The 144179-nt window shown below is 36.1% G+C and overlaps 4 protein-coding genes across 9 annotated transcripts; 3 read left to right on the top strand and 1 right to left on the bottom strand.

Annotated features, from left to right (window-relative positions):
* Positions 1-6823: 6823 nt before the first annotated feature.
* On the top strand, positions 6824-17702 carry CCNG1 (cyclin G1). 2 transcript variants are annotated; one of them, XM_077137585.1, is made up of 7 exons: positions 6824-7099; positions 8243-8506; positions 9836-10089; positions 10674-10752; positions 10833-10931; positions 11166-11360; positions 12167-17702. In XM_077137585.1, exons 2-6 carry the CDS (start codon positions 8243-8245, stop codon positions 11355-11357), a joined length of 888 nt encoding a protein of 295 aa, XP_076993700.1. In that variant the 5' UTR covers positions 6824-7099; the 3' UTR covers positions 11358-11360; positions 12167-17702. The 2 variants fall into 2 exon arrangements, with proteins under 2 accessions (XP_076993700.1, XP_076993701.1); XM_077137586.1 differs by lacking the exon at positions 8243-8506 and having other exon boundaries at positions 6827-7099.
* A 4531-nt stretch (positions 17703-22233) lies between these two features.
* On the bottom strand, positions 22234-26688 carry NUDCD2 (NudC domain containing 2). The gene is made up of 4 exons (XM_077137587.1): positions 26167-26688; positions 25218-25266; positions 24820-24971; positions 22234-22428 (listed from the first exon to the last, which is right to left on the bottom strand). Exons 1-4 carry the CDS (start codon positions 26353-26355, stop codon positions 22345-22347), a joined length of 474 nt encoding a protein of 157 aa, XP_076993702.1. The 5' UTR covers positions 26356-26688; the 3' UTR covers positions 22234-22344.
* Positions 26689-26750: 62 nt separating this feature from the next.
* Positions 26751-69617, top strand: HMMR (hyaluronan mediated motility receptor). 3 transcript variants are annotated; one of them, XR_013166303.1, is made up of 21 exons: positions 26751-27030; positions 28898-28996; positions 29479-29558; positions 31543-31590; positions 34543-34731; positions 37308-37394; positions 37484-37584; positions 40836-40910; positions 41043-41221; positions 42038-42186; positions 43497-43711; positions 46336-46452; positions 49678-49824; positions 50230-50382; positions 50479-50578; positions 51383-51559; positions 52130-52292; positions 52860-52904; positions 54038-54282; positions 68908-69144; positions 69269-69617. XR_013166303.1 is itself a non-coding variant. In XM_077137584.1 (19 exons), exons 1-18 carry the CDS (start codon positions 26985-26987, stop codon positions 52877-52879), a joined length of 2145 nt encoding a protein of 714 aa, XP_076993699.1. In that variant the 5' UTR covers positions 26751-26984; the 3' UTR covers positions 52880-52904; positions 68908-69617. The 3 variants fall into 3 exon arrangements, 1 of the variants encoding a protein (XP_076993699.1); XR_013166302.1 differs by having other exon boundaries at positions 68908-69617; XM_077137584.1 differs by lacking the exon at positions 54038-54282 and having other exon boundaries at positions 68908-69617.
* Positions 69618-83156: 13539 nt separating this feature from the next.
* Positions 83157-97272, top strand: MAT2B (methionine adenosyltransferase 2 non-catalytic beta subunit). 3 transcript variants are annotated; one of them, XM_077137590.1, is made up of 7 exons: positions 83157-83331; positions 90307-90501; positions 92357-92471; positions 92652-92804; positions 94293-94486; positions 95574-95687; positions 96069-97272. In XM_077137590.1, the coding sequence occupies exons 1-7, from the start codon at positions 83302-83304 to the stop codon at positions 96237-96239; spliced, it is 972 nt and encodes a 323-aa protein (XP_076993705.1). In that variant the 5' UTR covers positions 83157-83301; the 3' UTR covers positions 96240-97272. The 3 variants fall into 3 exon arrangements, with proteins under 3 accessions (XP_076993705.1, XP_076993706.1, XP_076993704.1); XM_077137589.1 differs by lacking the exon at positions 83157-83331 and adding an exon at positions 85441-85591; XM_077137591.1 differs by lacking the exons at positions 83157-83331; positions 92652-92804 and adding an exon at positions 85439-85591.
* Positions 97273-144179: the final 46907 nt, after the last annotated feature.

Below are 144179 nucleotides of genomic sequence, written 5' to 3' on the forward strand. Positions count from 1 at the left end.
GTTTTAAGGAAAACTATAAACTGGAGTAGGTTAGCCTCACCTCAGAATTTTCCTGCCACCCTGAGAATGCCAATCCTACCACTGCCCCCTATCCACAGCAGAAGCTGGCAGCTGGGGAGAAGATTTGACTGATTAATAGAGGCAGAAGAAAAGAACAGCCTTGGGACTTGCTGATTATTAAGACATTGTGGTTGGAGTAGAGAAAAGGGGCAAAGGGCTGTCAAAACCAGATAAGGAAAAAAAGAATTAAAAGGCTAAAGGGATGAAGAAAGTAGTGACCTGAGGAAAAGACTTCATCTGTTCACAGCCAACCTAGAGAACAAAAGTTCTGAACTGTGAGGTCTCTCATTTAAGACAAGGCAAAGGGACAAGAACACTAGATTAGAAAGCATAATACCTCATTTTCTAAATCTCAACTCTGTCAAAAGCTTTTATATAAGTGGTGTGTGTGTGTATGTGTCCACTTCTGGGGGAGGTAGGTTAGTAGCTTAGGCAGAAACCCGAAAAAGTAAGGGAATTGTGCCCTTCTTCTCCTACTAAACCAGATAACAGAAACACTTAAAGTGTGAGCTTTGAACTAGAGAAGATGTGTACCTGGAGAACAATAACCTGGATGATTCTTCTGACTCCTTACCTTTTGGGGAGAGTGGGGGTGGGGGAGGCAGTGCATGGGCTGGGAACACCTTACCTTTTCTTCTAGTTTGCTAGCTGCCAGAATGCAATATACCAAAAGCAGAATAGCTTTTAAAAGAGGGAATTTATTAACTTGTAAGTTTACAGTTCTAAGATTGTGAAAATGTCCCAATTAAAGCAAGCCTATAAAAATGTCCAAATTAAGGCACCAACAAGAGGTTACCTTCACTCAAGAAAGACTGATAAAGCTCAGAGTTTCTCTCTCAGCTGGAAAGACACAGGGTGAACGTGGTGACATCTGCTAGCTTTCTCTCCAGGCTTCTTGTTTCATGAACAAGACGTTTTCCTTCCTCATCTTCAAAGGTCTCTGGCTGCGTGGGCACTCATGGTTCTCCTGACTCTGTAGCTCTCTCCAAAATGTTCCTTATTTAAAGGATTCCAGTAAACTAATCAAGACCCACCTAGAATGGGTGGAGTCACAACTCCCTCTAATCAAAGGTTAATACCCACAATTGGGTGTGTCACATTTCCGTGGAGATAATCTAATCAAGTTCCAATCTAGTTTCCGATCTAGCTATTTCCAAAGAAACAGCTGACTCCATAAGGTGGATCAGGATTAAAACATGGCTTTTCTAGGGCACATAATCCTTTCAAACTAGTACGCCATTACAGAGAATAATTAACAACTTCCCTTGTACCAAAAGCTATGACAGTTCTAATCTGAGACCATAAAACATAATGATTTGGTACCTAGAAAATTCTCAATAAATATTTGCTGAATGGATGGACAAACAAAAATTAAATAGACAATATAAGCAAAGTGTTGATGACTTTTAAAACTAGATTATGACTTTGAAATATTACAAAACAAAATTTTTTTTAAATGCAGTAAAATCCTAATTTAAATTATGTGTGAAGTATATTCAGTAAATAGTTACTATACGGGATGTATGCAAGGTATCCCTCATTTCTGAAGATGATGACAATAATAATAATATCAGAGTTGTTAGAAGACTAAATGAAATCATGTGTACTTTGGGTCAGCACAATGGCCTGGCATGGGAACCACATAACCAACACAAACAACTGTTTTTATATTGGCTGAAATTGGCTCTGACCCTGCACACAATAGAGCCTATAGCCAATAACAGAAACTCTCCTCCTAATGTCTCCCCATGTCCTTATACAGCAGTGGTTACTAGACAAGTCAAAAGTTCAGTTTTACATCAGATGCTGTAAAACCTCAATTAATTGGAAGGGGTTATCTTGGAAACAAAGGGATAGCTAGGATCTGTTAGTGTTAGATGTATACCTCAAATTTTTAATCTGTTTTCTATGTATCCTTCATCCCCCTACTTTCCCTTGGCCATGCACAAATTCACTGGTACCCCTAACAAATTGACTAACAAATACTCAAGAAGCCACTCCCAGCAAGTTTTCATCAAATGAATAAAACAGAGCAGGTGCAATAGAGAAAAGCTAAGGTGATCAAGAAATAGAGAGGAAGGACCTCAGCTGAGCTCTTGTTAAACTTCACTTCCTGTTCCTCATCATGGGTGGAGAAGGCATTACATCCACACTTCTCAAATGACCCAGAATAGAGAGTGAGATGCTTGGACACTTTGTGTAGGTGTGGGAAGGCAAAGCCTTGCCCTCCCTCCAAGGTGGAAAAGAACAGGACCAATTTGGATTTCCCTATGGGTCAGGGCAGCAGTGGACACACAACCATACTGTTACAACTGCTTGTCATAATCTTTGTTGCTCAAAGGCACTTCTATCATCTATAGGGTAGGGAAATGGATTAAATCTTCCTGTTACTTCCTGTGATTCTTGCCAAGCCTCAGGGTCATAATTCTGAGCATCAGTTCTTTTAGCACTTAACTTATGATGGGGAAGAAAGCATAAAGTGGGAGTTGAATATATCACTGACCCTAGAAAATATCCTATTAAGTATTCTATTAAGAAAAAAGACTCCATTACTTACCTTCATAAAAATAGGAAATGAACCCTTCATTAACTATTATTTAATTTTAAAGAAGTTTAAATTTAGAAATAGTTCCTATAAAGAATTTTTCAAATGGCTGAATTAGACTTGGCAGCCTTGTCAAATATCAATTGGTCATAGATGTGAGGGTCCATTTCTGAACTCTAAATTCAATTTCATTGGTCAATATATCTATCTTTATGTCAATACCATGCTGTTTTTGTAATATCCTTTAAAGTCAGGCAGTGTGAATCCTCCAACTTTCTTCTTTTTCAAGATGTTTTTGGCTATTTGAGGCTCTGTTCTAGTTTGCTAGCTGCCTGGATGCAATATACTAGAAATGGAATGACTTTCAAGAAGGGGAATTTCAAAGGTTGCTAGTTTACAGTTCTAAGGCTGAGAAAATGTCCCAATTAAAACACGTCTATAGAAATGTCCAATTTAAGGCATCCAGGGAAAGAAACCTTGGTTCAAGAAGGCCGATGATGTTCAATGTTTCTCCCTCAGCTGGAAAGGCACGTGAAGAAAATGGCAGCATCTGCTGGCTTTCTTGTGGCTCTACAAAATGGACTCTCTCCAAAATGTTTCCTCTTTTAAAGGATTCCAGTAAGCAACTCCACCTTCAATGGGTGGAGACACACCTCCGTGGAAATCATCTAATCAAAACTTACCACCCACATTTGGTGGGGCACACCTTCATGGGAATAATCAAAATGCTCCCATCTAGCAATATTGAATGAGGATTAAAGGACATGGCTTTTCTAGGGTCCACCATAGATTAAAACCAGCATAAGCCCCTTACCCTGTCAAACAAATTTGATGATTAGATTTTCCACTTCTGCAAAGTAGGCTGTTGGAATTCTGATTGGAATTGCATTCAATATGTAAATCAACATAGGTAGAATTGACATCTTAATGATATTTAGTCTTCCAAATCATGAACATGGATTTTTAGATCTTCCTTGATTTCTTTTAGCAACGCTTTGCAGTTTTCTGTGTACAAGTCTTTACATCTTGGTTAAATTTATTCCTAGATATTTGAATCTTTTATTTGTTAATTGTAAATGGATTTTTTTCTTGATTTTTCTCCTCAGATTGCTCACTGCTAATGTATAATGGCACTATTGATTTTTGCCTGTTAATCTTGTATCCCACCACTTTGTTGAACTTGATTATTAGCTCTATTAGCTTTGTTGTAGATTTTTCACTAATTTCTATATATAGGATCATGTCATCTGCAAATAGTAAAAGTTTTAATTCTTCCTGTCCAATTTTGATGCATTTTAATTTTATTTTATTATTATTATTATTACAATTTGCTTAACTGCTCTAGCTAGAACTTCTAGCACAATAATGAGTAACAGTGGGTCTCCTTGTCTTATTCCAGATCTTAGAGTAAAAGCTTTCAGTTTTTCACCATTGATTATGATGCTATCTGTGTATTTTTCATATATGCCCTTTATCATGTTGAGGAAGTTTCCATCTATTTCTATCTTTTGAAGTGATTTTAATCAAGAAATGATGCTGGATTTTGTCAAATGCCTTTTCTTCATCAATTGAGATGATCATGTGGTTTTTCCCTTTCAATTTGTTAATGTGGTAAACTACATTAATTGATTTTCTTGTGTTGAACCACCCACATATACCTGGGATATTAATTTTACTAATCATGGTGTAGAATTCTTTTAAAGTGCTGTTGGATTAGATTTACAAGCATTTTGTTGAGGATTTCTGCATCTATATGTGTTGGAGAAATTCGTCTGTCATTTTATTTTCTTGTATTTTCACATTATCCGGCTATGGTATTAGGGTGATGTGGTGATGTTGACTTCACTGAATGAGTTTGGTCGTGTTTCCTCCTCTTTAATTTTTGGAAAGAGTCTGAGCAGGATTGCTATTAATTCTTCTGGGAATGACTGGTATATTTCACTGTGAAATCAACAATTCCTAAGCTTTTCTTGTTGTGAGATTTTGGTGACTGATTCAATCTCCTATAATTCATCTTTTGAGGTCTTCTATTTCTTCTATTGTCAATGTAGGTTGTGTGTTTCTAGAATTTGTCTACTTCATATAAATTGCCTAATTTGTTGGCATACCGTTGTTCATAGCATCCTCTTATGATCCTTTTTTCTATTTTTGTGGAGTCAGTAATTTTTTAAATGATGATTTATATTCTTATTTTATGGAATAAAAATGGCAACAAGGGATGAGAGGAAGGAGAAAAGAAGGAATATCCATTTGACTTTATTTCTACTAATGTTTCTTCATTGTTAGCAAAATAAGTTTTTCATGTAGGGCTATTTATATTTTAATAAAATTTTTAAAGTTAAAAACATGATCCTAATCTGGAGAGAAAAATTTTTATTTCTATATATTAGAGAAGTTGTGGGTTTACAGAGCGATCATGCAAAAAATACAGGAATCAGAGAAAATATTTTAATTATATAAACAGTGGTAAATCATAAATAAGGTGTACAATGTAATATATCCACTTCAGATACTTCCATTATATTTCATAAACAAGTTGAATATTCTGATTCTCCTTGTAAACTCTTAATAGAATAAGTCTGACAACAAAGAAAATACAATCAAATGAATATTTAAGATAGACATTTTGAAAGAAATGTTAGTAACTTAATAATTAGCATTTATCAAATATTTGCTGGGTTCTAGGAACTGGGCCTAGCTTTTTATGTACTTTATATTTATATCTTTATCTCAATAACCCTATGAATTAGGTACTATTACTGCCTCTTTTTGAGAAAAGAGAACTTGCTAAATTTCACATAGCTAGTCAGTAGCCATCCTAGATATGAAAATAAGTTATATTCCAGTCTATACTTTATGTAAAACATGTTCCATGATTTCAGGGATCAATATATTTTATTCTTCCCTGGAACGTATTAAGTGTTTAATACGTATTAGTAAACTAATAAATGTGTTTGTAATTGAAATAAAGCTTTAAAGATTTTAATGATTCCTAAGGCTTAAAAAAAAGTGTGTGTGCGGATTTGTACACCAAGACCCCTCCCCATTTGCTCTCCAGGCTCTCACAATGACTGGGTTATGGCTGGGATATTATTTTGAAGTATTGACTTTTTCTTCCTGATTTTCTTTTCTTTCCCTCACTTTCTTCCCCATCCTGCTCCCCCACCCCCTTTTCCAGGCTTGGTTGCTATCTGTGGCATTCTCCCAAGGGAAGTACATGGCAGGGCAAACAGCAGACATGTCTGCAGATCTTTCAGATTTTCACTCTTTTGCAGCCTAGTATTCACTAAATGGTGAAAAGCCATGTGAACAGAGACTTTCAACTACAATCTGTGAAAGTTGCTAATTGACTCCTTGCCTGTCCTTTCTCAGGCCCTTTCACTTGTAGAGCCTCTGATCTATTAAAATTAGGGAGAGAGGGAGAGAGTACAGGAAAGATTCAGGCTCATTATTTTTCCACTAACCTGGCATAAGAGAGGCTCACGTTCAGAGATTAAATTTATTTGAGTTAAATAAAAGTCATGTTTCACACATGGATCTGTAGTATGAGATTCGTACTACAATTATCTTGCCCATATATTTCTTGTAGACACAATCTTATACACATCTCTCATTTTAGATCATTGCGGGAAAAACAGCACATCGTCTATTTAAATTTGCTTAATAATCAAATTCAGAAAATTGGAAAAGAACCAAGAAATTGCATATGATAAATCAAATGAAAAGCAAAATTAAGGTAAAGGGTAAATTTATTTCCAAACTTCACAGAGAAACCTCTAGAATTTAATAAAATACAACTTGGAGAATCTTCCACCTCTCCATCTGTAATTTAAAAATCAAAGCTTGAACTTTTTTTTCCTCCCTCTTAGTCACTGCAGTTTTACAAGGTGGGGGAGAGAACCACTGTACACCTACTTAACCACACGGAACAAAAAACTAGTACATTCTGGAATGATAGCAGCTTGAGGAAGAGAATTAACTAGGGCCTGGGCTGGTGCTTAACAGTATTTAGCTCAGCCTCTTCTTGAATGAAGACGCGTTAGGAAGTTGTCCAATGAGAGAAGCTGAGTGAGAGAGCATAGTCTTAAAGGGGCGGAGAATTTAACGCCGGAAAAATGAAAAATGCTTGCTGATTGGTCAGACTGCTGATTGGTCGCACCGCGCGCCCATCCATCAAAAGAACTAAACCAATCAGTGGTGAAAATAGGACCTACCGCACCTCCCCTCCCCTGAGGGAACGCCCCACGCTTCAGTATATTACTCAGGAGGTCTAAAGCGACCCCTTCTTCTCCGAGCCGACCCAGGCGGCGGGTGGTTTCGTCTCGGCGGCGCTGCAGGGACCTCCGCTGAGGACGGCTCCCCCTCCCCGGGCCTCTCCCCTCGTGCCCTCGAGTCCCCACGGCTCGTAGGCCTCTCGCATCTAATATTGGGCGGTGAGGTGCGAGCAGGCCCGGGGAGGGTGGTTACCGCTGAGGAGCCGCTATTACGATCGAGGTGAGCTGGGAGTGTGGGGTCCATGCCGGGGTGCGAGAAGGAAACAGGGTTGAGGCTGCGGGGTGAAGGAGAAGTTCTGGCCCCGCGTCCTGGTTCACGATAAACCCTCCCGCTGGTGTGAGCGCAAGCCCAGGCTAGTCCGAGCCCGGAGGGGCGGGGCCGGATCCGTCCTCGCTGAGGTGTCTAGTGTCGTGCCCGCCGGGTCCCTGGGACCAGCCCGAGGGCAGAAGAGTTGGACTCACTTAGTGGTTCCTCATTTGTTGCCCCCCTTCCATCGCCCACCCCTAAAATCTCCTGTCTCCTTTCATTTGGTGAGGGAAGGGACCATCCGTGTAAACAGCGTTTAGCAAGTGCCCAGGACTTAACTAGGCATGTAATATACAGTCTTAAATGAATGAGACGCCTACGTTCATCTTGCTGACTAGGTTAGACCTCCTACTACGTGCTTCCATGGCATCTTTTAACTTTCCTTTACTAACACCAATAAGAAGTTAATTATTTAATGAATCAAAAAGAAAACACACACACACACAATTGTTGAGCACTCAGTATGTACCATGCACTATGCTAACTCTACGTGAATCTTCGTGCTTAATCTAAACAGCCAAAGAGGTAGTTTACCCTCATTTCATGGAAGTATAAATACGCTTTTTTTTTTCCCCATCCAGTTTCTATTAAGCACCTACTATATTTTCTCAACTCTACCTACATAGTCTGGTTTCATGCACACAAGTCTATGAGGTAGACTTATTCCCACTTTACCAATGGGGAACTAAGGTTCAGAAGATTTAAATAACCTGAACTGTTCACATGGCTTAAATATATCAGAATGCATGCTACCATCTGATTTCACAGTGTTTGGTATTCTGTCTTGCAGCAGTCTATTACTGTTATCTACTGATAGTGAAGGACTTGAAGTATTTCTTGAAAACTTGCTTTTTTTTTTTTTTTTTTTTAAAAAGGCATGGTTCAGGAACTCACAGTTTAGGATGAATGACAAAGGGGAAAATAGTAACAGATAGCACTCTGCAGTGAGTAGATTCATAAGGGCAGAGCTGTATTATTAAATACTTGGCACAATTCAAAGCTGGCCAGAGAAAGCAGGGCTCTTACACTTCTTTCTGGGTTTTGTTCTATATATAGATGATAGAGGTCCTGACAACAACTGACGCTCAGAAACTGCTACACCAGCTGAATGCCCTTTTGGAACAGGAGTCTAGATGTCAGCCAAAGGTCTGTGGCTTGAGACTAATTGAGTCTGCACATGATAATGGCCTCAGAATGACTGCAAGGCTAAGGGACTTTGAAGTAAAAGATCTTCTAAGTTTAACTCAGTTCTTTGGCTTTGATACAGAGACATTTTCTCTAGCAGTGAATCTACTGGACAGATTCCTGTCCAAAATGAAGGTATGTTTACAACTACATTACCCTGAGTATTAATTTTTCTCAATGTGTTTTGGAGATAGACTTGTTTACCTTGTTCCAGCTTTTGGCTGGAATTATAAACTTGACCTGTTTTCTTTTAGCAAGTAGCTGGAACACTATGGTAATTCTGCGTATTACAGCATTCGGTAACTACTACCCGAAAATAAAATTCTAAGTATTTTAGCATTTGGCCTAGTCAAGTCTTGCTAATTAATGGCATTTCCAGCATCAGTTTGCATGCAATAAAGAGAGTATCTTATGAAGAATGTATTTTTAATCATTTCCATATACTGGATAAGCAAAGCAAGACATCTGAGTAACTTTCAAAGCTTAACTGTTAAATTATCTGCATCTCTGTGTCCATGGTCATTAGTGGATAATGAGACAGTGTGACAATTAGAATAAAACTCTTGTAGCCTTCAGTACCTAACAATGCATCATATATAAAGGAACTCAATATTGAACTGAATGGTTCAAGAAACTTGTTTTAGCAGTTTGTTCAACGGACTGATTAAACACTTTAGACACCAGGTGTAGGCACTGCCCTTGGATCTGTAAATGTTGCACAGATGAACTATCTATACCTCAAGTATATTTCAGTCCTATGTGGGAATAAAGTGGTTACACCAATAACTATTGTACAAGGCATAAAAAGAAAAATAGTTACATTATAGTTTTAAAGAGATATTGCTGAAGGGCTTCCAAGAACAGCACAGATATTGGTAAAGGCTTTTCAAAGTTCTGAACTGAAAAAGACTGGATAGGATTTTGACAATGTCTCACATGTTGTAGACATTCAGAAAATGAGGAATAAATGAAAAAAAAGAATGATTAGTAATGGATAGAGCTTTACAGGCAGAGTAAATAGCGTGAACTTTAAAAGTGTTTTACATGTGTTACACAAAGAAAATAACCTGGAAAAGGCATGGCATCCTGGAAAGAAATTTTGTGAATAAGTAATCTGTCTAAGGTGTTTCAGTTCCTCACATCAGTCTTTGACCAGTTAAGTTACTTGGTCAAACTCGAGAATGCTGCTTATAGTTGTACAGTGGTAAGAAACACTAGGACTTTTCTGTGCTGAAGCCAAACTTCATAGTGAAACAGTCCAATTATTCAAATACTGGTTCCGAGTGGGGTGTGTAACATTTGCAGATGGCGGTTGAGGTATGAGTCCTCTTGCTAAGTCCATCACAGTCGAGAAGTATACCTCAAAGGTACATTTTCCTAATGATAGGTCTGAGTTCTAAATTGTTCCTTGTGCTTTATTAATTGAAATAAGGTAGAGATGTGGGTTTATTATTTCTTTTTTAGGTTCAGCCCAAGCACCTTGGATGTGTTGGACTGAGCTGCTTTTATTTGGCCGTAAAATCAATTGAAGAGGAAAGAAATGTCCCACTGGCAACTGACTTGATCCGGATAAGCCAGTATAGGTTCACAGTTTCAGACTTGATGAGAATGGAAAAGATTGTATTGGAAAAGGTGTGTTGGAAAGTCAAAGCTACTACTGCCTTTCAATTTCTGCAGCTCTATTATTCACTCGTTCAAGAGGACATGCCATGTGGAAGGTATGTGATCTTTGTTTTCAACAAAGGGTATTTGGAGATCAGAATGGTATTTGAACATTGTATAAAATCAATATCCTCATAGAATTTCAATTAAAAAAAGTAAAATGACAGCTGTGGTTCCTTAAGTTTTGCTATCCAGCAATAGTGAGATGACTTTTAGTTGGCAATAGCTCCTTGAAGTCTATGAAGGTTCATGCTTAGGATTATATAATTAAAGGATATTTTAACTTGAAATTATCCATTGCTAGACTAGTTAACTTATGGAACCTAGAAGATTAGCATCTAACACAAATTTATGGACACAGGAAATCTATGAAATGCAGTAATACATTTACTAAAAGGTAAAGAAAATAAACACTTATTTTGTGGCCTGATGCTTTTCATTTTTTTTGGAACTCATGTATGATTTCCTTAAAAAATTCATGTCTCCAAAGAAAGTGGAATTCCTTCACTTGAAATATTTTTTTCTAAAAATGTACATAGACTTCAATTAAAAAAAATGACTTAAGTGTTTTTCTAAACATTTGTCTTCTGACTAGATGTAAAATCATCTACATAAAATTAATCTCATCTTATTTTTAAAGGAGAAATAATCTTAATTTTGAAAGACTAGAAGCTCAACTTAAGGCATGCCACTGCAGAATCATATTTTCTAAAGCAAAGGTAAATATTTTATAAAGATTACAACTATTTATACAGTTTCTTTAACTTGACATTTACTTTAAATTTCTCTTTTCTTTTAGCCTTCTGTGTTAGCATTGTCTATCATTGCATTGGAGATCCAAGCACAGAAGTGTATAGAATTAACAGAAGGAGTAGAATGTCTTCAGAAACATTCCAAGGTAAGTCAAGGTCATAGCCTAAGTCCTATTAACAGCTGAAAAAGAAACTAAACCACTTGACCTATCTCCTGAAGTAAAATGAGATGTCATGTGTTTATTTGAAAGCTAAGCAGATTATCCTCAATCTCTTGTGACAAGGAAAGACACATGCTAATAATAGCATTGCATTTATCACTATAATTTAATAGTGTGGGATTTATTTTGATTGAGTAATTTTTAAAAATTCATATGCAGATAAATGGCAGAGATTTGATCTTCTGGCAAGAGCTTGTATCCAAGTGTTTAGCTGAATATTCATCAAACAAGTGTTCTAAACCAAATGTTCAGAAGTTGAAATGGATTGTTTCTGGACGTACTGCACGGCAACTGAAGCATAGTTACTACAGAATCACCCACCTTCCAACAATTCCTGAAACGGTTCCTTAATTGGTAAATTCGGGTCATAGTTATTCTACATATAGAGAAACTTTTATTAAGAAAGTTTTATAATTTTCTTCTACAAAGAACAAAATCTAAATTATTGTTTAAAAATATTTAAAAATGGAGTTGAAGTAGCAAAGGGAAAATCTACTAACTAATATTTTATGGCATTTACTACATTCAAGGTACACAACCCTACGAGTAACAAATTATCCATCCTCTGATACATACATTAACTATTTTATTAAATTATCATCTTAGGAAACAGTATTCTTAATAATCTAAATGTTAAAAGTAGCATTAGATAGAACAGTATTTTTAAATTGCACAATAGTTTGCTGTATGTAGACCCAGGCTCTGGTTTATAGTATACATCATTTAATGTTACACAAGCCTGAGCTGGGCAATAGGACCAAAAGTATGAAACACAGATGAACTAAGTGAAACTGTTAGCTTATTAGCAAAATCAACATGAACCTGAATATGGCAGATGATCTCCATATTTAATATTTGGAAACTGCCAGTATGTTTCAACACTAAGGTTATATACCACTGCTATAGCAGTTGGACTAACTGTAATTATATTCATAAAGAATGTAAACTGGACTCTGCATATGTGATATACATCCTTGCCATCCAAATTACTTAACTCATAGTGGTGATATATCTTTTACTACTCAGAACAAAGTGTAACTTTTTTTAACATATCTACATGTGACACAGTTATGAAACTGAAATATTGAAGTTCATTTTAATACCAGTAATATTTATATTTGGCAGATTTTTGGTAACTTGGTTTTTGTTTGTTTATATAGGATTATTACAGCAACAATATCTCTTCTCTGAAGCCTTTTTCCACAACCCTGAGCTATGGATTCATTAGTGCTATAAGGGATTTAAGCTGTGAAGTCTCAAAACATCACAACTAGATTAACATTGATGTTCTCAGATGTGGGAAAACTGCCTGCTTAATATTATGCTATAGTAGAATTATGATTAGATTTGAATTCATCTGTGAAGCTTACAAATCAGCTAACAGCAAATATAAGAAACTAATGACAAGCCTGGGAAGATAAACTGTGAATCCTCATTTCTAACATTGATCCAGATTTCTATATTGGATCAATTTAGGAGGTTGAAAGTGGTAACCTACTTATAAGTTGTCTTAAGTGTGCTTTTTAAATTGTGAGGTGTACATCAAAACCAACTTCCACGTGCACTTATCAGGCATAACATTATTTGAGGGAGTATTAGGTTTCTTGGTACTCATAATGCCAAGTGATGGAAATTCCAGAGATGTGGATTTACTACTACGTGGCAATTACATTTAAATTTGAGGGCATTTTATATAAAGCAAAAATACAGACCTGGTAAACCTGGCATATTCATTGAATTATTGTTAATATTTTTTCTAGAACACAGGTGATGTTTATATCCATGATATACATTTTTATATAAAATCTGCCTCAGTCTAGTCCCATCAACAAACTTAGTCTCTCTTGGAACAAAAGAATCACTCCAAAAACTTGCTTTACCCCACCAAATCAAGTTCAGGCTTAAATTAACACTCCATAAGTTTTTACTAAGGACTGTTTTCATAAAATCGTCATTTTCTAATTTAGTTTAAAGGGAAGCGTGTACTTTCAGTAATGCCCATACTATGCCAAAACAAAGAAGTGAATAGGCATGCTTAAAATAGTTAATATTCAGGATTTTCCATGTGAATGTAAGGTGTATAATATTAAGATCAGTTGTTAAACAGTCACTCAGTGCACATGTATAGTCTGAGTCCATCCAGAATAGCTTTAACCAATTCATATTTACATTTGACATCATGTTGTAAATAAATAAATATACACTGAACAATAAACCAAAGAACTACAGTAATATTTAAAAAGTCATACCTAACTTTTGTAAACTATGTTGGTGGATAACTTCTCAGTTTTCCCAAAGGGCTGACACATTTCAATATTTTGAATACATCAGTGTTAATTTTGAGTTGGCAGAAGTAACCTAACAAACTATTACTATGTTTGGTACTAAAGGATATACCTTTCAATAAAATTACTGAAATGCAGTCCTTTGCAAGTGCATTTTTTCCCTTCTAATTTAAATGAATATTCTCTTGATTAATTAACTATTTTAGCAAAGTCGTGACAGAACCATAATAAAAAGCTATCACTACTCAATATAAAAGTAGCACTAAAGTAAGATGTATGGTAGCAGAAACAAATCTTTTTAATAGTATGGCCATTACCTATTTGGCAGTTTACTTTCTAATGGTTATTTTAAAAAGACAAGATGTCAGATATGCTTAATATGCATTAAAAGCTGGTGTTAGTGTACTATTAGTCACCTTTGCCACTTAGATTCAGCGCTGCTATATGTACTATCCTTACACAATTTTATGCTTAGATTCAACCCATCTGAAATTTAGTGCAAACCCTGTTGCCTAATTAAACAGCATTCCAGACAAGTGGTTGCTAATGACGTAACTAATGCCAAATGTTATGTCAGCCCCTGTAGATCAATCGGTAAATTACTATGGGAACTGAAGCAATTAATACATGATTTTTGAACTGTTCATTTTAATTAAACTAAAAAGCCATTTTAACACGGACATTCCAAGGAATTACTGATTTAAAAAATGGTTTTAAAAGAAAGCTCCTTGTGCCTTTGATTCAGACTAGACATGCTAAATAACCCTTTTTACACAAATGTTATTTTAAAAAAAAAAGCACCAGAACTTTAAATGTATTTCCAATTATGTAACATAATTTAAAAACAATAGACATTTCTGATCGAATGTTTGTGATTAGCAATGACAGTTTTTACTGTCAGGTACTACTGCTAAGTGTTGAATATCATCTCATTTAATCTAAACTAAATGAAGAAGTTCCAATTTACAAATGAACCAAAGACGCAAGTTAAATGACTCCTGGTTCTTGGAGATGCAATTCAAAATCTGGGCAGTTCTGACTCCAGGGGCTGTGCTCTTCACTAACCACACATTACCCCCCATAAGAGATTTACTACACTCATGTAAATTTATTTGTGTAATTTCCCATCAAAACTATCTTCTGGCTACATTAACTTCAGTGCTCTCATCATGATCCTAGAAGATTAATAATCAGGGAATTTATTTTCTCTAATTTATACTAATACTAGCTTTTGTCAAATTTATTACTTCATAAATGTAAAATCTAATTGTTCATAAACCTAAAAAAAAAGTAAACATGAATCAAATAAAAGACAAGCCAATTTTTATATTAACTCAGACAAGGTAGACTAGGAAGCAATCAAAATTACCAGATAAAGGACATAACATACATGATAAAACAATCCATTCACGAGGAAGACATGACAGTCCTAAATACCCATGAGCCTAACTTCAAAGCCTAAACATACATGAAGCAAAACTGGCAGCGTTAAAAGGAGAAATTGCCAAGTCTCAATTTAGCTGGAAATGTAAACATTATTCTCTCTTATCTATAGAATACCTAGAAAATCAGCCAGAATGTAGAACTGAACAATACCAAAACCCAGCTGGATCTAACACTGCATCTGAAAACAGCAAAAAAAGCATTCTTTTCAAGTGTACATAGAACATTCACCCAGACAGACCATAACTAGGGTCGTAAAAAAATTAACAAGTTTAAAAGAACTGAAATCATAAAATATTGTCTTTGACCATAGTAGAATTAAACTAGGTATCAATGAAAGATAATGGGAAAATTTCCAAACCCTCAAATTAAACTACGAACTTCAAAATAATTCATGCATCTAAGGGAAAATCTCAAAGAAAATTAGAAAACATTTTGACCTGAAGGTGGAAGTAACAAAACGTATGGGATGCCACTAAAACAAGTGCTTTCATTAAGAAAAATGGTCTCAAATCCCTAACCTTATATTCTACTTTAAGAGATTAAAAAAGAACAAAATAAACCAAAACAAACAATGAAGGAAATATTTTTTAAAAGGGAACAAGGCAATAAAATTGAAAACAAAGAAACAATAGAGAAAAGTCAATGAAACCAAAAACTGGTTCTTTTGAAAAGATCAATAAAATAAACCCAGATGACATGATAATATTTAAAAAGTCCTAGAAAATCTATGACAAAGCTACTAGAGCTAACAAATGAGTTCAGGACAGTAGACTAGATCAACAGGCAAAAATTAGTATTTCTGTATACTAGTAATGAGCCATCTGAGGAGGAAATAAAAAAAAAATTCCACTTACAATAGCAACTAAAAGAATCAACTATCTAGAAATAAATTTAACCAAGGATGTAAAGGGCCTATTTTCAGAAAACAATAAAACATTGCTCAAAGAAAACCTAAATAAATGGAAAGGCATTCCATGTTCATGGATTGGAAGAATTAATATCGTCAGGATGTCAATTCTACCCAAATTCACTTACAGATTCAACGCAATCCCAATCAAAATTCCAATTATCTACCTTGAAGAACTGCAAAAGACAACTACTAAATTTATTTGGAAGGCTAAAAACCCTGAATAGTCAAAAACATTGAAAAAGAAGAACAAAGTTATTTTATTACAAAGCTACATAGTCAAAGCAGCATGGTATTGACATAAATACCATTATGTTTATTGAAATAAAGATAGACATTGATCAATAGAACTGAATTGCAAGTTTAGACATAGACTTACACATTTATGGTCCATTAATTTTTGATGCGGCTGCTGAGTCTACTCAACTGGAAAAGAACAATCTCTTCAACAAATGGTGCCAGGAAAACCGGATATCCATATGCAAAAGAATTATTTATTTAGATCTATGTCACAACTTATATGAAAATTAACTCAAAATGGATTAAAGACCTAAATATAAGAGACAGGACCATAAAGCTCCTAGAAGAAAATGTAGGGAAGCATCTTCAAGATCTTGTGGTAAGCAGTAGTTTCTTAGATTTGACACTCAAAGCACAAGCAATGAAAGAAAAATAAACAGATGGAACATCCTCAAACCTAAATACTTTTGCGCATCAAAGGACTTTGTCAAAAAGGTGAAAGGTTACTCAATGGGAGAGAATATTTGGAAACCACATTAGCTGATAAGGGCTTAATATCTAGAATTTATTTAAAAAGTATCCTACAACTCAGCAATAGAAAAATAGCCCAATTTTAAAATGAGCAAAAGACTTGAATAGATTTTTCTCCAAAGAGGAAATACAAATAGATAAAAAGCACATGAAAAGATGGTCAACATCACTAGCTACTAGAGAAATACAAATCAAAACCACAATGAGATTCGATTTCACACCTACTAGAAAGGCTACTATCAAAAAACTACAAGTACTGGAGAGGATGTGGAAAAATAGGAACATTTATTTACTGCTAGCAAAAATCTAAAATGGTACAGCTGTCATGGAAGACAGTTTGGCGGCTCCTTTGGAAGCTAGGTATAGAAATACCATAGTATCTGGGAATCCCACTACTAGATACACATTACCAATTAAAAGCAGGGACACAGACATTTGTACACTGATGTTCATAGCAGCATTATTCTCAATTGCCCAAAAATGGACACATCAACCAATGAATGGATAAACAAAATGTGGTATATACATATGATGGAATATTATTTAGCAGCAAGAAGGAATGAAGTCATGAGGCACGCAACAACATGGATAAACCTTGAGGCTATTATGTTGGGTGAAATAAGTCAGACACAGAAGGACAGTGTTTCATCTCATGTGAACTCGAACTACAATAAGTAAACCTACATTTACCAAGAACTAGGATGAGTGAAGATAATGGGGAGCAGATATTTAATTCGTACAGAATTTTTAAGTTGAATGTAAATGCTTGGAAATGAATAGAGGTGATGGTAGCATATTATGATGAATATAATTAATAGCATTGAATTATGGTGGAATTGTGGTTGAAAGGGGAAGTTTAGGGTCATTTATGTCACTAGAAGGAAAGCTAGAGGATAAAACATGGAACTGTATGACAGTGTCCCCTGTTATGGACAATGACTGTGATTAATAGTATAATTAAAAGTTCTTTCATGAACTAGAATAAATGTACATCACTATTACAAGGTGTTAATTATCATATATGGGAAAAATGCAAACTGTGGACTATAATTAACTAATATTTTAGCATTTTTTCATCAACTGTAATAAATGTACCACACCAATGCAAAGGGCCACTGGTAAAGAGTATGGGGTTTTTCTTTTTGGAGTAATGAAAATGTTTTAAAACTAGTTATGGTGATAATGTACAACTCTGTGACTATATTGTGAGCCAATGATTGTATACTTTGGATTGTACAGTGTGTGATTAAATCTAAAATAAAATTGCTTTAAAAGTCTCATAAAATATTTATAAACCTCTCTCAAAACTGATAAAAAAAAAAAGAAGATAGAAATTAGCACTATTAGGAATAAAAGAGGAGATTACTACTACAGGCCCTGAAGACATTAAAGACATTAAAAAGACAGTAAGAAAATAAATCAACTCTTAGCACACAAGTTCAAAAACTTATACAAAATGAGCCAATTCCTTGAAAGATGAAAATGAAGTGGGTAATCTGAATAAGTTCTATAATTATTTTTTTTAAATGAATTCATTGTTTAAAACCTTATAGACAAGTTCAATAAAACGCTTAAAGAGGAATTAACACAAATGCTACACAATCTCTTCCAGAAAACAGAAACTCTTTATAAGGTCAGCATTACCCTAATACCAATAAAAGACAATAAAAGAAAAATAATTAAAACTGTTCACCAGTATCCCACATTAACATAGACACAAAAGTTCTCAACAAGTTAATCCAGAAATATTAAATGGAATAATACACCATGTCCAAGTTTTTTTTTTTTTTACATGGGCAAGCACCGGGAATCGAACCCGGGTCCTCAGGCTCGGCAGGCAAGCATTACCTGCTGAGCCACCGTGGCCCACCCACCATGTCCAAGTTTGAAGGGGTGGGAGGGTGAGAGATGATATGAAACTTATTTGACATTGTAAAATCAATCAATGCAATCCACCAGTATAAGGAGAAAAAAAAAATTTATTATCCACTCAAAATTAAAACTCAACAAAGTTGGATTAGAGGGGTCTAGCCAGTAAGACAAGAAAAAGATCTGTAGATCATAAAGAACAAAATAAAACTACTCTCATTTGTGGTTTATATAGAAAATTCCAAATAATCAACAGCAATAAAAACTTCTCAAACTAGGGTGGTGCAACAGTGGGTCAATGGCAGAATTCTCACCTGCCATGCTGGAGACATGGGTTCAATTCCTGGAGTTTGCCCATGCGATAAACAAACAAACAAAAACATACTTTAAAAACTTCTAGAACTAATAAGTGAATTTAGCAAATCACAGGATATAAGGTCAACAAATAAAACTCATACTATACAAAAGCAACATCATAACTGAAAAGTGAAATTTAAAAAACAAAAATTGAGGGGTGCAAGGATAGTTCAGTGGTACAATTCTCCCTTGCCTTGCGGGAGACCCATGTACTTCCCCCAGAAAAAGAGAACAAACAAAAAAGAAACAAAAATTCCACAAATGGTCCTGCAATACTGGGATACTCACATGGAAAAAGAATGAAATGTGACCCCTACCACACAACATACAAAAAAAAAAAAAAGACACTCAGGAATAAGCTAACAAAAAGCTGTACAGGTTCCTACAAAATGCTGAAAAACAAATCAAAAAAAAAAAGAGGTCTTAAATGGAGAGACACTCCATGTTTGTGAATTGGAAGACTCATGTTATTTCAATCAAAACCCCAGAAGGGGAGGGATAGAAATATCATGCATAGACCAGTCCAAAATAGACCCAAATAAAGAGCAACTGATTTTTTGTCAAAGGTGCAAAAACAATTTAATGGAAAAAGGATAGTCTTCTCAACAAATGATTTTGAAACAATGATATCCATAAGCAAAAAAACTCGACCTAAACGTCACATCTTCTACAAAATAACTTAAAATGGATCATAGATCTAAATGTAAAACAGAAAACTATAAAACTTTCAGAATAAAACATGGAGAAAATCTTCATGACTTAGGATTAGGCAAAGATATGGTAACAAAAAGCATGATTCACTAATAATCCATGATAAATAAATCAGACTTCATCAAAATTTAAAACTTTTGCTTTGCAAAGGACAGGCTAGACTGGAAAAAAAATATATCAATCACATAGCCAAGAACTCTCAGAACTCAACAGTAAGAAAACAAATTACCTGATTTTAAAAGTGGGAAAAAAACTTAAACACTTCACCAAGGAAGACATGTGGATGGAAAACAAGCACATGAAAAGATGTTCAACATTATTAGCCATCAGGGAAAAGCAAATTAAAGACTTAATGAACTATCCTCCAAACATTACTAGAATGTCTAACATTTTAAAATTCTGACAATATCAATTGCTGACAAGAATGTGGAACAACTAGAACACTCATACTTTGCTGGTGGGAATACAAAATGATATGTAGTCACTCTGGAAAGCAGATTGGCAGTTTCTTATCAAGCTACCCATACACTTACCATATGACCCAGCAATCCCTGCCTATATTATTTACCCCAGAGAAATGAAAACTTGTGTTACCACAAAAACTCCTATGCAAATGTTTATAACGTTTCTATTAACAATTGTGGAAACTACAAACACACCAAATGTTCAGCAGACAAATGGATAAACAAAACTGAAACATCCAAACAATGGAATACTACTCAGCAATAGTGCATTTATTTTTCATGCAACAAGTTGGGTGAATCTCAAAGGCATTAGGCTGATGAGACCAATCTCAAAAGATTACATATGATTCCACTTATATGATATTCCTGAAGAGACAAAACTATAAAGGCAAAGAATAGATCAGTAGTTTTCAGGGTTACAAGTGAGAGTAGTGAGACTATAAAGAGACAATATGAGTAATTTTTTTGTGGTGATGGAATTGTCCAATATCCTGATTTTGGTGATGGGTACACAAATACATACATGTGTTAAGATTCATACAACTATATCACAAAAACAGTTAATTTTATTATGTTTATTTAGAAAATAAAAATTTAAAAATGTCAAAAAGAGAAACCATTTTTTTTAAAAAAAGAAAAAAGCTTCTTCCTCAACAATTCAATCCTAAAGCTATGGGGTAAAGTTGACCAAGATAGGCATCTTGCTAGAGGATGTGCATGAGCTGGAGTGGCCCAAAGTGGTGTCAAGATCCAAGCAATCATGAGAGTATCCCTGCTCACCAGGGTGTTGGAGCCTGAGTAGGGTGACACAGGTATTCACATGGAGATGGTTTAGATTAGAGAATCAAATATATTAAGGATAAACGGAACCAGTTTTCTCACGGTTGTTGAAGGGAAGTAAATACGGAAAAGGAGACAGCTAAAATGAGCCCCATGGGATTAGAATTTAAAATACAAGGGTGAATTTATGGTTTTCAATATACATAGACCTGGAGATAAATATAGATGTAAAAATGCACATCATACACACAGATCAACAGTAATGAGCACATCTAACATGCAGATCTTAGCTTCTAGATATCATTTTCCACAAAAAGAACCAAAGCTCTTTGGAAAAAAACTACCGATTTGGGGGCAAGGGCAGGGAAAGCCTAATGAGGGTGTTATGTCTTGTGCCAGAAAGTAAAAAATTGCTTGAAGGATTATGGGAATGCATTGAGAGGACACAGAAGCAACCCAGGATGGACTTCTACTGACCAAATATGGTACAATTTTGAGCATTAAATACATTTTTCATTACTTTATTTTTTAATAAAAAAAGTTCAATAAATTTTTTAGTTAAAAAATTTTTTAATAAACATTTTAACCACTGACTAGAATAGGAATTTATGAGCTACAATGATATAAACTGAAATTTTAATGAGAAACATTAAAATTGAAACTACCTTCCCAAAAAATACAAGCAGAAGGACTAACTTTACAGGATAGAAGAAACCTGGTAGACACCACCTCGTAATCAAGTAATTTAAGTACAGCCCTTCAGAAATTGGACAAATAAGGGATGTTCTATAAAACCTGCTTATAATTTTCAAAAGTACTAAGGTCATGCAAGTCAAGGGAAAAATGATGTTCAAAATTTGAAGCAGACTAAAGACACATGACATTGAAAAGCAAGGCATGATTCTAATTTGGTTAACTCTCAATGGGGTAAAAATCAATGTTTAGGCAGTAGTAATGTATCAATATTAATTTCCTGATTTTAATGGTTACATTGTAGCTATGTAAGAGAATGTCCTCCTTTACAGAAAATGTATATTAAAGTCTTTGGAGGTGATGAGGCATGATGTGGTCAACTTATTCACAAGTGGCTCAAGAAGAAAAAGTTCTGGGTTCTTAGTAACTTTCTGTAAGTTTGAAAGTTTAAATTTAAAGGCTTTAAACTATTTTTAAATTTCCTGATATAAAGTGATCTCTCAAAGAATAATATTAGGAAATTTCCTTTATCTTTGAAAAGTAACTTATTCAAAATACACTTGTGGACTGTTTCTTTCTTTTCCTGCCATTTTTTTTTTCAGTAAAATATTTTCCTTGGGTCAACTTAGTCAAAGGGGTACACAATTCCTATTTAGAAAAGTTTATTCAACATTATTCCTGCATCACACTTTAGAAAAAAAAACTTAATTTTCCCTGAAGGCACCCTGGCATCTCACATGATCTATATTCTAATGGTTTTTATATTAAAAATACAGATTAAATATGAAATTAGTAAAACGTAATATATAAAACCTCATGCTGAGCAAAAATTAATTCAAAAAAGATTACCATAGAATACTTGCCACAGTATTTACAATGTTTCCTATGTAAATCACATTTGAATGCAATTTTTATAACCATATTTAACTATATTTTGCAATTGATTAATTGTAGGCATCCACATTTTGCTTCCACCACATAATCTATTCCTTTGATTTGGGTTGACAATATCTTCCGGGTCCATGGAATAAAGAAAAAAGGAAAAAAACAAACAGTCATTTCTCAAGATTTGAGAAATCTGGTCCACCTTTAGTGTAGTTTCCTGAGATTTCTGCTCCACTGAAGTCAAAACCAGGATTCTAAAAGATATGAAAAAATTACAATAAAATAAGGAAAAATACCAATAATCTAAAAGAAAAATGGAAAAAAGATATGAATTGGAAATCAACAAAGAGAAAACCTAAGTGGCCAATAAAACGTGAAAAGATTCTAAACGTCACTGTAATATCTGAAACAATTTAACATAATGAGATTTTTTTTAAGTTTAAAATTTACAAATATATAAAAGCGTGATATATGTATTACCATGCTGGGCAAATATGTGGGGAAACATATATATCAGTATGTAAATAGGTTTTAATTCCTATCATTTTTCGTGAGGTCTCAAAAAGCCAGGTTATGTTCTAAAAGTTATGCATATGGTAATGTATATGATCCTCACAACAATCCTATGAAGTAAATACTATCATTATACAGAAATCCAGGAATTTGTCTTAGGTCACAAATTTACTGTGGATTTAGGATTCATGCAACACAGTTCCAAAACTCTGAGATCATAACCATTACAGCATACTAACTCAGAAGTCAAACTTTTGAGACAGTTTCACTTTTTTTTTGAGGCAATAAATTCAACAAACACGTATTGAATTCCTACTGTTTGCAAGACACCATTAGAATTTAAGAGTAAACAAAACAAGGATCTCTGCTATGGTGAAGTTTACATTCTAGCAGGAGGAGCCAAATAATAAGCCATAAATTATTTATACAGAAGCCAGCAAGTTTTTCTGCAAAGAGCCAGGTAGTAAATATTTAAGGCTCTGTGACAGCTTCTGTTACAACTACTCAATTTTGCCAATGTATGTAAGCAGTCATAACCAATACACAAACAAAAGAGTATAGTTCTGTTTCAGTAAAGCTTTGTTTACAAAAGCAGGTGGTAGGTCATATTTGAACCATGGGCCAAAGTTTGCCAAATCCTGTGTGTTAAAAGTTGATAAGAGCTATAGAAGGAAAAAAAAAATAGAGCAGTATAAGGGAAATGAGAAAATTATAGTATTAGGATGATCAAGGTATGCTTCTTTGAACATGTGAAGTTAGTGTTGCAGATCCTTGGGAGAAGAGCATTCCAGAATGGACAGTAAAGCAATGTCTGAGGAAAAGCAAACAGGGCAGTATGGCTTGAGTAGAATCACTGAGTGGCTACATAGTAGGAGCAGAAATCAGGGAGGTAATGGAGAGCTAGATCATACACGGCCTTGTAAAAGAGTTCATCTTACACGGGAATGAAAGGGGAATAATTTGCAGAGTTCTAAAAACAGAAATAACATGGTATATTTTACATTTTAAAAGAATTCCTCTACTTGCTATATTTAGAGAGACTGCAACTAGGCTAGGGCAAACTGTTGGAGACTGGTCCTAGGTTAGTAATCCAGGCAAGAAATTAGAAGTAGTCCAGATCAGACTAGCAATAGTGTTGGTGGTGAGAAGTGGTCAAATTCTGAATATATTTGGGAGATACCACCAGTAAGATTTCCTGACAGATTGGACAGGGTGTGAAAGAGAGAAAGGAATCATGGTCAATTCACAAGTTCTCTATGGCCTGAGCTACTAGAGTTTCCATGAACTGTCACTGAAGGTTACAAGTAGGAGAAATTTGGGAAGGAAGTCAGGGAGTTCATTTGGAACATGTTGAGTTTGAGTTGTCTATTAGAAAGCCAAGTGAAGATAATGAAGAAGCTTTTGGATATGCAGGTCCAATGTTCAGGAGAGAAGTCTAAGCCAGAGATTGGGGGATTATCAGCATAAACATGAATATTATCCATCAAAACTATAAAAGTGCTTCAGTCCAGTAACTATCCTCTTGGATATCTATCTTAAAGGAGTATTTGAAAGCACAAAAGCTTTGTGTGAAACAGAAAAAAACAGGGAAATCTAAAAGGGAATAATTAACTAATTATGGTCCATCCAAACTAGGAAATACTCTAAAGTGGTTTAAAAGAATATAGTTTTATCTATATGTGCTAATGTGGAAAGAGACCCAAGCTATACCATTATATGAAAATGAAAAATGACAAATAATACAGTATGATCTCCATTTATATAAAATAACATACAACAAAACAATATATGAGACAGCAATGAGATGGAGGGATGGAATGTGGGGAGGCTGGTCAAGGGGCCTTTCAATTTTTACACTATCTAAATCTATATTGACTGATTTTTTATAAGAGTCTATTTAAGCATTGTTTCTGATAACATGGCAGTATAAATTAAGAAAAATTCCTTTGAAGAAAAAAAAAATCAAAACCATACATAGAAAGGTCATTTTTCTAACAATCAAACTTAAAAAAGATCCCTCTAGCAAATTTTTGTAACTTTTTATAACATTTGAATTTTAATTTCAAATAATAAGGACTATTCTATGATTTTTACATATTAACTAAACATACTCATACAGTCATCTGACTTACTTCTTTCTGGAATCTCTCCAACGTAAGCTTTCTCTGCATTTGGTCTTGCACCCAAGGATCAGCTGCATATTCAGATTCTAGAAGAGAAGTCCAACAGTTTGCTGCATCTCTCTTTGTCTTTGTAAGAACAATACGGACCATTTTTCTGTCCTCTAAACAAAACAAATCACAAAGAAATCGGAGTTCATCATTAGACTTTATATTTTTAAAAAACCATTAAGGATTTAAAAAAAAAACTATTAGGTAATCCTGACATACAATTGTGTTCAATACATTTCCATTACTATCTCTCTCAAAGCTGCAAAGACAAAATGATCTAATACAAAAGGGAAAAAGATACTAAGTTTTCAAGACAAAATTAACTTAAGATTCTATGAAATATAATAGAGTTCCCTTACCCAAAGTCCATGTTCCCTCATCAGCTATTGTAGAATCAAAGAGTTTACCCTGAAAAATAAATTTACAAGGTACTAAAAATAAAGCATTTCATTAATTTTTATAAGTCTTGCATGACCAAAGACTTACCTATTCCACATATAAGTGTTTAATTTGGTTCGAGTAGAGAGACCAAATTTTATACTTTTTTTAGGTGCCCTAAATTTCTTTCTAGAAAGTAAAATGAAGCCTATTATGCCAAAGAACATTGGCAATATTCATTATGCTAAAGAACATAAGGCCCTATAAAGAAAGATTAGGATTCTTTACTTTTTAAAAGACGTAGGAACACTACTTACTGATCACTGAGTAGTCAAATGTGAAATATCTGAAATGCTGTAATTTTTCTGATTAAAATGAACTACATTAAAAGGTTTCCTGCTTAAACTAAGAAATGCTGCCTTTTAATAGAACCTTTTAAAAATTGAGATTTTTCTAATCTTAGATAAGAGAATAAATCAGCTAATGTCTTTTCTGAGAGCAAACCTCAACATACCATCCCTTATTTTCTTTGTTGTACTTGCAATATCAGCCCTAAATAATAGTTGTTTTATTACGCCTCCCTACAAGAACTTCTCTGAGTGCAGAAACTTTGTCTCATATCATCTAGATCAGTGCCCAGTAGAAGCCATAGGTATGACAAATATTTGTTGCTTTACCGCCCAATTTAATCCGTTCTCAGCGGGAACAGAACCAAAGGGGCAGCCGTATGTGACTAAAACAGAAAAATGGGCTCTAGCTTCTAGGAAGGGGCTCCCAAGAGATCAAAACCAGTCCAACTTTATCACTTTCTGCCAGCTAGAAGAGTGGTATAACCTTCCAACAGTTTTCCCGAGAAAACAATTAACCTCAGAACTCAGAAATTCTCTGAGGACTGGATGAAGAACTGACACAAGCCGCGACATTCGCTACCTTGAGGATCTCGCGGCCACCCACGGCCAGCGCCACATGACGGCTTTGCAGGCCGCACTGGATGTCCTGGGCGCGTGTGCCTGGAGGAACCTGAACTTCAATGAACACCTCCTCCAAGGTCTGATACCACTGGCCCCACGGCGTCCCACACGGAACCACCCCACTGCGCTCCTCAAACGAGGCCGACATCCTCCTCTCGCCTCCGAACCGCCACCACCCCCCAAGCGAGCCGAGCGCACGCGCGGAATCCCCACGCTCAGGTTACTTCCTGGGCTCGCCGCTCGGGTCACCGCACATGCGCAGACACCAACGTTGAGGTCTCCGGGAGAGTTTCTTTTTCCTTTCAATTGCCATTTTGAAGTCTGGCAGAGCCCAGTTTGAAAGAACTGAGACCCAGACTTTACTTCCAGGACAGGTGGAAGGGTTGAAACCAGTGAATCAGGAACACCCTAAACGCTCATGTGATGACAAACTGCAGAGTTGCCAACGCCCACAGGAAGTACGCTTGCGCCAATGCTGCTAGTGCATAGGTACAATGGAGTAACGTCAGAAATTGGGGAGGGGGGACGGGCGACAGGACAGTACTAGTCTTCTATTGGCTGATAACCTAAATTCTCAGGCCATTTAATTGGGCGCGGTGAGAGTGTGCGCATGCTTCATTGACTTTCCCTCACGGGATTGGTGTACCCCAGAATTTTGTTTTTCAATTGGCTGACGTCGGGAAGGGCGGGGAATGTGAGTTTTTGAATTTGAAGTGGAAAGGCAGGCAGTTTACGGAGGATTGCCGTGAGCTTCGGCTTCTGGAGCTGGTTTTCAGTATGTCTTTTCCCAAGGCGCCCCTGAAACGATTCAATGATCCTTCTGGTGCGTACGGGGAGTGGAATTGAGGGACGGGAGACCACCTACATCCCTTTCCTCTCTAGGTCCCCTCCATCGGAGGCGAAAAGACTATTGTACGGTTGGAATGGGGACCACGCAATTGACTAACTTTCTTAAGTATATATTAAATATTTACTACAGCCAAGCGGTGTTCAAGATGCTAAATGAATAAGAGCAATTGCTGTAGGAAGATATGTCTATACTTAGTCTAATCTTCGGGAAGTCCCTGGCACCTTCTTACTCCACCGTGTAAATAGTTTGTGAGGTTTGGGAAATCTGAACTAACCAAGATTACTACTTTTACTAAGTCTGCTTTTACCTTAGATACCCCAGTGAATTCTGCCTTTTCTTTTTAGAGTCTTTCTCCTTGTTGGAAATCTGCTCTACCCTTTACTGATCACATTTAGATCTGGGAGCACCCAGTATTGGAGTCTTTGAGTCAGTGCATGCAGTCATGGTTCCAGATAGAGGGATGGAAACTTGATTCTATCCTTTATGTTTTTATAGTCTACCTAGATTGGTGAGAGCAATGACCATCAAACTTTTGACTCTGTCCCAGGATTAGAAATAAATTTCTTTTATTTTTATTTCTATTATTTAAATAAGAAATCCTCTACCCAGGATCTATTTTATATTTTTACATGCATGTACATCTATCACTGAAGCAAAAGTTTCAGAAAATAGTGCTTAACCTTGCTACACGTGATTCACACGTTTTCTATTGTGTCTCATCGTTTTAAAATGCTGGTCAAGGCCTAACAAGTCTCTGCCACCTGAAAAACACTTAAGGAATAGTAATAGTTATCTTGGGAACATCAAGGCTCCTTGCTGCTCCTATTTATTTGCATGAGACTATGTAATAAGTGGATAGAACTTCAGAGAATAGTATAAATCTACGGTTCCCCATCAACTAAAGCTTTATGATAAGAATATTATTGTTTTAAGTCCTGAGGGTCTGATTGCAACTGCACAGAGCATAGGCACTCTGAAATGCCTTCACTTCAGGCCTCCTTTTAAGTGAGGTTACACAATAAAAATTTCTGGCACATAGAAAGATAGCCTAGTTCGGTTGATATTTTGCATAACATAGCTTTTAATAAATTCCGTGAGCCTCAACATCCTTATCTGCAAATTAGAGTATTAATAATTATCATGTAGGGTTGTTTGGGGATTAAATGAAATGATATCCACAAAATGCTTGGCATAAAAATTTCTAGTTGCTCTTAGTGTCGTTGCTTTTTTTCTGTGTATTCAAATTGCAGGTGGCATCACCAGTGAGTCAGATCTATTAACCCAAAAAGGATTATTACTATATTTTATTTAGTACTAAATAAGTTTTGGCAGTAATATAATAAATAATACTATATTGTTTATTTTTATTCCAAGCTAAATCTCAAGGGCTCGACATTTTAATTGCTTCATTTTTAGAAAATTGATGATAGTTACCTAGGTGACTTTCTTTGGTTAGAGATGGTATCTAATATTTTATTGTTTCTCATTTTCAGTCCTTCATGTCAAAGCCGTGTTGCTTGTTGTTACTTGATATTCATCCTCAGACTGTCTTTACTGTTTCACTTTGTTACTTTCCCTGTGTTTTTTTCTTTGACTCAATTGGAATAAAGGACATTTCGGAAGGTAATTTTAGCAATCTTCATAGAGAGGCCCTATGGAGAGAACTCAGGGAGTCCTCTGCAATAGGAAACAGATACAGTTTTTACATTAAATAAAAGAGAGTTAGTTCGGTTTATTAATAGCATGTTCCCATGTATAATATTCACTTTATTGTGACTTTTTTTTCAACTTAAGATCATAAATAACGCTAGTTTATCCATTAATGTTTTGTTTCCTCTAGGCTGTGCACCATCTCCAGGCGCTTATGATGTTAAAACTTCAGAAGCATTAAAAGGTCCTGTATCTTTTCAGAAATCTCAAAGATTTCAAAAACAAAAAGGTAACGGATCCCAATATAATAAAAATATGTATGTATTTATATTATATTTATACATCAAATAAAATAATGGTTGTATGATCTTATGAGTTTCAAAGTTATAAAAAACAGTATTTAAGATTAAAGATGCTTCAGTGTTTCTAAAAATAAGTAGCTAGAACTGTATTTAAATGATTTTCTTATTTGGTGGATTTATAAAAGGGTCAGGTAACGAATAACACTTTCAGACATACACATATTTAGTTTTTCCTTTTGGTAATTATGTTAACTCGTTTGTCAAGGAATATTTGAAAAATCAAAGATGCATTAGATGTGTTAAAAATATTGTGCAACTAACTTGGAAATAGATATTTAAGAAAAGAATGCCTTTATGTTGCCACACTAATTAATTGCAATAGATATTTGGAAATTATGTTTTGCCTCTATTAAAAACATCAGAGCACTGACCATAAGCTCTACAATTCATTTTAGTATTGCTTTTACAGAATCTCAACAAAACTTTAATGTTGATAAAGATACTACCTTGCCTACTTCAGCAAGAAAAGTTAAGACTTTGGGATTAAAGGTGAGGAACTTTTATTTGCCAGCTGGTATCACTGTCAACGTTTCTAAAAGGTGTAATATTTAACTAGAATGAAGTAATTGAATAAATCAAAGTTATAGGTAAATAGTGAAGTATAAAACATACTATCCTTAGAACTCTAGCAAGTTTTACATTTCTGGCTTGATCGTTACTAAAGATATTATGTTTAAATATGTCCTTCATTTCAGAATTACAAAATGCTTTCCACTTCTTAATCATTTCTATATCTAGATAAATTTCACAATCTCTAGTTAGCCTTTAAAAATTATGTGATGCTTTGATTTGTTAGTTACCAGCATTAGAGTTGTTTTTGATTGTTTCTGTTTGTTGGAAGGATAAGTATTGGTGAAAAAAAGGCAAAAGTAATCATAATACCTAAATAGCTTTGCTACAGAAACTACTAAGGAGTGGTGGGAAATTAAATTCTTACTGCCATTATGTTGTCACTTAAAGGAGAATCTACAATTACTGTTTCTGTTATTCCTACTATTAGTTCATAAACAATCAAGTTATGCTCAAGGAGTTTTTCAAATTGATAGTATGAAAAAAATTTAGAGTTGAGAAACCAGAGCTCTAGTTAAATATTAGATGTGTTCATTTGTTAGGCAGTTACCCAAATCTGTGGCCTATAATATAGTGCTGCAGTATCCAATACAGAAGCCATTATTAGACACATATGGCTATTGAGCATTTAAAATGTGGCTAGTGCTACTGAAGAACTAAATTTTTATTTTAATTAATTTTGTTTAGAAATGATACATAGATTCATTTATTGAAAAATTCTTAAATCTTTATGGAACAAATTTAAGTATATAAATCTACTTTTTCATCTGTAGGTTTTAGGAAATCTAAATAAAGGTAAATATTTCTGGTGAAAGTTTAGTATCTTAGTAGAAATGTAGTGTAAGTGTAACATGCACCCAAAATTTTGAAAACAGTACAAAAATTATAAACTTTATCTCAATCCTTTTTTTTTATTAATGGCATGACAAAATAATATTTTTATATGCTGGATTAAATAAAATATATTATTAAAATTAAATTTTTACTTTTTAAATATGGCTTCTAGAAAACTTAAAGATACATATGTGCTTGTGCTTTATTTCTTTAGGACAGTGCTGATGTAGACAATCTATTCTTGGAAGTTGATGTAAATGGCTTGGCTCAAATTTTTTTGGAAAAACAATTCCCAAACTTTGAATTAATTATAGAATTTGCAAGCCCTCCTAGCAAACTAAATTGCATAGTTTATGTAGAATGCCAAATAATAGACATTCCTTGATAGAAAATATCATGGGTGTGAAATTAATAAGCAAGGGACTGGTATGGTCCTCCCCCAATTCAGAACCATGAAATAGATTTCATTCAAGATGTTTATGCATCTTCTTTAGTTTTTAGATGGAGAAGTTGATATTTTGTTTTTGATGGTTGTGTCAGAAAGGCTGTTGAGGAAAAAAAAATGTAATATGAAAATTATATGTCTTATTTAGACTAAAAACAATACATAAATTTCAATCAGAATTTGTACTATTTCAGTTTTTATTTCTTTGTGTCTATAATTTTTTTTCTCTTTGGGTTTTAAAGTTGAAGTTGATTGCTCTTTGTAAGATACTTACCTTTCTGAGGTAACATAATTATTCAAAATGTATTGCTCTTTAACGTTGGAAGGGAGGGAGACAGTTTGTATTTATTAAAACTCCACCTATTCCTTCCACTGGAATTTTTAGAAAAATCCTGATCTAGCAGGTTGAAAACTTTTTATTCTGAAATATTTTGAGATTAAAATAACCCTTTTTTTCATATACCAGATAAATTAGCAACAGAATGTTTGCTAGACTAAGTGAAGTGTTTAAAATAGAAATTGATTCTTTTGAAATTTTACCTTTTTATGAAAACTAAGAATCATATTTGGTTCTGATATTTGTGGCACTTAATTTAAATGTATTTTTCATTGATTTTTAAATAGAAGGAAACTCTAAAGAATGATAAAGATTTGAAGATACTGGAAAAAGAGGTAAGAAGTGCTTTCAGCTTACTGAAAAATAAATGTGCTGCTTGATGAAAAGAGAATTATGTAGAATTAACAGACAGGGATTCCGTTGCACTCGGAAGACATGTACGGTGAAGCAAATGTACCATCCAGATCAGTCAGTGCCTAAAGGATAAAAGTTCTTTGGCATGAGTGCCACATTTCAGAACAGCGGTTGGCAGTATGGTACACTGGCAAAGACAAGAATGTTACTTACTGTGGGACAGATTGAAGATAACCCAATCCGTGAGAAACTGAGATCAAATCCAAGGTGTAAGTTTATGACAATTAGTTATGTGAATCAACTATTTATGATTACTTGTAGCTCACACTAATGTATAGCTCACAGTCTATACATTAACACCATGACAAGCTAGAGAATTGGCTTGGTTACCATGAAATTCTAGTAAGTTAGTTGAAATATGATCAAGTTATATGAACCTGATACATTCCTCTGCACCCCCGATAATATACCTTCCTCAAAGATGGATTAACTTACAGCTGTGCTGTCTAATATGGTAGCCACTAGGCACATGTAGCTTTAATTAATTAAAATTAAATGGAATTAAGAACTCTGTTCCTGCACTGCACTAATCACAAATTTCAACTGCTTAAAACCGTGTACAGCAAGTTACTACCACTACTTACTGGGTAGTGCATTTCTACAGTGCCAGAAAGTTCTACTGAATAATGCTGAACTAGAGAGCGCCCATTTACCTAAGCAACCCTGAGCAGGCCACTGCCAGCTTTGCTTCTTGGCAGTCTTTTTTTCAATGTTTTCAGTGCTGACCACCTCTCCTGACAGGTGTATTATTTTGATATATAAAAACTGTCAACTGATGAAGCAAATGTTGGTTTAGGACCAAGACTGTTTCAAGGCGACTCTGCAGCGCTCTGCCCTGATGCATTTATTCTAATAATACTGGCTTTCATTTTATTGAGGGCACATGCCAGTGATGTCGGAGTCAATGTTTTACAAATGTCATAACTGAGCCTCAGTTATACAGTTGTTAAGTAAGTGGCGAAACCAGGTAGAACTGATCATTTGGATTAATCGTATAGAGTAAAATTTTTTGGAAATGCACAAAGCTGTATTTTATTTAAGTCCCACTGTATTTGTTTGTTCATTTTGAATTATTGTCAATATTATAAAATAAAATTTCATGCTAAAAATATCAGATTTCTGATTCTGTTGTAAAATCAGAATATCTGACAACACTATTTCCACATTCACCTCCAGGGCAACAATCTTCAGGGGCAATTATGTGACATTTACCCTTCAGCCTTCATATATATTATTACTATTCATATTATCTGCTTGACCCTGGTGCCTTTCCCAAAACATCTTTTTGGAGCTTAAGCTTCTTCAAGTGCAAAATAAAAAGTGTGATCATGCATATAATCTCAATGTTCTTCTACTTTAAAGTACTGTGTTATAAGCATTGGTTTATAAACTAATAGTACAAGCATAGGAAATCATATGGTAGTGAATCTTAACATTTTTTCTGTCCTTAGCATTTAGTTCACAATCTTATATATAAATTGTGTTTGATAGTTTTCCAAGTAAGCACTATTGGCTTAAAATACTGAGATTGATATGAATACAAAAATCAAGAGTAGAAAATACTTTTTCATTTGACTTAATCAAATATCTGTACTGATACTTCTGTTTGCTTATTCTATTAAACTTTTGTTTCTATCTTTCGTTTGCTATTCTATATAAACATGCAGAAGGAAGTATGTTTAAATGTCCAGCTTAGATTGTAGGTGAATTCATTTCTCCATTTAGTTCTCTCAATTTTTGCTTTGTGTATTTTGATGTTACGGTGCTAGATGCACAACAAATTTAAGATTGTGTCTTCCTCTTAAATTTTTTCTCATTATAAAATTCCCTCTTTATCACAAGTAATACATTTTGCCTTAAAATCTATTTTGTATCAAACTAATATTATCATAACAGCTCTCTTTTGTTTGCATAGTAAATCTTTTTTCAATCCTTTAGTTGTCAGCCTATCTGTCTTAATTTTGTAAAGGTCTGGGATCATATTCCTTCAGCCTGAAGAACTTCCTTTAACATTTCTTGTATCTACTTAATGGTGACAAATTCTTTCAGCTTTTTTTTCTCTGAAAGCATCTGTATTTTGCCATCATATATAAAACTTGTTTTCATTGAATATAGAATTTTATGTTGGACCCACCACCACTACTCCAAGTATTTTAAAGATGTCATTCGATTGTTTTCTAGCGTCTACATTTTCTGTTGACAACTCAGGCATCTTTCTTGGTATTGCTCCTTTGGAGATAATGTATCTTCTTTCTCTGGCTGCTTTCATTTTCTTTTATTATTTTCCCAAGTTTTATGAGTACCTAGAAGTTTTCCTGTATTTTATGCTGCTTGGGATTCACTGACCTCACTCAACTCACTTAGGGAGAAGTCTTTTTCTCACCAGGGTTTTAGTTCAAGTCCTTTTTCACAAATATTTGATGTCATTCAGAAAAAAATTTATATGAATATATATATTTTTAATCTAGTAGTAGCAGTGGGCATGATAGCTTGTTGATGTCTATAGTATCCTACCCAGAAATCAACCTTCTTGAAATAAAGATGTTTAGTATTTCAAGCTGTAATTTGAATTTATGTGTTTAGAACTATAGACTAGAAGTCTTATAAGTCAAAATATCTTAAAAGTGAATAAACAGCTTAGTTACACCTGAGTTTATGACAGTTAAATTCCTTCTGCTCTTAAATGCATACAGATTTTAAAATGTATCAAAAGGTAATTATAATTGTTTAAACAGCTAGTAAAATTAGAGTATGTAAGGGTATAATATCAAAATCAGAGATTTTTCCAGAAACTTGAATGCTTTAATTATCACTAGCATGAATTTTCATTGGCATTGTATCAGTGAATCATTTATCATTTTGTTTTCATCCAGATTCGTGTCCTTATGCAGGAACGTGGTGCCCAGGACAAGCGGATCCAGTATCTGGAAGCTGAATTTGAGAAAGTAGAAGCAAAGCTAAATGCTGCACTCAGGGAAAAAACATCTCTCTCTGCAAATAATGCTTCACTGGAAAAGCAACTTATTGAATTAACCAGGACTACTGAACTACTAAAATCTAAGGTATTGAACCTCATGATAACATTTATAATTGAATAACTAATAAATGTGTTTTTTCTCTTTACACTTGTTTGGAAACCTTAGGCTCTATTTTATCCCTATTCCTTCTCTAAATATACCTTAAATAGTAAGGTGCTTCAAACTGGAAGTATTATTTTATCTTTTTTATTATGGTGCCTGGCACATAAGTGACTATTTGCTTTTACACCTGACATTACCTTAACCCTTCCTCAAAGTCACCCCTAATAAATAAGACCATTAATAAAAATGACAGAGTGTACATCTAGAAGTCACATTAAAAATCTTCCTGTGAAATAAATAGTAGCATAACAGCAGCTTTCCATCTCAAATCCTTTTGGGAATGAAGTGTTTAAATAAATTGATGGACTAAAATATATTTGGTAGATCAGTTATATTTATCAATATTAGAATCTTAAGGGCTTAGCATAGTCATCTTGCTCTTTACAGAAGTAGAGAGAGCATATAAATCACTATTCAGTATAGTGAGTCATTTTTTCAGGGTCTATAATGTGCTGGGTGCTCTTTGCTTACAAAGGGAGTAAAACGGTAGTCAAGGAATGCTTCGGAGCAGATGATAACTTGAATGGACTTCCATGAAAGAGTGTGATTTAGGGATGAGTTTTCAGAGGAGGGATACTATACAAATGCATGAAGTATTGAAATATTTAATATGTCTGGGGATCTGCTGTTGGTGCTGACATTGCAGAACTAGATAGCAGACACAGAACTGACAAGATAAAGCAATATAGATAGCCTTGGCATTCTAATGAGGGAGAATGGATTTGAGAGAGTTGGAATTAGAGAGACATCAATCTATTGCAATACTCAGGTGAGAGATGAAGGTTGAACCAACGTAGTAGAGATGGAGAAGAAGAAACAGACCAGAGAGGTATTGAAGAAGTAAAATAGATAAGGCTTTGCTGATTGGTTGAATGTAAGGCTAGAAAGGAGTCTATTATTCATTCTACAGCACTGCTGACTCAAGATATAGAAAATATAAAAGCTGGGCATCTTATTTAGGAGGAACAAGAGAGGTTAGAGAACTTCAGGCAGGCTCGCTGCTAATAAGTAAGTAAGCCAACTCTCTCTGACTCCAAAGGTTCCTTAACCACTTCGTTAGACTTCTTCCCAATGACTTAAACTTTGGGGGATCATTAACCCTTAAAGAAGCCCTTCCCCAGAAATATCCGTATTTGTAAAACATGAAAATTCGTGATTTTAAGAAGTTGAGAAGCCTATTGCATGCCATCTCCATAGCCTTTTATTAGCCATAGACCCAAAGAAAGCACCACTGGTTTAGCCTGTAAAGAATATGACTGCCTGCCCCTTGGTCATAGAGCCATAGGTGTCAAAAACAGGAGGGATTTCTGATGCCACCTTGCAAGATGTTTACTAGTGAAAGCCAATTCAGGTAGTCATTAGCTTGTTGCGTCTGGCAGAAGAAATCCGTCTTTGACCCCTAAACATAAATTATATGTTTACCAAGACTTGTTCGGGTTCTATATGTTTTAAAGTATTGCCATAGTAATCATCTCTTTTGCTATGAGACCATTTCTAGAGAGAGGGGAAGAAATGGTACAATTTGAGTAGGATTTTTAATCTCCTGCTAAGGAAAGAATTGGTTTCTACTACCTGCTAGATGAACAGGGATTAACCAAAATTAAATATAAGAAAATCAAAAGTCTATCTTAGGACACTTTTTTCTTCTGGGTATTGTAGGTTGGAGGAATAATTTACCTGAAGTGAGTATCATACATATCTAAGAGGACTGAAGGCTTTCCACACTCACTTTAGCTCTTTTGCCTATGACTGGGGTGTGGGCTCCTGCCTCTCTGTCCCTTAATAGGTGAGTGTCCACAGGCAAGTTATTTATACTCAGTTTAATTTCCTCGCCTGTAAATGTTGACAATTGAACCTGCCTCAGAGGGCTATTACCAAATCCTCAATACAGGTCTCAATGAATATTCACAATTATTAATCACTTTTTGGAATAAGCAGGATCACAGTCCTTGGCTTTATAAATCTTGGTCCCACTTCCCTGTTTCCACCTAAAAAGTTATGGTTTGGGCATAAAGGTACAGTGCGCTTCAGTTCTTAAAAGTTGGGGTGCCTAAGAATCAAGCCTGGAGAAAGGGACAGATTTCTGTGCCCTACCCAGGGAGATTCTGATTTAGTAGATCTGGGAATGGGCCCTATAATCTGTATATTTCCAAGATTCACCAGATGCATATTGTTAAGCAAGCACTGTATAAGAAGTCCATAAAAACCATAAAAAAAGGTTTGTCTCCAAGTCCTGTATGAACTTTCCAATATATAGAAGTACTGACCATATAGGCTACTTTAAAAAAAATAAACAAAGTCACAATGAGGAAAAGAAGGGACAGAAATTGTAGCATGAAATCATTTAATTGTGGTTTTGGTCAAAAACTGTTTTCTTCTACTGAGGAATATTGCAGGCAAATAATAGCCACAATAAGAGGTAGACTAATCAATATTTTACTGATTTTATATGTGACAGCAGAAAATATTTCTGATTTATTTTTATGTTTGTCACCTAGTTTTCTGAAGATGGTAGCCAAAAGAATCTGAAAGTTCTAAGTCTTGAGTTGATGAAACTTAGAAACAAAAGAGAAACAAAGATGAGGGTGAGTGATACCTTTGCTAGATTTGCTGTGTCCTTCTAGAGATTTGAATAATTTCTCATTTCCTAAAGCAGTTGTCTCTTACTGTATAGAGTATGATGGCTAAACAAGAAGGCATGGAGATGAAGCTGCAGGTCACCCAGAAGAATCTTCAGGAGTCTCAGGGGAAAATAGCACAACTTGAGGGGAAACTGTAAGTGAGAAAGAGGAAAGATGAAGTATTCCAGTAACTAACTCTTTGATTTGCTACTCTCATTGAATTATTGTTTGCTGAGACATTTACCTTCACTCTCAACTTATCTCCTCACCTCCCTATAATTGCCCTGTTTCTCTTCCTAAGTGATAGTCAAGCCCTAATCATGTCCTAACATTTTATGCTAGAAAGTTGTATAAATGTGTTACTTTTTGCATGAATGAGGAGAGGGCTTGTTCTAGTTTGCTAGCTGCTGGAATGCAATATACCAGAAACAGAATGGCTTTTAAAAAGAGGAATTTAATGAGTTGCTAATTTACAGTTCTAAGGCCGAGAAAATGTCCCAATGAAAACAAGTCTATAGAAATGACCAATCAAAGGCATCCAGGGAAATATACCTTGGTTCAAGAAGGCCAGTGAAATTCAGGGTTTCTCTCTCAAGTGAGAAGGGCACATGGAGAACACGGTGTCATCTGCTAGCTTTCTCTCCTGGCTTCTGGTTTCATGAAGCTCCCTGGGAGGCATTTTCCTTCTTCATCTCCAAAGGTCAATGGCTCGTGGACTCTCGGCTTTGTGATGCTGCTCTCTCTGAATCTCTCATTCTCCAAAACGTTTTCTCTTTTATAGAACTCCAGTAAACCAATCAAGACCACCCAAATGGGTGGAGACATGTCGTCACCTAATCCAGTTTAACAACCACTCTTGACTAAATCACATCATCCAGGGAGACGATCCAATCACAGTTTCAAAAGTACAGTTTTGAACAGGGATTATTCTACTTTTATGAAATGGGATTTTGATTAAAACATGGCTTTTCTAGGGGGCATACATCTTTTCAAACCAGCACAGGGCTCATGATCTTTTTAAATATCGTAATCTTATAGAGATGGTACGCAGACCAAAATTAAACATACTGGTATAGGAAGCTTTGATTAATGCATTTTCCTAGCCTTTCTTTTATTACTGAGCTATAATTTACATTCAAAAAAATAAACAGCTCTTAAAGGTTCAGTATGATGAGTTTTGACAAGTGTTCATACCTGTGTAGACTCCAACCAAACCAGACAGAACATTTCCATCCCTCTGAAAGTTCCCTCATTCCTACTTTTCCTCTACTTCTTATATACTCTGTCCTCACCCCCACAACCACTTTCTGACTTCTATCACTATTCATTATTTTTGTTGTTTCTTGGAAGTTTACCACATGAATTTGTGTGTTTGTGGCTTCTTTTGCTTAACATAAGTTTTTGAGATTCTTGTTTACTGTCATGTGTATTATAATTTGCTCCTGTTTATTTCTTAGTATTCCATCATATGCATATATCTAATTTTGTTTACAATTTTCCTGTTGATGACATTTGGGCTGTTTCCAATTTCTGGCTACTATGAACATGTTGAATGTCTGCGTGTGGAAATGTTTGCTTCTATTTTGTGTAACTATCTAGGAGTAGAATTGCTAGATGCTAGCATATATGTATGTTTAACTTTTTAAGAAACTGCCAAGTAGTCCTTCAAAGTGGTTGTACCATTTTATATTCCTACTAGCAATGAATAATGAAATTTTTCCACATTATCACTAACATTTGATATTTAACATTTTCTTACTCTGTTTGATTTTAGCCTTTCTAATGAATGTGAAATGGTAACTCATTTGTGATTTTAATTTAGTATTAATCATGGCAACCTTTTCATGTGCTTGTTGATCATTCATTAATCTCATTTTATAAATGTCTATTTAAATCTCTTGCCCATTTTTTAAATTGGGTTGTTTTTCTTTTATTGCTGATTTTAAGAGTTCTTTATACAGGTATCTGGATACAATTCTTTATCAGATATGTAGCTTAATAATTTTTCCCAATATTTTCCAAAATATCCCTATATTTATTCCAGGCTTACATTTTTTTTTTCTAATGGGGTCTTTTGATGTGCAGAAATTTTAATAAATATTTAGTTTGGGGAAGTCTAATTTATTAATTTTTAAATTTTATATAGTTAAGGACTTTATGTTTTTTCCCCAGAAATCTTTATATACCCCAAGGTAATGAAGATATTTTCCTATGTTGGTGTATAGCCACTTTATGATTCTACATTTTACATTTAGTTGTATGATCTATTTGGAATCATTTTTAGGTTTTAGAGTGATATAGGGGTCAGGGTTTATTTTTATCCATAAGTATATGTAACTATCTTAGCACCACTTATTAATAAGACAGTTTTGTTTTTGTCACTTTCATAATTTTTTTCTTTACGTACACAATCATGTTGTCTGTATTTAATAACCCTTTAGTCTTTCTTTCCATTTTTATACTTTTTGTTTTCTCCTTTTGTCTGTTGTACAGGTTAAGTTCATAACCTTTGCTTATCTTCATTTGGAAGGCTTAGAACTTTGACTGGAGCTTTATTCTAAAGTAGAAATACATGCAATACCTCATAGGCCTAATTCTGACAGATATCAAGAATGAGCCCCTTTCTGCTCAGTATTTCTCAAAACCCTTATCTTATATTGCTAAACTTAGTTAAATGTTCAACTCTTGATTTTTTCTTCTGTTTGCTTCACATTGTAATAGGTGTGATAGGTACAAAGGTGAAGCAGGATAAAGTGGTCTTTGTCTTCTAGGAGGTCATTACCTAAGCGAGGAGGTCAACACAAATAAATTAAAGCAAGGCAGCCTGCAACAAAGGTTTAATGGTGCACAAAATGTTATATTGTGTGTCTGATGAATGGGGAAAACAGGAAAGCTACAAAAAAAGGATTATTTTTAACACTTATTATTTGAGGGTTGTAGATGATGACTCTTGTCATCATAGCCCTTTTTTTTTTTTTTTTTTTTTTAGGGAGGAAGGGAAGGAAAGACAGAGAGAAGGAAGGAAGGATGGAAGAAAGGGAAACATCTTTAAACATTTTCTTGTTTTATTGTATTTTGTTTGTTTGTTTGTTTGTTTTTACATGGGCTGGGGCCGGGAATCGAACCGAGGTCCTCCGGCATGGCAGGCAAGCACTTTGCCCGCTGAGCCACCGCGGCCCGCCTATCATAGCCCTTTTATTAGAATATGTTTGGAAAGCTTTCTTACTTGAAAATTTTGTCTTGTATTTGTATGAAAAGCATCAACTTGAAAATTCACATAAAATAATGGTTAAGAGTTGGATTCTGGAGTCAGCCTATCTTATAAAACAGTATCTGTTGTACAGTAATCATGTGTGATTGATAAATAAATGATCTAGTATGTATTAATATATGCAAAATTTTCAGTGTTTCTATAGAGAAAGAAAAGATTGATGAAAAATTTGAGACAGAAAAACTCCTAGAATACATCGAAGAAATTAGGTAATATAAATAATATTAAATTAGACCTATTTTGTTGAATAGTGATGAATACATCATTTTCCTCATGTTTTTATTTTAATTTTCCCTGTGCCTAAATTGATGTACTATTCAGAATAATTTGTTTTAATATAGTTGTGCATCAGATCAAGTGGAAAAATACAAGCTAGATATTGCCCAGTTAGAAGAAAATTTGAAAGAGAAGAATAATGAAATTTTAAGCCTCAAGCAGTCCCTTGAGGAGAATATTGTTACGTTGTCTAAACAAGTAGAAGACCTGAATGCTAGATGTCAGCTGCTTGAAAAAGAAAAAGGTATTAGAGTCTTTATAGTATTGCTTTCTTTAGATAAGTACCATAAACAACTTTTAACAAAAAAATTAAGTATTGCTATTGTAAAAACACTTTTTTGTTGTAATTATCTGAACAAAAAAAGTTCTATATTTGAGAAGTTTTAACTAATAGGTTTATGTTGATAGATTGTTTGTCTTGATTGAAGTATATGCAATTGTTCAGTTCTTGACTTCTCCATTGAGTGGCCATTTAAAATTGTTAGATATATAGAACTAGACTTGGGTTTTTTTTTAGATCCTAGAACCTAAATTCTAAATTCCCAGTCTACAACTTCAGTTCAGTAAAGCTAATTATGATTCTGGATTAGGTCACCTTTATTTTGTTCATGAGGATAAAAAAGAACCCCTTATCTAAATAAGAGTAATAATATTGAAGAAGTCTCCTGAATACATTTAAGATTTTAAGTCTACACTTAGCATAAGATTTCTATACTTGCTTTACTAAATAATTTTTTATCTCTTGCTTATTTCTTTGTTTATATATTAAATGGTATTTTCAAAATTTCTATAATTCTAACTTACAAATCAGGCTAAATTGGTAACTGTTAACTTAGTAGGTTTGGTTTATTTAGTAAATTCATACAAAATGATTGTTTAATATTCATTTAAATGTGCAGACTTAAAAGTTAGGCTTTGTTTTGTTTTGTTTTGTTTTCTTTGGGAACATTTGATCTGTATAACATTCTAAAAACAATAAAATAGAATATTATGGGTCTGAGTTTCTCAAAGGTTATGTTAGTGTCTAGTTATAGTACTTTTAATGTTTTCCCTTTTATAGAAGACCTTGTCATCAGAGACAGCGAATGTGTTAAAAATCTAAATGCTGAGATTCAAAACTTAGAAGAGAAATTTATTCTTGAAAAACAGGAACATGATAAGTTGCAACAAAAACATTTGGAAATTGATTCACTTTTGCAAGAAGAAAAGGTAGTATACTACAATTAAAGAAAAAAAGCAAGTGCTTATTTTAAGTTATAAATTTCCACCTGTCAGAAAAACCTTTAAATTGTGTTTATCCTCCTATGTGGAAGAAAATATTCATGGATATGATGAAGATGTAGTTATAAAATGTTCACCGCAGGGTTATCGAGAATGTGGAAAAAAAATGATAAGCAAGAGCTGTCCCAAAAGAGGCAAATTGTTCATAAAATTTCCAGGGCCATCCTTGGGTTAGATTACTGTGTAGAATTAACAATGAAAAGAGTGTTTAATGACACAAGGAACAAAATAGACATATTTTTACAATTGATATTATGTAAAGAATGTTTTACATATCACTGAGAAAAAAGACTATCCACTTTTTTTCAAAAAAGGTCATAGGATGTAAATAAGCAATTCTCAGAATTAGAAATTCACGTAACCTATAAACATAAAAAGATGCTCAACTTAATTAGTAAGCAAGGAAATAAAAATACCTTTTTTTTTGCACTTAAAAAATTGACACAAATTAAAGCATTTAATAATATGGAATGTTAGTGAGTGTTGGCCAGTCACGTGCACTGATGTGAAATACGGTTGGGAACACTGCAACAATTAAAAAGAATGAAGTAAATCTATAAATACTGACCAGGATAGAGCTCAGCACCTATTTATATAATTTTTTAATAGTGACCTTTACATGTAAAGAATAATTATCATTTATATCCAAAAAATGTACAATATGTATATAAAAAGACTAGAGAGAGTATATTCCAAATTAGTGGTTGTCTCTGGAAAGGGAGAATGGGGAGTGCAGTGGGGAGTAGTTATAGGCAATTGTCACTTCATCTGTAATGTTAGAATTTTTTAAGAGCAGTAATGTATTTATGTATTTACAGCAATAATGTATTTATGTATTGCATAATTTTTAAATATTTTTATATGGTATTGCAAAACAGTACATTTTTATATTTTAGAAAAGCCCTATTTTACAGATATAACATATGCTCTCTTTTTTTTTTTACATGGGCAGGCACCAGGAATCGAACCCGGGTTCTCTGGCATGGCAGGCGAGCATTCTTGCCTGCTGAGCCACCATGGCCCGCCCATGATTTTAACTTTATAAAAAGTGTGTGCATTGCATGGGAAAAAAAGGCAGGAATGATATTTTCCACAATGTCAACAGTGTTGATATAATCTATGAAGATGTTAAACTCTTAAATTTAGTTTTTATGCCTCCTTATCTGTTCATTTTGTCTTTTAGTAAAACTTCAAAGTGCTGTTTCATATTATTTTTGTGGTTTTCTATTTGGATATAGGAATTAACTTCTAATCTTCAGCAGAAACTAAATTCTTTTCAAGAAGAAATGATTAAAGAGAGGAATGTCTTTGAGGAAGAATTAAAGCAAGCACTGGATGAAGTAGATAAATTACAGCAAAAGGAGGAACAGTCTGAAAGTCTGGTCAAGCTGTTGGAAGAAGAAACAAAGTCTCGAGTTGAAGAACTAAAACTCCTAGAAGAAAAGCTAAAAGGGTTTGTCTTAATAGAAGCTAGTGTTGATATATAACTTCTAATGTTACAGAGTAATTTCAAGCACATTCTTTCATGATCACATAAATCGTGGGAGTTGGTAAGGCTGGAATTGTTTTATAAGTAAGGGTGGATACAGAAAGGAGAAGTACATGCCCAAGATGTAGAACAAAGAAGTCTGAGAGCCAAAGTTGGAAGCCATTCCTTTTCTTTTTTTAAGTCCAGTGGTTTCATTAAAGAGAACTTTTGTAAGATAGTGACCAGTGCTTTAAGTATTTTTTACTACTCACTTTTATTTTCTAAAAATTGGACATCAGTATTAAAACAGTAATGGATTAGGGAAAAAAATTCACAAAAAGAATACCATCTTTCAATAAATGACTATTTCCATTTTTGGGTGCCTTTAAGTACGTTAGTTTACATAGTGAAAATTATACCTTTGGTTATCTTTCTTTTGAAGGCGCACAGGCACTTTAGAAGTAGCAACCAGAAAGTAAAATGGAAAGAACAGCAACCAGAACTTGGACAGCAAGCAAACAAACAAGTGACAAATAACTCTAAAGTTTTTAAATGAAAATCTCACAAAGGTTTAGGAGAAAATAAGCTTTATAAATTACAGTCTCATCCTCTCAGAAAGCATAAACTGCAAAAATAAGGAAGTTATCCTTCAAAGTAGAAAGACAGAGTCTCATTCTGTTTTTTATTCTGGTTTCATGTTATTTCCTTCATCCTATACTTCCTTCTTTTCCACATTTATTTAAATCCAAATATCCAGTTTGATTCTTGAGTTCAAAAGTACAAATAAAGCAGTTTGTTTGCTAAAAACCTTGAAATCTAATCACTAAAAGTTTTATAGCAAGGAGCCCTGAACTAGGCATGAGCCTACATGATTTTAACAAATATCATATCTCTATAGCTCTCCCTTGGATACTATTGTACTAATCCCTTTTAGGTTTTCTTGTAGTGATTAGTGATGAAAACTGACACTAAGGTTGCGTATATGCCTGCTTTTTTGAAGGCAGTACAAAAGTTAAATTAAGTGGATTGTTGTAATTCTGCAGCTAGTCTTCTTAGGAAATAGTAGATGATGACTCTTTCAAAGCAGAAAGTAAGTTTGTTCAAAGAATTCTTGTCCAGAGGTCAGAAGATAGTTTTATGCTACATATGTCAGCTGACCATATGACCCTGAGTAAGGCAATCTTAAGTTCTTTAATTTTCTATTTTATTAGATTTTCAAAAAGGATGTTAGATGATCTCTAAGGTCCCTTTCAGCCTGGAAATTTCAGGCTTAAGGGAAAAAACTAAAAGAACTGAAAGTGATTTCTCTGGGGCAGGAAAGGGAATATTTTTGTTATAAGTCCTTTAGTACTATTTGATTGTGTTTTTATAACTGTGGTGTATATATTAAAAAATCCCATACTCATTACAGAATGAATTTTAATCAGCTCAAGTTTATATTGTCTCAGTGTCCAACCAAGTCTATAAGTGAACAATGGTTCTTATTTATCTTTTTTTAACTTTGTTCTTTAAAAGATCTCTCATAAGCTCATGCCTGTTTAAAAGTGTATCACAATTTTGGTGATATATTGATATCTGAAAAATATTTGCTATTTCTAATAATTATTTATAAAGATGACTTAAAAGCTATTCTGTCTATGCAAAATGGCAATCCATTAAATAAGTTGTTCAATCCTTGAATAATAATAAGCAACTGTACATTATGTAGCTTCATAATGTTTTTCTGTAACATTGAAATCACAGTACATATTTTATATAATATCTTTTGGGAAAAGTATATTGCATGATAAAACCAGTTTGAAAGCTGATATAAAATATGATTTTAATTTTATAAAAGTGGATTATGAATATAATCAAAATAAACCTACAAGTCCTGTAACTTTTTACAAAAGAACTTTTCAAATGAAGTGTTGTTACCATTCTTAGTACTTAAATGTCTACATGCAGAGAATCAAACTTTACTCAATCCAAGTGCTTTTTTTTAATCCTTTGTACTCTTTAGTTTTGCTTGCTGCTATGATTCTTTTTCTGAGTGTGTTTACTCTACCTTCTTCCAAAATTTTTTTTGACTATCTACATAAATACATATGATATCAAAAGATTGTATTTAGGGCGGGCCGCGGTGGCTCAGCGGGCAAGAGTGCTTGCCTGCCATGCCGGAGGACCCCGGTTCGATTCCCGGCCCCAGCCCATGTAAAAAACAAACAAACAAACAAAATATAATAAAACAAGAAAATGTTTAAAGATGTTTCCCTTTCTTCCATCCTTCCTTCCTTCTCTCTGTCTTTCCTTCCCTTCCTCCCTCTCTCTTAAAAAAAAAAAAAAAAAAAAAAAAAGATTGTATTTAAAAACGAGCAAATCAGGACAAAAACAAAAATATAATATGAACACAAAACATAAGATGAAGCCAGTAGAAAAGTTAGACCATTTAAAAAACATGCTGTTAGAGGTAGGTCATAAATTTGAATCTAAGCTTTCCAGCAGCTGACACCAAGATGAATATGAGTTGTTATAGTGTCAAAGGTAAATATTAATCTCTTTTCTTAGGGTAACGGCTTGCAGTTAGCATTTTATCTCATAATTTATCTTTTAATTGTTCATTTTCTTAGGAAAGAAGTTGAACTGGAGAAAAGAAATGCTGCTCACACTCAGGCCACCCTGCTTTTGCAGGAAAGTTATGATAGCACAGTGCAAAACCTTGGTGATGTTACTGCTCAATTTGAAAGGTATTTGGAGGGGAGGCTACACTCTCAGCTATGTCAGTGGGGAGGGAAGGTATCTAGGGAAATCTGAGAACACAGCAAACACAAGAACAGAAAGGTTGGTGTTACTTTAAGTTCATAATGTCCATCCATAAATGGCCATTACGGTTACCTGGCAATCTTACTGTGTTAATATAGAAATGTCCCTTTCCCATTGTCCAGTTCAAATTTTATGCGTTCTCAAACTTTGGATACTTCTACCTATATTCTCCTGATGTCTTCATTTTCCTCACAGAGAATTCAGATGCTTTCACCTCCCCATCATTAACCCTATAAATATACCTGCATTTAGACTCATCCTACCTTCCCACCTGTTATAGATGAATTGTCAAAGCCTTTTAACCTTCAATGACCTCATTCCATCATTTATCCTCTGTTGCTAATTTTCAGCCTTCCTACTGAAGTTTTTTTCAGTCAACATTAAAACTCATTCTTAGTGTGGCTTCATCTTTAAAAATGTAAATTTTAAAAATGCCTTTGACCCCCACTTCCTTCTGCAGCTATCCAACACACCTCTCATTCCCCAAACCCTTTTTACCCCCAAATTCTTCAACTCTGCATAGCCAATCTTCTTGATAGAAGATTGTATACTGTATCCGCTTACTTCTCATCTAATGTAATAAGCTTTATTTGAAAGGGGAAAGAACACAAAGGATAATTAACAAATACCTATACACCTGACACCCAGAATATATTAATGCTAACAATTTTATGTATCATATTATTTCATGTCTTTCCTCGGGGTGGTCTCTTTTTTCTTTTATCAATTTTAATGTAATACTTTCATAAATATAAGAGAATTTATATAAATTATAAGGTATAAAAATAAAATTGACACTTATGAGCCCATGAAAGAAAACCAGTGCACCAAATGATATTCAGAACTTAGTATCTATAGGGCAGTGGGAAAAACTTAGTATCCATATAAACTTGTATATTCGGACGAATAATAACATTAATTTTTCTTGCTCTTGAATTTCATCATCATAGAGTATTCCATTTCCTGGAACTTGCTATTTACGTGTCTAGGATTGGATCATAATGTTGCCAGAGGATATAGTTTGTTCACATTCACAGCTATAAATATACCACAGGGTAAACCACAATTATTTTTCCATCTCCCTTTTGACTTTTGGGTTGTTTCCCATTCCTTTTATTATAATATTACTCATGAATATTTTTGTAGCTTCTAGTAGTACTGTGTGCTTCTCAAAGGCTGTAAGTATGTAAATGATCAACTTAAAAAATTAATGCCAAATTTCTTTACAAAGTGGGTTTAAGATTTTATACTCTCACTAATGATGTATGAGTGTCCATTGATCAGTTTCATCTTCAAAGCTTGTTAGATGTCTTAAATTTTGCAAATGTAGTAAATGGAAAATGGCTGCTTCTTACGGTTTTAATATACATTTTTATTGTTAATAAGGCTAAGCATCTTTTATTTCATTTATAGGCTATTCATCTTTCTGTTTCTGTGAAATGCTTATTTAGAACTTTTGTTCATTTCTCTGTAGGGCTATTGTCTTTTTCTCATTCATTTATAGAGTTCTTTATCAGCTATATGGCTTGTAAATATCTTCTCCTAGCATGTGACTTTTCATTTTCTTTCTGGTTTCTTTTTATGAAAGGATTTACTTGATTTTAATGTCATTAACTTTATAATCTTTATGTAAACACTTTTGCATCTTATTTAAGTTTCCAGTGATATAGATATATTCACCTATATTTTCTTCTGAAAGTTTCAAAGTTTGACTTCTCATACTTTCATCTGGAATGTATCTCTGCACATGTAGAGATCAAATTTATTATTGTTTTCCAATATGGATAACCAATTGTCTAGCTTCTATTTATTGAATAATAGCTTATTTCCCCAGTGATCACTTTCATGTGATACATTCTGATTTGTATGTGTGTATTTAGTGCTGTTTTCAACTCTCCAAAGTGATTTCTGTTCTCACTTAATGGATCATGACTTATAGTTTGAAAAATAGTGCATTAGGAGATTTTTATCTAAGAAATCATTCATCATCAATAAGCCAATATCATTCTAGTTTATTTCTTCAATCCAGACCTCCTTTTTGAGCTCCACTCAAGCTGTCTAGTTGACATATTCAAGATATTAACCTGTCCAAAACGATTCTTAATCTTCTTTCCACCTCTCTATGTCTTGTCTCTCATTCTTTTTCCTCAGTCAACTATATATCCCTGTCTTCCCAGTTGCTCATTCTGTAAATCTTGGAGTCACCCTTCATGATTTTCTCTTCCAACTCCCCACATCCAGTCTTCTATTTTGAATTCTTCAGTTCTGTCTTAAAAAGAGATCTTTCATCTGTTTATTTGTCTGGCTCCGTTTCTGCTTCCTTAGTCTAAGCCTCCTCTATCACTCACCTGAACCGATGTATATTGTCCTCTAATTAGTATTCCAGTTTTCTGCATTTGTATAAATCTCCAGAGTGATTCACATACTTAGAGTCTGTTTAATGGCTCACCTTTGTGCCTCAGATAAACCCATTGTGTCTAGTGATGGAGAACGAATACCATGTCTCTAGTCTCAACTTCTGTCTCTCCTAATCACTAGACTCCAGCCTCACCCCTTAACAGACTGTCTTCTTGAGCACTTATATATTTTTTTCCCTTTGAAATGCATTCCCCTTAATGGCCTAGCTAACCCCACCTTCTCTTTCAGGCCTCAGCTTAAAGTTCCTCAGAACTTACATTTCTGTATCACCAGCCAAAGCATAGGTTCCCCTGCTCTATCAGCTTAAAGTCCTCTGTCTTTCCTTCAAAGCAATTACATATATGATTCTTTTTACACAAGGAGTGGGAGAGGCATGTCCCTGACTTCCCCACAAGACCATGAACTCTGTGGCATTAGGTACAGTGATTGTGTCTTTTTTTGTTTTCGAGTAATTCTCATATTTGGATATTTGTTTCAACCTTCTCTGCATACTTCTTGCACATAATAGTCACTTGATTTTGTTTTCTTTGAACAAACAGTGAAGACATGATATATAAGCTCATTAGTACTGACCTAAGAACACTGAATTCTTATTTGCATACATGCATGAATATATTATTACTTTTTGTATGTTTTACTTAAAAGTTTTAAAGATAAACTGATCAGTGTGTGTCATTTTATGCAGAGGTTAGAAATCTGCTTAGATCTTTTTTTTCTTTCTTTTTAATAAGGTATAAAGCATTAACAATTAGCGAGATAGAAGATCTTAAGTTGGAGAACTCATCACTACAGGAAAAATTGGCCAAGGCTGAAAAAAGCTCAGAGGATGCTCAACATCAGATATTAGCAACTGAGAGTGCAAACCAAGAATATGCAAAGTATGTAGGAGAAATAAAGCCTTCTCACACTTGTAGCCTTAAGACCATTAATGCAATTTATTGTTGTGCAAGCCAGCTGGTAAGGATTACAGGAAATTATAGTGCTGTGATTTGCCTTTATTAATCTTAAATTGTAATTTAAGGATTTACTCAGTTAAAAACTGCAGTTCTTGAAAAGATTCTTTAGTTAAAAAGAAGAAAAATAGTTAAGTGGCTGTAAAATATCTAGTGAACTGGGTACACAGGTGGTTCAGTGGTAGAATGCTCATCTTCCATGCAAGATACCTGGGTTTGTGTCCCGGACCATGCACCCCCCCACCCAAAAAAAAGATATGTGTATATAATATATATATATAATATATATATATATATTTAGTGAGCTCTTTTTTTTTTTTTAAATCCAAGGATGCTTCTAGATTTGCAGACCAAATCGGCACTTAAAGAAGCAGAAATGAAAGAAATCACAGTTTCTTCTTTTAAAAAAATAACTGATTTGCAGAACCAACTCATGCAACAAAGTAAAGATTTTACTAAACAACTGGAAGAGGAAAAAGCAAGGTAATGTAGGTTTAGAACCTGAATGCCATATAACTCTATTTTTTTCTAATAAACTATATTTCTTAAAACTTCATTTTAATTTATTTTCCCTTACAGAAAAGCTGGAAATAAAAATACAATGGCAGGAATGACTGAGGAAATTAATAAGTGGCGTCTCCTTTATGAGGAACTATATAATAAAACAAAACCTTTTCAGGTTTGTCAAGTTGAACTAAACTTGTCCTTTTAGGAATTTATCTTGTTCTTTGTTACAGTCATGATAGTGACTTGGTTTTTCTGAAAAATCATTTTGCAGTGCATTTACAGTACCTTTTTAACTTCCTGTTAAGAAAGTTATATACTTTATTAAATTATGCATAAACCTTTTAATGTAATCTTTAAAGATTAAAAGATTCCTTTTAGGGTGCACAGATGGTTCAGTGGTAGAATGCTCACCTTCCGTGTGGGAGACCTGTGTTCAATTCTTGGACCATGCACCCACCCAAAAAAAAAGATACCCTTTAATAAGAGTTAAAGTGAATAGCTTAGACAGCTCTTCTGATATGAATTGTTTATAATTAATCTATGTAAATTCATGATATTCATTTTGCTATGCTCTGTTTCATTGGTTTCCAAATTAATATGCTGATCTTTTTAAAGGAAAGATGAGTAAAGCTAATTGTGGCGTTAAAGTAGAGTGGAAGATGGGCAGTGCAGCAGTGGCTCAGTGGCAGAATTTTTGCCTGCCATGCCAGAGACCTGGGTTTGATTCCTGGAGCCTGCCCATGCAGAAAAAAAAAATAGAGTGGAAGGGTGTTGTTTAGTCGTAGTGAGGTTATCTAGTTGATACAGATTAGGTTTGCAGACTTTTTTCCCTTCTGTTTTAATGCTCCTTGAAATGAAAACATTGTTTAAAAAATTCTCATAGAGAATCCATAGTTGCTTGTTTATTTTCTTTAGTTTTCTTTATGATTTTATATGAGAGAAGAAAAACTTAAGATTGTGAAAATATCTCTTTCAGCTACAACTGGATGCATTTGAAGTGGAGAAACAGGCTCTGTTGAATGAACATGGTGCAGCTCAGGAACAGCTGAATAAACTGAGTGATTCATATGCTAAATTATTGGGTCATCAGAACCTGAAGCAAAAAATCAAGCATGTTGTGAAACTGAAAGATGAAAATAGCCAACTCAAATCGGTTTGTAAAATGAAGTTTAGCTTTGTTGAAGATTTATTATCGCATTTATAATATTTAAGTAAAATGAGGGATTTGATATTAAAAAACATAATTTATGGAGGGAAATCCATCTCAGGTTTGTGGATTTATTTTAGAGTGTTAAGCAGATATGTATTTAATGTTCTCAGGTTTCCAGCTGCCCCATTAGTATAGTGAAAATTATTAGTGTGATTGGAAGAGTTCATAAAGCTTTACAGATCCATTTCTGTTTGCTAAATAGTAAATTCCTTGATATAAGTACCAAAAACATACTCAGTGCTTATGGTTAGATGTTTAATTTTGAATCATTTTATCAGAAATACAGTTTCGTACCTATAGTGAGGCAGGAAGATTTAAATGATTTTTTATCTACTTTATCACGGGCTGGGCAAAGTTAATTTTCAGTTCATACTCTTAAAGAGCCTGTACATGGTAGCAGTTTTGCCACTGAACTTGATATAAAAGCAACTTTGCAATTTCTTAGTAATATTGGTAATATATCACCAACATGATATTTAATAATTGTTTACTGTTTACATTTTTCTTATATAGGAGGTTTCAAAACTCCGCTCTCAGCTTGCTAAAAAAAAACAAAATGAGAAAAAACTTCAGGAGGAACTAAATAAAGTTCTGGGTATCAAGCACTTCGATCCTTCAAAGGCTTTTCAACATGAAAGTAAAGAAAATTTTGCCCTCAAAACCCCATTAAAAGAAGGTAAGAAATGAATCAGTGTATAAAAGTTTCATTTCCTTTGGGTTTGCTTTCACAGCATTTAGCAAGTTATCTTTTTTTTATCAGCTGTGAAGGTCTGTTAATTTCTTCTAATACAAAAGAAACCCTCAGTTAGATTTTTGTATACAAGCCTATTTCTTTCCTTCTTCCATACTTTCTTTCTCTACCTCTACTTTAAGCATGTTCAAAGTACATCTTGAAACCTAGTTTGACTTTTTTTCCCTCCTAACATCAAACCCCCACCCAGAATTACTCCCTCTGTAATATCCTTAACATTTTTATCTAAATGTTTTTTGGGTACTTTATCATTTCCTAATTTGCAATTTTGGGGAAGCAGATTTTCTCTCTTTTTCAACTGTGAATTTTTGTATCTGTTATAGTAAATCAAAATTAATAAAATAGTGAATGAAGACACAAATGAAATTATACTACAAAACACAAAAGCTTTAACTGCCCTAGAAAAAATAGGAGGCCTGATTTTAGGTTATAAAGATTGATTAATTAGTTGCAACCTAAAATACTAATTCCTCCTTTTAATAATCTTTCCAGGCAATACAAACTGCTACTGAGATCCAGTGGAGTTTTAAGAATCATGTAAGTAAACATCTGTAAGCCTGAAGATTATTTTAATGTTAATATTATTATCAATATTACCATTAATGTTTGTAATAATTGTGTTTTCTTTTAATCATGTTGTATCTAATTTTAACTATCTATCCTTAGATATGTGAAAGGAGGTTCAATATTTTTGTCCAGTATTTCTCTGTCATTTGTATTTTCGATTACATATACCTCCTCGATGCTCACCTTTATCACTTCATTCTAAACCTCCTTGGTTTCCAGCTTATAACTTTTTCCATCTGTTTTGGTTTGCTAAAGCTTCTGGAATGCAATACACCAGAAATGGCACAGCTTTTAAACAGGGAATTTATTGAGTTGCCAGTTTACAGTTCTAAGGCACCAACAAGGTTATTTTTACTCAAGAAAGGCTGATGCCATCCAGAATACCTCTGTCAGCTGTGAAGGCATGTGGCTGGTGTCTTCTGGAGTCTTTGGCTTTTGGACACCTCTCTCAGCTGGGAAGGCACATGGCAATGTCTGCTAGCTTTCTCTCCCAGCTTCTCCTTTCATAAGGCTTCCCCAGGGGTGTTTTCCTTCTGCATCTCCAAAGGTTTCTCACTGTGCGGACTCGGACACTTTTCCAAAGATGGTTCCCTCTTAAAGTGTTCCAGGAAGCAATCCCACCTTGTATGGATGGAGACACATCTCCATGGAAACCACCTAATGAAAAGGTACCCCCGCAATTGGATGGGTCACATTTCCATGGAAACAACTTAATCAAATAACCCACCCAGCAGTACTGAATCAGTGTTAAGGAACGTGGTTTTTCTTGGGGGTACACATCAGTTTTAAACCAACACACTATCATGTCAATATTCTTTTTAAAATCACTGAAAAAAAAGAAGATTATCATATCATTATTCCCCTATTCTGAACTCTTAGTTGATTCTAAGATTCTAATCCTAAAGTTTTTTATCTTGATAATGGAAGCCTTTTCTAATCTGAACCCACTTTTTTAGCTAAGCTAATAACCTCAGCCTGTTCTTGTCTCCACTTTAATTCTCCTAATAATGTTTGTTCTGTCTTACACATCATGTACTTGTACAGTTCAAATAAGAAATAAGGACAAGATTAAATTCCACAGTAATCTCTTTATCTCTTTCCAGATCCATTGGGGTTGTTCAACAATTTACAGATTCCTAGGTCCCATCCCAGACCTACTTAATTAAAATCTAAGATTTGGCCTATACATCTGCATTTTCAACAAACTTTGAAGTTAATTCTTAGATACACTTGAATCTGAGAAATTCTGCTTATAATCTCTTAAGAGAATTTGCTTTATACTACTTGTCATCTGTGTCTCTACTGGATGTTTGATTAATATTTGCATAATGGGAAATAAAGTCATACAGTAAGTTATTTACTAATTTACTATCCTTGCATTTCATGAAGCTACATTAATGCTTCTATTTAAGATATATTTATTATCTCTGCCCTCCCCACCCCAATTTGTCGCCAGAATCACAAATGGTAGTATACTATCTTGAAAGTGGTACTTCTCCATCTAAGATGTCTGATTTACATAGTTAGTAGGATATTATAAGCCATCTTCTTTGTAATATTTCCCCACTGATAGCCCAAGAAAGCTGACCACAGTCAGAAAAGCTTTTCAGAACACATTATTAGATTTTAATGTGATTGAATTTTAGAGTGTGGTTATTTAAATTAAATTCATGGTGGTGCAACAGTGGTGCAGTGGCAGAATTCTTGTCTGTCATGCTGGAGACATGGGTTTAATTCCTATAGCCTGCCCATGCCAAAAAAAAACAGCCAAATTAAATTCAGAGGAAATGCACAAATTGGAAAAATTAATAGAATCAAATAATTCAAGATTTCTGCTTTTAGCTAAAATAGAGTAACGAGGCCCAAATTTTTTTGCCCCGCCCCTTCCCTCCATACATATACCTACAACAAACAAAAACAAAGTAAAATACATAAAACAATTTTCAAGACACTGGCAATTAGCGTTAGTATTACAAAAGACAATTATCCCTGAGAGATGAGAAATAATCAACATAAGCCCTACAGTTGCCCCCATGTATTTATTGCCTTGAGAAGAATTCCAGACTGTGATGTAGAGAAAGGGAACCTTATTAGAACCCACCAAACTATCAGAGTTGAAACGACCAAACTGAGATTTAGGAAGATTAGGGTGGCTAGAATCTGTAGGACTAAGTACCTGAAAGGAGGCAACTACACAGAGAACTCCGGGAATCTGCAGAGGGTACCTCTCAAATATCACCTGAATACTGACCAACACATGCATATGAGGAAGCTCCCTAAGGTCTGAGGGAGAAATACCCAAAAAGTAACAGTGCCCAAGCTCACACAATGTCAGAAATACTGCCTGGCATTAATTCCCACCAGACAGACTGGAAAACCCCATGATTTATAGGTTTTTGTACATAAAAGGGTCTTGCCTTGGTAATGGGTAATAATTAGTCCTAAACTGAGCAGGTAACTGGTCCCACCTAACAGAACTTAAAAGAAAGACCTGAAAAGATCAAACTATTTCTGAGAAACTTAACTACATCCCAACTCAAAGCTCAAGAATAGTTATAGATATATAAAAAATATCCAGAAATTCACAATTTCTAGCATCTAATCAGAGATTAACAAGCAAGCAAAGAGTCAAACATCCATCCATACTGAGACTAGTCAATCAATACAGAACTGATACAGAAGTTAGAATAAGAAAAGGGCATTAAACAGTTATTAAAACTATTCCATATGTACAAAAATTTAAACAGTGACATGGAAGATATGAAAAAACCCAAATCAAACTTGTCAAGAGGAAAACTACAATATATGAAATGAAAAATACCCTGGATGTGATTAATGGCAGATTAGATGTTACAGAAGAAAAGTTTAGTGAATTTGAAAACTTTGCAGTTGAAACTATCCAAATTGAAACCCAGAAATGATAAAAGAATGAACAGAATATCAAGTGTTCTGAGATAATGTAAAGTAGTCTCATGTATATGTAAATGGAGTCTGAGAGGAGACAGTTGCGGGCAGAAAAAAATATTTGAAGAAACAATGGCTGAAAATTTCCAAATTTGATAACTTCTAGCCTCCATTTATCCAAAGAGCTCAATGGACAGAAAGCACAAGAAACATGAAATATCACGAACTGTTCAAAAGCAGAGATGAAGAGAAAAATCTCAAGAAATCAGAGAAAAAAACGCACTATATACAGAGGAACAATTATAAAAATGATTCTCAGTGGAAGTAATGCAAGTGAGAAGATTGGCGCTATCTGTAAATTACTGAAAGAAAGGGAAAAAAACTGAACCTAGAATTTCCTACTCAACAGTGCCCCAAAACAAAGATAATGACTTTCAAACATAAAAGAGCTAAAAGAATTCATCACCAATAGACCCACTTATACAAGAAGTATTGTAGGAAGTCCTACAGGCAGAAGGAAGATGATGCCAGATAGAAATAGGGATCTACCCAAAAGAATGAAGAGCCCTGGAATGGTCACTACATAAGTAAATATAAGACTTCTTCTAATTTTTAAAATATTTCTAGAATATAGATAATTGCTGAAACAAAAATAAATAACAGTAGCAGCCAGTTCCCCCGTCTCACTGCTGTAGGAAGGAGGCCAGCCCACCACTGTGCACACCGTCTTCCAGCTGGAAGGCCTGAGGGGAGTAGGTGCCTCAGGAACACCCCCTGATGGTGAGAAGCAGTAAGTACAGGCAGGCGCACACCCTATCTGCTTAGGTTTTTATTTCTTTTTTCCCTTCTTTTTAAATATATTTTTCCATATAGTTTTTTTTAGTAGTAGTATTGTTAGTTTTTATTTTTAATTTTATATATATTTATATATTTATTTTTATTGGCTTTTTATTTTTTATTCTATTTTCAATATTATATATTTATTATAACTTTTTTATTTTCTCCTTCAGGCACCAGTCTGAGTTCATGCTCAATATATCTTTGAGGGTCTCCTTCTGACACTAGGGCCAACTACTGTTGAGGTGTAGTTTTGTTGTTGCATATTTTTATTATTTTAGTATTTTTGGGGGGGGTGCATTGTTGGGAAATCAAGCCCAGGTGTCACGAGTGGCAGGTGGGTGTTCTGCCCCTGAAGTACCCCTGCACCCTGGCCTAGCTTTTAACAGACCCTCAAGCAGAATTATACCCTCTACATGAGATCTAGGCCTTGGTTTGGCAGGGAATTACTGACAAACTAAGTGGAAAAGAAAACCCTCAATGCAAAACCAAGTAAGTACAAACTTTAGATGAGTGAAGGAAACCAACTTGCAAAATAACCTTATTAAGATAATCAAATGCCCCAAACAGAAAATCACAAAGCATGTGAAGATTCAGCCACAAATGGTCCAGCCAAATGACCAAATCAAAACTCTGGAGGGGACAAAGAATCTTAAACAACTACTCAAGGATATTTATAAAGAAATAAAGTCTATCAGAAACACACTAGAAGAGCATAAAGAATTTGATAAATAGAGAAATGGCAGATTCACAGAGGTGAAAGATACAGTAGACCAAATTAGAAATATACTGGAGACAACTGATAGCAGATTTAAAGAAGCAGAAGGAAGAAAATTGAACTAGAGAGCACAAAGGAACAAATGGCAAGAAAGGTGGGAAAAATAGAACTGGATCTTAGGGAAATGATGGACAATAAGAGACACACAAATATAAAGAATCATTGATGTCCCAGAAGGAGAAGAGAAACATAAAGGGCTGGGAATGTTAGTTGAAGATATAATCAGGGAGAACTTCCCAAACCTTCTAAGAGATAAATATGCAAATAATAGAGGCCCAATGAACTCCAAATGGAAGAAATCCAAATAGGCCTATTCCAAGACACATACTAATCAAACTGTCAAATATTGAAGAGAAACAAAAAAATCCTGAAAGCAGCACAAGAAAAGTGATCTACTATGTAAAAAGGAAAAACACAGGGTGGGCCACAGTGGCTCAGCAGGTAAGAATGCTTGCCTGCCAAGCCTGAGGACCCGGGTTCGATTCCCGGTGCCTGCCCATGTAAAAAAAAGGAAAAACACGTAAGACTAAGTTCAGACAACTCAACAGGCACTATAGAAGCAAGTAGGCAATGGTATGGTGAACAAGAAAGGCTTCCAGCCAAGAGTTCTTTATCCAGCCAAGTTGTTCTTCAAAATTGAGGCAAAGAGTAAAGTCTTCAAAGACAAACAAAGACTGATAGAACTAGTTGACAAGAGACCTACCCTATAAGAGATACTGAAGGGAGTGCTGTCAGTTGAAATAAAAATACAGGAGAGGTCTGAAGGGAGGCACAATTAAAGAATACAAGCAACAGTCATTTAAAGGATAAAAAGAGGGGGAAAATATATAGAACTGACCAATAAAAGCTAAAGGATACAGTGGTAGATTCAAGAACCGAATATACTGTAATAACTTTGAATGTTAAAAGATTAAACTCACTAATTTGAAGATACAGATTGGCAGGATGAATTTAAAAATATAGTCCATTTATATGCTGTTTACAGGAGAAGCATCTTAGACCCAAGGACACAATTTGGTGGAAAGTCAACGGATGAAAAAGCTCTTCTATGCAAGCTGTAATCAAACAAAGCACAAATAGCTATACTAATATTGGATAAAATAAACCTTGAATGTAAAGACTTTATTAGAGACAGAGAAGGACACTACATATTAATAAAAGGGACAATTCATCAAGAGGAAATAGCAATCATAAATGTTCATTCTCCCAAGCAAGGAGCTCCAAAGTACATGAGGCAAACATTGCCAAAACTGAAGGGAGCATTGGACGTTTCAACAATAATAGTAAGAGACTTCAATACAACACCCAGATAGAAGATCAATAAGGAACTGGAGAACTTAAACAATTTGATAAATGAATTAGATCTAACAGGCATATATAGATCTCCACACCCCAAAACACCAGGATATACATTCTTCTCCACTACAAATGGAATGTTCTCCAGGATAGATTATATATTGGAACACAAACTGAACCTTTCTAAATGTAATAAGATGGAAATTATCCAAAGCACTTCTGACCACAACAAAATGAAGCTGGAAATTAACAATCACCAAAGAACCAGAGTTTTCCCAAATACATGAACATTAAACAACACACTTAAATAATCAGTGGGTCAAAGAAGAAATTGCTAGAAAAATTGGTAGCAAAAAACAAAACAAAACAAACAAACTGGAGATAAATGATAATAAGAATACAAATATCAGAACTTATGGAATGTGGAAGAGGCAGTGCTGAGAGGGAAATGTATTGCCCTAAATGCCTGTATTGAAAAAGAAGAAAGAGCGAAAATCAAGGACTTAACTGCTCAGCTGGAGCAAATTAACCCCAAAGAAAGAAAAGCAACAACAAACTAAACCCAAAGCAAATAAAAGAAGAGAAATAAAAAGATTGAAGCACAAATAAACAAACTGGAGACAATAAAACAACAGAATCAAAAAACCAAAAGTTGGTTCTTTGAGAAAATTAATAAAACAGATGGACCCTCTTTTAGTTTGCTAAAGCTGTCAGAATGCAATATACCATAAAAGGAATGACTTTTATAAAGGGAATTTATTGTTGCAAGTTTACAGTTCTAAGGCCACAGACATGTCCAAACTAAGGAGTCCAAAGAAAGATACATTGACTCAAGAAAGGTTGATTGTTCTAGAACACCTCTGTCAACTGGGAAGGCATGTGGCTGGCTTCTGCTGGTCTTTTGGTTTCTCATTTCAAACACTTTCCCCAGAGGTATTTACTTTCTGCAGCTCCAAACATCTAGGTCTTGTGTTGACTCTGCCAGCTCTGAAGCTTTTTCCAAAATGGTTCCCTCTTAAAGGACTCCAGTAAATGACCCACCTTGAATGTATGGAGACACATCTCCATGAAAAACACCAAATCAAAGCTTCCACCCAAAATTGGGTGGGTCACACCTCCATGGAAACAACTCAATGAAAGAGATCCCATCATAAACAGTATTGAATCAGAATTAAAGAACATGGCTTTTCTGGGATACACAACAGTTTCAAACTGCACAGACCCTTGGCTAGATTAGCAAAGGAAAAAGAGAGGACACAAATATATAAAATCAGAATTGAGAGGGGTTATTACCATGGATCCTGAAGAAATTTTTAAAATCATAGGAGAATACTATGAACAACTCTATGCTAACAAATTAGGCAACTTAGATGAAATGGACAAATTCCTAGAAATACATGAACTACCTGTACTGACTCAAGAAGAAATAGAAGATTGCAACAAACCAACTGTAAGTAAAGAAATTCAATCATCCATCAAAAATCTTCTCACAAAGAAAAGCCCAGGGCCAGATGCATTCACAGGGGAATTTTATCAAACATTCTAAGAAGAACTAACACCATCCTGCTCAGATTCTTCCAGAAAGTTGAGGAGAAAGGAATGCTACCTAACTCATTTTATGATGCTAACATCCTTTAATATCAAAACCAGGTAAAGATGCTACAAGAAAGGAAAACTACAGACCAACCTCCCTGATGAATATAGATAAAAATTCTGTACAAAACACTAGCAAATTGAATCCAATGACACATTAAAAGAATTATACATCACTACCAAGTTGGGTTAATACTAGAAATACAAGGGTGGTTCAACAAAAGAAAATCATAATATAACACGTTAAAAAATCTAAAGAGAAATTTTTCAGCATCCCATGGATGCTGAAAAAGCATTTGATATAATTTAGCATCCTTTTCTGTTTAAAACACTTCAAAAGGTAGGAATTGAAATAAACTTCCTCAATATCATAAAGAGCATATATAAAAAACCCATAGCCAGCATCAGTGAGAAACTGAAAGCATAACCCCTAAGATCGGGAATGATACAAAGATGCCCGTTGTCACCACATTTATTCCATATTGTACTAGAAATCTGAGCTGGAGTGATTAGACAGGATAAAGAAATAAAGGGCAACCAAATTGGAAAGGAAGAAATAAAACTTTATTATTTGCAGATAGCATGATCCTATACTTAGAAAACCCTGAAAAATCTATGACAAAGCTAACTGAGCTAATAAATTCAGCAAAGTTGTGGGATACAAGAGTAAAGTACAGAAATCAGTAATATTTCTATATACAAACAATGACCTATTTAAGGAAAGAAGTAAGGAAAAAATTCCACTCAAAATAGTGACCAAAAGGATCATGTGTTTGGGAATAAGCCTATTGGGGATGTCAAGGACTTGCACACAGAAAACTACAAAACATTATTAAAAGAAATAAAAAATGACTAACTTATCCAAAGGACCTCTTTTGTTGCTCAGATGGCCCCTCTCTCTCTAAGGGCACTCTGCAAATGAAAAATCATTGTCCTCCCCCCTATGTGGGACATGACATCCAGGGGTGAAAGTCTCCGTGGTGGCATGGGAGATGACTCCCAGGGATGATTCTGGCTCTGGCACCATGGGATCAACAATGCCATCCTGACCAAAGGGGGAAAAGAAATGTAACAAATAAGGTACCAGTGGTTGGGAGAGTTCACATAGCGTCAAGAGGCTACTCTGGAGGCTACTCTTACACAAACTTCAGTTAGTCATTGCTGCCTACCATAACTTGCCAAACCCCAACAAAAACCATTCCAGTCAATCCTAAAGAACACCTAGGGTGATATATAAGATTCTACAAATGTTCCATGCACTAGGGTAACTTTCCAGAAACCTATAACCTTCAGATGGATCCCTGGACGAAATAAGTCCTGAAACCTAGAGGGCCCAGCCTCCCCAGAACATTAGGTAGTTCCACCCCCCTATCTCATATTATCAACAGCCCTTTCCAACATGAAACAATTAGAGTGGGCATAGCCCAAATACTCCTAAAGATCAGAGAGAGATAAAAAGTGATGGTGGATTTATACAGAGAAAGTAGGGTTTAACAAATGAGTATGATTGCTGAATCATTATATATATTTTTTTACTTACATAATTTAAAAAGTTTATATATATTTATAACCATATATTTGTTTACATATAATGTTACATACATGTACACATGTAACTATACAGCATAAACATTGGTTATTTGAATAAAGTTTTCTTTATGGATAATTTTTTTTTTAGCTTCCAGCTGCTTTTTTATTTGTTTTTATGTTTGTTTAATTTATTTATTAATTAGAAAACAATAACAAACAAAAACATTAACATATGATCATTCTGTTCTACATATATAATGAGTAATTCTCAAAATCATCACATAGTTGCATATTCATCATTTCTTAGAAAATTTTCATCAATTCAGAAAAAGAAATAAAAAAACAACAGAAAAAGAAATAAAACGAAAACAGAGAAAAAAGAATATACGTACCATACCCCTTACCCCTCGCTTTCATTGATCACTAGCATGACAAATTAAATTTATTTTAACATTTGTTCCCCCTATTATTTATTTTTATTCCATATGTTCTACTCGTCTGTTGACAAGGTAGATAAAAGGAGCATCAGACACAAGGTTTTCACAATCACACAGTTACATTGTGAAAGCTATATCATTATTCAATCATCCTCAAGAAACATGGCTACTGGAACACAGCTCTACATCTCCAGGCAGTTCCCTCCAGCCTCTCCATTACATATTGAATAACAAGGTGATATCTACTTAATGTGTAAGAATAACCTCCAGGATAACCTCTTGACTCTGTTTGGAATCTCTCAGCCATTGCCACTTTTGTCTCATTTCACTCTTCCCGCTTTTGGTCGAGAAGGTTTTCTCAATCCCTTGATGCTAAGTCTCAGCTCATTCTAGGGTTTTTCTCAATCTCTTGATGCTGAGTCCCAGCTCATTCTAGGATTTCTGTCCCACGTTGCCAGGAAGGTCCACACCCCTGGGAGTCATGTCCCACATAGACAGGGGGAGGGTGGTGAGATTGCTTGTTGTGTTGGCTGGAGAGAGAGGCCACATCTAAGCAACAAAAGAGGCTCTCTTGGGGGTGACTCTTAGGCCTAAATTTTAAGTAGACTTGACCTATCCTTTGTGGGGTTAAGTTTCATATGAACAATCCCCAAGACTGGGAGCTCAGCCTATAGCTTTGGTTGTCCACACTGCTTGTGAGAATATCAAGAATTCAACTTGGGGAAGTTGAATTTCTCCTTGTTCCCCGAAAGGGGCTTTGCAAATACTTTTCCACTCACTGATTGTTCTAGTTTGCTAGCTGCTGGAATGCAATATACCAGAAACAGAATGGCTTTTAAAAGGGAGAATTTAATGAGTTGCAAGTTTACAGTTCTAAGGCCGAGAAAATGTCCCAATTAAAACAAGTCTATAGAAATGTCCAGTCAAAGGCATCCAAGGAAAGTTACCTTGGTTCAAGAAGGCCGATGAAGTTCAGGGTCTCTCTCTCAAGTGAGAAGGCATCTGGCGAACACAGTCAGGGCTTCTCTTTCAGCTGGAAGTGCACATGGCGAACATTGCATTGTCATCTGCTAGTTTTCTCCCCTGGCTTCTGGTTTCATGAAGCTCCCTGAGAGGCATTTTCCTTCTTCATCTCCAAAGGTTGCTGGCTCATGGACTCTCTGCATCTCATGGCTACATTGTTTTGCTCTCTCTGAATCTCTCATTCTCCAAAATATTTCTCTTTTATAGGACTTCAATAAACCAATCAAGACCCACCCAAATGGGTGGAGACATGTCGTCACCTAATCCCGTTTAACAACCATTCTTGACTAAATCACATCATCCAGGGAGATGATCTGATTACAGTTTCAAACATACAGTATTGAATAGAGATTATTCTACCTTTACAAAATGATATTTTGATTAAAACATGACTTTTCTTAGGGGGCATACTTCCTTTCAAACCAGCACACTGATCGAATCACTCTGGGATTCATTGGAGCATTACTCTGGACAAACCAACAAAATCTCATGTCCTACCTGAGATTCCAAGTACTTATGCTGTTCAATCAAACTATCTACATAAGTTATATTAGGAAATGCACTAGTCAAAATATAAATTTTGTACCAAATAAACATTTTTTGCTTTAGTCTCACACATAAGGTGACATTTTAAAATATTAATTACCATCTATTTTCAGCACCCTGCAATAATGACATTCCTTTGTTCTTCCTCATGCAAAAGCATTTTTTAAATTTGTACATTTAGTCACTATTATTATACACTCTAGGCATTCCTAGATTATACCATCTCAATCTTTAACATCTATCTTTCTTTCTGATTTCCTTTATGCCCCCAGCCCTCCTCCCTCTATCATTCTCATATGCAGCTTCATTCAGTGTTTTAACATAATTGTATTACAGTTAGGTAGTATTGTGCTGTCGATTTCCATTTCTGAGTTTTTGTATTCAGTCCTGTTGCACAGTCTGTATCCCTTCAACTCCAAGTGAATCATTATATTGATACTTCTTTTAGTCTCCAGTATTTTAGAGCAGCTAGAAGTAAAAACCTGTAATTGTGGAATTGTAACCTATACCAAACTCTGAAATCTGTTAAAAACTAATTGTTGTGGTATGCTTTGAAATGTATTGCTTCTTTTTTTTTGTATAAATGTTATTTTTCACACAAAAAAAGACACTGTAATGATAAATATATATATATATATATATATATATATATATATATATATATATGTATGTATTTATATTCCTTCTAGCCTCCAGTGTTCTGGAGCAGCTAGAAAGAAAAATCTTAGATGATGGAATGATAGCCTATGACAGACCCTGGGATCTGTTCTGTAACTACTTGTTGAAGAGTGTTTTGAAAATTACTGCTTTTTTTCTTTCTTTGCTTTGTATGTTATATTATACAATTGAAAAAAATATGACCAGGGCGGGCCACGGTGGCTCAGCAGGCAAGAATGCTTGCTTGCCATACCAGAGGACCTGGGTTCAATTCCTGGTGCTTGCCCATGTTAAAAAAAAAAAAAAAAATGACCTAAATAGTTGGAAAGAGATTCTGTGCTTATGAATAGGAAGGTTGAATGTCATTAAGATGTCAATTCTATCCAAATTGATCTACAATTTAGTGCAATACAAATCAAAATCCCAGGTACCTACTTTGAAGACTTGAAAAAGTTGCCAAATTGTCTTATAAGGGAAAGAGACCCTGAATAGCTAAAGATATCCTAAACAGAAGAGTGAAATGGGAGGACTATAACTTCCTCACTTTAAAGCTTACTATAAAGCCACAGTGGTTAAAACAGCATTGTACTGGCACAAAGATAAAGTATCAACCAATTTAATAGAATTGAGACCACAAAATCTATGGACAATTGATCTTCAATAAGGTCCCCAAATCCACTGAGCTGGGACGGAATAGTCTTTTCAATGAATGTGTGTGAGACAATTGAATATCAAGAGGCAAAAGAATGAAGGAGGACCCCTATCTTGCACCCTATACAAAAATGAATTCAAAATGGATTAGAGACCTAAATATAAGACCCAGTACTATAAAACTTCTAGAAGAAAATGCAGGGAAACATCTTCAAGATCTAGTAATGGGGGTAGCTTCTTAAACTACTGCTAAATCATAAGCAGTGAAAGAAAAATAGACAAATGGGAACTCCTTAAGATCAGGAACTTTTGTGCTTCAAAGGACTTTGTCAAAAAGGTGAAGAGGCAGCCAACTCAATGGGAGAAATATTTGGAAACTACATATCAGATAAAGGCTTGCTATCCTGTGTACATAAATAAGTTATACTGCTCAACAACAAAAGAACAAACAACTCCATTATAAAGTGGGGAGAGGATATGAATAGATACTTTTCTGAAGAGAAAATACAGATGGCTGAAAAGTACATGAAGAGATGCTCATTTTCATTAGCTGTGGTAAGTTGATAAATACTATAAACCCTAAAACAATCATCTAAATGAAACAGACTTGAAATTACAAGCCAGCAAAGAAGAAAAAAATGAAATCATTTAAAAATAATTCAAAAGAGGGCATAAAAGAGAACAAAGAAAAGATGGGCAAATAGAAAATGATGGATTAAGACTGTTCTAGTCTACCAAAGCTGCCAGAATGCAATACACCAGAGAGGGATTCGCTTTTAATAAAAGGGGATTTATTTAGTTAAAAATGTATAGTTCTTCAGAGGAAAGACGGCTAACTCTCTCCTGAGGTTCTTTCTTACACAGGAAGGCACAGGGCGATCTCTACTGGCCTTCTTTCCAGGCCTCTGGGTTCCAACAACTTTACCCAGGCTGATCCCTTGCTGCATCTCCAAAGGCCTGGGCTGAGCTTCTTGGGCTGTGCTACGTCGCACTCTCTCATTAAAGTACCAGCCAATTAAATCAAACATCATTCTTTGCAGCAGGCACACCTCCTAACCAACTGCAGATGTAATCAGTGACAGTTGAGCTTCACATGCCATTGGCTCATGTCCACAGCAATAGAACTAGGCACCTTCACCTGGCCTGGTTGACACCTGACCCTAACTACCACAAAGACCTAATTATATCAATATTTGTATTAAATGTAGAGGGTGTAAATACCCCAATTTAAATGTAGATATTACCAAATTGGATTAGAGAGCAAGACCCAACTATATGCTGTCTACAAAAATTTGTTTCAAATATAAACACACAAGTTAAAAGTAACAGATATATAAAAGATATGCCATGCTAATACAAACCAAAAACAAAACAAAATTAGTGTAGTTATATTAATACCAGACAAAACAGACTTCCAAGCCAAGACTACTACCAGGGATTAAAAAAAAAAAAAGGTTCATTTTATAATAACAAAGGGGTCATTTCATGGGGGGGAGGGGTAAAACCTTAACATTTATATACATAAAAATAGGGTTGAAATATACAAATCAAATACTGATAAAATTACAAGGATTAATATATAAATCTGTAATTAGAGATATCAACAGCCTGCCCCCAGTAAATGTTAGGGTAAATATAGAGAAAATCAGAAAGAATATAAAAGGTTCGAACAAGTCTATGAACCAACTTAATCAAGTATACATTTATAGAAAAAACTCCACCGATGAAAGGATCCAGCCATACCAAGTATGTTCTCTGATCACCAATCAATAACAGAAAGAGCTCTGAAAAATCCACAAGTAGTTTGAAATAAAATAACACTTTTAAATAAACCATGGGTCAAAGAAGAAATCAAAAGGAAAAATTAGAAAAGATTTTGAATACAATATACCAAAATATGTGAGATGCTGCTTAAGCAGAATTAGAGGGACATTTAGTACACATGAATCACTATGTATTTTGTTTTGTTTTTTCTCTTTTTGAATCCCTATATTTTAAAAGAAGAAAAGTCTCAAATCAGTGATCTCAGTTTCTACCTTATCAAATGAGAAAAAGAAGCAAATTAAACCTTAAGTAAGTAAAGGAAAGGAAATAATTAAAAGTCAGGTTGGAAATAGTAAATTATAAAACAGAAAAACAGTAGAGAAAATCAATGAAAAATAGTTGTTTCTTTGAAAAGATTAATAAAATTGATAAACCTCTAGTTTGATTAAGAAAAAAGAGAAGACAAACTATATCAGATGTGAGAAAAGTGACATCGTACAGTTTATACAGATATTAAAAAGATAGGAAATATTATGGACATCTTCTAGTAAATTTGAGAACATAAATGAAACATACATTGATCTTATATCCTTACAATTTTGCTAAACACTTATTAATTCTAGTAACTTTTTTGTAGATTCCATCAGATTTTCTTCATAGATGATCATGTCATCTGTGACTGAAACAGTTTTACTTCTTCCTTCCCAATCTGAATGCCTTTTACTATTTTTTCTTACCTGGTTGGACTGCCTAGAATATCCATTCCACTCTTGAATAGAAATGGTGGAAGGAAGCATCCTTTTCTTGTTCCAAGTCTTAGAGGGAAAACCTTCTATCTTTTATGAATAAGTACAATGTTGTACGTTTTTTGTAGATACTTCATTTATTAAGTTGAGGACATTTCTCCTATTGCTATTTTACTGTGGGTTTTTAGGAATGGATGTTAGATTTTGTGAGTGCTTTTTCTCCATCTGAGATGATCATATGGTATTTTTTTTTTTTTTTTTTTTTTTTGCATGGGCAGGCTCTGGGAATTAAACCCATATCTCTGACATGGCAGATGAGAACTTTGCCACTGAGCCACCATTGCAACCGCCCTGGTATTTCTTTTATAATTTGTTAATGTGATGGTATTGATTTTCAAATGTTAAGTCAATTCTGCATTATTGAGATAAACTCTTCTTGATCATGAAGTACTATTCTTTTGATAATATTGTTGGATTTAATTTCCCAAATTTTTCTTTAGATTTTTTGCATGTGTGTTCATGAGAGACAGTGGTCTGTAGTTTTCTTGTAATGTCTTTCTGTGCTTTTGGTTTCAAGGCTCACAGAACTAGTTGAAAAATACTCCCCCTTCTGTACCCCACCATTATATCCATAAATCCTTCAATGATGAAACACTAGGCATCCTCTTATCTCATTATATAAAATGTCAAATTCCATTCATTAGTGTTTTGTATAGATATTTGTAACAGTTTCGAAGTATATTCCAAGATTCAGCTATCTTGCTAATGTCACCCCATGGTTTATTTCTGAGTTGCATATAGTTGTAGAGGACTAAATATTGGAAGGTATTCATAGTTAATGAGTATTGATTATTATTCATGGTTAATGAGTATTGAAATACTAATGGTTCATGAGTATTGATAGGAACTCAGCTCCTAAAGACCAACCTTCTGACCACCTAGGACTTAACCAATCAAATTTCTCAATTTTTATACTATTACATATAATATTTTCCAAAGATAATCACACCAGTATATCCCAACCAAAATACTCTTCTTACAATTTGATATTGACACTCCTACATCAGACAGTGAAGGGCTAGATTTCTTCCCCATGAATCTGGGCAGTCCTGTGACACTATAACTTCAGAAGCTAAACCGGTCTGTATTGCTGCTGTAATGAATACCATTCATTTAGTGGCTTACCACAATGCATATTTATTATCTTACAGTTCTGGATGTCAGCAGTTGAAAAGGAGTATTAAAGGACTGAAATCGAGGTGTCACCAAGGCTGTGTTCCTTCTGGAGGCCCCAATGGATAATCCATTGTTTTCACCCCATCCAGCTTCTAGTGGCCACCTGCATTCCTTGGTTGTGGCTCCTTTTCCATCTTCAGAGTACATAACTCCAACCTGTGCTTCTGTGGTCACATCACTTTTTCTGACTATGACCCTCTTGCCCCTTGCTTGTAAGTACTCTTGGAATTTGCATTGGGCTCCCCCAGATAACCCAGGATAAATATCCTTAATTTAATGATATCTGCAAAATCCCTTTTGCTATGTAAGGTAACAGAATCTGTTTACGAATTCCAGGGATTAAAACATGGCCCTTTGGGGGGCCCACTATTCTGTTTACTACAATCATCAAAAGTGGTAGAGCATCTATCTGGTATTCTTGGACATTCATTCTTGGAATCCAGTCACGATGCTGTGAGAAAGCAAAACAGGCACCTGGAAAGGTCAGATATTTTAGTCAGAATCCTGGATAAGGTCCCAGCCAAAGCCAAAATCAACTGCCTTACAAGTGTGTGAATGAGCCTTCAGTTGATTCCAGCCTCTAGCCTTTGAGCCAGCTGCCCCAGCTGCTGTGTAACAATGATGAACTGTCTAGACTGAGCCCAGCTTAAATTATACATTCATGAGCAAATAAAGTGTTACCTATTTAAGTGACTAGGTTTTAGAGTGATTTGTTGCCAAACTTCTTTATATTTTATTCTCTTCAATATATATCTTAGGCTTAATGGTTCATCACTATGAACTCTGTCTTCCCATTCTTTTTCCTCTCACCTACTGTCAAAATTCAGCACACACAAATGCAACTGCATGCATACCTAGGCTGCTGAGAATTACTAAATAAAATCCTCCAGTTTCACGGTTGAAGACCAAAGCAAGGTCCTCCTTTCCAACTTTAACTGGGTTCTTGATGTCACCTAACAATTATAAGTTTCTCCCATTTTCAATTTTCCTCAAACCCAAGATTTTAATACTTCTCTTTTAGCAGATGATAACTTCTACTTCACAAAGAAAATGGAATTAATAAATGGTGGGATTTCCTCAAAATGTAGATTATTTAATAAATAATTTAGCAAAAACTGGCTTTTCACATGGGGAAAAGAAGTTGCATCCTTTCATCTCATTTTCAAAGCAAAAAAAATAAATTCAAGTTTTAAATATTAAAAAACAGGAAATTATAAAAGTAATAGAAGAAAATAAGGGTAAGTGTCTATAGTTTCAAAGTGAAGAGACTCTAAAGAAGACTGAAACCTTGAAAGTATATATAGTCATGATTTCTTTAAAATTGAAAGAATCTGGATGGAGAAAAAATCCATTATCAAAGTGAAGCATAAAAAAAAAGTAACAAACTTGCATATAACAAGCAAAGAACAAATTTGCTCAGTTAAATGATTTGTATAAATGAGCAATTAAAAGTCCAACTCCAAAAATAGGCAAGGCACATGCAGGCAGAACATTTGAAAAAAAAAAAAAAGCAAAATGTTCTTTGTTTTTAAGATACTCAGTCTTACTCATCATCTAAGGAAAGCAAAGTAAAATGACATACCAGTCTTAGGAGCTTAACAAATGCCAAAAACTTTGATAATACACTACAGATGAAGCTATAATGGCATATACAAATTAATTGTAAATCAATTTGACAGTATCTGTTAAAGTTTAAAATTATGTATTCTTTGGCTTAGAAATTCCTCTCCTAGTACTTACTCCTTCAGATACCTGTATAAAGACATGTGTGCTAATATGCAGATTGTTTAGTAGCTATAAGCTAGGTCATGCTTGATTAGCAAAATACTAAGTACTCTAGTACAAGTGTCTAGCATTGTCCAAATTGGATCAGAAAATGATGTCTAAGCTAGGACCTGATGAATCACTAGGAATGAGTCAGATGAATCTACTATGAAGAGTCAGGGGCAAAGGTAGCATCAACTGGGAAAGCTGAAAGTGGAAATTTAATGCCTTCAGTACAGTCACAGTGAGAAGTTAAACTGGAAGGGTAAGTAGACCTGATTGTGTGAATCACACAGAGCAAATTGCATGGTAAGAGATTTGATCTTTAACCTCAGGGCAATGATAAGCCATCAGAAGGCATTAAGATCAGCATCAGATTTGTTTTGGAACGGTAACTTTTTTTTAAATTGAGATCTCTTTGCACACCATACGGTCCATCCACAGTATACAATCAGTGTCTAACAATATCATTACATAGTTGTGTATTCATAACCATGATCATTTTTAGAACATTTGCACCACTCCAGAAAAAGAAAAACCCCATACCTCCCATATCCCTTACATCTCCCTCTCATTGATTGCTAGTATTGCAGTCTACCCAAATTTTTACCCTGTACTCCCCCCCTTCCATTATATATTTATTTTTGTCCTTTTTTTAAATTCATCTGTCCATACCCTGGATAAAGGGGGCATTAGGCAGAAGATTTTCATATTCACGCAGTCACACTGTAAAAGCTATATAGTTATACAACTGTCTTCAAGAATCAAGGCTACTGGAATACTGTTCAACAGTTTCAGGTACTTCCCTCTAGCCACTCCAATATGCCATAAACTAAAAAGGAATATCTATATAATGCATAAGAATAACCTCCAGGATAATCTCTTGACTCTGAGATTTCTCAGCCACTGAAACTATTTTGTCTCATTTCTCTCTTACCCCTTTAGATCGAGAAGGCTTTCTCAATCCCATGATGCCAGGTCCTGGCTCATCCCCAGGAGTCATGTCCCACGTGGTGGGGAGGGCAATGAGTTCACCTGCTGAGTTGGCTTAGAGAAGCTACATCTGAGCAACAAAAGAGATTCTCTGGGGGTGATTTTTAGGCATAATTATAAGTAGGCTTAGCTTCTCCTTTGCAGGAATAAGTTTCATAGGGACAAGCCCCAAGATCGAGGGCTCAGCCTATTAAATTGGTTGTCCCCACTGCTTGCAAGAATATCAGGAATTCCCCAGACAGAGAAGTTGAGTATCTCCTCCTTCAAATATAAATTTTGCACCAAATAAACCTCTCTTTCTTTAGTCTCACACAGAATTTACATTTTTAAAATAAAGACCATATCATCCTTGACCCTGTATTCTGATTTATCTTAATCCTCTCCACATCAGCTTCATTCATATCTCTAGTCAACATCTGATCAGAAAGGTCACTCGACTGCTGAATGGAAAATGGATCAGATTAGTCAGAGAGCCCACATACATCCAGTAAATATTTACTGAATGCTTAGCATGTACTAGACAGTATCTGAGTGCTATTTAAAAAAAAGAGAATAATTCAGGTAAAAGTAGAAGATAGCCCCTGGCCTGAGGAAGAAATCAAGGCTTTCTGGTGTCAGGTCCCAACTTAAGGAGTGGTCACTCTGGTCTGGTAGTGAATTGAAAGAAAGCACAAAGAGCCGCTGGTAGAGTGGTCATCTTAATTATTCCCCTCTGTTCTGCTCTGATGCTTACAGAGCAATAATCCCTTAAATTACACAAGTCTCATTTTTCCAACAAGTGACTTCACTCATGGAATATATGCCCAGATACATGCATATTACGTCATTGCTTACGTGAGCTATTCTGTATCATGTTCCCCCAGAACTTATGAAGGCCATTTTAGCAGGCTGTTTATAATGAGTAGTGTTTCTGGGCCCCACACTGGCTTGAGCAATTGGATGAAAAACCCTGCTATTCCCTGAGAAAAAGAACTCAAGTGAAAGAGCTTGTTGGCAGAGTAAAATTGATACACTGGGTTGAAAGATACTTAGTATGAGGTAAAGTGGAAATGTAGCATAGAAGCTTTAGAAAGCACTGAGTTAGAGATAATGCGTATGAGAAGGATGATTGTGAAGCCAAATGAATGAGATCTGCCACAGCATTAGACCCATTTTAATAACATTCACAACATGTTTTTTTTAACAATTACTATGCAATGTACTGCAGAAATGGTAAACCAAGTTCCTCACAGACCTTATAGTCTAGTAAGCTTGAACATTTACGAATGTAAATTACATTCTGATAGAAATGTACTCAAGGAAAAGAAATGTAGCTCTATCAATGTGGAGAAGAAGGTATAAAGGATAATGACCATGAAGGCCTACACCAAACACTGCAAGGGTAAATGGCCAGTGCAATTAGCTTTCCATGGTGTTGGGGGGGAAAGTCCCAGCTTTCCTCAAAGAAGAGAATGTATGAGGCAAAATTTAGGTTTTCAGAATTTAGCCCTGGTATGAATGGGAGGAAGTTCCAGGCTCTGGTGTATTAGGGGTGGATATGGGGTCTCTAGAAGGAATGAACTGAACTTTGGAATGTTTATTGAGCCTCCAAACTTTTGCCTCAAGGTTTTGGGGATGCTGGCTCTTTGGGACATGCAAGACCTGGCCTGTGTGTGCTGCAGCTGGCAGGTCTAGGCTCCAGTTCACAAGTCTGGGCTTGGGTATTGAGGGCCGTGCTCAGTTCAGTTCAGGCCTTATATATCCATAATCGTCCTTAACTTTAAATACCTGTCTGTATTCTGCACTATTGACAAGAGAGAATCATTCACAGTTTGGAATGCCCTGCCTGCTTCCTGACTTACGGAACCCCTGCCCCAGATTCTGTTTTCTTGTCGCCATCCATGACTCTCACATGAACACCTTATATAATAGTGGGTGTAGGCCCAGAAAAGTTGTAGCGATGCAATAGAGAAGGCCCCAGAATGTGGGTGGGGCTGGACATTGAGACATTAACCCTTGTCACAAAAGTTTTGGTTGAGTGTCCACATCCAGCTTATTCAATCATCCTTTAAATTAGAAGTTTCTGAGCCTAAATCAGAAGTCAAATTTCAAACTTGGTTTTCTAAGACCATTACAACCCTTTCCCCATCTCTGTCAAAGTAAAATTTTCTCTGAAAAAGGGAAAAGAATCATTCCCCTCCTCCCATTTACATTAGAATCCACATTAGCTCTAGATTCAAAAAGATAATAACACCAAACCAAATATTTGCTGTTGCTTTATATTTTCACATGAACCATCCTGATTTTCCTCAGACTCTATGGAAGCTGCTGACTCAATCAGAGAAAATTGGAGAAGTGTAGTAAGAAATAAAAAAGCACAAAGGTTAATCTTAAAAGATCTTATCACATTAAACTCAAAGCTCAGGTTGGAAGAAATGACCAAAGAGAGAGATATAAATGTAAAATCTGTGAAAGTCAGAAAAATTTTAATGACCTAGTGGAGATATCTAAAGCCACCAGTGTAAAAGGTACATAGTATGGCTTTTCCTCCTTTGCCACTTTCCACACTAATCCACTGTTGTCTGGTATCTGTCTCAGCCCCCTTCCTCTGCAAAGGCCTCTGCTTAATTTTCCAGTGAATTCCATCTTGACAGGTCTAATGGACACTTTTCTAGTCTCACTTTTTTCTAATCTATAAATTCCTCTTTCTTGAAACACTCTCTTTTCTAGATTACTGATGTCATGTGCTGTACTTGGCTTTTCTTTCATCTAACTGCTTCTTTTCTGAACCCTTTGTTGCCCCACCTTCCTCCTGACTTCCAGTTGTTGCAATGAGTAACAGGATGATCCTGTACTGTCTTCTTTATCTATATTTTCTCCCTAGATCTCATTTAATCCCATGGATTTAGATACCATCTTTATCACTTTGCCATTCCAAATCAATAATAATTGATTTAGGCAAGGCACATCAGTGGACACTAAAACAACTAAGTAAAACTGTTAGGTTCCAAGATATTCACAGGTTCCAAAATAGCACCCCAAAGATGACTTACCAATTTCAAAGGGTAGAAAATGCACCACCCTATCAAATTATTAATCACAGCATCACTAATACTGAAATGATCTGATTTCATGTGCCTCCTAGGGTGAAACAATAAGAAATACACAGGATCATCAATCTAATCCAGTCCCTGAAAAACATTCCATTATACGAAAATACAAGGCTTAGTGGAATAGTAAATGACACCATGAAGAAATTAATCAGACAACTAGCATGGGTTGTTTGAAATGCCAATGTCATGGGAAAAAAAAGTAAACAAGCTGATTTAGATGAAGAGAAAATTAAAAAGACATAGAAGTCAAATGAAATGCATGAAGCTTGATGGTCTACTGACTATAAAAAAAAGCAGTTATGGAGTACATTCTTGAAAGGATTAGAGAAATTTAAAAATGAGCTAGATGATATTGTGAAGTTGTTCATTTTCTTATGTGTAATATGGTGGTGTGGTTATATAAGAGAATGATCTTATGCTTAGGAGGTGAATGCTGAATTTTTAGGAGTAAAGTATCATAGTCTACAATTTACTTTCAAATGCTTCAGAAAAAAATTAGTTAAAAGTATATAGAAATGGGGTAGGGCGACGGTGGCCCAGTGGCTGAATTCTCTCCTGCCATGCCAGAGACCCGGATTCAATTCCCAGTGCCTGCCCATGCAAAAAAAAAAAAAGAAAAAGAAAGAAAAAAGTATATAAAAGTGAAATAGAGAGAAGCTCACAGAAAAATCCCCAGGAGAGTTTAGAGAAAAAGCCAAAGATGGAGAAGCCAGGAGCTGAAGCAATGAAACTTGGGAGAGAAGGACCAGCAGACATTGTCACGTGCCTTGCTATCTGACAGAGGAGTCCAAGCTTGCTGGTAGGTGGTCTTCAGAGAAGGGCTGCTGCTACAAAGCACCACAAAATGGATGGCTCCAGACAATGGAAATTTAATCACTCACAGTTCTGGATTCTAGAAGTCCAAAGTTGCATTTGCAGGACCAGGGTAATACCTGAAAATATCTTTTGGAGGAACACAATTCAACCCATAATGCTATCCTCATAAAGCCTAATGCAAACCCAGCCTTCATCTTTCAGCAATGCTTATAGTATAGATGAGAGGATTGGAAAGACTTATACTGACATCAGTTGCAGCCTAGAAACCATGTTAAACATCACAAATATTATCTGATCTATTCTTCGCAGCAACCCGATAAGATAGGTTTTACCATACTTGTATTGCAGGTAAGTAAGCAGAGTCCCAGGGAAGTAAAATAACTGGCCTACAGTAACACAGCTATGACGAGATAGAGCTGGAATGCAAACCCTGGTCTGCCTGATTTTAATATTCTGCTCTTCTACTCTGGCCCACCATGTTGTACCAGGTGCCTAGTTGTTTTTCAGAAATGTAGAAGATCCCCATCTGAAAAAAGGAATAAGCAAATAACCCTACATTTCTTAGCTGACAGCTAATATAAAGCCAAGAAAAATTAATGGACCTGCCAGTGAAAAATGCTCCGTGAGGATCAGCTGTCTTTAAAACTTGTTTACACAAGAACTGATTTAGACTGATTAGAAGGCTAAATTATAGATGGCAGTAAAACAGCTCAGTTATATCTTTGAGTTAAGCCAGATCTAGGTTGTTCTTTACTCAACTGAATTTACGGGAGAGTGGTTGTGCCAATTAAATGAAGACCATAGGTAAGACTACACAACTGGAGCTTGATGCATACGCATTTAATCACTTTGACATTCAAGTACAGTCTCTACACACTGAAATACATGTATTTGGCCTGTTCTATTTTGTGAACACCATATCAACACCATGTTGATCCCATAAAACAATAGCTATTTGATTGTCAGGAAAGGCAGAAATTCTAACAAAGTAGGACAAGATTACATCAATGGCAGAACCATGTGAGAGTTCGGATAATTACGCAAGTCTTCTGCTGCCACCCACTTCGGGACCAGATTGTCAAGTCAGAGATGACAGGAAAATGTTTGCAGCCTCCAGTGGAAATGGCCTGTTATAATTGGCCTCTGTAAAGTATTTGTTCCCACTACAGAGTGAATCAGAAGGCAGCCTCTAAACTGAGAAGAAATGGTTACCTGGGATTTATGGTTCTGTATTCTGTCATCTTTTAGTCAGGGAGCAAACGAACTCACGTCTTCCTCTCACATAAATCACCTTTGGTCTGTTTCTGTCAGAGGCGTGAACCCGCCAGCTAATGAGATTTGGAACAGCTGATCATTTCCCATGGTGCCTTCTGAAGCACAGCATCATCTCCAAAGATAAGCTCCGTGAACAAGGAATTAAGCCTGGAACTTCGAGACTTAGTTCGCAAAGATGGTACCAGCAGGAGAGCTTAAATACCAGGAACTGTGTCTTATTTTAAATAGTTCCTCCTGTTAGTTCCAGGAAGGATCACCATCCATGGCCAGGAACATGGCCTTCTAGTGATGCAGCTGAAATCACTGATAAAATTCCATCCTCCAAAGCTCTGTGGTCCAGGAAGAAGAATTATAAGGAAAGTGATGAGAGAAAAGTTACTATTGCTAGGCGATGAGGGAGAAGGCTCAGAAATGACAAAATGGCCAAGTGTGGAATGTGGGGCCCAAGGGCAAATCAAAACTCATTTGTCCAGCTGCTTCATGACGTTGGACAAATTATTTGAGCCCTCTGGACCTTGGTTTGGGAATCCCATTCTGTAAAAAGTAACAGGCTAATAAATACCTATGGAAAAGCATGTATGTTTTAAAATCTAATAAAACTTCAGTAACTAAAAAATAAAGTGTATAGAGAAAGAAAGCAACTGGAGCAAATCATTAACAAAATGTTAATATTAAATCAAACTAATATTTTTGAATTTGGGGAGAAAAGATACATTGGCTATTTAAACTTTTCTGTGTTTGAAGACATTAATAATAATTTTTTAAATACCTATACATTAGCTAAAAAAGAAACATATATATTATAATATATATTAGAAATATATATATTTATATATAATATATATGTATATAATTTTAGCTCAGGCCTCTCCTCAGAATTCTGACTCATATATTTCTCCTTCCTCAGCACTCTTAACTAATGACATTACCAAACACATAACTGAAAAATTGAAGCGGTCAGACAGGAACTTCCTCATTTTTCCTCTTATTGAATTTACCAATCTGCATACATGTATGCTCAAAGTTTCTGTCTTAACTCTCTGTAGTAACTTGTATTATTTTCAAAATACAATAATCCCAGGGGGAGGATTATATTTCTCCACTCCATCAATGTCAGGCTGGACCATGAGACTTGCAGTACCCCCACCTCCAGGAGATTTATATATCCAGGACTTCATAAACTTGAGATGGCCAATGAAATGTGGGCAGAAGTGAGCTGTATCACCTCTGAGCAGACTCTCCTATCCACCATGTCTGTCTTTTCCCTCTGCCAGGGGACCAGCAACATCCACACAGGTGCTGCTACCTGAGCCTGGGTGCTAGGTGAAGATGGTATGGAACAGAGCCAGAGTAAGCCCAAAGAGACATATATATATATATATATATATATATATATATATATATATATATGTATGTATATATGAACCAGCAATCCTTGAATCTCAAATCACCCTCCAGCTGTGTTCTTCCCCCCCACCCTCCGATGATTTTTACTTTCTTATGCCTGTCAGTTTTGAAAGCATAATACCTAAAGAAGGGAGGCCCAAAATCAAGCACAGCTACTAAAGGAGAGGTCTTGAAAGTGGGCCTTAAATTAGGATAGATATTGTTTGATCTTCCAGAGGTCCAATGGTTTAAGGTAGGGTCTTCAATAAGCCCTCAGTGGCTGGGGTCATTGTATTGAACCAAATAATCCCATTTAAGCTGGGATCTAATGGTCAACTGCTCAGCTTGAGTCTTCCGGGTCTCTGGAGATATGTCATATTTGGCTGGGTCGAGAGTGGTGGGCAGGGTGGCCAAGTGTGACAGCTTATTCCTTGGGTATGACATCTTGGCACCTGGGTGCACAATCGCCCCATGTTCTTTTAATCCATTCCTGTGGGTGCAGAACTGTTGTGAGTGGGACCTTTTGGTTAAGTTATTTCAATTGCCTTTATAAGATAAAAGGCAAGAGAGCTTAGAGGGAAAAGTCCTAGAGAAACTGAGAGGATCCATGGAGGAAGCCACTGGAACCAGAAGCTGAATGCACTGACACCCAGGAGCAAAGGACCACTAGCCATGTGCCTTCCCATGGGACAGAGGTGTCCCAGATAACAGCAGCCTTTCTTCAGAGAAGGTTGCCTCCTGTTGATGCTTTAATTGGGACATTTTCACCACCAAAGAACTGTAACTTGTAAGTGAATAAATCCTTATTGTAAAAGCCAATTCATTTCTGGTATATTGCATTCTGGCAGTTTCAGCAAGACCAAGCAGAGAAGAATGAACAGAGTCTGAGGGAGCCATGGGACACCATCAAGTGTACAGCATACATGTCATTGTAATCACAGGACAAGAGAGAGAGAAAGGGGGGAAAGATATTTGCGGAAATAATCACCCAATACTTCCCAAATCTGATGAAAGCCATGAGTATACACATCCAGAAGCTCCATGAACCCCAAGCAGGATGGACTCTGAAAGATCTACACCAAGAAACATTATAGCAAAATTGTCAAAATCCCAAAACAGAAGACTTTGAAAACAAGAGAGAATCGCCTTATTACATAAAAGGAATCCAGTAAGATTAACAGTGGATTTTCTCAGCAGAAACCATAGAGGCAAGCAAACAGTGGGACAGCGTATTGAAAGACCTTAAAGAAAAAAAAAAAAATCTGTCAACCAAGAATTCTGTATCTGGCAAAATTATCCTACAGAAATAAAGAAGAAATTTAAGACATTTACAAATTAACAATAAGCTGAAAGGGTTCATTACCAGAAGACCTTCCCTACAAGAAATGCTAGAGGGAGTTCCTTCAGGTTGACTAAAAGGGCTCTAGACAATAACTCAATCCATAAGAAGAAGTAAATGATATTGGTAAAGGTAACTATTAGTAAATATAAAATCCTGTATTATTATACTTTCAGCTTGTAACTGCTCCCCCCCATATTACTTAACTAGCAAATGTGTAAAATAAAACATAAATTTTAAATCTATGTTAAAATAGTGGGCATATAGTATATAAAGATGTAACCTGTAATACAAACAGTGAACCTGAAGTTAAACCTTGGGCTAAAGTTAATAGTATAACAATAACACTGTGCTTTTATTGATTTTAACAATTGTACCACACCAATTCAAGGTGTTAAAAATAAGGTGGTATGTGGGAATTCTGTGTTTTACACATGATTGTTCTGTAAACCCACAACTTCCCAAATAAAAATAATAAAAATAATAAAAAAAGCAGCAGAAGTAAGTATGAAGATGGTCAGCAGATCAGAACAGAAATTTATATTTAAATAACAAAAAAATCATTTTTATAGAGCTCTCTTTTAGCTTTCAAGATTCTAAGATTTTTTTTTCATACTGAATTTCTATAGTTTTCTTTTCCATATGCACTCTTTTTCTACTATATTAAACTGCCAATAGCCATTAAAAAAAAATGTAACCTGAGACAGTAACAACATAAAAGGGGAGGAAAAGAGATATAAGAGAATAGAAAGTTGGTATACTATTGAAATAGACTCGAACTAGTGAAACTAGGTTATTAGTTTAAGATGTTAATTTTAGTTACAAAGGTAACCACTAAGAAAATAACTAAAATATATACAGAAAAGGAAAGAAGTAAGGAATCAAAATTGTACACTATAGAAAAGCAACTAAATACCAAAAAAGGAAGTAATGGAGTAATTGAGGAACAAAAGAGTTAAAAGACAAACAGAAAACAAACAGCTAAATGGCAGAAGTAAATCCATTCTTCTCAATTATTACCTTAAATGTCAATGAATTAAACTCCCATATTGAAAGGCAGAGATTGGTAGATTGGACAGAAGAGTGTGATCCATCTATAAGCTGTCTACAAGAGACTTGCTTTAGGTGCAAAGACACAAAGAGGTTGAAAGTTAAAGGATGATAAAAGATATTCCACCCAACTGCTGGAGATTGAATCATGTTCCCAACAAAGGACATGTTCAGGTCCCAACCTCTGGTCCTGTGGGTATAAACACATTTGTAAAAGGACTTTTGAGAATATTAAAGTTAAAGTTTGAGAATATTAAAGTTTAAGTGGGGCCACGCTGAATGACGCGAGGTCTTAACCCAATATGGCTAAAGTCTTTTTAAAGGCAAGAAAATTAGACAAGGAAAGAGGAAGCCATGGAGAACAGCAAGAAGCTGGAAGTCAATGGGACCTGAAAGATAAATGTGAAGATGCCAGCGTGTATTATCAAGTGACAGAAAAGCCAAGGACCAAGGATTGTCAGCAGCCAACCCAGATGCCACAGTCTTTGGGGAGAAAGCATTGCCTTGCAGACTCAATTTTGGACTTCTTGCTTCAGTAGGCCATGAGCCAATAAATTCCCTTTGCTGAAACTGTTTAATACTATTTAAACATTGTATGGTATTTGTTTTAGCAGCTGGGAAATTAAAATAGTTGTTTGTACTGGACAGTGGACTGCTGCTATTGCAAATACCTAAAAAATGTGGAAACAGCTTTGCAATTTGGTAATGGGTGGTGGAAGCTGGAAGTATTTTGAGGCGCTTGATAGAAAAAGCCTAGATTGCTTAGAAGAGACTGTTCTTGCCCAGACCGAGCTCATACCAAGCATGGGAGGCTGTGGCTGGGAGACTGAAAAACACACCAGGCACAGAAGCGGACATGGGTTTACTGGGATGCATGAACAGAAGTTCTTCAGTGGCAGCTGCCTGACTTAAACACTCCACAAAGGGAACAGGAATGCAAGAGGGTATATATGATTACAGAACAAAGACATTCCACATAGTATGAGGGCATCAGGTCTCTAGTATAATCCTTAAAGGGGCCTAAAACCTAATATTTACTAAGATTAGTGTTCAAGACTAAGATAAAATCAATGCGGTTTTCACCTCTGTAGTTACATTCTTCCCCCTCTGGGGAGATCGTTTACTTTCTTGACCTTTGTCCTTGGCTAAAGCAGGTCTGTTATCGGCTTTTTAGGAGGAGGTCCCCTGGCATCCGGTAGCCATAGACTGTTATTAGAAACATCAGCACTTAATATTATCAGTATTTTAGATCTTAACCATTGTGATTTTAACAGATTTTAATCTGTTGTGATGTCTTAATGTGGTTTTAATTTGCATCTACCTGATGATAAACATCTTTTATGTACTGGTTGACTACCTTCATAACTTCATTTGTGAAGTGTCTGTTCAAAGCTTTTGTCCATTGAATGTTTTCTTATTATTGAGTTATAGTAATTGGCATATATTCTGAATATAAATCCATTTCAGATGTATGTATGGATAATTTTTCCTCGTCTGCGATTTGAGTGCGTTTTTAATTTTGATGAAGTCTAATTTATCAATTTTTAAAAAGTTTATGGTTTTGACTTTCCCTGTCATATTTAAGAAATAATTTGTTTATTCTTAGATTTTGACCATATTCCCTTTCATTTTCCTCTAAAGTGTTACGTTTTAGCTTTTAATCTGGACAATACAAATTTCTAAGATACTTATTGAAATACACAAACATGCACAAAAGTTTTCCTGTAAACTTATGGACTCCTCTGAGTGTTTCATGGAATTTACTATAACTGTGTCCTCTAAATGTTTCAGAGTTGTCATTTTTTTTAGCTCTATCTGACTGGTATTTTAAATGGTTAAATTGGCACAAAGTCATAATCTAGAACAGTAGTTCAAAATTTAACAGAACATACTTATCACTCTTAATATTATTTGAAACTGAGATCAATGTGCCATACTCTAGGAAATAATTTAGTTCCACTGACGTACAGAGAGCCTTGGGAATCACTGATCTGGAAATCCTTAACATTTGTCCAAACTTAAGGTCACTTCATCTACCATTTTCTTAAATACTTAAAAGGGCAGCAAAATGTTAATAGAAATGACTTGTTGCATTTTAACTTTTTGTGTTGTTACCAGCGGTGCCTTTTACAGATTTTTGAATTAGTCATTTAAAAAGCACTGGGGAGAAAGCACTGGAGAAATATACTACATATTTTCTGTTGTAAAAAGGAATAACTGAATTAAATATTTCAGAACAGGAATCAGTCGCGAGGCTGGCATACTTCCCAACGGCTGGCCCTCGCTTTTCTACTGCAAGAGAGATTGCAAGGAGGCTCCACAGAACATAGGAGTGCGCTCCTGTTTTTAGTAAGTTTGTTCTACCTAACATATTGTTCTGCAAATAGACCCTCGCTTGGCTGGCAATTAAACATGAAACTTCTCATTGGGTATTTTCAAGCCAGTCACAGGGAATCAGCTGCCAGTTTACTGCAACGTGGAAAAACTGCACGAGTTTCTGGGATTGGAATCAAACTGCTAATTCAAAAGGTCAAGTGAAGCGGCGGCTCAAGTTTTCGTGCCTGCGCTCTCTGCAGGCAGAAGCAGACAAAGACCCAGCGAGAGGAGGCAGAAGCTAAGGTCCATTCTGTTTTCCTGAAAATAATTTTGGAATCATGCCTGAAATGCCGGAAGACCTAGAACAGGTAAGAGCTAGCTGTTCACGAAACAAAGCACCCCAGAGTTAGAATTGCGTTAAAAACATCCCAGTAATGAAAATAAAAACGGGTGTCGTTCGTTTCTTTAAAACATATAACCCTCTGACTCGGAAGACTAAACCAACTTTAGTTGTTGACCCAGGAAACGAAGCTATGGAAATCTCATCTAAGTTTCATTAATTGACAAAAATAAAACACACAACAGAATAGCACTTTCACTTACCAGATTAAACGCAATGATATATGCATTTGTATACATACGTTTGTATATAAGTAAGGATTTTATTTATAGTTGTGTGTTCCAGCCTTTGTCTTTGCATGAATTGAATCTGCCAACCTAATTTCTAGTCTTTGCATTTATACACTTAGCCACGTCAGGAACTTGGATATTTTTTGAATAACGATTTATTCTTATAGCACCTTTCATCATAAATAGTATGACTGAAAGCCATAGACGAACATATGCAACTAGAATATACCCAACTTTTTATCTGGCCAGTATCCTAAACCCAGGGCTTCAAATATAGGCAAGTAAACTCTTTTTATTCCTGACTCGAGATAAGGCTGTTATGGGAATCAAAATGCTTATTGCGTATATATGTCCAAATGTTCATTCATATCGAATACTTAATTTTTTGTTTTCCTAGAAAGATTAGACTGAATTTGCAACTGGAAACTTTAAACAAAATCCCAGATTTTCTTGAGGAGCAAACCCTCACACCTTCTTTTCATTGTTTGCCGATTATGCATATTTAGTGACCGAGTGGTCCTGTCTGGGATTCCCTAATGATGCTAAACTAATGAACAGCGTCTATTACCACCAAAATAGAAACGTGAGGAGCCCCAGGGTCTTTTCGGTTACGGTTCTGAAAAGGACTTTAGATTTACGCCAAATAAAGGAAATGGGTACTTGTTGGGGGATGGGTAAAAATTAAAGTCACGGGGTTCAGACCTCGAAGAACTACTTTTAAAGACTGCTTATAGCCGAATAATTTTCGGTTTTATTTAGCTTATAAGCTAAAACCGAAAGTATTATTAAAACAAGTCTTTCTTGGAAAAATTGTGGGCACATTGTGGGCGATCTTCAGACCACGGTTTGCTCTGAGTCTGAACAAAAACGTTCAGAGTATTCGTGAACAGTGGGAGAACCCTACAAGGTCTGAGCTTGGTTTTTTATTTTGTTTTATTTTTGTTGTTTCTGCTTAAAATTCCTTAGACATCCTGGCTGGAAGGGGCCTCCTGCGGTTTTGAACTGAAAGGGAAATCAGTTAGTTGCGTGCTAGGGCGGTCTCAACAGGACTGTTGTAACCGAATCATTTTTAAACAGCGATACAGGTGGCAGAATGTTCAGCATTGCACTCGCCCCTCGAGTCCTTCCTTAAATTTCCAAAGGCTTTCTTTAGTTAAGCTGGCGTTGCTCAGCACTGCGGCCCCTAAGATGGTGCTTCTTAAAGTGCGGTGTTCAGACCCCTTGCAACCACTAAAATGTAGATTCCTCCGGCTTTGACCCCAGATTCTTATTTTGTAGATATGGGTTAAGCCCAAGAAGCTGCTTTTTGAGCAGATTCTTAAAGAATTCACGCCCCGCCCCCTCCCCCCCAAATGCCTTATTATTTTTATTTTATTTACTTAAAAGTAGCCGAGAAAGACAAACAGGGCCCTGAAGTGTTACTGATTCAGATGCAAATTTCTTATTTTTATTCCCTGTCTGTTTCCACATCTATAAAACCCCACACTCCTCAAGACTTTTAAATGTTTTTCAGTACACTGTCTCTCTTATACCCAGTTGAGTCTTTTGCATTGAGCAGTCTGTAAACTTCCATTCACGCCAAAATTCAACCCTTCCGCGACCACAAGAAAAAGAAGAAAGGAAACAAGCACACACATAATCAAAACCCCTTAAAACAAAACGTGTAGTTATTGTTAAGTCTGGGGCCACCGCTGTGTGTATGACTTTAAGAACTGGCGCGTGGGCTGAGAGCGTCCCGCGTGCGCCCGCCCCTTTCTGGCGTGTAGACGGGGCTTGTCCAATCAACAGGCGTGGCCCTGGCGGCGGAAGCCGGAAGCGGAGAGCAGAGGCTGGCCTGGTAGGGAGGCGGGCCCAGGCGGAGGGAGCGAAGGCTCGCGGCGGTCCTGGGCTGGCGGAGGTGGCGGCCGCGACGGCCGCGGCGCAAAGACGGCGGGGATGGTGGGGCGGGAGAACGAGCTCTCCATCCACTTTGTTCCCGGGAATTGCCGGCTGGTGGAGGTGAGGGGTCGGCCCGGTGGTCTTCAGTGGGGTCCGGGCGCACAGACTGGGACGACTCAGGTCGGTCGGGCCTCGGGTGGTCTGCTCGCGCTCTGCAAGCCAGCGGGGGTCCCCGGCTCGGAGTTGCCTCTGCGCCATCCTCCCCACACAGGGAGCTTTGGGCGGTGTCACTGAGTTTGTTTACCTTAGCGCACATTCGTCAGTGTTTTCTCTTCCAGCCGCTGCGGCAGGAAGCGAGTAAGTCGGGGTTTCACTTTCGGGTCCCCAGTCTTCGCTCCCGGGAATGAAGAGGGAATTTTCAGAGTTGTTTGCGTCTTGGTTTTACTTTTCTTCATTTCTTTCTCATCCTTGGTTTGTATACCTCGATCTTACCAGTTTGTAGCTCTGAGAAAGAAGGGGAAGGGTGGCTTTTCAGGAATAACAACACTATTGTGTTAACGCATTTTACTTGCATTATTTAATTTGTTATTCATAACTATGAGATACTGTTATTTTCCCATTTTACAGGTGAGAGAACTGAGGCTTAGATTTGCCCAACTTATTTCAGTAAGGTTGAAATTAAGATTCATATGCCCGTTTGTCCGTTTCAGGCTTTGAATCACTACGGAGTTTGCATATAGGAAGTCTGTTAAGGTGCTTAAGAGCTGGTATTCCATCAGTCTCTCCTCTGTCACTCAGTTCACAGAATATATCAGCACTGGAGATAAAAAGACTATTAAAGCCCAGACCAGTATATTTTATGGATATGAGAAAGCGCATAGGAGATGGCTGTTAATGATAATGCAAAATTTCTACTCTTCCGAATTGTAGCATATTTACTTTAGCATATTTATTCTTGGAGACTGAGGATAAAGTTAGGAGAAATGGGCTACTTGAACTTACATTGTTCTTGTGTGCCCCCAAAAGTGCTGAGGTCAAAATGTTACATACTGTTTATATTTATGTATTTGTACATAAATACATAATATGTGTGTAAATAAAGCTTAATCTGTTTTCACAGAAGTTCAATAAACTAATGAAAATGATTTTTCATGTTTTCCTTTATTAAAAATGGTACAACTAAGAGCTTGGCACATATTGATTGCTCTCAAACTTGCAGAATTAAAACCCACTTGTCAGAGTGATAACTGTTTTAGAGTTAATGTTAGGGAAACAGGCTTTAGTGATTTCCTGTTAATACTGTCTGCAAGGTACAGTAGGGTCACAGAGGGACAGAGGGAGTTAGACCAATCCTATTTAGGTGATCATGGGATTTTAAAAGTTTCCCAAGAGTTTCCATTCAGAGGCCTACCTGGAGGGGAATGTTTTGAGGATGTATTCAAGAAATGAATGTGAAACTTTCCCAGATTTATGAGGTTTAAAATATAGCAAGGTCTTGTTATGCTTACCACTAAAATTTGAGTTTACCTTGCAGGTTTCAGCCATAGTTTGCACTATTTTTCTACAACATTTTGAGTAGAAGCTAAAGTGAGCTTAAGTAGAGATCACTGTGTCATGGTACTGTGTTGGACCATTTTGAAAAAGCTATGTATCCCCATTACTGATACAATTTGATGCCATTTAATGAGATAACATAGAAAGAGCAGAGGTTCCTCACTTATTTGTATGTATTTAATTTTTCAAGAATTCTTCTAGTATCTGTAATGTGGCCACTTGGACTTGTTGAAATCCTTACATTTTAAAGTTTACACAATAAGAGGCAAATGCATTAAGAATGACTTAAACTAATATATAGTTTTCTTTATATAATAAAAATTAAGAAGCCAGGTTTTGCCGACAAAATGTTTTCAATTCTTTACTGTGGTAAGGGTAACTAGATAACTTTTTATTTTTCCATTCTGAGTTCTAATGGTTTTTTGAAGTGTTTAAACATTCCTGTCTTTTGCAGGACTAAATTTATGGAGTGATGATCCCAGGTGATTTTTGTTTTTTTTCCCTAACAAAATCAAAACAAGTATACTTAACTTCAAAAAGCTTCAGACAGAGTTTTGTTTATATAGAAACTCTAAAATGGAAGAGATATTTATGATCAGAACCTTTTAATTTTAGGGCGATGGATATTTTTTTTTGCCAACCCCCAATAAATCTGCAATCCAAATGATAAAATCCTGTACTGGTGACAGAGAGAACTCTTATAGTCCCTAGTGACAATTAAGAGAAAAGAAGAAAAGTTACCTTTCTTAAGTAAATGATGTTCTTTACATTCTATTCAGGCCCTTTGACATAAGGATAATAAGGGAAAAGAATTGTGGAGCTTTAAAGCTGGAAGAACCTTAGTCATTTTGTCCAGACCACTCATTTTACTGATGAAGAATTAGATCAATAGAACTTAAGTAACTTCTCAAAACTAGTTTGTGGCACAGCTAGGACAAAACCTTGATACATAGAATCAAATATAAGTTCAAAGGATGGACACAAAACTCTTTAGGAATTTTGTAGGCTTGGACCACAGAAGCAAGAAGAACCAAGTTTCCCAGACATTTACGTACTTTACCCTAGGCAGAGGGTCTTCGTTTTGGAAATGATTACTTATGTAACACTTGCTAATTTTCACATATAAAATTGTGCAGCATCATTTCCACCTCATAAATGTTTGCACTTAAGATCCTTGCTCTTTTAATAAAAAAAAAAAGTCTTGCGCATTAACATCTGACCACAGATAACCAAGGGCTTTTTTCCTCTGGGGACTTTACAAATTACTCAGGTATAAAATTGTATCTTCTCTGTGCAACCCTAGACATTTTATATCTCCTATATTTAAATGAACTCTTTTATATTCCCAAAAGAAACTTGCTCTTGTAACCTTTGCTGTATTTAATCAAATCTAAGATGCTCTTACTTAAAGATGCACTAAGAAACACTGCCAGCTTATGACATTCTTAAGAAAGTTTCTGTTTAATCCATTTATCAAAGATATTAAAATGAGGAAAATGAGTGCACCACAGGATTGAAATATGTAGAGGTTTTAACTCAATGTTTAGTAACCTTCATGGATTGCAGAATCCTTACTTTTTGATTTCTATTCTTGATTTTGCTTTTCAAGGGGAAAAGATACCTAGAAAAGTAGGTGGGCAGTTTTGTTTGTTTGAATAAGAAAAAATGGATCTTTATCAAAGCCTTGAACTTTCCTGGAGTTCAACATTGTACTGGTTCTCAAAGGGTAGTTCCCAAATAACCATCATTAGCATCATCTGGGAACTTCTTAGAACTATAATAGTATTAGGCCTATGGGATCCGAAAACCTCTAGGTGATTCTGATCTAATGAAGTTTGAGAACCCCTGACCTAATGACTATTATCTGTTCATTTGCTACTCTAGAGAGAAGTAAAAAAGTGAAAACTAAAGAAGAAACCGAATCATATATCTTTTATAGTGTTTTCCCAGGGATTGTTATGGTATTTATCCTATGTAAATTGTTTTCTTACTACTAGGTCTGCTAGACTTGGCATGTTTTCTGCTCTGTACAATTCAGTCTACAAAGACTGTTTTCATCCCAAAATTTAAAGAAAATATTTTGCTGGCAAAAATCCTTGTTTTCATAGATCAGTTGGCCGAGTACCAAGTTTTTGCAACAGAGAGCCCAGATGAAATTCCTTCAACTTTTAGAATGTTTTGAAATTGGCCAAACTAAAGAAGAGTATCTTTAGAGATTTACTTTATACTGTCTTTTCTATCAGCCCTTTCATTTCAGGTTTTTCCTTCCTTTGTTTTGTTTTTAATGTATAGTCTAGTAAGTAATTAAGTTGGACTAGATGTTATATGCATATTTAGAGTTTTTGACAATCAGTAACCAATAAAGTATTTGAAATAAAAAGGTCTCCAGTTCATAAAAGTTAACAGAACCTTTTTTATTTGTCTTAAATAATAAATGTTGATTTTATTCAAGAATGTAGGAGGAAATTTAATTTTACCTAGCTTTGAAAGAAGGGTAAATTTTGAAACTTTGCCTTGGAAATACTGACTATATTTCCTAAATAGTGGTTATTTTAAATGCGTTTACAAGGAAAATTTCCTTTTTCATAATAACAACACATCCTAATTTAATATATTTTAGAAGTTTTTTGTTTTCTTATCCCTTGCATTTATTACCTTAATGTTCTTATATCAGATACACTTAGAATTAACTCAAAAACATTTATTAGTTTGCTTAAACATAGAAAACGTAAGAGCTTTAAGAAGTGAATTTATTTTCCTTGACTAATTTTCTAATTTTCTCAGAGCCATCAAAATATAACCAAATCATTAAGAATTGAAAGAATATATAGGATTAAAAACTGAAAACCAGAAATGTCAACTTGTAAACATATTGACAGAATACCACCCAAATATTTAATCAGGATAAAATAAGTAAGTTTAAAACTAATTAAATGTTTTATAAACTGAAAGACATTGTTGAAGTTCATGTTTATTACTCATTTGGGCATCATTAATCATAAATATGAGATTTTTCATTAACATAGGAAATCTGAATCTGTTTGAATCAGTACAGTATCTTGGTTTTTTTCTTTTTGTAAGGTTTTAACTTTTTCTTAGGTGATGCAGTTGTCATATGCAGTTTGATTCATCTTCATTCTAACTTAAGAGTTGGCTTATAGATGTGGTACATGTAACAAACTACTTAGGCTTGAGGCATTTAGTATATGATGATGATGATTCATTTATTTGAGAGAATTATTCTCAAAGTAAATAATCCTTTTTATCCCTTCTCCTTTTAGGAGGAAGTTAATGTCCCTAATAGACGGGTTCTGATTACTGGTGCCACTGGGCTTCTTGGTAGAGCTGTGTACAAAGAATTTCAGCAGAATAATTGGCATACTGTTGGCTGTGGTTTTAGACGAGCAAGACCAAAGTTTGAACAGGTTAATCTTTTGGATGCAAATGCAGTTCATCACATCATTCATGGTTTTGAGGTATGATTTAATCTGTTAAATACATATATGAACTCTGTTAATTGTCTGGATGATACCAAAGAAAGTTATAGTACTTGAAAGATTTAAGCTATTATGCAATAATAAAGTACACCTTTTTAGGACCATGATGTACTAGTATTTGCAATCCTTAAAGTGATTAGGCTGCCAATTCCACATGCCTGCCAAAACCTTCAGTCCCTCCGCTATAAAAGATCTTCCCTTGTCCTCCCGGAACGGACTAGGGTTTAGACTTCAGATCTCCTCTGCGAAGCCTCTCAGTACATTTCCTGCTTGCAGCCATCAAAAAAGAAAAAAAAAATTAGGCTGAAAATTAGTCTAATTTGACAAATAGCAAAAATATGAAACATTTTATAAAAAGCTAGTATCTGTGGAGTGCTTTCCAAGTACTACATTCTGTGCAACCACTTTCTTTTTCTTTTTTTTTTTATTAACGGAAAAAAAAAAAGAAATTAACACAACATTTAGAAATCATACCATTCTACATATGCACTCAGTAATTCTTAACATCATCACATAGATGCAGGATCATCGTTTTTTAGTACATTTGCATCGGTTTAGAGGAACTAGCAACACAACAGAAAAAGATATAAAATGTTAATATAGAGAAAAGAAATAAAAGTAGTAATAATAGTAAAAAAAACCCTATAGCTCAGATGCAGCTTCATTCAGTGTTTTAACATGATTACTTTACAATTAGGTATTATTGTGCTGTCCATTTTTGAGTTTTTGTATCTAGTCCTGTTTCTGTGCAACCACTTTTTGAATTTTATCTGTAAACCTTGCCACAGAAAATGTTATTTTGTCAGTGGTATTAACATTTCCATTTTAGAGCTGAGGAAGCAGGCTCAAAGAAGTTAAACAAGTTGCTGTCCATGAAAAATGGACAAAGAAAAATTTGGGTATTGATCCACCTTTTTCCAAATCTGGAATTCATATTTTTTCTAAAAGTGTTGTCCAAGGAACACTTGTATCAGTATCACTTGGGAAATTTGTTTTTATGCTTCACTTTCAGAGATTTTAACTCAGTAAGTCTGTGGTGGCGCCCAGAAATCTACATTTTAAGAAGTACCCCAACTTATACACATTAAAGTTTCCAAACAACTCCCAGACCTTGCTTCCACAAGTATTTGTTGAGGAGAAAATTTGGTCTATGAGGACACTAGTCCCATCTGTAAGTGGTTATCCAAATCTTAACTCTGGTTCAGTCAGCTCTTCTGGAAAGTAGGTGTCCTTTCTCATCCAGTGACCCTTTGCATCCCTCTGTCTGAATGTCTGTCACATTATATTAAAACAGTTTATGTATCTCTTTTCCACTAGATTATGAGACCCTTGCTCCTAGCACAGTGTCTGTCATGTAGGTGACATACTAAATATTGCCAGGAATATAATTTTCTGGGATAATTGATTTTCTTTAAATTGTTGGTTGAAAATATTTGAACTTAGGAATTTAGTTGCAATTGATATTACTCTCCCTTTCACAAAATTTATTGAATATTTAAGTCATTTATATCACTATATAACTCTTATCTCTGATCCAAAATTAGGATGGCGCTTGCTTTGATTTAGAAATTCAGTTGATAACACAGAGAGTTTTGTCTGATAAGGGTTACTAAATTGCTCTTTCCTTTTCAAAGCCTCTCTGTATATTTTTTCAGGAAGTTCAAAACTTGTAAAAAAGGAAGCATAAGAAAACTTCATTAAAAATTGTGATTTATTCCTTAGTTAAAGAAATACTGATTTTGAAAACTTTTCTCTGAATTAATTTATTCTAGGAAGGCTGTGGTTCTGTTTAATTCCTTTTTGGGTTAAAAACATATCATTCCTTAACTTCTAGCCTCATGTCATAGTACATTGTGCAGCAGAGAGAAGGCCAGATGTTGTAGAAAATCATCCAGATGCTGCTTCTCAACTTAATGTGGATGCTTCTAGGAATTTAGCAAAGGAGGCAGGTAATGAAAACTTTATAAAATCTTGGCAAAATATTAAATGACCCCTGAGATTTTTAAAGATCAAGTTTTGTAGATCATTTATAAGAAACTTTTTGAAGTATTTGTCATGAAAAAAACTACTTTCGATTCTAGTAAAGAAAAGAATGTAATAATTTAATACATTGTTGTTTTGTTTGGTAGCTGCAATTGGAGCATTTCTAATCTACATTAGCTCAGATTATGTATTTGATGGAACAAATCCACCTTATAGAGAGGAAGATACTCCAAATCCCCTGAATTTGTATGGCAAAACAAAATTAGAAGGAGAAAAGGCTGTCCTGGAGAACAATTTAGGTGAGACATAATCTCTTTCACCCTTATTTAATTGTTTAGGACTCCTTTTTTTTTCCTGGCATGTATATTTTTTAATTTGGAAAAAAAATAGTGAAGAAACACAAATTATTAGAAAAATGTTATGTAGAAAAATATGTTGTTAAGGAAAAAGAAAAACAAGAATTTTAGAAATCCTAAAGGAAAACTACTTTGTGACTCCATCCAAACTTTTTCCAGGAGCAACGTATACAATATATGTTTGTATATAGAAAATAAGTCACATAGTTCAAAACTTTTATAAGCTATTTTCAAAAAACATAAACCAATATCAGTTTTCACAGCTTGAAGTGTTCTGGTTTTGTATGGCTTTCCTTTTTCCTGTATCTTTGTGCAAATTATAAAGTTATAAAGCCTCCTTGCAAAAAAAATTAAAAGAAATTTTCAATTGTAAAGTGTTAAAGTCCTCTTATAATGCTACTTTTGGAAAGTAAGAAAATTTGATGCTTATATAAATAAAGAAGTATTAATTGTGTATTTAGAAAATATGCACACAATATTTCATACCTGTTTTTCCCCACGTTTTTGTATTTCAGTACCTATGGAGCCATCTCTGGGATCTCTTATCCTATTAATAATTGCATAGTACTTGTTTAATAGACCTTCTCCACTAAAACTAGTGCCTTAGGTCATATTATTTTCTTGAGAAGCATCCCCTCATATAGAGTTCCATATTGATGAATGTTTAGTTTTTCAATTTTTTTAATTATAAATATTCCTGGAAGCATCATCTTTGAATAGGATGGCTATATATACTTGCCCAATAAGTTAATTTTATTAGAACAATATTTGTTTACTTTTATTTGAAGTATTATAGCCCCTCAGCAGGGGCCAATATAAATTCTTTATATCTCAAAATTCCTTTATCAGTGGTTGTAAGAATTATGTGGTAAACACCCAAATATACATAACTTTCACATAGATTCACTAGTTAACATTTTGTCATGTTTGTCTTATGAATATATTTTTTTCCTGAACCTTTTGAATTTCACCTTAAAATGCTTAAGCTTGTATCTTTAAGAACAAGGACATTTTTCTGCAAAAATTCAATTCCGTTATCACTCAGAAATTTAACATTAGTATAATACTTTAATAAAATCCTGTCTATATAAGAATTTACTAATTTTCCCAGCAGTGTCTTTTGTTGCTTTTTTTTTTTAATCTGGGATCCAGTTAAAGGATCCTGATTGCACTTCGTGTCATGATCGGTTTTATTTTTAATGATCATAATATTCTCTAAATTATATGTATATTATTGTATAAAAATAACCCAGATAACAGAAGATATTTTAGAATATTCAGAATGACATGATCACATTTGTTAAATTGGCATTAAAAAAGCAGATTTTCTTCTTTGATGTTACTGAACTGAAATCCACACATTTTCATCTTACATCAAGATTTAAGAACCAGTCAACTTTAAAATATTACATGTTTTTACTTAATCTTTAGGAGCTGCTGTTTTGAGAATTCCTCTTCTGTATGGAGAAGTTGAAAAGCTTGAAGAAAGTGCTATAACTGTTATGTTTGATAAAGTGCAGTTCAACAACAAGTCGGCGAACATGGACCATTGGCAACAGAGGTTTCCCACACATGTCAAAGACGTAGCCAGTGTGTGTCGTCAGTTATCAGAGAAGAGAATGCTGGTGAGACGCTCTGCAAGAATTCCTAACTTCTATTTTAGTAAAAATCCAGTTTGTCTTTTCCATGCTTGAACTTTCATAACTGTACTGAGAGTGTTAATGAGCAAAAGTTAATGTATTTTGTTTTTAAGATTTTGTACACCAAGAGCAAAAGTCATTTACAAATAGACTCTATTAATCTTAAAAGTGTTATGCTTTTATATTTGAATTTGTTTTTCAAATTCTGTAGATCCTGTTTGTTGTTTCTTTTATTGCAGGGTGATTGACAACTTGTAGTCTTTAGATAAAACAATAATCATCTAATGTCTTTGGAAAAGTTACTGTGGGGTAGTGTGGCAGTGACTCAGCAGGCAGAATTCTCCTCTGTCATTCCTGAGACCTGGGTTCGATTCCCAGTGCCTGCCTATGTAAAAAAAAAGAAAAAAAGTTACTATGGTTAAGATAGTTGTAGTTCCAAAGAAGAATTTAAGTAGGAATTTTTATTTTTATCTACATGAAGAATAATTTGTATTATTATTATTATTTTTTTTGCATTTCAGTAGGAGTTAATTTTAAACATTTGACAACTTAGGAGCCGAATAAAGTAACCATAACAAAAAAGATAGAGGCTGATTTAGTTCAGAATATTAGGAGTAGTATGACCACAGTTTTTTAATACATAAAATTTCATATTTATTTTAAATATATATCTTGACAGTATTTAAGAATGTTGTGATTAATTAGCTCACCCTGATAAATGGTTCTATTAATGTTTGGCTTTAGCTTCTTAGGATAATTGGAAATACTCATTAAATTGGACTGGATTTCTATAAAATTGTCTATAATCATTTTTAGAATTCTCACTAATTAAATAAAATTCAAGCCCTTTTATTTTTATTTAAAAAAATTCTTAAGGCTGAAGTCTAGAAATTACTTTTGGTATTTAGCTGGACATATTTATAGGGATTTGATTTTAGATAGCTTGTTGAGATCATTCCAGAAAAGGAATTTTAGTTCTTGGATTTTTAAATTGTTTTCTTGTCAAACCTGCAATTTCCCTCAACCTAAAAAATTGAAACTAATTTGAATTGTTTTGTTTCCTTGTTCTTAGGATCCATCAATTAAGGGAACCTTTCACTGGTCTGGCAGTGAACAGATGACCAAGTATGAAATGGCATGTGCAATTGCAGATGCCTTCAACCTTCCCAGCAGTCACTTAAGACCTGTAAGTATATGGCATTCAAATCTATCTCGCTTCCTGAAAGTCCAGATCCATCATTACAGAGTGTGTTATCGATAATAATTTTCTTATTGCTTTGGGCATATTAGGTAACTTTTATTTCCCAGTATTAATCAAAGTGAACTTGCTTATATGTTGGCAGTTTACGTTGCTACTTTTCTCTAAATTATCATCTTTAAAGTCCGATAGTATGAAGTTTATAGAAAAAATATTGTCTTGATTGTGGCAGACCTTTTGTTAGTTTTACTAGGTATGATTGAATCAGATTTTGTACACTAAGACCAAAGGGAATTAGTGAATAATATAAACCCTCAAGATGTGGCCCTTCATATTTACTTTTGGCTTATTATTTCTCTTTCTTTAAAGATTACTGACAGTCCCGTTGTGGGAGCACAGCGTCCGAGAAATGCTCAGCTTGATTGCTCCAAATTAGAGACCCTGGGCATTGGCCAACGAACACCATTTCGAATTGGAATCAAAGAATCACTCTGGCCTTTCCTCATTGACAAAAGATGGAGACAAACAGTCTTTCATTAGTTTATGTGTATTTTTTTTTTTAACGAAAAGTATAGTGTGTGGCACTTTTTAAAGAAAAAGGAATTAGTTTTGTATGAGTGCTCTTTAATTGTGAAACTTATGATCTTTCAGGTAAATGATGCTCTTGCACTAGTGAAATTGTCTAAACAGGGGCAATGATGCCTTGTTTGAAGTAATGATCTTTCTGTTTATCATTTTGTTTGTTCTGGCTTAAACTGCTTTTTGAGTATAGTAAATTATGATTCTTAAATATTTAAGAGCCAGGATGAAATAGATCTGCTGTAGAGTTGTTTTTGTTTTTTGTTTTTTCTAAGAAACGCATTATTCATGCTCATAACCTCCACATTTTCAGGATATTTACAGCTGTTGACCCTTTTATGTTGATTGTTTTTAAGTGTGTTACAATAGTATGAAAATCATTGTGTTCATTATTTGCTTTGCTTGAGCTCAGATCAAAATGTTTGAAGAAAGAAACTTTATTTTTGCAACTGAAGTGCCGTTTTTATGCTTGAGATATTTCAACATGTTTCTGTATATTGATTGGAACTTCTACAGCTTCACACCTCCTGCTTTTGTAGCGGTGTATGGTGAGCACTAAAGAGAGAGTATGTGAGTGTATGTGTATGTATTTTTTAAATATATATATAACTGTCCTTTTCACTCCATGTTGCTAAGTGATGTTTCATATATGTGGTTATTCTAAGAATAATGGGCCTTGTAAGTCTTTTGACCATTCATGAATAATAATAAATATGTACTGCTGGCATGGTAATTCTTAGTTTTCTTGTATTTACTTCTCTTTTTAAATGTAAGGACCAAACATCTAAACCAATTGTTCTTTGCTGCTTTCATTAAAAAAAAATTATGTTCTTATCATGTAACATTGATATATACAAAAGAATATAGTTAAGATTTGTTCAGGTATACAAAACAGAAATAAAATGAACACTGGTGAATCCACCACCAGTGGATTCTAGGATGTTGTAGGTATTGTCTTTACTTGTACCAATGGACTGTTTTTTAAATAACAAAAATAAATTATATAATTTTGTTATATTTTACATTTATATAGAATGTTCCTTCTAACGTATGCAGAGTATTGAATGTTTTATCTGTACTAACCAGTTTTTGGGTGACCTTAGCTTCCACAATATTTTTAGTGCCAAATAACAAAGCCAGAAAGGTAGGGTGACTTGGTTTCAGATTTTCTAATTTCACTTTGAGGTGTTCTTTCCCTAGATTATGGTTTTATTCCCTCATTGAAAAAAAAAGTATTTTGCTTTAATTTACTAGTTTACTTAGAATTGTGGGCTCAGTTAGGATCAGATTAGGTGATTTGGTTAAAGCAGTAATTCTTAGACTGCATTGTGTTTTTGAATTAACCAAGGAAATTTTACCTATATTTGAAACCCAGCCTAGATCCACTGAAATAGAATTTCTAGAATTGAGACCTACCTTTTTTTTTGCATGGGCAGGCACCAGGAATTGAGCCCAGGTCTCCGGCATGGCAGGTGAGAACTCTGCCACTGAGCCACCGTTGCCCCTGCCTATCTATTTTTAAATGTTTCCCTGCTGCTTCTAAGGTAACCAGCCTGGTGCTTGCATTTGGCAACCACTGAATTAAAGCATTCTTTTTCTAAGTTACTTTTCACACAGTACAAAATTCAAAAATTTGAGAGAGTAAAAATTCTCCTCATCCTGCTTTAGACATCCATTTTCTGTCTTTGGAGGAAACCAGTGTAGATCAGTTCCTTCTATGTTTCTAGAGTCATTCTGTATATACAAGAATCCATATATACAACATATGAGCATATCTTCATATGCTAGCCAGCCCCCTTTATTTACACAAATAGTAGTATAAACACATTTTTTCCACTTTGTTTTATTAACTTAATATGCCTTGGAATTTGTTCTATTTCATTTCAAGACTTTACATGTTTTTGTTTTTTTACATTCATTTTGAAATAGTTTTAGTCTTACAGGAAAGTTAGTAGAAGAACAAAGAATGCCTGTTCTTTTTTTTCCCATCCAGATTCCCCAAAGGGTACTCATTTGCTCAACCCATCTAACCCATTCATTAGAACATTTCTTCTGATCACACCAACCAAATCTCTGCTTCCTCATCACACAGGTATCCATGAGCCTGCTGAGTACCCTCAACCCCCTTGGCCCTGGCTCTCTGATGTCAGTAATCATGTGGGCCACTATTGCTGGTCAAGGATTCCCCACCCCTTGGGGAACTGACCAGCATCCACACAGGACACCATGCACCAGCAGAGTACCAAGGAGCAGAAACTAAGTGTTCTTTCTTAAGGCTGCGTTTACTGTTCTGTATGAGTGAATTAATCCAATTCATTTTATTAGCTCTTATTGATGAACTCTTTAAATGAGCCTACTGGGTCAGACATTCAAGTTTGTGAGACTTTCTGTTGATCTGCTTTGTATCCACAGATTGTACCAATAAACTCACAAGTATATACAACAGGTCATGAATTTGTATCAGGCTACAGAATAAGAATGAATTCAGAAAAAGTTTATTGCCAAAATAGGAAAACAGCTTGTACTATAATATGCTCCTGAATAGGTGAGGAATAGAAACATCTTAAATATCTCTCCATAAGACTGTATTTTGTTACATGCTCAAAACACTCCAAGTTAATAGTATTTGCTTATTTCAAGTAGTTTTTTTTTGTTGTTTGTTTTTGTTTTTTTAAGTTTGATATTACTTTCCATTTTTCTCATTTCACAGGAAAAAGGCAAAAAGGGCAACCACAACGGAATTCCTTTGTCATTTATGAATCCCTTCTTGGGCAAGAGTATGCGTTCAGGCAGAATTGGTGTTTTGGTTTGCTAAAGCTGCCAGAATGCAATGTAACAGAAATGGGTTGGCTTTTACAATGCGGATTTATCATTTTTCAGATTTACAGTGCTGAGAGGATGATACCTTCTCTGAAGAAAGATTGCTGACATCCAGGGTTTCTTGCTGGTAGCCAGCGTCTGCTGGTCCTTTGCTCCTGGGTTTTGTTGCTTTCAGTTCTGGCCTCCTCTCTGAGCTTCTGCTGATCCTCTCTCTCAGCAACTCTGGGGGCTTTTTCTGTACACCTTCTCCAATCTTCTCTGCCTGTTTCTCTCTGAGCTTTCTGGGCTTCTTCTGTCCTTTAAACTCTCCTAAAGCCCTACAGTAAAATGGATTAAGAGCCACCTTGAATGGGTGAGTCACAACTCAAATTGAAGTAACCTAACCAAAAGGTCCCACCTACTATAGGTCTGCCCCCACAGAAATGGATTAAAAGAACATGGCCTTTTCTGGAGTACATAACAGTTTCAAACCAGCACAGTTGGTGGTCAAAGGTCTTGCCTCCCAGCTTTTTATTCTAATTGCCTCCCAGCTTTTTATTCTAACTGGTGTGCTCCCTCTGTGTTCCTAGGGTTCTTGGAATCTCTGCATTACCTCTTCCTAAACTATGCTCAATGTATACTTACTTATACTGCTGGGTTGTAGATGACACAAATGGCTTCAGAATCCCTTGCCCAATTTTTTTTTTAACTTTTTTATTGTATAATATAATATATACAAAGCAAAGAAGAAAAAAAGCAATAGTATTCAAAGTACTCTTCAACAGTAGTTACAGAATGATCCCGGAGTTTGTCATGGACTAGCTTACTATCATCTCAGATTCTTCCTTCTAGCTACTCTAGAATATAGGAGGCTAGAAGGAATAAATATTTTTTTATCATAAGAGTTGAATTTTTGTTTTCCTTTTTTGTGAAAACTAACATATATACAAAAAAGCAATAACTTTCAAAGCACAGCACAACAATTAATTGGAGAACAGATAGAAGAGTTTGGTATGGGCAACGATTCCACAATTTTTGGTTTTTACTTCTAGCTGCTCTAAGGTACCGGGGACTGAAAGAAATATCAATACAATGAATCAGCATTCATACTCATTTGTTAAACCCTACTTTCTCTGTATAACTCCACCATCACCTTTGATCTTTCTATCCAACTCTTTAGGGATAGTTGGTCAATGGCCATTCTAACTTTTTCATATTAGAAGGGTCTTTATATAGGCCATGTCAATAATATGTGGTAGGGAGATGGAACTACCTAATGTTCTGGAGAGGCTGGCCCTCTAGTTTTTCAGGACTTAATCTGGTCCAGGGACCCATCTGGAAGTTACAGGTTTCTGGAAAGTTACCCCAGTGCATGGAACCTTTGTAAAATCTTATATATTGCCCTAGGTGTTCTTTAGAATTGGCAGGAATGGTTTTGGCAAGTTATCGTAGGTAGCAATGTCTAACTGAAGCTTATATAAGAGTGACCTCCAGAGTAACTTCTTGACTTGCCACAGACACCTTATTAGTTGCACTTCTTTTCCCTCTTCTGGTCAGGATGGAATTCTGCTCCTGTGGTACTAGGGCTGGACTTACCCTGGGAGTCATCTCCCATACCACCAGGGAGACTTTCACCCCTGGATGTCATGTCCCACATAGTGGGGAGGGCACATGGTTTTTTTTTTTTTTTTTTTTTTTTTTTTTAAAGGGAGGAAGGGAAGGAAAGACAGAGAAGGAAGGAAGGATAGAAGGAAGGAAGGGAGGAAGAAAGGGAAACATTTTTTTAAACATTTTCTTGTTTTATTATATTTTGTTTGTTTGTTTGTTTCCCACATGGGCTGGGGCCGGGAATCGAACCGGGGTCCTCCGGCACGGCAGGCAAGCACTCTTGCCCGCTGAGCCACCGCGGCCCGCCCCACATGGTTTTTTTAATGGAGAGCAGTAATCATTTCACCCAATTTCAGCAGAAAGTTCGAGTGTCGAAATTTCTAGTAGCAAAGTTTTTGAACAAAATTACTATTGGAATCTAATTTAAATCATATCTCTGAAAGCCAAATCATCTTATTAGCAGTAAATATGGCAGTTGATTTTAAGCCAAGTGTATGGGCTAGTCAAGAGAATTTTCTGACTTGAAGGCAATTATTATGTATAGTGAAATATGATCCTGCTCAAATCTGGATTTGAAGGTGATCCCACCACTTGCTGCTAGTAAATTGCTTTTCCTTTCTGAGCTTCAGATTATTGAAAGGTTTAGTGGGAGGGATGTTTCCTATTTCTCAGGTCTGTTGTAGATATGACAGGTCAATATGGGAGATATTTATACCTGAAACATAGATGACTGACAAATGTAGCTTTGGATTTAGAACAAAGTTCCTAAGGGTAGAGGCTGGAGAGAAGGGATCGATGCTTGAAGCTATCAACATTTTCTCCTATATTTTGTTATCCCTTCACTTCCTGACATAAAACATTAGAAGTTCTCTCCCATAAATAGGATTACTAGTGGTTTTAATTTTCTTTGTGAATTTTTATATTTTCTAAGTTTTTGTCAATAAATATACTTTAAATATTTTAGAAATAAATTCAGGAAGATTTCAAATACATTATTTTTGTAACCTGTTTTGCCTAATGGCTTCTGAAAGTTCTATACTGTGCCTCAAAAACTGGCAAAATGCTTGAGTTTATATACACATAATTGTATCTCTGGAAATTGGTTACATTCAATTTCTTGTATTTACTAGCAAATAATTTATTGCAAAAGAGCTGACCATGAAATTGTGCAGCTCATACAATTGCTTTGCTATCGATTGTCCCCATCTTGATTCTGATTTTTAACATATGTACTACATATTAATGAACAATTTCAACTTTTCTGTAGCTTGTCATAGAACTCAAAAATATTGCCTTTGAGATGTGAATTTGTTATAGAGGCTTCTGAATGTTTTAATGTGAGATGCTAAAACTTACCCAAGATAAGTCAAATACTTTGCATATTGGAAGGGTGGGGATAGTCTTTATTCTTTCTCACATAGCATCACCCCCAAACTGTATGTGCTTAATACATGTCAAGTTCTTGGATAGTTGAACTGAAAGGTTGATGTTGATTCTGGCCTTCATTCTTCTGTAGAGTTAGAATCCTCTGCTCTGAAACTGGAGGACAAGGATGGATGATAGAAAAATGAGATGCTATATGAGCTACTACCATAAGATGACTCCATTATGTTTTTAGTTTGACAATGTGTCCCTCAGTAGCATGAGGAATGGTTGTCTTTCATTATGTCAACCCCCAAATATTCCCAATTTCTCTTGACCATTACCAATCCATCATTCATGATGCATTTAAGTATGCCAAGCCAGTTTAAGTTAATAACATCTCCAATTACAGACAAGTATACCAGGTCAAGGTGATTTATTTTATTTAAAATCTTACAGGGTTGTTAAGAATTCTAGATGTGGACTTTGATGAATAGATTGGTTCATCCTAAACTTGGAGTAAATAAGAAATTCAAAATCAGGGTTTCAGCAGGGCCATGTTGCATCTAAAACCTATAGGAGAGAATTCTTTATGTCTTCAGGCTTCTGGTGTTTGCTGGTGCTCTAGTTTGCTAGCTGCTGGAATGCAATATACCAGAAATGGGGTGGCTTTTAACAAGGGGAATTTAATGAGTTGCTAGTTTACAGTTCTAAGGCCAAGAAAATGTCCCACTTAAAACAAGTCTATAGAAATGTCCAATTTAAAGACATCCAGGGAAAGATACCTTGATTCAAGAAGGCTGATGAAGTTCAGGGTTTCTCTTTCAAGTGAGAAGGCACATGGCGAACACAGTCACAGTTTCTCTCTTGGCTGGAAGGGCACATGGCATATACGGCATCATCTGCTAGCTTTCTCTCCTGGCTTCCGGTTACATGAAGCTCCCCGGGAGGCATTTTCCTTCTTCATCTCCAAAGGTCACTGGCTGGTGGACGCTCTGCTTCGTAGTGTTGCTCTCTCTGAATCTCTTTCTCCAAAATGTTTCCTCTTATATAGGACTCCAGAAAACCAATCAAGACCCACCCAAATGGGTGGAGACATGTCATCCTAATCCAGTTTAACAGCCATTCTTGACTAAATCACATCAACCAGGGAGATGATCTCATTACAGTTTCAAATATACAGTATTGAATAGGGATTATTCTACCTTTATGAAATGGGATTTAATCAAAACATGGCTTTTCTTAGGGGGCATACTTCCTTTCAAACCAGCACAACTGGCAATCCTTGAAGTGCCTTCACTTGCAGCTGCAGTACTTCAGTTACTGCCTCTGCCATCATATGGCCTTGTCCTCACTGTGTCGCTTCTCTTATAAGGACACCATTCATGTTGGATTAGGGTCCCCCCAACCCAGTTTGGCTTCATCTCCACTAATTACATCTTCAAACACCCTACTGCTAAATAGGACAGAAAGATATTTTTCTGGGAGACATAATTCCACCCATAGCAGGGAGGACTGTACTTTGAGCTAGGTACTGAGTGGTCAGTACAAGTGTGGTAAGAAGGAGTAGGTTACTCTGTATTTTCTGCTTCTAAACTCATCATGATCTTCTGGCTCTCAAGCATAGATAAAAGCAGAGCCTTCTTTGGAAATAAAATGACCTTCACCTATCATCAGGACTTGAGGGCAGAGCAGGAACAGATAATAATCTGGGCAAAGCTCATTTGGTATTCTCTCCTTATGTTAAAAACAAAAAACAAAACTGATAGAGTTGCAGAAGCCATTTTGGAGATGACAGCCCCAAATTTAATTACTTTAGTCCCACTGCTCTAATCTGGGCTTGTTGCTTTGAACTTCTGATCTCCCTTCACTATTGTCCTGAAGATTTCCTTTGCCTCTCCTGTGTTGGGTCTCCTTTTTACTCTGCTTCATTTCTTTTACTTTACTGTTCTACTTTCTGATTTTCTTGCACATCCAGTAGTAGCTTCCTGAGAAAGGGACCAAAAGAGAGAAAAGAGCTGAGGCTTGATTGTGTCTGGGTATAAATCTCTACCTGGAAAATACTACAGAATTTTGAAGACATTATCCCATTGTCTTTGTGTTTCAGTGCTGCTATTAGGAAATCCAGAGACATTCTAATTCCTTGCCCTATGTTAGTTTTTTCTCCTCCCTCTCTGGAAGCTTGTAGAATTTTGTCTCTGGTATTTTGAAATTTTACTGTGGTATGCTTCATTATGGTTCTATTTTCATCCATTTTGCTTAGCAATTTGGTAAGCCCCCTTCAGTCTTTAAATCCAAATCCTTTACTCTTTCACTGATACTTCCCTTCTTTCCATTTTCTTTTTCATTCTACATCATGGATGTCACGCTTCCTACTTTCATCCTGATTTTCAACTTTCATATATTTTCTTCCCTATGTTTCAGTTCTTAGTCTTTTCACTCTCCATTTTGGAAGACTGCTACAACTCTTTATTCTTTTAATTCTTCCACTAAATTATTGTTATTTGAATAATAACTGCCATCATTTTAATTTCCAAGAGCTTTTCTTTGTTCTAATTTTTTTTTTAGTAGCATGATTATCTTATTTCACAGCTGTATGGATTCTTTTATCTCTCTTCAATATTAGCGACAGTTTTGTTTTAGTTTTCTTTTGTCTAAAGGATAACTCTTTCCTCAAAACTGCTCTTATTTGTGTGTTTGTTTTTGGTCTGCACCCTTTTTTGTCAGAGGCTTTCCTCAGCTCTCTGGTAATCCTTGACTGTAATCTTTATTGAGAGTGAGACATGAAAAGGCCATTTGGAAGAGCTGAGTATGTGGAGGCTCAGGGCATTGTGCTGTGCATTGTAGGATAGTTAGTAGATCCCTGGCCTCTACCTACCAGATGCCAGCAAAATCCCTCCATGACAATCAAGTATGTCTCTAGACATTGCAAAATGTCCCCTGGGATCAAAATTGCCCCCAGATAAGAATCACTGCCCTAGGAGAATGGGAGTGATTCTCTTTAGTTGGAAAACCCCAGTATCAAAAGGCTTTTTCCTTTCGGCTAGGTCAGATTTCCCAAAGAAGGGTCTTCCAAGTCCCCTACCTGGAAGGCACAGGTCTGAACGTCAGTATTCTGGTGGTTGGGTAGCAGAAGAGACCTGAGGTCTGTACTATTAGACTGTTTCAGTCAGGGTGCATTAAAGTAAAAGTTTTAATTACACAAAAGTGACATTAAAGTGAGGAGAAAGCTAAACACATCAACACATCACTATCAAGCCCTTTTGCTACCTGGAGAGGCAGGAGATGATGGGGCCAAAAGGGTAACCAGTCTGATGGGCTGGTGGCACTCATAGCACCTGGGTCTTCACACCAATTTCTTCTTGCTCAGGTGGAGTACACCTTAGAGAGTCCATAATTAGTGATGTGAAGGCTATCGTTAGAACCAAGCTTACCTTTTTTATAATAGGCTTTCTTACTCGTATGTAATCTAATGAAGGCCTACACCGATGATACTGGGTAAGCAATTTTGGAATCTATCCTTGATAGATTATGTTAGACTTCCCACACAGTTCAAATTAGCATTCAGTTTTCATATGGTCACTTAATTCTCCTGTTTTTAGTGCAGTACCTCTATCCTCAACCCACTCCCTGGCTAGTTCAGAGATCCTCTGTGTTAGTCTCTCCAAAGCATAAATGTTCAGAGTTCTGAAAGTATTGGGGAGGGAATGTGCAAAACTAATTTCACCCATTCTTCATTTTTTCAGTCCTTCTCCTTCACCCAAGTTGCATAGGTACCTGGTTCTGAGCTTTCTGAAAATTCTTAAAGTACGTTTTCCCTACTCTGGATAAAATTCAGTTTCTTGTGTCTGCTACATTCTTTGCCATCAGACCACACTCCTGCTCCTCAAATTTTGTTACTGTTATCCCCTTTCTGTTCGGCCTGTCCTTGTTATTTTATGCATTTTTTTAATAATATATTTTACTGCCATTCTGTGAGGAAACAAATTTGATACATGTATATTCAATCCACTGTCTTAACCATCAAAAACATACAGCAATACTTTTATTGACTTTATAGACTTGGGTCATGAATCTCCTCCCAACCTGCTTTATGAGTTGAACACTCAGTTTTCTTTCATTTGATCCCTTATATCACACTTTGTAATCCCCTGGCTCATTTGAATTAATATCCCTTGCTATTAGATCTTCGGGAAAGTTAATTAACTACAACAGGACATAGTATTTCAGCTAAGGTCATCATTTAATACAAATAAAGCACTAAACTAGACATTTGATTTTTGACTATTAATATTGCCCTCATTTGCCCTCAAGCCATTATTAGTCATATATTCCTATAGTTTTTGGAATATGTTTTGGGTGAAAAGATCAAAATAATCTTTGGACTCCAGTGAACTTCTATTACAGACTCTCAATGCTAAGATTTAAAATTACAAACAATCAATTATCTGATTCCTGCCAAGGGCAATTCTTGGAAGATGATTAAGGGTCAGCATGGCTTATTAACACTGTTGATCTAAAACAAAGCTAATAACTTTCATCCTTTACCCAGTGTCCCAATCAGTGTTCTTTAGTTAATAATGTCAGCTTCCTGAAATGAGACTGGAATCATTATATTTTCCATTTATTTGACAGCAGTGGGTTGGTTCTTTTTCATGTGCATGCTCTCCAACCCTTCTATCTCATCTCTCTGACCACTGCCAAGAAAGATTCTCCAATTTTAAGGACTCAGGTAATTATATTGGGTCCACCTGGATAACCAATCACCACATTTGAAACCTTATTTGCAAAGTCCTTTTTGACATGTAAGGGAATATATTCACTGGTTCTGTGGGTTCATGCATGGACATCTTTGGGGATACCGTTAGTCTATTGGCAATATACAGTAAAAACAGTTCTTCTGTAACTAAAAAATGAAAACCCAAAGTAAAGACCTCCTAAAATGAGTACGTGCTCCACCAAGTACTCTAGTAAGTGCTTGAGTTTATTAAAGGGAATAGCAGAAAGCACAGTTGATAGTTCTTCCTCTCCTCCAAATTTGGTTGGTTCCTGAAGAGTCTTCAGAAAAACAGACTGTACTTTTGTAAATAATGACTGCATCTACTCCTGAACTGCTGCTAGCCATGCAATGTGGCAGATAAGAATGGGACAATTTTCCTTTGACTGTTCTTAGACACTGATAAAGTCTTTTAAATGGAAACCAAATTGAAAGGAAGAGCAAATTCAGCTTTTTTTTTTTGCTATTTCTTACCCCAAAACCTCAAGGTGTGATCCTAAGGCAGTCTGGCAATCCTGTCTACTGTATTCTTTTTTTTTTTTTGTATGCTGTGGTGGGGATCACATTTCATTCTTTTTCCATGTGAGTATTCCCTTATTGCCGCATCATTTGCTGAATTTTTGTTTGTTTGTTTTATTGCTTGTTTGCTTTGTTTGGGAAGTGCATGGGCCAGGAATCAAAACCAGATCTGCATGGCAGGTGAGAATTCTACCACTGAACTACCCTGGTACCCAACTCTACTGTCTTTTGTCATGCTCCAAAAAGCAGTTGATTAACTTGGAAGGGCTTCAAAAGCAATTATGAAAATCCCTTATGTCAAGTTACATTTCAGACAGGGCAAATTAGATGTATGGGGAAATGTCCTGATAAAGTTCTTGAGAAATAATGAATCTGTGTACAATTTGTAATTGCTCCTGCAAAAAATTTTACAACATAAAAGGGGCTGTTAACCTGAGACTAAAAGCTCAGTGATTTTTTTTTCATTACAAGGGCAAATGCCTTATGAAATTGAGCCCAGAGCATTTCTAAATGTCCAAAACGTAATTCAAAACACTGCTCATCGCATTTACGTCTGTGCTTTTCACTGCATCCCAAGCTGCTTTGTAAATGCTGATTTTTCAACCGGCAAGTCTGCAATGAAAAATGACCACTTTGGCTCACTAATGTAGAATAGGTCCTAAAGGGCAGCTCTATGCCAGAATGAAGGGTCAGGTTAGCACAAATGCCACAAAAGGATGGTGATTTATGGTAATTGAAAAGCCATTTTAGTTGTTAAGTGTCCATGAGATTGTTGGGCTTGGTTTCTCTTTTATGCATTAAAGAGAGACAGATGATCTTCAATGTGCATAAGCCTATCCCTATGATTACAGAACAATGCAGGCTCCAGGGAGCACAGATAATAAGTTGTTGGGGACAGGGCCTGGTGGGTTGGGTGCTTGAGGCTGGGGATACTCACAAGGAGGCATTGTCTAGATAGAGTACTTTCATCACAAGGCTGGGCAATTCAAATGCAATTTCCTTCCCTTATGAACCCTTCTTCTCCTCTGAGTAAAATGGCTTCAACTCTTCCCATACTACTTGGATTTTATTCTCAACTTTCTAACTTTTTAATGGTTTGCCCATTGCTAATTTCCTTCTGACACACTCCCCCATCCTTGCCCCTGTGAGAAATATTAACAAATAGGAAGTTTTTACAGACTTATTATACAGTATTTGTAGACCGCTTTTTATTTGTGAAGTGTTTGATGGTCTCTTTTTTTTTTTGACATGGGCAGGCACCGAGATGGTTTCTTAAACATGAATTGTTGGTAAATAACCTTGGGCTCATTTTTTATCTTGATCCAAATCCCACGGAAGCAAACCAATCATGAAGCTCTCTGAAAAGTCACTGGGAGCTCTAGGCTCAGAACCCAGCTGTGCAGCATGAACTACTAGGCTCTGTGCTGCTGGAAGCTTTGAATAACTCTGGGCCAGGGGTACTGATGCTCATTTAGGAATCGAAGATGGTGTGTTTTTCCTTCAGTCTTTGCCTGAGCTGAGGAAGGTAAGCTAAATCCCTCATAGTAATTTAAACTGTATAGACTTTATTTTATACACAACTGCTTTTGGAATGGTTCAACAAAGTGATGTCTTTTCTATTTAAAGGTAGGACACAAACAAAAAAAGCCAATGAAAAACATAATTCTAGGCATTCCCATCCACAAGATAACTCTGCTTTCTAAATTTGTCTTTATCAGAGTTCTAGCCAACTCTTCATTGCTTTTCTGTTTTCTTTTGGTGGGCTTTTCCCATGTCCATCCTCAAATGCCATCGTAGGTATACACTGAAGCCTTGTTATATCCTTTACCCTGATCTACCTGCCTCTGATTTACAATTGTACCATATTCCTTTCTGTCTGATCAAAGTACATTTTATTCTATTCCCTCCAGAGCCAGCGTTTGACATAATAATAGTACTTATTAAGTATTCTAAGTGATTTGTTTATATAAATTCATTTATACTCTAAATAATCCTATAGGGTAGTTAACTGTTATTATGCCATTCTACAGATGGAGTACCTGAAACATGGTGATGCTAAATAAATATATTGCTTAAGTTTCATGGCTGACAAGTGGTGGCTAGCTTCAGGATTCATGCCCAGGCACTCTGGCTAAAGAGCCCACCATTGTTCTACACTGCCTCTTACAGTGGGGAGATCATCAGCTTTGAGATCAGAGACCTGTATTTTAATCCAGATCCTGATTACTTCCACATGCTGTTCAATCTTGGGCAAATTAAATAACTTCTCTGAACTTTAGTTTCCTCCACAGTAAAATAGGGATATTTGTGTGAAGAAAATGGAGACAACTCCCAGAAAAGTTCATGGCACATAGTAGGTGTTTGACACAGTTTAAAGTATTAGCTACTCCTTTCTCTCACTCAGAGTTCTATCTTCAACTGCATAAATCGTAAAAGAAATCAAATGATTTGTGTGTATTGTTGGGGAAAGTGGTTTAATACATTTCCTTTCTCTGACGTAATTTCAAGTACCATGACTTTTCAAATGGGTAGACTTTTCAACCCTTCAATACAGGTGTTCTAGTTTGCTAGCTGCTGGAATGCAATAAACCAGAAACAAAACGGCTTCTAAAAAGGGGAATTTAATAAGTTGCTAGTTTACAATTCTAAGGCTGAGAAAATGTCCCAATTAAAACAAGTCTATAGAAGTGTCCAATCTAAGGCATCTAGGGAGAGATACCTTGGTTCAAGAAAGCAGACGAAGTTCAGGGTTTCTCTCTCAAATGGAAGGGCACAGGGTGAACATAGAGTTTCTCTTTCATCTGGAAAGGCACAGGGTGAACACAGAGTTTCTCTCTCATCTGGAAAGGCACATGGTGAACACGGTCAGGGTTCCTCTCTCATCTGGAAGGGCACATGGTGAACACAGCATCATCTGCTAGCTTCTTCTCCTGCCTTCCTGTTGCATGAAGCTCCACGGGAGGCATTTTTCTTCTTCATCTTCAAAGGTCGTTGGCTGGTAGACTCTGCTTCTCATAGCTATGTTGTTCTGCTCTGCTCTTTCTGAATCTCTCATTCTCCAAAATGTTTCCATTTTATAGGACTTCAGAAACTAATCAAGAACCACCCGAATGGATGGAGACATGCCTCACCTAATCCAGTTTAACAACCACTCTCGATTACATCACATATCCAGGGAGATGATCTAATTACTGTTTCAAACATGCGATGCTGAATAGGGATTAGAAGAAACGGCTGCCTTTACAAAATGGGATTAGGATTAAAACATGGCTTTCTAGGGTCCATACATCGTTTCAAACCAGCACATCAGGCAAGGGCTACATCTTCTTTGTCATTTTACTAAGTCACATGTTCTTGGAAGTATTTTTTAATGCAGTTTTTTTGAGATATACTCACACACCATGTAATCCATCTGAAGTATACAATAATGGCTCTCATCATCATCATATAGTTACATTCAACATCATGATCAATTTAGACCATTTCTATTGCTCCAAATAAAGAAATAAAAAAGAACACAAAACATCCCATACCCCTTATCCTATCTATTGTATTTATATAGAAAGAGACTTAATTTTATTACTCATCTAGCCACACACTAGACAAAGTGTCAGTCACAAGATCTTTACAATCACATGATCATACAGCAAAAGCTATAAAGTTAAGACTATCATTCTCAAAGATAAAGTCTACTGGATTACAGTTCAGCAATTTAAGGTATTTCCACAAATTAAGGTATTTCAGTAAATTAAGGTATCTGTTCTGCATTAGAAACTAAAAAGAAACATCTATATTATGAATCAGAAGTCATAGTCATTTATTAAATCTTAATTTCTCAGTTATTCCTCCTCTAATTTGATCATTCTCTCAATGTTCAAGGACATCTAGGCAATGAACATTTTAAATTCTTTCAGATGGAAAGGGGTGTTAATCTTTTTGGGTAAGGGAGTAAAACATTGATGTTCTTGGAGAGGCTGGTACCTCTGAGTTTTAAGACTTATCTGGGATAGGAACAATTTAGATGCCTCAAGTTTCTGAACAAATAAATTTACTAAGGAAGACTTTTAGAGAATCTTAGATAGAGCCCAGGATATTCTTTAGGGTTTTCAGGAATACTGTTGGATGGGGCTTGGCATATTGTGGCAATTTGTAATATTTGGCTGAAACTTGAATAAGAGTACCCTCCAGAATGACTTGTAGATGCTATTTAAAATCTCGTAGCCATTGAAAATTTATTTTGTTTCATTTCTTTTCCCCCTTTTAGTCAAGAAAGCATTGTCCATCCCATGATTCCAGGGCCAGGCACATCCCTGGGAGACATGTCCTACATAGCTAGGGAGACTTACACCTCTGTGAGTCATGTCTCCTGTACAGCATAGGGTAGTGAGTTCATTTGCAGAATTGGCTTAGAGAGAGAGGCCACATCTGAGCAACCAAAGAGGTTCTCCGGGGGTGACTCTTAAGCATAATTGTAAATAGGCTTAGCTTTGACATTACAGAAATGTTTCATAAGGGAAAGCCTCAAGAATGAGGGCTCAGCTTATCAAATTGGGAGTCCTTAATGCTTGAGAGAACATTAGTAATTCCCAGGTGGGGAACTTTAATAGTTCCACATTTTCCCCCTAGTCCCTCAAGGAGAATTTGTAATTTTTTTTTAATTTTCTGCCTAAAACACTCTGGAATGTATCAGCATATTACATTAACCTGTACAGAGTAACAAGATAATCTTGGATGCCTTCTGTTCTAGGATCCAGGTAATTATGTAGTTTAAATAAACCAAACAGGTTAAATTAGATAGATAGAAAGAAAATTTAAATTTTGAACCAAATAAACATCTCTTCCTTTTGTCTCACACAGAAGTTGACATTTTAAAATGCAGCCAATATCATCCTTTACCCTGTATTCTGATTTACCTTAGTCCTAACCATTCCATTTCATTCATATCTCGAATCAAAGTCTGATGTCTTTTTCAGCTTCTTTAACAGTTGCTGTATGGAGTAATGCTGACTTTCAGAGCTACAAAACTCTAACTCTGAGTCTCTTGTGTCATCCAGATCCCAGAGTTCCAGCAAACTACTGGTTATACACAAAGAGCAGAATATCTCAGAATTTAGAAATAACAATTAAAACTTATGAATATATGTGACTACTGTAAGAGCTTACAATCTGGGAAACTTTATGTGCTGGTTTGAAAGTGTCATGCACCCCAATCTGTGGAGGCAGCCATTTCTTTTCATCCTAATTCAATACTGTATGTTGGAATCTTTGATTAGATTATCTCCATGGAGATGTGACACACCCAATTGTGGGTATTACCTTTTGATTACATGGAGATGTGACGCTACCCATTCCAGGTGGGTCTTGATAAGTTTACTGGAATCATTTAAAAGGGGAAACATTTTGGAGAAAGTCAAATGACAGAAGTCTCAGAACTGATAGAAAATTCACAGCAGAGCTGATACAGATGTGGACACATGGAGAACACAGACATTGATGTTTAGAGATGCTTGGAGCCCAGCAGACATTGCCATTAGATGTTAAGCAAGACAGAGCCTTGAGAGAGCCAATGGAAGCCAAGAGATGAAAGCCAGCCCCAGAGAAGTAAAGTGGGGAATGCCCACAGGAACAGAGGCTGAAAGCATGGAGTCCAGGAGCAAAGGACCAGCATGACTTCCCAGATGCCTCAGCCTTTCTTGAATTAAGGTATCTTTTCCTGAAATGTACAAACTGACATTGCCATAGGTGTAGAACTGTAAGCTTACAACTCATTAAATTCCCCTTTTGTAAAAGCCATTCCAGTTTTTGTATATCACAGTCCAGCAGCTTGTAACTAACACACTTTACAATGAGACTTCTAGAACATTCTGTACTTCATCATCAATTGCCCAACCTCTGCCCACTTTCTATCCCCTGATAAACTATGCTCTCAAATTCAGTTCTCAGAGTTTGCTCATTAGAGTTAATCTATATTAGTGAGACTATATAATATCTGCCCTTTTGTTTCTGGCTTATTTCTCTCAATATCTTCAAGATTCATTCATTTACTTTCATGCCTCATTACTTCATTCCTTCCTGCAGCTGCTCAATATTCCATCGTTTGTATATACCACAGTTCATCCTTCCGTTCATCAGCTGATGTACCCCTGGGCCACCTCCATCCATTGCAAATCATGAATAACCCAGTGTGCAAATGTCTATTCATGTCCCTGCTTTCAGTTCTTCCAAGTATATACCTAATAACAGGGTTGCAGGATCATATGACAAACCTATACTTAACCCTCCTATGGAACCAACACACTGCCCTCCAGAGGAGCTTTACCATCCTACTTGCCTACCAACAGTTAATAGGCATATCTCTCTTTCCCATCCTCTCCAGCACTCATATCTTTCTATTTATTTTTAAAATAGTTTTATTCACCATAAATCCATCCTAAGTGTACAATCAATGGTAACCAGTATAATCACATAGTTATGTATTCACCACCACGATTCATATGAGAACATTTTATTTCTTCCATAAAGAAAGAACAGGAAAAAAAGGAGAAGCAACAATACCAACAAGAATCCCATACCCCTCTCTTATATCCCCCTCTTATTGACATTTAACTTTGGTATATTGCCTCTGTTACAATCAATGAAAGAACATTACAATGTTAACTGTTAAATGTAAACCCTAATTTGCATTAATTTTATTTTTTCCATATACTGTCCCATTTTAACACCTTGCAATAGATGACATCCCTTTGTTCTCCCTCATGTAAAACTTTCTTATATATGTACATTTAATTACCATCATTGAGCACTCTAGGTTTTGCTAACTTACACAGTCCCAGTCTTTGTCTTCTATCTTCCCTTCTGGTGTCATACATATACCTACCCTGCCTCTTTCAACTTAGGCTCATGCTCAGCTCTGTTCATTATACTTACAATATTGTACTACCATCACATAGTATTGTGGCATCCATTTCTGAATCTACAATCAGTCCTGCTGAGCATTCTGTACTCCTTCACTATCAAATATCTGATCTCTACCCCCTTTCTATCCCTTGGTAATCTGTGTTCTCAACTTTAACTTTCAGAGTCTGCTGATTATAGTTAGTTTATGTTCATAAGACCATACAATATTTGTCCTTTTGTTTTTGGCTTATTTTGCTTAATGTAATGTCATCAAGGTTTATCCATGTTGTTGCATGCATCACGACTTTATTCTGTCTTACATCTGTGTAATGTTCCATTGTATGTATATGCCACCGTTTATTTATTCACTTGTCCATTGATGGACATTTGAGCTGTTTCCATCTCTCTCTTTTTTTTTTTAACATGGGCAGGCACCGGGAATCGAACCCAGGTCTTCGGGCATGGCAGGCAAGCACTCTTACCTGCTGAGCCACCGTGGCCCACCCTGTTTCCATCTCTCAATAAACATGAATAATGCTACTGAAAATATCAGTGTGCAAATGCCTGTTCATGTCCTTGCTTTCAGTTCCTCAAAGTGTATACCTAGTAATGGGGTTGATGGATCATATGGCAATTCTATACTTAGCTTCCTGAGGAACTGACAAACTGCCTCCCAGAGTGGTTGCACCATTCTATATTCCCACCAATAATAAATAAGTATGCCTATTTCACCACATTCTCTCCAGCACTTGTAGTTTCTGTTTTTGTGTGTGTGCTGATAATGGCTATTCTAGTAGGTGTGAGATGATATCTCATTGTGGCTTTGATTTGTATTTCTGTAATAGCTAGTGAAGTTGAGCATCTTTTCATATGCTTCTGAGCCATTCATATTTCCTCTTTGGAAAAGTGTCTTTCATGCCTTTTGCCCATTAAAAAATTTTTTTTGTCTTTTTGTTGTTGATGCACTTATTTTTTTAATTACAAAATACAACATATATAGAAAAAAGCAATATATTTCAAAGTACATTGTGACAAGTAGTTATAGAACAGAGTTCAGACATTAGTATGGGTTACTGTTCCACAAATTTAGGTTTTTCCTTCTAGCTGCTCCAAGACACTAGAGACCAAAAGAAATATTGATATAATGATTCAGCAGTCAGACTCATTTGTTAAATCCTATCTTCTCTGTTATAACTCCTCTTTCTCCTTTGATCTCTCTCTCAATCTTTAGGGGGTATTTGGGCTGTGCCCATTCTAAATTTCATTTTGAAAAGGGCTGTCAATATATGGGATAAAGGGATGGAACAAGTTAATGTTCTTGAAGAGGCTGGCCCCTTTGTATTTCAGGACTTATCTGATCCAGGAACCCATCTGGAGGTTGTAGGTTTCTGGCAAGTAATAATAGTGCATGGAACTTTTGTAGAATTTAAGATAGATTCCTAGGTGTTCTTTAGGGTTGGCAGGAATGGTTTGGGTTTGGCAATCCATGGTAAATAGCAATATCTAATTGAAGCTTGCATAAAAGTAGCATCCAAAATAGCCTCTTAACTCTATTTGAACTCTCTCAGCCAGGGATACCTTATTTTGTTACAATTCTTTTCCCCCATTTTGTCAGGCAGGCATTGTCAATTCCAAAGTGCCAGGGCTGGAATTCATATCCCATGATGCCAGGAAGATTTTCATTCCTGGATGTCATGTCCCATGTAGGGGAAAAGGTAATGATTTTACTTGCAGAATTGGGCTTCAAGAGAGAGAGGCCACATCTGAGCAACAAAAGAGATCCTCTGAAAGTAACTCTTAGGTGTAACTATAGGTAGGCTTGGCTTCTCTGCTACATAAATAAACTTCACAAGAGTAAGCCTCAAGATAAAGTGCTTGGCCTATTGACTTGGGTGTCCCTAATATTTGAGAGAGTATCAGTGGTTTCTCTAGTAGTAAAGATAAATAGTTCAATATTTTTTTCTCCCATCCCCCAAGAGACTTTGCCAATACTTCTTAATGATCTGTTCAACATACTCTGGACTGTATTATGGCATTACATTAAGCTATACAGAATTAAAAGCCCTCTAATTCCCACTCTATGCTCCGTGTGTTTGGGTTGTTTAATTGATCTATCTGGACACGCTGAGTTAGATTATGGGCGACAGAAAATTCAGGTTTTGGACAAAATAAACCTCTCTTCCTTTGGACTCATTGGGTAGGTGAAGTTCCAAAATAAATGCCCTCCCTGTGTTAGTTTGCAAGCTGCCAGAATGCGATTTACCAAAATTGGAACAGCTTTTACAAAAGGGGAATTTAATAAGTCACAAGTTTATAGTTCTAAGGAAGTGAAAGCGTCCAAATTAAGGCACCAACAAGAGGTTACCTTCACTCAAGAAAGGCTGAGCCAGGAATGAGTCATTGCTCAGGAACCCCTCTGTCATCTGGGAAGTCACATGGCTGGCATTTGCTAGTCCCTCACCCACGGGCTACACTGCTTTCAGCCACTGTTCCTGTGGGGGTTCCTCACTTTGCTTCTCTGGGTCTGGCTTTCATTTCTTGGCTTCTCTTGGCTCTCTCTAGGTTCTGCCTTGCTTAAAATCTCATGACAACATCTGCTAGGCTCAAATAATCTCCAAACATCTGTGTCTTTTTTCTCTGAAGTAATTGTTTTCCAAGCATCTACATTTGCTTTCTCTGTTGGCTCTGAGGCTTCTGTCATTTCTCCAAAATGTTTCCCCTTTTAAAGGATCCCAATAAGCTAATCAAGACCCACCTAATCAAAGGTCACACCCACAATCGGGTGAGTTACATCTCTGTAGAGATAATATACTCAAAAACTTCTACATACAATATTGAATCAGGATTAAAAGAAATGGATGCTTCCACAAGATTGAATCAAGATTCAAACGTGACTTTTCTGGGGTATATAATATTTTCAAACCAGCACACCTCCTTAACTCTGTATGCTAATTTACCTTAGTCCTGAACTGATAAGCTTTCTTCTTACTCTAATTGAAGCCTGATCGTTTTCAGTTTCTTTAATTAGTGTTGCACATGGCAATGCTGATTTTCATTTCTGTACAACTCCTACTCTGAGTCTTAAGTGTCCACAAGTACCCAAAGTTCCAAGGAAATACCCAGATGTGATTCAACATCCTTTCCTGTTGAAAACACTTCAAAAGATAGGAATACAAGGGAACTTCCTTAAAATGATAGAGGGAATATATGAAAAACCCACAGCTAATATCATCCTCAATGGGGAAAAATGGAAAACTTTCCCCCTAAGATCAGGAACAAGACAAGGATGTCCACTATCACCACTATTATTCAACATTGTGTTGGAGTTCTAGCCAGAGCAATTAGACAAGAAAAAGAAATACAAGGCATCAAAATTGGAAATGAAGAAGTAAAACTATCACTGTTTGCAGACAATATGATACTATACGTAGAAAACCCAGAAAAATCCACAACAAAATTACTAGAGCTAATAAATGAGTACAGCAAAGTAGCAGGCTACAAGATCAACATTCAAAAATCTGTAGCTTTTCTATACAATAGTAATGAACAAGCTGAGGGGGAAATCAAGAAACGAATCCCATTTACAATCACAACTAAAAGAATAAAATACCTAGGAATAAATTTAACCAAAGAGACAAAAAATCTATATAAAGAAAACTACAAAAAACTGCTAAAAGAAATCACAGAAGACCTAAATAGATGGAAGGGCATACCGTGTTCATGGATTGGAAGACCAAATATAATTAAGATGTCAATCCTACATAACTGATCTACAGATTCAATGCAATACCAATCAAAATCCCAACAACTTATTTTTCAGAATTAGAAAAACCAATACGCAAATTTATCTGGAAGGGCAGGGTGCCCCGAATTGCTAAAAACATCTTGAGGAAAAAAAAAAACGAAGCTGGAGGTCTAGCGATGCCGGACTTTAAGGCATATTATGAAGCCACAGTGGTCAAAACAGCATGGTATTGGCATAAAGATAGATATATCGACCAATGGAATCGAATAGAGTGCTCAGATATAGACCCTCTCATCTATGGACATTTGATCTTTGATAAGGCAGTCAAGTCAACTCACCTGGGACAGAACAGTCTCTTCAATAAATGGTGCCTAGAGAACTGGATATCCACATGTAAAAGAATGAAAGAAGACCCGTATCTCACACCTTATACAAAAGTTAACTCAAAATGGATCAAAGATCTAAACATTAGGTCTAAGACCATAAAACAGTTAGAGGAAAATGTAGGGAGATATCTTATGAATCTTACAACTGGAGGCGGTTTTATGGACCTTAAACCTAAAGCAAGAGCACTGAAGAAAGAAATAAATAAATGGGAGCTCCTCAAAATTAAACACTTTTGTGCATTGAAGAACTTCATCAAGAAAGTAGAAAGACAGCCTACACAATGGGAGATAATATTTGGAAATGACATATCAGATAAAGGTCTAGTATCCAGAATTTATAAAGAGATTGTTCAACTCAACAACAAAAAGACAGCCAACCCAATGACAAAATGGGAAAAAGACTTGAACAGACACCTACCAGAAGAGGAAATACGGATGGCCAAGAGGCACATGAAGAGATGCTCAATGTCCCTGGCCATTAGGGAACTGCAAATCAAAACCACAATGAGATATCATCTCACACCCACCAGAATGGCCATTATCAACAAAACAGAAAACGACAAGTGCTGGAGAGGATGCGGAGAAAGAGGTACACTTATCCACTGTTGGTGGGAATGTCAAATGGTGCAACCACTGTGGAAGGCAGTTTGGCAGTTCCTCAAAAAGCTGAATATAGAATTGCCATACGACCCAGCAATACCATTGCTAGGTATCTACTCAAAGGACTTAAGGGCAAAGACACAAACGGACATTTGCACACCAATGTTTATAGCAGCGTTATTTACAATTGCAAAGAGATGGAAACAGCCAAAATGTCCATCCACAGAAGAATGGCTAAACAAACTGTGGTATATATGTACGATGGAATATCATGCAGCTTTAAGACAAGATAAACTTATGAAACATATAATAACATGGATGGACCTAGAGAACATTATGCTGAGTGAGTCCAGCCAAAAACTAAAGGACAAATACTGTATGGTCCCACTGATGTGAACGGACATTCGAGAATAAACTTGAAATATGTCATTGATAACAGAGTCCAGCAGGAGTTAGAAACAGGGTAAGACAATGGGTAATTGAAGCTGAAGGGATACAGACTGTGCAACAGGACTAGATACAAAAACTCAAAAATGGACAGCACGATAATACCTAATTGTAAATTAATCATGTTAAAACACTGAATGAAGCTGCATCTGAGCTATGGGGTTTTTTTGTTTTTTTTTTTTGTTTGTTTGTTTGTTTTACTATTATTACTACTTTTATTTCTTTTCTCTATATTAACATTTTATATCTTTTTCTGTTGTGTTGCTAGTTCCTCTAAACCAATGCAAATGTACTAAGAAACGATGATCATGCATCTATGTGATGATGTTAAGAATTACTGAGTGCATATGTAGAATGGTATGATTTCTAAATGTTGTGTTAATTTCTTTTTTTTTCTTTCCGTTAATAAAAAAATAATAATAAAAAAAAAGAAATACCCAGATGTACATATATAGCACAGCCTCATCAAAATCTAGAAATAACAATTACAGCTCTGGACTAAATGTGACTGCTATAGGAGCTTACAAGCTAGGCCCCAATTTTCCTATAACTATTTCTAGAAGATACCATACAATATTTGCTGTTTTGTTTCTGGCTTATTTCTCATTATATAATGTCTCCACATTCATTCACCTCATTGCCTACTCACAACTTAATTCCTTTCTGTAGCTGCACAATATTCAAACATACGTATACACCACAGTTTACCATTCTACTTCTCAGTGTATCCTTCAGTCACCCCCATCCATTGGATACCATGTATAATATCCAAAGTCAACAATCCATTTCTCACATTATCCTCGCTTAGTTAAAAAGGGAATTTCAATCCTCCTACTTCGTTCTTTTTAAGAATATTTTTAGCTATCTGAAGTCACTTTCCTTTCTGAATGAATTTGATAACTAGCTTTTCCAGGTCTTCAAACTAGATTGTTGGAATTTTCATTGGTATTGCATTGAATCTGTAGATCAAATTGGGTAGAATTGACATCTTAACTACATTTAACCTTCCTAACCATGAGTGGGGAATGTCTTTCTGCCTATTTAGATCTTTGATTTATTTTAGCAATGTTATATAGTTTTTTGTGACAAGTCCTTTACATCCCTGGTTGAGTTTATTCTGAGATACTTGATTCTTTTCGTGGCTATTTTGAATGGATATTTTTCCTTAATTGTCTCCTCAGTTCAGTGATCACCTTTGTCTAGAAACATTACTGATTTTTGCACATTAATTTTATTTTCTGCCACTTTACTGACTTTGTTTATTAGCTCAAGAAGCTTTGTTGTAGGTTTCTCAAGATTTTCCGAGTATAGTATCATGTCATCTGCAAATAATGAAAATTTTACTTCTTTTCTCATTTGGATGCCTCTTATTTCTGTTTCCTGTCTGGTATAAACAACAAGTTAACGTGTTGTTGGATTTGATTTGCTATTATTTTGTTGAGGATTTTTGCATCTATATTTATTAGGGACATTGACCTGTAGTTTTCCTTTCTTATAGCATCTTTACCCAGTTTTGGTATAACAGTGATGTTAGCTTCATAAAATGAGTTAGTTAATGTTCCTCTTTCCTCAATTTTTTGGAAGAATTTGAGCAGGAATGTTATTAGTTCCTTTTGGGATGTTTGATGAAATTCCCCTGTGAAGCCATCTGCCCCTGGGCTTTTCTTTGTAGGCAGATTTTTGATGACTGATTGCATATCTTTACTTGGGATTTGTTTGTTGAGATCTTCTATTTCTTCTAAAGTCAGTTTAGCTTGTTCATGCATTTCTAGGAATTTGTGCATTTCCTCTAAGTTGTCTAGTTAATTGTTGTATAGTTGTTCATAGTATCCTCCTATTTTTTTAAAAAATTTTTTCAGGGTCTGTGGTATTGATCCCCCTCTCATTTCTGATTTTATTTATTTGCATCCTCTCTCTTTTTTTCTTTGTCAGCTTTGCTAGTGGTCAATTGATTTTATTGATTTTTTCAAAGAGCCAACTTTTGGTTTTATTGATTCTTTCTATTCATTTTTCTCCAATTCATTTAACTATGCTTTAATCTTCATTATTTCTCTTCTTCTGTTTGCTTTGGAGTTAGTTTGCTGTTCTTCCTCTAGTCCATCCAGATGAGCAGTTAAATCTTTGATTTTTGCTTTCTTCTTTTTTAATATAGGCATTTAGGGTAATATATATCTCTCTCAGCCCTACTGTTGCTGCATCTCATAAGTTCTGATATGTTGTTTTCTCATTTTCATTTGTCTCTAGATATTTACTGATTTCTCCAGCAATTTCTTCTTTGACACATTGGTTGTTTAAGAATGTGTTATTTAATCTTATATTTGTGAAAGTTCTGGTTCTTTGGTGGTTACTGATTTCCAGTTTCATTCCATTATGATCAGAGAAAGAGCTTTGGATAATTTCAATCTTATTAAATTTATAAAGATCTGTCTTGTGCCCCAGCATATGATCTATCCTGGAGAATGTTCCATGTGCACTGGAGAATGTATATCCTGGTATTAGGGGTGTAACTACTATGTATATATTTTAGGTCTAATACATTTATCAAATTGTATAAGTTCGCTGTCTGCTTGTTGATCCTCTGTCTGGTTGTTCTATCCATAGGGGAGAGTGGTGTATTGAAGTCTTCTACTATTATTGTTGTAACATCTATTGCTCCCCTCTGTTTTGCCAGTGTTTGCCTCATGTACTTTGGAGCTCCTTGATTGGGAGCATAAGCATTTATGATTGTTATTTCCTTTTGGTGAATTGTTCCTTTTACTAATATGTAGTGGTCTTCTGTCTCTTCTGATATCTTTACACTTAAATTCTATTTTGTCTGATATTAGTATAGCTACTCCTATTTTCTTTTGCTTACAACTTGCATGGAACATCTTTTTCGTCTTTCACTTTCAATCTATTTGTATCATTGGGCCTAAGATGAGTGTCTTGTAAGCAGCATATAGATGGATCATATTTCTTGATTCATTCTGCCAATATTTATCTTTTAATTGGTGAGTTTAGTCTGTTAGCATTCAAAGTTATTACTGTTAGAGCAGTTTTGAATCTGCCATCTTACCATTTGATTTTTATTTGTCAGATCTATGTTTTCTTTTCCAACTTTCTATTTTTAGCTTTGAAGTGTTCCTTACTAATATTCTTCAATTCTATGCCCTCCTCCAGGCCTCCCCTTCTGTTTGTTTTTTTTTTAAAGCCAAGATAACTCTCTTTAGTATTTCTTCTAGTGCTGGTCTTTTCTCTCAGCCTTTGTCTGTCTGTGAAAATTTTAATCTCTCCCTCAATTTTAAAGGACACTTTGGCTGGAAACAGAATTCCTGGCTGGAAGTCTTTGTCTTTCAGGATCTTAAATACATCATACCACTGCCTTCTCTCCTCTATGGTGCCTGTTGAGTACTCCAAACTCAGTCTTATATGGTTTCCCTTGCATGTGGTGAGTCCCTTTTTTCTTGTTGCTTTAAGGATTTTTCTGCTTCTCCACAACATTTGACAGACTGATTAGTATGTGTCTTGGAGTAGGCCTATTTGAAATTGTCTTATTTGGGGTTTGTTGATCCTCTGTTATTTGCATATTTATGTCCTTTATAAGGATTGGGAAATTTCCCCCCATTATCTTCAGATAATCTTCCTAGCCCTTTGCTCTTCTCTTCTCCTTCTGTGACTACAATTATTTTTATATTTGTGTGGTTCCTGTTGTCCATCATTTCCCTGAGATCCAATTCAAATTTTTCCATCTTTTATGCCATTTGTTCTTTCGTACATTCAAATTCAATTGTTCTGTTCTCTAGTTCACTTATTCTTTCTTCTGCCTCTTCATATCTGCTGTTGTGTGTCTCTAGTATATTTTTTATTTGGTTTACGGTACTTTAATCTCTATGATATTGGCTATTTTTCTACTTATTCTTTCAAATTCCTCTCTGTGCTCTTCTAGTGTCTTTTTGACCTCCTTCATGTCATTAGCCAGCCCACTGAATTTATTTAGTAGAGTTGCATAACATCCTTGATTAGTTGTTCCAAAAAATGTGTCTCCTCCTGTGTTTTAATTTGATCATTAGGCTGGACTATATTTGTCTGCATCTTCATATGCTTTGTGATATTCTGTTGACTTTGAGACATTTAATTATCTTGATAGGGTTACTTTGGAAGTTGTTTTCCCTCAATCATCTAAGGTTTTGTTTGTGGGACGAGCATGGGGCAGGATGCAGGATGTGGGGTAAGGTGCAGCGTGTGATACAGGGCTTGGTGCAGGGTGGCAGTGCCACATAGGTGCCTGGGAGTGTGGGTTGTGGGGCGTGGGGTCAAGGCGGGTGGCTCAGGGGGCATAGGAGTGGAGTGCAGTGTGGGTAGGCCTTGAGTGCAGGGGACACATAGGTAGGGCACAGTGGGAGGCTGATTACAGGGGCTGTGTGGGTGCATGGGGTGTGGGGGACAGGGCGCAGATGCCACGGGGTGGATGCATGTGTGCTTGGAGCACAAGATCAGTGTGTGGGTGCATGCATTCACGGAGCACAGGGGACAATGTGCAGGGTTCAAGGACACTAGGTTGAGGGAAGGCATACTGGCTGCGGGGAGGTAGGGTGTGGGTGCACAGGTGAGTATTGCATGGGGTCGGGGCTTGAGCTCCCATGTGCATGGGATATGGGGGGAGCCAGGGTGTGGGTGTGCCTTAGATGGGGCATTGGGGATCGGGGCACAGATGCTTACATGTGCAAGGGTGGGGACCAGGGCATGTGAAAGTGGGTATGTGTGAGTGTGGATTGAAGGGGTGGCGGGGAGTAAGTGCATGGGTCATTGTGGGAGATGGTGCCAAGGTCGGAGCATGGTGCCTGGTTGGGGGGTGCAGCACACATGGGCATGGGGTGTTCAAGGGGTGTAGCTTGACTTGCATCCTCATCCCTGCCTTCCTTCCCGTGCACTCCTGAGGACTCTAGTTCTTCATTTAGAAAGGTGTGTGGTAGGCTCTGCCCACTAGCTGGATGGTCTCCATTAGCAGGGAAAGTTAGTTTACTGGCTTCCAGGTTTCCCAAAGGAGCTCTGGGCTGCAGAGCTGAGGGGGCTGATATCCCAAGCCAGTTGCAGGGGCAGGCATTTCCTGGGCATGGCCTCTTATCCCTAGTAGAGTCTCGATGGAGAACATTCACCTGGTTCTCTGTGTTAAATTCCTCAGCTTTTCATCCAGGACCTACTTTTATAGGGCAGGAGACCATTTCATGTCACTCACCCCCTGGAACTGCTGTTCTGACCATTTTTCTGTCACTTCCCTAGCTGTTCCTTGGAGCCGGGGTGAACTATGCCTTTCCTATTCCACAATCTTCTTGAAGGTCTCTGTTGTACTTATTTTAATCTAGAATTTTAATATTTCATTTTATATGTGCTCATTGATATGATCTTCTGGAAAAGTTTTGAATGATGAGATGAAATGGAGCCACAACCATCTGGCTTGTGGGTTTGTGTTATAACAGGAAGAGCTGGTGGGCTGGGATGTTGCTCCAAGAATGGCAATGACCCATGGCAAATGCTTTGGCAGCAGGCAGAATCCTCGCTGGCCATGGCGCCAGCTGTTCTAACTATACACTATGTGGTGGGAGGTTCCCTTTCCAAGCTGGACCGTTTCTGGGAACCACACCGACTATTAATTTTATAGTGGCAAATATAACTGCAGATGGCCATGTGCAAAGCTAAACATGGTGAGTTACTGGTTTTCTGGGGATGAAATGGAAATTCTTATTTTTTCTGCTGTACTTATCACAATAGCAATTTAGAATATGCAGACTATGGCCAAGTGTGAATTACACTAATTTATACTAGATAAAGCAAGAGCAAAGTTTGTTGTATTCATATACTTTCTCAAATGAGTCCTAAACATTGTATTCATCCTCTGTCAATTTGGGCAGACCTATTTCTCTCTAAACCCCTTTCTTTGCTTGGCTTTATCATTTGTTTATCTGAGCACTTTAATCCAAAAACATTTATTGAATATCTACTGTATTTACTTTACTATACACATGGGAATATCAAGAAGAATAAAGAATGACCCTTGTCTTTAAGGAGCTTGAAATCTGATTAGAGCTAAACTCAAACAGGTACAAAATGTTACATGAACATATTAATAATTTTGGAACAATAGCCATTTGAAAACTACCAGTTATTTAGGTATCCTTCTAGAGATAATATTGCTATAAATTAAAAATTTATTACATATGCCTCTGAAAAAAATAACTGTCGAGAACATGTTGTCAATACTGTTGTGTTCCTTTCTTTTTTCCGCTGAGCAATGTGTTATAGATTATTCCATAACTATGTTGTAGTATGTTTGCTTCATTATTTTTAAGAGCTTCATAGTATTCCATTATAGGTATTTGTATTATTTAATCCCAAATAAGTGGGATCACCCACTTTACTAGTCTGAGATTTAGATGACTTCTAATTGATCAAAAGACAAAAACCTTCTGTTAAGGGTGAAAATTTTAGTGACATTGACATGGACATTTGAAACATCATTGAAGCAAGTGTATGTCTTTTCCTTGTGTTCTAGTTTGCTAGCTGCCGGAATGCAACACACCAGAGACGGATTGGCTTTTAATAAAAGGGGATTTATTTTGTTGGTTCTTCAGAGGAAAGGCAGTTAACTTTCCACTGAGGCTCTTTCTTACGTGGAAGGCACAGGATGGTCTCTGCTGGTCTTTTCTCCAGGCCCCTGGGTTCCAACAACTTTCCCTGGGGTGACTTCTTTCTGCATCTCCAAAGGCCTGGGCTGAGCTGCTAGTGCTGAGATGAGGAACGCCGAGCTGCTTAGGCTGTTCTGCATTGCGTTCTCTCATTTAAGCACCAGCCAATTAAGTCAAACGTCACTCATTGCAGCAGACACACCTCCTAGCTGACTGCAGATGTAATTGGCCACTGATGAGGTTCACGTACCTTTGGCTTATGTCCGCAGCAAGTTGACAAATGAATCTAACTAACACACCTTGTGACTATTTTGAAGAGAATGACATTTATTTGGATTTATATTTATTTATTTTAAAAAGCAGCCGCATCAGATAATCAAAGAGTATTGGCAAAGTCCCTTGAGGGATGGGAGAAAAAGTATGGAACTTTTAAACTTTACCACTGGGAGACCCTTGATACTGTGTCAAATATTTGGGACACCCAAATCAATAGGCCAAACCCTTGATCTTGAGGCTTACTCTTGTGAAGCTTATACATAGTGGAGAAGCTTAGCCTACCTATAGGTATGCCTAAGAGTTACTTCTAGAGGATCTCTTTTGTTGCTCAGATGTGACCTCACTCTCTGTAAGTCCAACTCTGCAAGTGAAATCATTGTCCTCCCCACTGTGTGGGACATGACATTCAAGGATGAAAGATGACTCCCAGGGATGAGTCTAGCCCTGACACTGTGGGATCAGCAATGCCATCCTGACCAAAAGGAAGAAAAGAAGTGTAACAAATAAGGTATCAGTGGCTGGGAGAGTTCAAATAGAGTTGAGAGGCTACTGTGGTGGTCACTCTTATGCAAGCTTTGGTTAGACATTGCTATCTATCATAACTTGCCAAACCCCAACCAAAACCTGCCAATCCTAAAGATCACCTAGGGCAATATATAAGATTCTACAAAGGTTCCCATGTACTAGGGTAACTTTCCAGAAACCTATAACCTCCAGATGGGTCCCAGGACCGGGTAAATCCTGAAATTTAGAGGGCCCAGCCTCTCCAGAACGTCAGCTATTTCCATCTTCCTACCCCATGTTATTAATAGCTCCTTCCAACATGAAAAAACTAAAATGGCCATAACCCAAATACCCCTAAAGAGTGAGTTAGAAAGATCAAAGGTGATGGTGGAGTGTGCCGGTTTGAAAAGATGTGTGTACCCTAGACAAGCCATGTTTTAATCCTAATCCCATTATATAAATTAGGCCATTTCTTCTAATCCCTATTCAGTACTATATGTTTGAATCTGTAAGTATATCATCTCCCTGGAGATGTGACTCAGTCAAGAGTGGTTGTTAAGCTGGATTAGATGGAGATGTGTCCATTCAGGTGGGTCTTGATAAGTTTACTGGAATCCTATAAAAGAGGAAACATTTTGGAGATTCTGATAAAGCAGAGAATGACATAGCCATGAGAAGCAGAGAGCCCACCAGCCAGTGACCTTTGGAGATGAAAAAGAAAATGCCTCCTGGAGAGCTTCAAGAAACAGGAAGCCAGGAGAGAAAGCTAGCATATGATGCTGTGTTCACCACATGCTTTTCCAGATGAGAGAAAAACTCTGACCATGTTTGCCATGTGCCTTTCCACTTCAGAGAGAAACCCTGAACTTTATTGGCCTTCTTGAATCAAGGTAACTTTCCCTGGATGCCTTAATTTAAACATTTTTATAGACTTGCTTTCATTGAAACATTTTCTCAGCCTTAGAACTGGAAACTAGCAACTTATTAAATTCCTCTTTTTAAAACCATTCCACTTCTGATATATTGCATTCTGGCAGCTAGCAAACTAGAACATGCAGTTATACAGAGAAAGTAGGGTTTAACAACTAATATGATTGCTGAATCATTAAATTGATATTTCTTTTAGTCTCCAATATCTTAGGGCAGCTAGAAGTAAAAACCAAGAATTGTGGAATTGTAACCCATACCAAACTCTGAAATCTGTTCTCCAACTAATTGTTGTGCTGTGCCTTGAGATTTATTGCTTTTCTGTATATATATTATTTTTCACAAAAGAGAAAAGAATCAATAGTGATGATAAAAAATATTTATTCCTTCTAGCCTCCAATGTTCTGGAGCAGCTAGAAGGAAAAATCTGAGATGGTATTATGGTAGCCCATGACAAACTCTGGGATCTGTCCTTTAACAACTTGTTGAGGAGTGCTTTGAAAACTATTGCTTTTTTCTTTCTTTGCTTTGTATATATGTTATATTATACAATAAAAAAGTAAAAAAAAAAAGCAGTCTCATTAAACTAAGTCATAATAACAATAAACAAAATGCTAGGAGTTAAGGATTGGTGGTGTTCCAAGTTTGGAGCTACTGTAGGAATGATTTTTAATAAAGTGGAAAATCTATTTGCCCTCTTTTCTGGTTGGCAAGTATAATGTACCCCAGAAAAGCCATGTTTGAATCTTGATTCAATCTCATGGGGGAAGCCATTTCTTTTAATCCTGTTTCAATATTGCAGGGCAGAAACTTTTGATTAGATTATCCCATGGAGATGTGAAGCACCCAATTGTGGGTATGACCTTTTAATTAAATGCGATGGGACTCCACCCATTCAAGTTGGGTCCTGATTAGTTTACTGGAATCTTTTAAAAGAGGAAACATTTTGGAGAAATTTCAGAGTTGACAGAGAGATCTGATGCAGATTCTTGGAGAACAGTTTTCAGAGATGACAGATAAACAGATGTTTGGAGATGCTCGGAATCCAGCAGATGTCGCCACGTGCCTTCCCATGAGCTGTCAAGCAAGCCAGAACCTGGAGCTGTGGGTTCACATATATCAATATATTCAGTTATTTATATTTGGCATCAGAAGCTGGAAGCAACAGAACGGGAAACAATGACCAGCAGCTGCCAGCCACATGACTTCTTAACTGATAAACGTGTTCTAGACGGCATAAGTCTTTCTTGAGTGAAGGTAGTCTCTTGTTGGTGCCTTAATTTGGACATTTTCATGATCTTAGAATGGTAAACTTGTAACATTTTCAATTCCCTTTTTAAAAGCCATTCATTCCATTTCTGGTATATAGCATTCCAGTATCTTAGCAAACTGATACACCCTCCCTCATGTGTCATGGTCACTAATAACAGTAGATGTAATTTCTGCCCCACTACTCCACTGAAATTTGAAACTGGGACTCTGGTTTCCTTACTCTGTTTTCAGTTGTTATTTGTTTGCTTGTTTGTTTAAGAAACATGAAAATAAAAATAACAGGCTCAGCAAATTTTAACTGGTAATTTCACATTTTTAACTCAATGATAGCTGATGCTTATAATGAATTTTTGGAAATTGCAAGGTGCCCGAGTTACTGCTAAAGAAAGACTAAATCCATTCTAGTCTAGGTATGTTTATTTTATTCTACTTTTTTCCTAGTGAATTTACTCCTGTGCAGGCGCTTTATGTCATTAAATCGTCACATCATGTGATGGAGGTATTATTCCATTTTGCAAATTGAACAAGCTCAGGTAGATAAAGTAACTCATCCAGATTCACCTGGCAAGTGGGAGAGTTGGAACTTGAACCGAGGTCTGCTTGCATCCAAAGCCCATTTTGATTGTGCTCACTACCCTTACATCTCTGAAAACCATGGATCTGAATGTTCCACACAGACACATGCATGCACACATCAATAAAGCCTGAAGCCAGCTTTATTGTCTTGAACTTTCCAGTGGCATGGGTCTTCTTGGAGAAATGGCTCATTGCAACACTGGGGCAAAAATATTACACGATGAGCACAGAGAGCGAGGAATTATTTTTAAAAATAATGAGATCATGTCAAAAAAAGACATGGACACCAACTTGAAGGATCTCTCGATGGCTACATCTGGGCCAGTTTTAGCAAATAAGTAAAGAATGATTGTAATGGACTATAGCCCATAGAAGAAAGTAAATATTCATAAGTCCATATTGATATAAATAGTTGAATAAGCAAATAAATCAGGGAGCTAGGACAGCTTGTTCTTACAGTGGAATTCCAATAAATATAGAATGTATGCTTGAAATAGAAATTCATCACTTGGCAAACACCACAGTAATAATTGTTGCCAGCAAGAATCATTGATGGATGCTAAAATTAGGGGGCAGAGTTATAATGAGAAACAGTGTATTTGTATGGTCTCAAAGTATCCCTTTCTAAAAATACTTATTAATTACAAAGGAAAAAATAGTAACTCTTGAACTCTTCAGATAAACCTTGCAGACACCACCTTAACCAAGTAATCAAAGTTAACGTTTCCAGCAATGAGACATATTAACTTGTGTCTCCCCCTAGGTGATGCACTGAGAAGGACACACCATCAGTTCTGCAGCATTTTTTCCAAAAATGCATGACTTCAGTGTAAATCCTGAGAAAATGTCAGTTTAACTCAAATTAAGGGAACTCCAACAAATAACTAACTAGCTGGTACTCTTCTACCTTGTCAAATTCACGAAAGACAAAGTAAGAGTGAAAACTGTCCCAGTACAGAAAAGACTAAGGAGACATGAAAGCGAACTGCAAATTGGGATCCTGGACCATAGAAAGGACTTTAGTAGGACGGTCACCAAAATTTGAATTAAATCTACAGATTCAGAGTATTTTATCAGTATTAATTTCCTGGTTTTAATACTTGTATAAAGATTAACACATTGTTTATATTTGGGGAAGCTGGATGAAGGGTGTTTTAGTTTGCTAGGCTGCTGAAAACAGATACCATGCAATGTGTTGTCTTTAACAATGGGAGTTTATTAGTGTACAAACTTACAATTTTGAAAATGAGAAAAATGTCCAAAATAAGGCACATCAGGTGATGCTTTCTTGTTAAAGAAGGGGCGATCCTAGTTCCTCTGACACGTGGCAAGGCACATGGCAGCATCTGTTCTGTCCTTTCTCATCTGGTTTTCATTGATTTCAGCTCTTGCTTCTGTGGCACGCTCTCTCTCTCCCTCTCTCCCTCCAAAAAGAGGATTAAGACCCTTCCTGAATGAGATGAGTCACATCTTAACAGAAGTAGCCTCCTCAAAAGGCCCTACTAACAATGGATCCACATTGACAGGAATGGATTAAATTTAAGAACATGCTTTTCTGGGGTATGTGTAGCTTCAAACCACAACAGTGGAAATATGGAACTCTGTGTAATTTGTTTTGCAGTTTTTAAAAAATCAAAATTATATTCTAAATAAAATGTTATTTCCCACTTTTGTTGCCATTTTAAGTTATTTTAGGTTGAGTTTCTCTCACCTGAATTTAAAAAAGCCCTAATTTAATAAAATATATTTATCTTTTTTTTAATTTTCAGATAACCTATGATGTCAGGTTTTTTAATCCCCAATTACTGATCACAAAACAATCTTAGAGAGTTTAAATAGCTTGCCTAAGATCGAAAGTAAATGAGAGAGTGATTTGAATAGTGAATAAGAAAGTATTTGCAAAGTTCCTTTGGGGGAATGGTGAGAAAGGGGGAAAATTCAACTTCCTCAAGTGGAGAATTCTTGATATTCTCACAAGCAGTGGGGACAACTAAATCAATAGGCTGAGCCCTCAACCTTAGGGTTTGTTCATATGAAACTTAACCTGGCAAAGGATAGGCTAAGCCTACTTACAATTAGGCCTAAGAGTCACTCCCAAGAGAACCTCTTTTGTTGCTTAGATGTGGCCCCTCTCAGCCAACACAAGCAAACTCACTGCGTTCCCCCTCTGTATGTGGGCCATGACTTCCAGGGGTATGGACCTTTCTGGCAATGTAGGACAGAAATCCTAGAATGAGCTGGGACTCAGCATCAAGGGATTGAGAAAAACCCTAGAATGAGCTGAGATTTAGCATCAAGGGATTTAGAAAATCCTCTTGACCAAAAGGGGGAAGAGAGAAATGAGACAAAATGAAGTGTCAATGGCTGAGAGATTCCAAACAGAGCTGAGAGGTTTTCCTGGAGGTTATTCTTATGCATAATATAGATAACACCTTTTTAGTTAAGGTGTAATGGAGAAGCTAGAGGGAACTGCCTGAAAATGTCGAGCTGCGTTCCAGTAGCCATGTTTCTTGAAGATGATTGTATAATGATATAGCTTTTGCAATATGACTGTGTGATTGTGAAAACCTTGTGTCTGATGCTCCTTTTATCTACCTTATTGGCAGATGAGTAAAACAAATGGATTAAAAATAAATAAATAATAAAGGGAACAAACGTTAAAATAAATTTAGTAGATTAAAATGCTAATGATCAATGAAAGAAAGGGGTAGGGGTTACGGTATGTATGAATTCTTATTCTATTTTCTTTTTATTTCTTTTTCTGAATTGATGCAGATGTTCTAAGAAATGATCATGATGATGAATATACAACTATGTGATGAAAAAAAAAAGTAAACGAGAGGGTGGTGCAGCAGTGGCTCAGTGGCAGAATTTGTCTGCCATGCCAGAGACCCGGGTTCAATTCCCCGAGACTGCTCATGCCAAATAATAATAATAATAATAATAATAATAATAATAATAATAATAATAATAATAATAATAACAACAACAAGAAGAAAGAAAAAAAGTAAATTAGAGCTCCTGGTCTTGAACCTATGTCTATTTGACTTCAAAGCCTGCACTTTTAAGATTCAAACATATTTCAAAAAATAGCAACCAATGGAGGTTATCCCTTTTATTTTAAAATTTACTGTATTTTAAAAAACCTTGCTCCAGAGACAACCAGAGGCAGAGTAGTGGAGAATTGGCTGCAGGTTAGGAGAAATATTGGCAAAATATTAGAAACTGTTGTGGTTTGTGTGTTTCATAAGCATACGGTATAACTCTGTAATTCTATAGTACAAGAGGGCATGCCAAATAGCCTCAATATGGACTTTCTCTGCAAGTGATTATCATTTGACAGACAATATGATCAAGGGAACCAGATAACTGAGGCATTTTTCCAATGGCTTTAATCTTGGATGGACTGTTTTTTGTTTTTTGTTTTTACATTGGAGCAGTTTAAATTTAAGGAAAAAACAAATAGTTAGGGCATGTTAAAAATATCCATTAACTAAACACCCTGAAAGGGTATAAAATGCCTCCAGCTGCCAAAAAACAATTAGGCTCTAAATATGCCTTTGGTTACCTACGGCACACATTCCCTAAACATTTAGTTCTAATTAATTTTCTTCATTACACAACAATGCCTCTCCTAATTACACTAGAGAAATTCTATAAACCTACTAGCTATTCAAAGTCTTTATTGCAGAAATTATTCTGGTAGATCCCTACCATTAGCAAATCCTCATTTTCTAATTTATACATACCTCATCTCAGTAAACATGGGCTACTTAGTAAACCCTTGACAGCCAGACAAACTAATCTTGTATGTGACTGTATTCCAAATTAGTAATTTTAGTGAGATGGAACATCAAGCCTGAATAATTTAAAACATACCAAAGGAAAGGTGAAAAGTACAAGCACAGAAACAACGTCGCATCTGAGTTTTACATGTTACCGAAGCTTGCAATCCCTGGATAAACAATAGAGGCTGACTCAAAGACACAAACTCCTGTGATTTCACTGAACTCACTAATGCAAAAGGATAGGCAATGCCAGTCTTCAGACTCCAGAAGCCATACAGCAAGTATAGTAAATTTTAAAGATGGAGTGGGGGTATGGAACTTTTAAGTGTAGGCAAAGACTCCAAATCCGTCACTCAGTAAATGAGGGAATCAAAGCCCAGTGGAGTAAAATGACATGATCAGTCTTATTCCAGTTGGCCATGCTGAGTCTAGAAAGAGAGCTAATCAGTACAAATGCATCCTTACGATTCAAACCTCAAGGATTTGGTGGTAATTCAACAGCTTCATTTTCTATGCCTGGAGCGTGATGATTGACAAACCGTTGCAGCCCAGGACTGGGGACCAGTTTCTGCTTTTACAAAAGCTTTGAATTTTCTCTGCAACATTAGGTGAAAAAAATAATCTCGATCTTTGCCACTCATAGTATGGTCCTGTGCATCAGCAGCATGAGCTTCCCTTGGGATGATTATTAGCCCCCACAACAATGGAGTCAGACTTTGCATTTTAACAAAATCCCCAGGTAATTCACCTATACACGGAAGTTTGAGCAACAATGGTCTTGAGCAGTGGTTTGCAAATTTTAGCATGCACCAGAATCACTCTATCCCCAGAGTTTCTGCCTCAGTAGTTCTGGGCTGTGGCCAAGGATTTGCATTTCTGACATGTGTCTCAAGAGGCTTTTGAGACAAAACTTTTTTTTTTTTAAGCAGATAGAAAACTTCTTGAGAACACATGTAAGAGGACATGCGAGCACTCGCAGACAGGTGAGGGAGGCAAGAGGCAATAGGCAGTGTGGGGCCATTTGGTTTTATAGATTAGCTTTATTTACTCCCCCTCCCCCTTCCTTGTTCAGGGCTTTCTCTTCCCCACTCTCCCCTCCAGGGCAATGCCCAGTGGTAGATAATGCATTTGGGTGGGTTGATTGGCTTCACCTGTCTCTGCAGATGACTCACACAGGTGGGGGTCCTTTGGCTCTAGATGTATCAGCTGCTGCCAGGTATTTCCTGTAGGCCAGGACATCTGTGGGGACAGGGCCTTTTCAACCTTGATTAACTGTCCTTGTTCAAGGGCTTCTTCACATTTTTTTTTCCTTCTTTCCCTTCTCTCCCTATTCTAGCTGACCTCAAATTCCCCCTCAGAGTCCTCATTCCTTAATCTTAAGTGTTGCTGAAGAACAAGTGTCTGCCTTCTGTAGCTGCTACCTGCTTGTTAGAGGGTGTAGGCCCTGCCTCCTGGGGTGTAGAACTTTCTGGCTAACTCATTTAAGTTATCAGGGGAGGAGAGACAAGACTTTTTGACTTCTGGAGTGGACTCTGCTTTGTCCAGGACCGTGGGGGTTTTTGGAGATTCCAATCGTAGGAGGTTTTGGTGATTCAATTGTTGGAAGCTTTTTAAACTAAGGATTCTACCAGGGTCATTGTTTAAAAAACACAGCGTGTGGGTTTGTGTAGATTTCTTGGAGTCCAGAAATTCTGCTTAGATGAGGACGGCAGTGAGTTGGAGGTTCCCAATTTTAGTGGAGAGGTTGTGAAAGATACAGGTTCCTGGTTCTCCCCACCAAAAATATGAAATCAGTGCATCTTGGCTGAGGTCCAGGAATTTGCATTTTTAATAAACATCCAGATGACTCTGGGCCTTGTGGTCAGCAGACACTTTCTGAGTAACATTGATTTAAATGACAAACATCCTAGAAAATGGCAGAATTTATACCTTCTCAGCAGCAGCATTTCAAGTTCTCCCAATGCGGCAGCAAGTACTTCTTATAATTTAGCAATTGAAGCAATTCCAGGAAATCAGTCCACTGGGCCTTTCCCTCAGTGAAGCTTCAGTAGAACTTGCTCACTTCTACTTTCTTAATTATGTCTGGCTAGAGCAGTCGCCATGCTCTTTAATCTATTCATCCATCCTACAACTCCAATTAACCAGGTGCAGTCATCCATCTGGTTAACAGGAGGACAAGCTGTTATTTTGTGAATGAAGAAAAAATGTCTGCAGACAACAAACCAACTAGAGGTTTGGGAAGGTAACATTTGCCCTAACCTTTCCAGAGCTGGGTAAGGGAACAGAGGGATTTATTTGTTCTAATAAAAGAAGAAAATTTGCTTTAGTGGAGGCAAAGGAACATAGAATTTAGCCAGCTCTTGCTACCCATGTGCCTTGCCAACCCCCACCTCCTACACTCCCTACCCCCATCCCATCATCTCTGAACTCAGTATCTTTAGCCCTGAATATAGGAGACTCCACTGAGATAAAGTGAGACAAAGCACTTTGTAAAATAAAATAGAAATAATTTTGTTAGTTTCTGTGTAGTATATATATATTTTATTTCCTCTCTCTCTAAACCGCTTTAATTTCATGCACACCTGACATTTTAAGATTAGTATTTTCTTAGCAAGCAGATTGCATACTTTGATTATTTGGCAGCTTTAGTATTTTATAGTCTTTAAGTTTGTTTTGTTTTCAATTTCTAAAATCCATAATAGAGCAAATTCTCCCCTGAACCCTTCACCCCGATTCATAAATTTTAGCAGATTTTGGAATCCCCTGGAGAACTTAATGCACAGATGTCTGGACCTCACCCCCCAGTATTTCTGATTCAGTAGGTCTGGGTAGAGCCTGAGAATTTACCATTTTGATCAGGTCTTTTTCTTCCTTAATTATTCTGTTTGTGAACTACATTTTGAGAACCACTGCACTAAAACAAAACGTCCCCTGATTATAAAACAGAAGCTTTCCTAACTCTAAAAAGTTAATATTTTCCATCTCAAATTCATATTCCTAGTCTCCAATTTAAAGAAAATCATGCTCCAGATTTAGAGCTGAATGGAGAACTTAAAAATGCATACATTGTGACCTTGGGCGTCCTTCTAGGAATGACACTCTGCTAAGCAGGATTTTTCTCCTTCCATTTTCTTTCTTTCTTTTTTTTTTTAAATTTTAAAATGCCTCTACCTACTTTAGGAATTTATGATCAAGCTGGGGAGACCAAATCTACCCTATAAAACACTTTGTGAATAATTACCGAGCAAAATAAACTATAAATGCAAAACAGCATTGCCTAAAGTTCCCAGGTGAGAATGCACTTACAGTCCCAAAAGGAGAAACTGGGATTTAAATCCTGAATGCTCAGAACATCTACTTTATCACTTCAACTTTTTTACAGCAGCTAAAAGCAAACTTCCTGACTTCAATTCAGTGAGAGATAGAGTGAAACTTCGAGGCATTTCCTTTGGCCTCACTCTGCAGTATGCAATCACATAAAGTTTGAAGGCAGTGTTTCTCAAAGTGTGAGCTGTGGCGCATCTGCAGCAGAATTGCCTTAGAAACCTATTAAATGTGCACATTAAAAATGATCTACTGAAATAGAATATCGGGAGTAAGGCCTTGGAAGTTCCTCACTCAAGTGGCTTCCCAGATGAATCTTATATTTTTAAGTCTGAGAGCACACCTTATGGGAGCTTCTCTTCAAACCATCCCAGCCCATCGAATTTTGCGATTACCAAGTCACCCTTGAGACAACTCTGTGCATCAAACATTAATGAGCTGTCAGCTGCAAAGAAGAGATGTTTAGTTTTCCTTTTGCATCTCAATTTCTGGGTAGTTATAAGGTCCTGGCAGGGACTTTGTGGCTGCAAGAAGCACAGAGGTCTGTGCTGGACAAATGGGAGGCAAGGGTGGAAAGACTCTGATACATACATAAAAGAAAAGAGACTCAAAGAGAGAGAAGAGGAGCAGGGTTGAGGGTAATTGGTAGCAGCAAACTGGTTAGGGACATAGGAGGAGCCATGCTGCTGTTGGGCGGGTCCTAGGCAGTTTAATGGACTGGATTAAGAGGTGAACTTTTAGTTTATTTGTCTTCTTAAACAGTCCTGTTTCTAGACAGAATTTTTCTGTCATGCTGTTTCCAAGGGATAGGTGATATGAGCGTGAGGGCAGTAAATGTAGTCCTATGGTCCAGTTGTGAGCTCTGGGGTGGGGCACTGTCCTTCTTGCACTTTATTGAGCTCTTTTCTCATCATGAAATTAATGCATGTAGTAGTTAGGTTCAGGAGCAATTTGAACAGGGATAGTGTCCAGTTGTAGTGATGCTGCGGACTTAAATAATCCAGATGTGAATTTCATCTGTGGCTGATTATGTCTGTGGTTGACTAAGGGGAGTACCTTCCTCAATGAGTGGGGGTTAAAAGAAGAGGTCAGACTGGAGAGAGGGAGCTCAGCACAATACTCAGAGCTCAGAGCTGGCGGAGACCCAGACATTTGGAGATGCAGAAAGGAACTGGCCCAGGGAAAGCCGTTTGAACCCAGAAGTCAGGAGAAAAGCCCAGCAGATGTCATTGGGTGTTCTCCCAAAGTAGTAAATTTGTAATTAAATCAATCCCCTTTATAAAAGCCATTCAATTTCTAGTGTATTGCATTCTGGCAGCCTTACCAAACTAAAACAATGCATATCAAATGCAGATAACCCTAAAATCAGCAATAAACCTGAAGAAATATTATCACACAATTAATTTAATTGTATTTATTGAGTGTATATTGGTGTGTGATTTTAGATTATTAAGCAAGTTGAATCATACCATGCATTTGCTACCTGTGATTTTTCTCAAATATAATCTCTCTTTTTCCACTTAAAATATATTCTATGATCTGTTTTTTTTTTTAATGGTTGCATAGCTTTCCATTGTATTGATATCCACTGGTTTGTATTTGGAGTAATCTATTATAGGATGTGGTATTCTTTGATAGTTCTCAACAAGATTTCTCTACTTTATCCCATAGAGAATTTTTCCCAAGTCTTGTCTGTCAAGAGATTATTTTGATTACAGTAATTGTTCCCTCTTCCCTTCTCCAGACCATTTAAGTTCTCATTTCATCTGTAGGGACTTGCTGACAGCAAATGCAACAATCCAAACCCTTTTCATTTCATTCATTCACTATTTACTCAGCAAATATTGAGAAAATGGAGATGGATAAGACATAGCCCCTGACTTCATGTATTTTACTTTACATAAATAAAAATAAATGCATAATACAACTCCTGGTAATGATAAAACCCACTGTGGTAGATCGAATTATGTACCCCAGTTTTAGATGTGTTCTTAATCTTCATTTGCATTCCTGTGGGTCTCTTGACCAGGGATTCGAAGGTTTTATCAGCAGCCAGTGCCAGAAAATTTCTGGCTTTGGGAGAGAGCAACATGTTGCTGACCCTAGCTTTTGGAGCTCTCCAAGCCTCAAAACATGAACCAATGAATTCTGTTTAAACCAACCCATTGTGTGATATTTGTGCTAGCACCTCAGGCAAGCTAAGACAATCACTTAAATCAGTCTGAATTTATTACTCTTAACTGGAAGAACACACATTATATCAGAAATACTTTAATAGTCAGCAAGGTCAGGATCCCAGGCTGAGGTTATGGCAGGCAAGGGCCCCTGTCCACACGCCCTCGGTTTCCTGCCACTATTGCTCAGGCTCTAATGGTGCACTCAGTTCACCCTTCTATCCGCCAATTCAAGAGACTACCTGATTATTAGCTTAATGCATGATAATTTTCAAATTAGGTGGAGAAAACAGGCTTCCTTTCTAAAATGGATAATTTTATTTACAGTGTTCTACCTTTGCTTTGCTGCCTACCTTTTTTATGGTTTGTTGTTGCCTTTTTAGATTTGCTTAGTTTATTAAAAGGTTTAGATTGGTATGGACAGCGTTGGGAGTCCAGATTGTCATTTCAAGTTGAGCGGAATGCTATTTATTGCATTTTTCTGAGGTCAAGAAAATCAATAAGAGACGCCGACCAAGTCCACCCTTCAGAAGGTGCGGGCTCACTGAATGCACGCTGAGGTCAAAGGTTTGACCTTTTTTCAAAGCTTTAAAGCTTAAGAAAAAAGATGAGTCCCCATACTATCTGCTGCTCCATCAGGCAATGGATGAAAAGAAACCTGTTCAAAAAGTTGTTATGGCTCCTCATTAGATGTTCAGTTGTTGGTGCATAGACGAACTTCTAATTAACTAGAAATCCGGCTCCTTTGATGGCAATTAAAATCTGACGATGCTTATTCAGAAGTGAATTTTAGAGTGACCTTCTGGTCATTTTAGAAAACATTGAAGCATAAAAACATTTTATTTTCCAATGGAAGTTCTTTTCTGTTAGTGCCAAAGGTCAATATCCATGATCCCTTGTATTTCTAAGCATCATAGCTAAATTCTCAAAATATTTTCTCATCATTTTTCTGTAATTCAAATCTATGCAGGTTTAAAAACAATAATAATGATATTGAGAATTGGCTTGTATAGACTCAGAAAGCTTTTGCATTCTTTTCATTACACATTCATGTGGTTATCAGAGGAAGTTATTTTGATTCTCCTTATGTAGTCAGTTCTTCAGACAGAGTAAAGTCACAATAAAGTGAACTATCAAGTGTTTTGAATATAACTATTTTAGAGGAAATATCCATTCAGTCCTATTTTTTGGAAGGAAATGAAGAAGTATAAGTTTAAAACTTCTGAGTCTGAACATTATAGAATCTATGTTTTAGTGTGGCATGGTGAAGTTTGGTGGATTGAAAAAGAAAAAAAAAGGAAGGAAGAAAAAAGTATGGCTCATTCTTGAGGGACTTTGAGTAAGATATTCCTGGAAGAGTACTTAAATGTGGAAATTCTTCTATCCTTGAAATGGGTAGGAAATGAAACAGGGCCTTTCAGAAGTGCTGGCAGAGCCTCAGAGATGATCTTTCATGATAACAAAAGATCTACAGTCCCCGTATACTTTTCAATGTACATAAGACAGTATGCCCAGACTGAGGTCTGGAGATTTTCACAGGTAGTGCAATTTTTCAGCCTCCTGAAAGGTTTTTTTCCATAGGTTAAGCAGGAAATCTGTGTATTAATAACCAAACCACCTTTTTATTAATCCTTGATATTAATCCCCAATTTAGTTAAACACATGTTTTGAACTCTGGATTTAATGCATAACTAATGACCAGTTTTGTTAAGGATTTAAGCTTTCTGTGTATTCTTTGAGAAACTTCAGCACGTTAACTCATCATTTTTTTTTTGTTTTAAACAGGCTGTACTCTATATATGTCATGTCTCTTATCCTTGAGAAAAATGTGAAAACTTCAGAAAAGGGGAAAAACTATGCTCTTTGGATATAAATACTATTGCTGTCAGTGAAATCAGGTCTGTTTGTTCAAGTATAAGAACCTCCCGGATGCTTATAATTGGTGGTGGTGGGGTAACCATATTTGGCCATTTTTAACCACATTCAGCCATATATTTCAGTGCTACTAATTATATTTACAGTGTAAGCACCACCATTACTAGGATGGGGTTTGGTCCTTTTATCTTTCAGATGAACCTTGCATGAACAAGAGGAGAAAAGTTATTGTTTTACTGATTAAAAAAAAATCATGGGACACTTATTGTAGAAAAAAAGAAGGGGGGGTGAGAAAAAAATATCTCACCACTCAGAAAATAATCACTTCATATTTCGACTTACCATACTATCGGTAGAGGACTTGCCATGTGCTAAGTCCTGCACACTCATCATGGAAGACGGGCATTGGTATCCTGAGCTCCTAGAAGCCACTATTCCCTGTACAGACTAGAAGGCAGCACATCCAATGTCCTCACACATCTGCACTCTGCATTCAATAAGCACACTTGCAAACAGGCATAGCAGTGGATTCCTTTGTATGGGGTTTCTCTTTAACTTACTTCACTCAACATTCTATCATAAACATTTAACCATAACAACAAATATTCTTTTGAGATATCTTTTCATAAAGCATGCTATTTCAAACTGTGATTGATTGTACAACAATTCATTTAACCACTTCCCAGTTATTGCCTCCCACCCTTTAATTTTTTTTCTGTTGCTTTGGGTGCCTGCATACATTCCACCAAGTCAGCGCCCAAATATCTATTTTCTGAGGTTTTCGTATTTCCAGTAAGTATTGAGGCAATTTTTTTTTGACTGTGTGGACAATTTCCACATGATATTGGATTTTAAACAGGCAGACTGAACACGAACTTTTCCAGAAAGAGGGAAGACATATCAAAACAACTCAAAAGTTCGTATTTCCTATCCCTACCCCATCCCCTGGTAACCTATTTAAAGTGTACAAAGTTCTTATTTGGAGTGATAGAAATGTTTTGGTAATGGATGTGGTGATGGTGGTGATTGCATTGTGAATGTAACTAACAGCACTGAAATAGATATCTGAATGTAGCTAAAAGGGGAAATGTCAGGATGCATATATTGCCATAGAAAAAAGTAAAAAAATAAATCATGGAACTGCATTACACAAATGGTGAACCTTAAGTTACCCATGTACTATAGTTAATATACAATTATAAAAATGTGCTTTCATCAGTTGTAACAAATGTATCATATCAACTGTGCTGATTTGAAACTATTGTGTACCCCAGAAAAGCCATGTTCTTTAATCCTGATTTAATATTGTTGGGTGGGATCTTTTCTATTAAGTTGTTTCCATGGAGCTGTGACCTACCCATTTGTGGCTGGAACATTCTGATTAGGTGGTTTCCGTGGAGATGTGTCTCCACTTATTTAAGGTGGGTTTGCATATTGGAGTTCTTTAAGAGGGAACCATTTTGAAAAAAGCTTTGGAGCTGACACAGAGAGAGGTGTTTGGACATGCAGAAAGAAAACACCTTCAGGGAAGCCAATTTGAAACGAAGAGCCAGGAGAGAAAGCTAGCAGACATTGTCATGTGCCATCTCAGCTGACAGAAAAACCCTGAACATCACTAGTCCTTTCTTGAATCAAGATATCTGTTTCTGGATGCCTTAGTTTGGACATTTATATGACCTTAGAACTGCAAACTTGCAACTTAATAAACTCCTTTTTTAAAGCCATTCTATTTCTGGTATATTGCATTCCAGCAGCTTTAGCAATCTAAAGCATCAATGCAAGGTGTTAATGGTAGGATGGTTTATGGGAAGCCTATATCTTATGCATGATCAGTGTGCATTTCCTAAGAATCTTAGTTCTTTGTTTTGGCTTACTAAACCTGCCAGAATGAAATATACCAGAAATGGATTGGCTTTTACAAAGAGGATTTAATAGTTTACAAATGTACACAGTTCTATTATCATTAAAATGTCCAAACTAAGGCATCAGCAAGAGGATTCCTTCATTCAAGAAAGGCTGATCATGTCTGGGGTTTCTCTATCACATGGGAAGGCACATGGTTAACATATGCTGTCCTTCTCTCTCAGCTTCTGGCATCTCCTGGGGCATTTTCCTTCTACATCTCCAGACGTCTGTGTCCTCTCCAAAATGTCCGTCTCTTGAAGGACTTTAGTAAGTGGATTGAGATCTACCTTGAATAGGTGGGGTCACATCTCCATGGAAATAACCTAATCAAAATGTCCCACCCAACACTAGGTCTGCCTCTGCAAGATTGGATTAAAAGAACATGGCTTCTCTGGGGCACATAATAGTTTCAAACCAGCACACTTTTATTATCTTATATTTTCACATTGTAATATATATTCTCATATGCAAAATTATTATTATTTTTTTTCTTACATGGGCAGGCACCGGGAATCGAACCTGGGTCCTCTGACATGGCAGGCAAGCATTCTTGCTTGCTGAGCCACCGTGGCCCGCCCTGCAAAATTCTTATATACAAAATATATTCTCATATTTTCACACACAATGACCAAAAATCAGGACATGTAATATTAAATGCAATTCTATGATCAAAACCACAGCCTGAAGTAAAGATTTGACATGTTGACTAATATTGCCTTTTATGGCTATTGTTTCTTTGGTTCAGAATCCACTTCAGGATCTTGCCTTATATTTACTTGTCATGCAACTTCATTCTTTAATCTGGCCATTTGCTCTGCCTTTCTCTGTCTTTTGTGGTCTCAACATTTCTCAAGAGTGTAGGAGAGTTATTTTATAGAATGTACCTTAGCTTGGGTTTCTCCAGTGGTTCCTCACATGCATTATTGCCTGATCAAGTGATGCTTGTCCTTTTCAGTGCATCACATGCATGGGGAGACCCACAGAATCTATTTGTTTTATTACTGTGATGTTCACTTTGTTACCTTAAGTCTGCCAGATTTCTCTACTGTTAATTTTAACTTCTCTACAGTTAATTTTTCCCTTTGTAATTGATAATTTGTGAGGCAGTGCTTTGAGATTACATAAATTACCTGCTCTTCACTCACCTTTGACCCACTAGTTACAGCCTTTCTTAAGGCTTTGACGGTGGCAAAATAGTGATTTTCTAACTCCATCATTCCATCCACACTTATTAGTTGGCATTCTACCATAAGAAAGACCTTTCCCTTCTCCCTCCCTTTAATGATTCTTTCATTTATTTAAATCAGTATAGAGTCATGGATTCATGTGTTATTCAGTGATTGATAATCCATTACTCTCATCCTTTATTTTGATGCTCAATTGGGACCTATCCAGGCTGGCTCCTGTCCTTTTGGACTATCCCCAACATGTTTTAAGCAATTCCAAACTTTCTTGCACAAGGAATTCCAGGTTCTTCT

Source organism: Tamandua tetradactyla, chromosome 20 (genome assembly GCF_023851605.1).
Source record: "Tamandua tetradactyla isolate mTamTet1 chromosome 20, mTamTet1.pri, whole genome shotgun sequence".
Classification (NCBI taxonomy): Eukaryota; Metazoa; Chordata; class Mammalia; order Pilosa; family Myrmecophagidae; genus Tamandua; species Tamandua tetradactyla.

What these genes read in the sequence shown, in the direction of transcription:
- NUDCD2 (XM_077137587.1), bottom strand. Translation starts at nt 26,355, where the DNA reads ATGTCGGCCTCGTTTGAGGAGCGCAGTGGGGTGGTTCCGTGTGGGACG. An exon ending in GTGGCCGCGAGATCCTCAAG is followed by an intron (nt 25,267 to 26,166) that starts GTAGCGAATGTC and finishes TTTATTTTTCAG; the next exon opens with GGTAAACTCTTTGATTCTAC. An exon ending in TGGAGAGATTCCAGAAAGAA is followed by an intron (nt 22,429 to 24,819) that starts GTAAGTCAGATG and finishes CATATCTTTTAG; the next exon opens with AATCCTGGTTTTGACTTCAG.
- CCNG1 (XM_077137585.1), top strand. Translation starts at nt 8,243, where the DNA reads ATGATAGAGGTCCTGACAACAACTGACGCTCAGAAACTGCTACACCAG. An exon ending in GATTCCTGTCCAAAATGAAG is followed by an intron (nt 8,507 to 9,835) that starts GTATGTTTACAA and finishes TTTCTTTTTTAG; the next exon opens with GTTCAGCCCAAGCACCTTGG. An exon ending in GAGGACATGCCATGTGGAAG is followed by an intron (nt 10,090 to 10,673) that starts GTATGTGATCTT and finishes TTATTTTTAAAG; the next exon opens with GAGAAATAATCTTAATTTTG.
- HMMR (XM_077137584.1), top strand. Translation starts at nt 26,985, where the DNA reads ATGTCTTTTCCCAAGGCGCCCCTGAAACGATTCAATGATCCTTCTG. An exon ending in CACTTTTGCAAGAAGAAAAG is followed by an intron (nt 42,187 to 43,496) that starts GTAGTATACTAC and finishes ATTTGGATATAG; the next exon opens with GAATTAACTTCTAATCTTCA. An exon ending in CTGGAAGAGGAAAAAGCAAG is followed by an intron (nt 50,383 to 50,478) that starts GTAATGTAGGTT and finishes TTTCCCTTACAG; the next exon opens with AAAAGCTGGAAATAAAAATA.
- MAT2B (XM_077137589.1), top strand. Translation starts at nt 85,529, where the DNA reads ATGGTGGGGCGGGAGAACGAGCTCTCCATCCACTTTGTTCCCGGGAAT. An exon ending in GAATTTAGCAAAGGAGGCAG is followed by an intron (nt 92,472 to 92,651) that starts GTAATGAAAACT and finishes TTTGTTTGGTAG; the next exon opens with CTGCAATTGGAGCATTTCTA. An exon ending in TGTCCTGGAGAACAATTTAG is followed by an intron (nt 92,805 to 94,292) that starts GTGAGACATAAT and finishes CTTAATCTTTAG; the next exon opens with GAGCTGCTGTTTTGAGAATT.